Here is a 121,896-nt window from a genome sequence, read left to right on the forward strand (position 1 = left end):
AAGGAGAGTGCCTAGTTGCTGCCTTAGATAAAGGTCCACAGAAGAAGTTTACAGGGCAAAGGTACAAGTGAATCTATGAAAATTAGGACAAAATTGGGGCACCTAGTAGTGTCAGCCAAATACTGCCCATGGGCAGGGATATGGTCACAGAGAGTGGGCAACTTTATTCTTCTGATTTGAAGTTCCCACAGCCTACTACCAGCTCTTAGGAATGGGTCCGAACAAAATATTTTTATGGGAATGAAATAGAAATATTCAGACAGGAGGGCATTGAGGGAAGAGCAGGAACTTCATCCACACATGGTCAAAACAAGCCTTCTGGTGATGCTCCCAACTCCAGAACCAGCTAAAGGTTTCCAGTCAACCAGAAGAGCTGTGGGAATGAGTTCCTCCAGAAAGAAGGGATGAAAGGCTCACAATACTGAGGACAAGGATGAGGATGATGAAGACAATTGAGCACTTACTCCAAGCCTGCATGGAGTGAGGCAGGGTCCATGATTGTCTCATTTCATCTTCATAACCACCTGAGAGGTAGACATTAATATAATGCCTATTGTCCAAATGAAGAAACCGAGCCTCTGGGACATTAACTGGTTCAAGGTCACAGAGCTGGTGACTTGAAGCCTGTGCTTTTAATGGAATATTTTCCAGGGATTGAGTCCACATTATCTGCTGGGAGAGAGATGAAGGGACCAGCACAGGGGGTGAACTGATGAGAGCATGCTTGGGCTAGTGAGGATAATAATAAGAACCATAGTCAACTCTTACTGATTGTGTACTAATTACCCAACACTGTTTTTAAGCCCTTTTACATGCATTAACGATGTGAAATAAAACCCAGATACAGAACCCTAAATACACATGAGGGGCCAAGCTTGAGGCTTTTGGAAAGACTTAGAAATACCTTCTGGCCACATTAAACAGCAAAAAAAAGTCTCAGCTGCACTGTAGACGTTCTTTCTGATCAGAGATATCCGTTCCTTCACAATTTATTTATGAAAGGCCTTTTCTCCCAAGCACTGTTCTAGCCACTGAGCAGAGAACAGAACAGATTCCAGAATAAGGAGGAAGTCCAGAAACATAAAAATAAATATTCAGAAACATCCATATTTTTACCCTCTCATCACCACGATCAGCAAAGGAAAATGATAAATACTGTTACATTTGTGACCAGGTACTACACGTCTGTGTCCTTGCCTCATTTCATTTCCGCATACCTTTACCGTGAGCCACTTATGTGCCAGGCACCACGTGTGAGGGTGCTGGTTGAAAGATGAAGGTGAAGTTTCTATCCTTGAGGAGCATAGTGGGAGACAGACAGGTAAGTGAATAATTATGTTATAGGTGATTCATGCTATGCCTGAGGTGTGAACAAAATTCTGTAGGAGCAGAGTAGAGTGACTAATTCTGCCTGGAGGTGTCAGATAATGTTTAATGGAGGAGAAGGCTAGGACATGGGCAGGTGGAGATGGGGAGAAAAGACAACTAGAGAGGAGTCATTTCTGGATAGAACAGGCAAGTTACAGGGCTAAGTTCTAAAATACGGACTACGCAAGGACACTTAGGCCTAGACACAAGGGTGGGGTGGGGGCGTCCACAAGGATTAACGATTTATGGAAAGGAGGATCAAGGCTTATGTTGCTACCAGTTAAAATGACTGAGTTGATAAGCAACCTGCCTACTGTTTCTCTACCCCGAAGCCACTCAGACATCTACCATGGTTTTTCCACTCTAAGTTATGGTGTCAGAAAGACTTAAAGCCCTGCTGTACACATTAGGCGAAGGGATATAAATTGGCACAGCCTGTTTGGAAGGCAGATTGGCAACATATATAAAAATTACAAATGCTTCATATATCTTGTGACCCAGCAATTTCACTTCTAGGAATTTATCTTCAGACTCATTCACTCACACATGAAATAACTTATGCACAAATATGTGTCACATCATTGTAATATCAAAAGACTGGAAACAAATGTTCATCAAGAGGGGGTTGGTTAAATTATGATATCTCTTTAAAATGAGATACTATTCATTCTTTAAAAACTAATAAGGTAGCTGTTTATGTACTGTTTGGAATGATAGTCAAATGAAAACAGCAAGGGGGCAGAACCACTCTTATGTAATGGGGATGGAAAGAATTCAAGTCCTCTGTGGAGTGTTCCAATGAATAAAGAACCCTGGACTTCCCTGCCTCCAGACTTCTTGTGATATTTGATGAGAAACTCTTTACAGTTTAAGCCAGCCAAATTTACGCTACAAGCATTCAGACACCTAATGTGACTTGTAGCCAAAAGTATTCAGACACATAATTCTGAGGTCTGCAGAGGTCTTTGTGTTTAGACCTGGAATAATGTGGAAGAGGGAGTTAAATCTGTGATACGCAGAAATTCTCCAGTTTACTTCACTTTAACTTCAGTGGGAACTCCCAGGCGCTTCTTTCCTCTGGGTATTCTGAACTCTGGACCTCAGAGCAGGCAGTCATTCCCATGATAAAACTGTGGGGGTTTCTGCACAGGGATGCAATCTGGCAGGATTCAACCTGTCTGGTTACTTTTTTTTTTTTTTTAATTTTTTTAATGTTTATTTACTTTTGAGACAGAGAGAGACAGAGGATGAACGGGGGAAGGTCAGAGAGAGGGAGACACAGAATCTGAAACAGGCTCCAGGCTCTGAGCTGTCAGCACAGAGCCCGACACGGGGCTCGAACTCACGAGTCGTGAGATCATGACCTGAGCCGAAGTCGGACGCTTAACCGACTGAGCCACCCAGGCGCCCCGGTTACTTTTTAAATATAACCTGATCAAAGCAAAACAGTTAAAAGCCTAGTAGAATCTATTTGCAGTCAGAGGGGCAAGATGGCAACGCATGGGATGCTAGAATCAAACCTATGACCTGGAATTCGAACAACCCATTCTCTACCCACAGGAGGATCCAGATAATCCAGACTTGCTGTTGTGACTGAAGAGGTGATAAGTCTCTAGATCAAGCCATGTGGTCTGACCACTGAAATTGTCCTGCCAGTATCATTCAGACAATTTTAAGGACTCACAGTAACTTACTTGTCCTTTTTTTTTTTTTTTCCCAAGAAAAATATTTTTTCCCCTGCACTCTGCCAGATGCTGAGGATACAATGGTGAGTAAAATTGAAATGGCCTTGCCTTCACTGATTTATAGTCTAGAGGACGGGGTGGCAGTTAGTTGAATACTACTTATTATCAAATAGGTGCACAATTACAACTCAGCTGAGTAGTATAGAGGAAGGGTTCATGGTAGGTAAGAGTGGGTACCTATGTTAGAGTGAGATCAGGGAAGGCCTGCCTGAGGAAGTGACATTTGAGCTAACATCTGAAGAATGGGTGGGGGTTAACTAGGCAATGTGGGAGAAGGGCAGTCCAGGCAGAAGGAGCAGTTCCTGCAAAGGCCCAGGGTGGTGATGGTGTGGGGGGGGGGGGGTGTGGGGGGGGTGGGCAGAACACTCAAAAACTAGAAGGTCATTGTGGTTGGAGGGAGAATGACAGGGGTGTGCTGGGAGGCGAGACTATAGCCTGGCAAGGCAAAGCCAAGAAACATGTAATTATAAGATTGATGGAAAACCATACATGACATAAAGTCCTAGTTGTCCCCCAATGTCCATTTTCCCTCTATTTCTTTAATATTTGAACTCCAGAATTTTGGCTTGGTACATGCCTATCCAGTTGAAGATCATCTCCCAGATTTCTTTGCATATAGGTTTGCCCATGTGACCACATCTAACCAATGGGTTGTGAGCAGAAGGGCAGGCCTCCATTTCCTCCTATTTTCTTCTCTATGGACATGATGGTCAGGACTGGGGGAGCTATCCTAGACCATGAGTTGGAAACCATATGCTGAGGACAGCAAAGCAACAAGATAGAGGAAAACTATCCCCATCACCATGGTGTAGCCATACTGGCCCTGGACTGTTAGAGTATATCTGACAAACTGATAAACTTCTAACTTGTTTAAACTACAGCTTTTTGGTCTTTATATAGAAGTTTTACCTATATTCTTAGACTGTTATGGTTGGAATTTTTTTGTTTCCCCCAAATTCATATGTTGAAATCCTAACTCCTAATGGTGTCAGGAGGTAGGGCCTCTGGGAAGTGATTAGGTCATATGGGTAGAGCCCTCAGGAATAGGATTGGTGCCCTTACAAAAGAGACTCTAGTGAGCTCTCACCCTTTCCGTGATGTGAAGACACAGTGAGAAGACTTGGTCCTCTATGAATAAGGAAATGGGCTCTCACCAGACACTGACTCTGTCAGCACCTTGATCTTGGACTTTCACCCTCCAGAACTGTGAGAAATGACATGTTTGTTGTTTAAGCCACTAGTCAGTAGTATTTTTGTTACAGCAACCCAAATGGACTAAGACAGTAACACACCATTGAAGTGTTCTAGGTAATGGAATCAGATTTCCATCTTGAAATAATCACTCTGCTGTGTGGAAAGCAAAAACAGAACATTCAGAAGCCATTGCAGCTCCTGATGGAGGAGGATAGTATCTTGGATTTGCAAAGTATTAGTGAAGATGGGACTAGACCCCATTGGAATACCTTTTTCCTGGTATAGTGGAAAGTACCATGGACTCTGGCCTCAGGGAGAGCTAAGTTCTGAATCCACTCTTCTGTAGCTGCAATCTTGGGCAAGTTACTTAGCTTCTCTTAGTCTCATCTATAAATTCATATTGAGATTCTTTTTAAGGGGTGTATGGTTAATTTTAAGGTAGCCTTCAGACTGCAACTGTAATATCAGCTCTTCTCTAGGTCTCCAGCCTGCTGGTCTACCCTGGAGACTTTGGACTTGCCAGCCTTCATAATCACTCTTCTTTAAGATAAATGAGCAGTTCCTTAAGATAAATCTCTCCCCTCTCCCTCTGTTTCTATGTACGTGTATGTATATCATATGTATATATACATATTTATATACACATACTATGTATATATGCATACACACATATCCTATTAGATTTGTTTCTCTGGAGAACCCTAGTACAGGGGTAGACTTTCTATGGATATATAATACATGTACAGGTAAGTACACAAATATGAAGGGTACAGTTCAATAAATTTGTACAAAGTGAATAATATGCTCAACCACCATTCACAAGAAGATATTGACAACTGAAATTCTGTGAAGATAGCTGTAGCAGAGGCATAGTGTTTTACTCTAAATCTCTACCAAAAAACCCATCAAAACAAAAAGAAACAAAACAACAACAAAAGCCCAAACAGAACAATTAGATAGTAAAACTAAAAACACAACGATAGATATACAACAAAATTAGGTAGCAAGATATCCTCATGAAGCCCAAAATACAAGTGGGTGTAGACAAGGCAATAAGACCTTCATGGAATTGGCATATATGCAAAAGAAAGCAGAGGAAAGTCGTGGGCTTCTGATGGAACTGAGGAGGACACCAAAATAAGCACTAGGTGTTCATGGGTCAAATTGAGAAAGCAGCAGAAATTGGGAGGGTTTTTGCCTAACTATTAGTTGGTGAGTACAAGCAGCTTGAGCCAAGCTCTGAAATAATTGGGGCACTCTAGCCCTTGTGAACTCTCAAGACTGGTCATCAGGGCTCTCTGCCAGGATAAGATCCCACATTAAGAAGAAACTGCTGGGGGAAGAATCAACATTGAGCAGGATAGATATAATAAAAATAAAGGGGCGCCTAGGTGGCTCAGTCGGTTAAATGTCCAACTCTTGATTTTAGTTAAGATCATGATGTCACAGTCATGGAATCTCATGGGATTGAGTCCCGTGTTGGTCTCTGCACTCACAGTGTGGAGCCTGCTTGGGATTCTCTCTGCCCCTCCCAGCTTGTGCACTCTCTTTTTTCCCTTAAAATAAAATAAAAAGATAAGGATCAGACAAAAATGTGGAGGGTAGGAGAGCCAAGAAATCTTAGTATGCTTCCTATGCTTTATTTAAAAAAAATTTTTTTTAAACATTCATTTTTGAGAGACAGAGCGTCAATGGGGGAGGGACAGAGAGAGAGGGAGACACAGAATCGGAAGCAGTCTCCAGGTTCTGAGCTGTCAGCACAGAGCCCAATGCAGGACTTGAACCCATGAACCATAAGATCATGATCTGAGCTGAAATCACAAGTTGGGACGTTTAACCGACTGAGCCGCCAAGGCATCCAAGCCATCTGGGCATTCCCCATATTCTTTATTACTACATGAAAATAACAGAAAGGGGAACTCTGTGAAGTTAGAAGAGCTGTTCTGACCCCCACTTCCCTAAAAGCTCAGGAAAATTAATTTCACATAGAAATAAGCTACAAAAGTATTGGGCCCAAATCAATTACAGTTATAAGAAAATAAGAAGCAGAACCACAATACTACCTACAGGCAAAGAAAGCATGCCAGGAAGACATGCCCACAGAGCAGATAAAAACTGTAACCATAGCTATTTAGAAAGGAGATAAAAGACGTTAAAAATAATACAAGACATAAAAGGGCAACCTAAATCAAAGTTAGAGACACTCTAAAATGAGGTGACAGGACTCAGAAAAGAATTAGAAATGAAAGAAAAAAGTAATTTCAGAAGGAAAGGCTGCATTGGAAAAATGCTTGAGTGAATTAACAAAGCAGATAATACCTTAAGAGAAGTAGAAGGGTGAAAAGGAAGAAAACATCAAATATTGAAATGAAATTTAAAGAGAAAAAGGATTCAAAGAAGGAAAATTACAAATATTGAAGATAAGCAAGTAAGGCTCAATGCACAGTAAATAGAAATCGCTGAGGAGGAAAATCAAGGTAAGGGCCAGAACAGATAGATGGGTGTGTCCCCTTTCCCCACCCACCCCTACAGTGAGGGCTCAGACCAACCCCCCAAAGAACTGAGACCTCCTGCCAACAGCCACATTAAATGAGCTTGGCTGTGGGTCTTCCAGCCCTATTCAAGTCTCCAAATGACTGCATTTCCCTCTTTGCAACCTTCATTGTAACCTCAGAAGAGACCCTTCCTTAATCAGGACCATCCAGCTAAGCCACTCCCAAATTCCTGATCTAAGAGGCTGGGAGATAATAAATGTTTATCATTTTAAGCCACTAAGTTTTAGAGTGATTTTTTTTAATGCAGCAAGAGATAACTAATATAATGGGCATTAGGGTAGTTTCCAGTATAAGGCCATTTCAGTATCCCTGCTAAGCTTAATATATGTCTTATCATGAACATATGTGCATTTCTTGGGTATAAACCTAGGAGTGAAAATGCCATTATCTTATTTAAAGGGGCAAGGATAGATTTTGGTGGGGCCTAAAGGTTATATAACCTTGGAGTCCTTCTTAAGAAAAAGATTATAAAATTATGAATATAATATTAGGCAGGAAAGTGAATATTTATAATAAAATAAATTATGAATTCTAAAAAGCTGACACAAATATCACAAAATCTAGAAAAATTAACAATATTTTAATATCCTAAAATATTTTTGTTCTACATTTCTTGATTGGATACTCTGTGATCCCATGTTTACATGACAACAATTTTATAGTATCAGTGTCTAAGAAAGACTGGAAAGAATGTAGTCTTTCCTCTAGAATGGGTGATTAAAATAATTTTTTTTTATTATTCATAGCTTTAAAGAATTGGCTCTGGCTTCAAAACTGATACTGTCATGTCAGTTTTTAAGATTGTTGTCTGATTTGGAAAAACTGCTACCACGTTTCTTTCATATATGAGCCATATGATTTCAGGACATAGTCAAATACATTCCTGACAAGAGGGAAGTTCCATTTTGGTGTCTGAGAACTGAATTCTCCATTTATAGTTTTACACACCTGATTGGAAGAATCTTCCACAGGCAAACTTCTGGGTCCCCACATTTCAAACCTTGTTTGTCTTCCTTACACACTTCTGGTGCTAGGTACTATAGGACATGTCCTTTTTGCAACATAAGCTCTGATCTGACATATGCATTTGTTGGCATAGTGAATGGGCACTGGTCATCATTCTGGAAGACAGTCTCACACCAGAATGAATTAATAATGAACTATACAGAGAGATGCCTTTAGATTACACAACTATAGTTCAGCATAGGTTGAACAGTACTCCCCCACCAAACGATTTGTCCATATCCAAACCTCCAAGACCTGTAAATGTGACCTTACTTAGTAAAAGGGTCTTTGTGGTTGTAATTAAGTTAAGGGTCTGGAGATGAGATCATCCTGGATTTTGAATGGGCCCCTAATCCAGTAACAGGTGTCCTTACAAGAGAATGGTAGAGGGAGACTTCAGAGCCAGAGGAGAAGTTGATGTGAAGACAGAGGCAGAGATTAAAGTGAAGTGTCTACAAACCAAGGAGTGCCAAGTATTGCCAGCAACTACTGGAAGCTAGGAAAGAGGCATGGAATGGATGCTCCCTCTGAGTCTGCAGAAGGAATCAAACCTGCCAACACCTGGACTCTGAACTCTAAAAGAGAAATATCTGTTGTTTTAAGCCAGCAAGTTTGTGGTAATTTCTTAAAGCGGTTCTAAGAAACTAACAGAGCCACTGAGTCCCAAATTTAGCTTGATCCCACAAACCACCATAGAGTTTCAATATCTTCTGCATAAGGGAACATAGAAGCGAAGTTGGAGTGGAAAGAAACAGTAGTCTTTTTTAATTTTTAATGTTTATTTTTGAGAGAGAGACAGAGAAGGAGCGGGGGAGGGGTAGAGAGATGGGGAGACACAGAATCTGAAGCAGGCTCCAGGCTCCAAACTGTCAGCACAGAGCCCCATGCGGGGCTCGAACCCACAAACCGCTAGATCGTAACTTGAGCTGAAGTTGGACGATTAACCAACTGAGCCACCCAGGCGCCACAAGACAGCAGTCTTAACCAATTTGGGTCAGAAAAGGTATATAACTCTGACTACATGATTGGGCCTCTCCCAGGACTTTGGAAGGGTCTGGCCAAGTGAGAACCCCTGTGGCTTACATTTAATAAGTTTTACAGGGGAGCTACCTCTGTGTAGGAGGCAGCATAATGCTATAAAGACAAGCACCAGAACCAGATGGCCTGGGTTCAAATCCCGACTTTATGACTAGCTGTTGACTTCAGACAAATAAACTTTCTGTTCCCCAATTTCTCTCTCTGTAAAATGTGAATGATGAAAGCATTATCTCCCTCATAGGGTTATTGACCCAGTTAAGTAACATGATACATATAAAGTGCATGATACATGTAACACATGTAATAGTAGATGCCCCAATGTAAGTATTCAGTATGTACTGGCCATTTTATGATTTCCTAGGCAAGGCACTGTACTAGGCATTGGGGCACAAAGGCAAATGAGAAATGGTTCTTGCCTTCAAGAAGCTCACCATCTATAGAGGAAATAGATGTACAAAATGATTATAATACAATACTTTAAACGCAACAAGGTGGGCACTCTGTGTCCCAGATGTTATAGGAGCACAGGGAAGGATCCTCAGCCTAGCTTGACAGGAGATAGGGCTCATTCAAGGAAGGTTTCCTGGAGAGGGTGACATCTAACTGGAGACTCTCATTATGTCTGTATAACTGGATGGTTTGCTGAGGTATGTTAATTCTTGTACTTTTCCTGAGTTTATTGATCCAAATATCTATAGAATGCCTACTGTTTGCCACGCACTGTTCTAGGTGCTGGGAATACTGTAATGAACAAAGCTAGCAAAAAGCCTTGGCCTTACTTATTTTGAAGTGTATTTAACAAAATAAGTTGGATAGAGGATTAATATGTGATAAAGCAAATATAGTAAAAGGTTAATTATAGACAGTAGATGGCAAATATGTGGATTTTCACTGTAGCATTCTTTCATTTTTTCTGTATTAGAAAATTTTAATAAAAAACATTGGTAAAACAAATACCTGCATAATCAAACACTGTGCATCCATTAAAAGTGTTTTGGTGAGATATTTGCTCTAATAAGAAGGTGAGTATTATCTATTACAAACAAAACATACAAAATAGTAGTTACAGTTTGATCCAGCTTTATTTAAGTGTATACGGAAGAATTAACATTGGGAACAGCACATGCAAACGTCCTGGGCAGAGGCTTTTTCTGGAAGATTTGAAGAACTGCAAGGAGGCAGCTAGAACTAGACAGGAGTAAAGGAGGTGAAAGGTAGCAGATGAGGTCATAGAGATCATGGGTAGGGGCAAGGTTGGTTAGGCTCTTTTGGTTATCTGTTTCTGCATAAGAAATTATCTCAAATAATTTGCTTAAAACAGCAACCATTTTTTAAACATCTCACAACTTATAGGTCAGGAATTTGGACAAGACTCATTGGGGTGATTTTTCTGTTCCATGTGGCATCAACTGAGGTCACTCAGCAGTGTTCAGTTAGCAAATGCGTCAGTCCATAGGGTCCCCAAATGTTTCCACTGTCATGTCTGGTGCCTTGGTGGGGATGACTGGAAGCTGGACCCCTTTTCCTCTCTCTGTAGTCGCAGGGTTTTTCCATGTGGTGTCTCCAGCAGAGTAGTTGGATTTCCTGCATAGTGGCTCAAAGTGCCAAGAGCAAATGTTTTGAGAAACAGGAAATAGAAGTTGCCAGTCTTTTAAGGCCTGGCCCCCGAAATGGGTATAGTGGCACTTTCTGCCATATTCTAATAGAGTAGTAATGGAGCCCACCTAGATTCAAGGGGTGGTGGTGGGCACCAATACACCTCTCGATGAGAGGAGTGGCAAGGAATTTGTGGCCATCTTTAACATAGGCCCTTGTAGGTCATAGCAAGGACTTTGGCTTTTACTCTGAACAAGCAGGGAGCCATTATTAGAGGGTGTTAAGCAGAGGAGTAACATGATCTGGCCTCCATTTAACAGGACCACCGTAGCTGTCATTTTGAGAACAAACTAGGGAAGGAAGAAGTAGGAAGACCAGTTAGGAGTCTGTTGCGATAAACCAAATAAGAGATGATGGTGGCTTGGGCCAAAGTGGAGACAGAGGGATTGTGAGAAGTGGAATTCTGGATATTTTGAAGACGGAACTATTAAGATTTGCTAGGGGATTACATATGGGCATGAAATAAAAAGAGGAATCAAGGATAATCCCAAAACTTTTGCCCTAAGCAATTAGTAGACTAGAAAGGCTGTTAACAGAGATACAGGTGACAGCAGGAGTAGCTTGGGAGAGGGTATCAGGAGCTGGTTTTTGACGCATCAAGATGCTATACATCCAAGTGGAGATCTCAAGTGAGCTGTGTGTGTGTGTGTGTGTGTGTGTGTGTGTGTGTGTGTGTGTGTTTGCCTTTTCCATGGGATGCAATTCTATGGGATAAAGATCTTGTCTAATTTGTTCACTGCCTGGCAGGTAGTGCCACTTCATAAATATTTATTTGTTGAGTATCTAAAGTTCATATATTACCACAATGAGTTATTTCACATAATCTGCCAATATCACAAGTTGATGAGAATGTGGAGCTACAGGAACTTGCATACATTGCTGGTGAGGGGTGGTGTGAGTAATTATAACTACTTAAAAGAACAATTTAATAATGTCTAGCAAAGTTGAAAATGTGCATGCTCAATACCCCAGCAATTTCACTACTGGGTATATTCCTAGAGAAATGACTGCACATGTACACCAGAGACATGTAAAATATAACAACATTGTTTGTAATCATAAACAATTGAAAACAACCTAAAAAGCAGTCACGAGGAGAATAAATAAAATTTACTCATGCAGTGAAATGTTATGCAGTGGCAAAGGCCAACATCAACAAGGATAAATCTTACAAACTTAACATAAAGCAAAAAAAAAAAAAAAAGCAAGTTTCAGATTAATATAGTATGGTTTCACTTACATAGTGTTAAAATATCGACAACTGACCTTCAAGAGATAGAAAAATACATAGATACATAGATATATAGGATTCGAAGATGCCTCCATGTTCCTCCTTCTCCACATTATTCCCATGAGTAAGTACATTATACACTATGTTATATGGCACAGGGGATTTTTTGCAGATGCAACTGAAGTTACTAATCAGTTGACTTTAAAATAGGGGGATTATCTGGGTGAACTAACCTAATCATACGAACCCTTCAGAAGCAGGAAGTTTTCTCCAGCTGGTCAAGGAAGTGGAAATAAGAGACATTCCAGGTGTGATAAGGATTCGATGCAAGATTGTGGGCAGCCTCCAGGAGCTCAGAACAGCCTCGGGCTAACAGCCCACAGAGAAATGAGGACTTCAGTCCTGTAACTACTAAGTACCGCTGACAACCTAAATCAGCCTCGAAGCGGGCTCTTGCCCAGAGACTCCAGATAAGAAAACCGCCCTTGATTTCAGTCCTTATAAAATTGTATGTAGAAAACCAAGCCAAGCCCGCCTGGACTTCTATCCTACAGAAGTAAGCTAATAAATAGATGTTGTTTTAAGCCTCTAAATGTGTAAGTTTGTGGTAAATGTTATGTAGTAATAACACACACACATTTGCTTAATCAAGGACCTGCACATGTAGTAAGAGAATAAAATATATGGAAAGGGTAAACACCAAATTTAGAATGTTGTTTATTCTCTTGAGTGGTTGGTGATAGGGAAGAGGCTATTGGGAAGGAGAAGATAAGGGGATTAAACTGTGTAGGCAATACTTTATTTGAACTAGGGGGTAGATATGTTATTTTATCTTTTATACCTGAATTTTTTTTTTTTTTTTGCTTACAATTTCTTTTAAATATTTTTTTTTTAATTTTTTTTCAACGTTTATTTATTTTTGGGACAGAGAGAGACAGAGCATGAACGGGGGAAGGGCAGAGAGAGAGGGAGACACAGAATCGGAAACAGGCTCCAGGCTCTGGGCCATCAGCCCAGAGCCCGACGCGGGGCTCGAACTCACGGACCGCGAGATCGTGACCTGGCTGAAGTCGGAGGCTTAACCGACTGTGCCACCCAGGCGCCCCTTAAATGTTTATTTTTGAGAGAGAGAGAGAGAGAGTGTGTGTGTGTGTGTGTGTGTGTGTGAGTGAGGGAGGGGCAGAGAGAGAGGGAGATGGAGAATCCAAAGCAGGCTCCATGCTGTCAGCACAGAGCCCCACATGGGGCTTGAATTCATGAACCATGAGATCATGACGGGAGCCCAGCGCTTAACCGACGGAGCCACCCAGGCCCCCCTATTTTTTATACTTTTTGTGTGTCACTTATCACATAACAATTTTAAAGATTTCTGACCCTCAGTCATAGCCTAGAAATGGTACAAATGACAGACTTTGAGATGCTCTTTGGGCTTGGACAATGTGTTCCCCCAAAGGACTATGCTAGACACCTTTTGTTTTCTGGAAAGGTTTATAAACTTTGGGAGTAGGATGGAGTCCCCATGACAACTAAGACTGAATTTCATTCCACCCAATAGGATCATGCTACAAGTTGGATTTTTTTTTTTTCAACGTTTATTTATGTTTGGGACAGAGAGAGACAGAGCATGAACGGGGGAAGGGCAGAGAGAGAGGGAGACACAGAATCGGAAACAGGCTCCAGGCTCTGAGCCATCAGCCCAGAGCCTGACACGGGGCTCGAACTCACAGACCGGGAGATCGTGACCTGGCTGAAGTCGGACGCTTAACCGACTGCGCCACCCAGGCGCCCCTACAAGTTGGATTTAATTTAACAAAAAGAAGAAGAAGAAGAAGACGACGACGAAGAAAAATTTTGCGTACTCAGATTTGTGTTGCGCGAACGAATAAATGAATGAATGGAGAGATGAATTATGAATGAATGCCCAAGTCTCATAGAATCACCATCAAGATTGTGCTTTTGGACCAGAGTGGGATAGGAAAATATTGTCCCATTAAAGAATAATCCACAATTTGAAAGTAAAAAACCTTGGAGTTAAAAAAAAAAAAAAAAAGACAGGGATGCCTGGGTGGCTCAGTCAGTTAAGCAGGTGACTTTTGACTTGGGCTCAGGTGATGATCTATGTCATGGTTCATGAGTTCAAGTCTCGAGTCGGGCTCTGCACTGAGCCTGCTTGGGATTCTCTTCCTCTTTCTCTGCCCCTTTCTCTAGCATGCGCTCTCTCTCTCTGGAAATAAATAAATAAATAAATAAATAAATAAAATTTAAAAAGACAGACATGAATCATACAGTAACTGAAAATTTTGGTTTGACTGGAGCCCCAGCCCCTCCCCTGAGAGAGCTCCCCAGAGGCAGGACAGACAAAGTTCTGGAGTTCTGGCCAAGAATCCTGGGGCAGCTTAAAGCTCAAGCCCACCCCTTCCCTGGCCCTCCAGAGACACTGTGCTAATGGCCCTGATGATAACAAATGGTTCTATGTGACCACAGCTGCCTCTTACACTGGTTGGAGGCAAACTTGATTCAGAACCACGATGGAGGGTGAAGCATCAAATTTCTTATTTCAGCAGAAAATTGATACCTAAGGAATGCAACCTGGCAGCAGTCCAGAAAGAAGATTTGACAGTCGTGTGGGCTGTAGGGAAAGGGCTTTCCTGTCCCAGGGCTTTTACTTTGAGGAAGGGCCATGATGAAGAACTCCAATCACCAGCTCTGCTTTGGACAGGGAGGTCCGAGGACTGTAGCAGGAAATAGGCATTGGGGTCAGAATCCACGTTGGGTCAACAGTACCTCTTCCAGATTCAGCCTTTCACTGGCAGCTGGATGTGAGAGACTACCCTCCTCAGCCATTAAGACTAAACATGTATTTCTCTGATGTTACCAACGCATTTCCAGAAGGAAGCTTGTTAGGCAGGATTTTTTTTTAGCTGGCAGATATTAGATTTGCAACTCAAATTACCTTAAGATTAGGAAAAAAGTGGGGAGGAGGGGCATTTATGGGTCATAGACCTGCATCAAGCCCAGCTGGATACAGCAGCTAAAATTACATCAGGAATGTCTCCCTCCATCTGTTGACTCTATTTTCCTGTGTATTAGTTCAGATGACCTCTCTCCATATGGGGGCCAGAGAGTCACCGGCTCCTCAAGGCTTTCCTCCCACCAGCTTAGGGGGATAAAAGCACCTCATTCCCAGTAGTTCTAGAAAAGCTCCAAGAATTGAGTCTCATTGGACTAGTTTTAGTCCCCAGCCCATGCCTGATCCATTGTGACCAGGACAGCAACTGCTTGAGTCTATCTTGGATCTAGGCAGGCAAACCACATGGATTAGGAGTGTGGAAGAAGCAGGTTTCCCAAAGGCAAATAAGGTCTTTTGTTGTTGTTGTTTCTGTTTTTTATCAGAGGATGCTTGGCCAGCAGCAACCATAGGGAGCAAAACAGAAAGAACAGGTGGGATCTAGTCGTTTCCCGGCATTTTCTTTTCCCTCATAATAATTTCTGACAGTGATGCCACCTTAAGCCCACCTGAAGAAATTATGATTCCACAGATCTGAAGCAGAGCCCAGAAATAGTATTTTCACAAAGTTCCCCGAGGTGGTTCTGCTGAGTAGAGTAGTTTAGGAACTACTAATTAATCTAGTGGACAACCTTCTTACTCTGCTCCCCACTAAAAATCACAAGTAAGTATATATGGGGCTCAAGCTTATAACATTAGAATTGCCTTTTTACTCAGAGGAGGTGAAAATAAAGGATTATCTTTATATTTTGAGATCAAGGAGATGAAAGTATAAATTAATGAACCTATTCCAAAGCCCATCCCCCACCTGCCCCTAATGCTGGACAAAGAGGAGATAAATAGAAGTGGCTCCTAAGATGCTGGACCAGGTAGCAGGCCCATAGGAGCTCTTCACACACACAGTAACTCATTAACTCTCCTGCTCTGAGGGCAATAATCTGTCACTGCGACCAGGGAGTTGCTGAGGCCTGGCTCTGCCTTGGAAAAGGTGTATACCATCATCACAGCTTAGAGTCAGACAGGGAAGGCCATGGATTGGAGAGACCCAAGACAAGGCAGAGGAGCTGGACCTTACTTAAAAATTGATTTTAACTCCCTGCCAGTAGTTGCTTAACCTTGAGGATTCAGGACAAGCTGGATTAGCTGCAACGGTGGAAGGTGGAGGGGGATGGGCGGGATTAGCCAAATCATCCAATTCCATCCTCTGTAACTGATCATAGGACACTGATCAATTACCACTGTTATTATTGCTCACGTCTCTATCATCTCTGTTGTATGTTCTTTGAAGGCTGAAACCCAAACTCACACTTTTTCCTGTTCCCAGCACCCAGCCCAGTTGGTTATACTATAACCTCGTAGGTTATAGTTTCTCAAGTAGTATTTGCTAATATGGATTTTATATTTTTTAATATTTATTTATTTTTGATAAAGACAAAGAGCATGAGTGGGGGAGGGGCAGAAAGAGGGGGACAGGGGATCGATCCAAAATGGGCTCCATGCTGACAGCAGCAAGCCCGAAGCGGGGCTCCAAGTCACAAACCATAAGATCATGACCTGAGCCAAAGACCAATGCTCGACTGACTGAACCACCCAGACGCCCCTGGATTTTATAATTTTTCAGGACATTTTCTCAAAGCCACAGTCAAACTATGGGGTCAGTATGGTGCCTGGAACATAGCAGGTATATAGAGGTTCACAAAATTAGCAAGGCCTGCATTGGACCAGAGAAGGGGAACTGATATGCTGTCAGGTCTTCATTACCTCAGGAATCAAATCAAACAAGCCCCCAGGGACAGTCTGAGTCGCAGTAGCTGCCAGCACAATAGCCAAAAAGAAAGGACAGCTGTAAACTTGGATGTCAAAAACCAAACCAAAGAAATGCTGATACTGCCTTGGCCTCAATGAAGAATGTTCTAATGAGGAAAAAACAAAACAAAACGTGGTCATGGTACAACTCAAGTAAACCTCTCCTGCTCTGTAAAAATAATGGTGGCAATGTAATTTGTAATAATTCACATTTTATGAACACCAACCACCATGCCCGTGTAGTATACAAGCATTGTGAGATTCAATAAAATCTTACAACAACCCTGTGATGGTCTACTTTTATAGACCTCAAAAGAATTAAGAAATTGTCCTAAGTCTCCCAGCTCATAAGTGGAGAAGCTGTATTTGAATCCAGACCTTTATGACTCTAGAACCCACATAGGAATCCCTACACTGTCTCTTTTAAGGTGACAAATATATTCTGTGCTATTTATGAACAAGTCAGATCTCTCCCTGGTCCCTCTGTCTGTTAACAAAGGAATCTGGCCAGTGAGCCCCTTATTCAATCCCAAATGAGACCTGGACCCCAGGCTCTGACTCACTCAAGAGACAGCTCCTAGAACTTCAGGGCCCCTGGATGCTTCCTGTGTTTTGAGATAACAAAGGCTTTCATGGTCATGACTAGAGTCTAGGGACCAAGTACCAAGCAGGGGTTGTTGGGGCAGAAGAAAGCACACCTTGGGGCAGAGAGATGAAGGGAACATCTGATCTGGAGTTCCCAAAGGCCCTCTTTTCCCCCAAGAGTCTCCAAGAGCAGAGTTTTCAGACCTCACTGGGGCTAGGCCAGGGCAGACAGAAGCACCTACCCCAGGGCACAGAGGTCTTGTGCTCGCAGAGTGGACTTGAGACATAGAAGGACAGGGAAAGGGACATGGAACTAGATGAAGACCCAGCCACAGCAGCAGCTTCCCTGCAGCCACCTGCCTGGTTGAGATGGAAACACTGATTCCAGCTCCAGCCCCCAGACAGGCTAAGAATATCCCAGAAAAGCAACAGCCACCACCCCCGCCCTTCTTGATCTGCTCCTACATCTGGAGTGCTATGCTGGGTGCCAGCAGGGGCAGGGAGGAGATAGAGTGGGGGGTGATGCTTGGGGTGGGTATGAAAGGGAGGAGGGGGAAAAGGGCTTGGTGGAGGCAAGACAAGGTGAGCTGACAAATAAAGCTGGAGGGAGCTGGGAGGATTGGGCCCAGAGAGCTGTGCTCAGGGGGCAACAAAGGAGGTGAAGGCAGGGGCTAGGGAGCTAGGGAGAGAAGATTGAGGGGTGAGGGTGAGAGGATGAGGAGGGCTGGCATCAGTAACCTGGAAGGGAGACCTTCTTTTATGAAAGAAGGAAGCAGAGCTTATGGCAAGGAAAAGGAGCTCCCAGCTCACCCACATCCTCCCCTGACCCCAATCTTGGGCCTCCAGTATCTAGACATCAGTCCCTTCTCTCCCTGCCCCAGGGCACTTCTTCCTCAGCTGTGCTTTCCAACCCTATTCTCTGTTCTAAAACACCTGTTTTGGGCCTCCTCAGTTAGATCCTAACAAGGGGCCTGCTGGAATGGGAAGGAGGTGAGAAGGTGGGGTCTTCCTCCTGACAGCTGGCAGCACCTCCTTTGTCAGGTTCATCTTTCCTCTCTGCTCATCCCCTTTCCCACTCCCCACTGTTGCCCGGGGAAGTCTTTTCCCTTGGCTGCCTCCCCGGACCTTACTCCTCCCCACACGAGCTCTCCTGGACTAAGAGCTTCAGGAGAGGGAAGGAGGGCTGGGAGGGTGCATGTCCTTCCCCTTTGCACACCTCAGGAGGTGAGACCCTGGTGGGGACACTGGATCGGTGAAGGAGTCAGAGGCGGCAGGATCCAGGCATTCAGATGCCCAGGCTGAGTCTCCACCCTGGCTGTTTTAAGGAACTTTATTGCCATCAGCCTCTCTGTAGGGGCCCCCTGGAGACATAGGTTGCAATGACCTTAGGTCCTGGGGCCTCCAGCCTTAATGTTCAGTGGGGAGACCCTGGACTACCTTGGCATCCTGCCCTTTGTCTCAGAACCTTTCAGGGGCCCCACTAAAGTTTGGAGGGATCTGGGGAGGGAGACCTGTGAGCCTGAGCACCTCTCCTTCATCTCCTGGGCTGAACTGCAGAAAAGCAGGCCTCACATGGATGCTGTGCACACAAAGACTGAGCCCGTCAGGCAGAAACAGACTAGGGAGAACCAGACAGTGCTGGAGCTAGAAAATGAAACAGATTCAGAGGATGAGTTTTATTTAGAGTCAGAATTGTAGAATTGGAAGAGGATTTAGGAATCATTTTTAAGTCCAATCCCCAAGATGTTATCTCCTTTCATTAATATTCATTTTTTTGTCCAATAATAAAAGTAAGATATATAGAATCCCTGCATTTTAATATGAAGGAAAGGAGGTCCAGAGAGCTGAATGACCAGAACTACCTCCTGCCTCCTGGACTATGGCCTCTCAGAAAAGGAGATAAAAGGGTAGAAGAGTCTGAGCAGCATTGCCTGGAAATGTTGCCTTAAAGATGGGGCTCATCTTCCCGGGGGTGGGGGTCAGTGAAGGGCTCATCTCTCAGGTGAAATTGGTGGTAATCCTCATCAACAAGGCTGGGTTCCTACACAGGCTAATACCCTGGTCTAAGCCCTCCAATTCTTGTTTTGAGGTCTGCAGTTCTTGCCTTAAAGAGGCTGCAGGAATAACCATTTATCTGGACAGGGCACTGTTCTAGGAAATCTACAGAGTGATGGAGACAGACAAGGAGCCTGGTCTGGGGGAGGCGGGGTTCTCATCTCTGGGAGTCTAATACAGCCAGCACTGTCCCAGAGGAGCACCCACATCCATGAGAAATGGACAGAGGAGACGTGACATACAGATACTAATACAGATAATTGAATCAATCACAGAATATAGACCCTAAACATAACCCAACTAGAAAAGTACACTTGCAGATGCGGTGGGAAAGTCACCACCCTTCTATAAAGCCCATCTTCTCCCTGAAGTTTTTCTCTTTTCACTATACCTATTCCCCTTGGCCTCCACCCTGTAGAGACATAATCTCCTCTCCTCCGTAAATGTTTGTTTTTAAGTTGATTTATTTAGTTTGAGATAGAGTGAGAGCGAGAGAGTGGGGAGGGGCAGAGAGAGAGAGGGCAAGAGAGGGAATCCCAGCCAGGCTCTGAGCTGTCAGTGAGCTGGACTCTGGGCTCAAACTCATGACCATAAGATCAGGACCTGAGCTGAAATCAAGAGTCAGACGGTTAACTGACTGAGCCACCGAGGCATCCCAATGTTGTTGTTTTTTTTTTTAATAACAGAAATGCTGTTGTTTTAGGATCTGTTTTGATTATTTTGTCTCCTTGTCCTTTAAAAATTCCATCCATAGGGGCTCCTGGGTGGCTCAGTTAGTTAAGCATCTGACTCTTGGTTTTGGCTCAGGTCCTGATCTCTGAGTTGTGAGATTGAGCTCTTGGTCAGGCTCTGCATCGGGAGCCCAGAGCCTGCTTGGGATCCTCTCTCTCCCTCTCTCTCTGCCCCTTCCCTGCTCTCTCTCTCTCAAGATAAATAAACTTAAAAACTTTTTCATCCATATTCATTTTGCGTATCTTTGATTCAGGACTCAGAGCTCAGCCTTTAATTAACCAAGTTGTTATGTAGCAGTTGCTGTTGGGGAAAGAGTTTAGAAAGATCGACCTCAGGAAGAGCATTAGGTCCCTTCCGATCAGTCCAAAAAGGCTTCTTGAAAGAGGTGGATTTTCAAGAGTTTGTCAGAAGAAGGCAAGGTAGTAGTTTGAGGGAGGGTTCTGGCCCAGGGGTAGTTGCTCAGAGATTCAAGAGGGATAACCAAAGGAGGAGGGTGGAAAGTGTGTGAGCCAGAGAGAGGGTCTGAGGCAGGACAAGGTGAAAAATGAGAAAGGGAGTAAGACCTTTTAAAGCATCTGTTTTGGGGACCCTGAAGCAGGGAAGAAAATTCTTGATTCTGACCCAGAGGACAATAGGAAGTCACAACCGGGCCTGGAGTGGAGGTACCATGATGGCAACATCTGTGGGTGCTGCATAGAAGATCTTGTCCTACGTGACACCAGTAATAGGCCTTGCGTCAATGAGGGACTCCCGGGAGCAGAACTGGGAGGATCCACGTGCCGTTCAGATCCACGTGTTTCTGCTAGGGCAACTCAGTCTCAGTGGGACCTGTCCTTAACTACTGGTGAGCCTACTGTTCCTTGGGCGCCAGATAAAGGCTGACTCAGAAGCCCTTATAGGAGGAAGTGGGACCAATTATAGGAGCTGAAAAGAGGGAACGCTTTTTTGCAACTAGGGGGAGAAGAAGAGGTGGGGTAGGTCATCTGGGCTGCAAAAGTATAATGATCAGATGTAAGGGAGCAGGAGAGACTCTGCTGAGAAAGTGCTCACTGGGTGCTGAGTCAGGAAGGGGGTACAAGTCTGTGTGCATATGGTGGTAAAGAGATAGGGAAACACGACAGCCACACCATAGGCCTCCAGGAAGGTGTGAGTGAGCAGGGGCTGTGGGAGAGCAGAGAAAAGCCAGTGCCTCTGGTGGCAGAAACTGCAGCCCAAGGCGATTCTGGAACAGCCTATACGGAACAAACCACATTCACACATACTCATACACGCAAACCCTGACAGCGGTAGTCCCTGGAAGTCATTTTGGTGGTCTATGAAGAACATGGAGGTGATTCCAGGGATAATCCTGAGGATTTTGCTGAATCCCTAAGCAAGGGCTTCTCTCCCCATCATACCTACCTCCAAGGCCCACTGAAGACTTCTGTGTTGGGAAGCCACAGGGAGCAAGCCTGGAGAAGAGTGGACACTGTCCCATAAAGCAGACAGAACAGACCCAGAACCAGCCTGGATGTGCAGGTAAGGCCCAGAGGACAAGGCCTTATGGGTGCTGAGGAGGAAACAGAGAGACCCAGAGAGCAATGGGCAGGACCTAGCCTAATATCTTGCAGCTGAGAGTGGGGACAGCTCGGACATGAATGGCAGGAAGAATCTAACAATGAAAACCCATCTCAACCTGGACCCAGGGCTGGGCTGAAGGTTGGGTCAAACCTCTTGGGCTTGGGCCTCCCTCTACACAGGAGGCGCTGTCTGCTGTCTGAGCCAGAGGAGACCAATCCATCCAATTTCTAGCATTTCCCCCAGGAACCAATCATTCATCACCCACCCAAATGTGGGATCAGGGTATGTTGGTGAGGGAGAAGAACACAAGAGGAGCCACCCAGGGACCAAAGCCTAGGGCCTCTCCCCACAGACTCAGCTGCAGACAATCAGGCCAGCAAACAGCAGACTCAGGAATACATATCTGAGGGTCTTGCCATCCCCAGAGCAAAGGCCCCCAAGGAGGGGATTGTGACCTGCTGGAAAGTCGGGGCCCTGCCAGCACCCCATCACAGGCAGAGCAAGAATGCACCTGCTGCACTCCTCCACAACCTCCCCGGTGGTGGCTTCATGGGACAAAGGCAGGGGAGGACAGCGAAGAGATAATCTACCCATGGCCAGATTGGGGAAGCCAGAGCAGTTCGACCCAGCAGGTGCCCGGGCGCCTTAATGAAGGTACTCACTGCCCACCCTGCCCCCCCAACACATAATCAACAGCGTGGAGAGTCTCTTCCCACTGCTTCTCTGCTACCACGATCCAATGCATTAAAACAAGCTGACCCAGGGCCTTAGGACTTGGGGCGGGGGAGAGCAGCCAGTCCCCTCTCCCCAGCTCTGACCCTGAGGAGGCCCTTGGAACCAGGGCCACCTCCTCCTCCTTTCCCCTTTCTGGTGAAGGGAAAGGACCAGAGACAGAGGGTAGGGGGTGGGGCGGGACTTGAGATAGGCATACGAGTTCTATTGGTCAGAGGAGCTGCCGGTCACAAGGGCAATTCGGGCGAGGATTGGCTGCGTGAGGCGGGGCGCGGCGCTGCTAAAGACCGGGCCCAAGGGGTGGGGCTGACGCTGCAGCTGGCGCAGCTCAGACCCCGAGCAACCGCCGCGGAGCAGCCAAGCAACCACCTTCCCCTGCCCGTTCCCGCGCCCGGGCCGGGGCTAGGCCCCCAACCGCCGGGTCTCCGGGGGCTGCAGTAGCGGCGGCGGCGACAGCGGCGCCGCCCGCGGTTCCCGCCGGGGCCCGGGCGCCGGCCCCGCTCTGCAGGATGGGCACGGTGCTGTCTCTATCCCCCGCCTCTTCGGCCAAGGGCCGGAGGCCCGGCGGGCTGCCCGAAGAGAAGAAGAAAGCGCCGCCCGCGGGGGACGAGGCGCTGGGGGGCTACGGGGCGCCGCCAGCAGGCAAGGGCGGCAAAGGCGAGAGCCGGCTCAAGCGGCCGTCAGTGCTCATCTCGGCGCTGACCTGGAAGCGCCTGGTGGCCGCATCTGCCAAGAAGAAGAAAGGCAGCAAGAAGGTGACGCCCAAGCCGGCATCCACTGGCCCTGACCCCCTGGTCCAGCAACGCAACCGCGAGAACCTTCTCCGCAAGGGTCGGGATCCCCCCGACGGCGGCGGCGCCACCAAGCCACTGGCGGTGCCGGTGCCCACCGTGCCCGCGGCCGCTGCCACCTGCGAGCCGCCGTCGGGGGGCAGCGGGGCCGCCCCGCCGCCGGGTTCCGGTGGGGGCAAGCCTCCACCGCCGCCACCCCCAGCCCCGCAGGCGGCGCCGCCGGTGCCTGGCGGCTCGCCGCGGCGGGTCATCGTGCAGGCGTCCACCGGCGAGCTGCTGCGCTGCCTGGGCGATTTCGTGTGCCGACGCTGCTACCGCCTCAAGGAGCTGAGCCCGGGCGAGCTGGTGGGCTGGTTCCGCGGAGTGGACCGCTCGCTGCTGCTGCAGGGCTGGCAAGACCAGGCCTTCATTACGCCCGCCAACCTGGTGTTCGTGTACCTGCTGTGCCGCGAGTCGTTGCGCGGGGATGAGCTGGCGTCGGCCGCCGAGCTGCAGGCCGCCTTCCTCACCTGCCTCTACCTCGCCTACTCCTACATGGGCAACGAGATCTCATACCCGCTCAAGCCCTTCCTCGTGGAGCCCGACAAGGAGCGCTTCTGGCAACGCTGCCTGCGCCTCATCCAGCGGCTCAGCCCCCAGATGCTGCGGCTCAACGCCGACCCCCACTTCTTCACGCAGGTCTTTCAAGACCTCAAGAACGAGGGCGAGGCCGCCGCCGGCGCCGGGGGTCCACCCAGCGGGGGCGCGCCCGCGGCCCCCTCCTCCTCCTCGGCCGCCAGGGACAGCTGCGCGACCGGAGCCAAGCACTGGACTATGAACCTGGACCGCTAAGGGATTCCCAGGGCCGCGCCCGCCCCCCACCCCCATCCCAGCCCCTGACACGCACTCGGAGCCCCCGGGACCATCAAGCCGCCGCCGCTGTTATCGCCGCTCCGCGCCGCGGCCGGAGGAGGAGCCGCCCCTGTCCCGCAGGGGAAGGTGGAGGCCAGGACGCCAGAGGCCGCGGCTCTGAATATGCTAGGCATAGGGTGGGGGATGCGCGTGGGAGGGGAACCCCCAACCTCACCCTTTCTGTCTGCCTGTGCCCCATGTCTTCAATTCTACCTGGGTCTCCTCCTTCCTTTCTGTGTGCGTCTCTAAGTCCATGTCCCTTGGTCTTGACCATTTCCCGGCCTTCTTCCTCTACCTTCATCCTCCGGTCTGCCTTCCCATCTCCCTCTCTGCCTTTCCATTTTCGGTACCTTGGGTGTGTATTTCCGTCTCCATCTTACCCCCCACCTGACTATCTCTCATTGCTCCCGTTTCTCTTTCTGCACCTGTGTCCCCAGCTCCCCTTCTTGTTCTCTTTTTTTCCTCCCTTCTGGCATGTGTCACCATCTTCCCTCCTGTCTGCTCCCCCTCCCCCCCACCCCCACCTATGTCAGCTTGCATTTCTTCCCCCGACTGAGCCCTCATATCCCTCTTCCCAGACCAAAGGGACTATTAATTCTTGATTTGAACGGACTGAGGTGCGGCGAGAAACTGCAGCCCTAGGAGCCCAGACAACCACCTGGATGGTCCTTCGCCCCACCCCCACCTCCTCTCCCTACCTTTTCCAACGTGTTGCATGCCGGGAGTTGGGGGGTGGGGGAGATGCCGGCTTCAAGAGGCTGAGGTTTGGGAGCAAAATCAACCTAGGAGGCCACCCCGGCGGCGGCGGCGCCTCAGCGGAAGGATGGGAGGAGACAGAAACTCTTCTTACACTGGGGGAGGGGCACCTCCTCTTCCTTATCCTTAGGTGTTTTTGTTCCCCCCACCTTTTAATTTATTTGGTTGGTTCCAGAGGGAGGGGGGAGGGATGGGTGTTGGGCTGGGAGCTGTCTGAGGTGCTGATTTGAGGCCGGACCGGAATCCTCCCGGGAGGGTACCAGGGACTGGGTTGGGCCTGGTGCCGTGTCCAAGGTGCCAATGATGCGGGCCGACGGCGCGGGCTGCACTGTCTGTCTGTCCGTCTGTCCCGGAGAGAACTATAAAGCGCTGGAAGCGCCTGCAGATGGTTTTGCGCCGGCCTTTCTTTGGGCCCCAGGAGGGAGGGAGCGGGAGCAGGAGTGAAACTGTCAGAGGCACGGCAGGAGGACCCCCACGGGCCTCGTGGGGAAGGTGGGTACCTGAGAACTGTTACTCTTTCCGTCCCCTCGCCCCCCGCATTGGCTTCCGTTTTACAGAGAGTAAAGTAGCCAAAGGTTGAGGCCTGGTGATAAAGCTGAATCCCCTCACCCACTCCACCTCCATCTTGTCTCATCTAGCTCTTCATTAACGCACAGGCTATTTAGGGATTACGTGATGAGGACAGCAAAAGTGGTTCCCTTTACAAAGTAGTCCACTGAAGCAGAACTAGCTAGTTATGATTGCTGCTTTTCTCTTCCTCCACCTCTCCCCACTATATATACTGTCTAGAGTCCAGTCAGGCCTAAGTCTGTGCTCACCACTCTCAGGTGGGGCCTAACTGTCACACTCAGCTCCTACACCCTTCTTCCAACATGCTAGGTTGTTTCAAGGCCGTTTCAGTCACACGCCCACCCAGGACAGCCTTGGGAAGTCCATCCCTGCTTAAGATTCAAACCTGGCCCCTTATCCCCAGGGAGGCTAGGTAGGACACAGGCAGCCTGGGAGACAGGAGCCATTCTTTGGGGTTGAAAGAACAGAAGTAAGCTCTTTAGCCTGAGATTCCTGTTCCATTGCCTTCTTAGCCACGTGGCTAAACGCCCCATTCAGTTTCATTGGCCCGAGGAGGCCTGGCTCCAGTAGAGAGCTGGCGTCTCTGACCCTAGTAGCCGCCCAGACATCAAGCAGCTGGAGTCAGAACCCCGCGAGGCCTGAAAAGACTAGGCCCGGGTTCGCTGTCCGTGGTGCTGACCGGCGCGCTTGGGCAGGGTGGGGGCTTGTAGGGGCAGGAGGAGTTACAGGCTCAGCTTCAACTAGATTTTCCGGATAATTTGGGGAGTAGGTTGTGGTCTCTTCTGGTGGCGAGTTGCAGGAGTCTGGCAGGATAACCTAGGATGCCGGCCTCCATTTACCCTCCTAAGAGGACAGAACGCGACTCTCCCTCGACCTCTGCCCAGCGCCCTTGCACCCGGCCTGGAGCCGGAAATCCCCAGTCCAGATTTGTGAATCGAATTCCCGGGGGGGGAGAAAAGGGAGAGCAGGCGGAAGGGAAGGCGGGAGCAGCCGCCCATTGGCTGGAATTTGGCGCAGTCAGCGCGGTGCCGTCATCTCTCCGGGTTTGGGAGGAGGGAGGGAGGAGCACTCGGGTCACCCCGCGGCTGTCGCCATAGCAACCAGACTAAGCGGGCGGGGCCACTTTCCACTCTCCCCACTCTAGCGGAGGAAACCATCCTAGTCTGCCTTATTTGGAACTAGTTAGCAAGACTACTTGGTTGGAACTTCTGCGTTAGAAGAGTATAAAGTGGGTGGGAAAGAGAGACGATAGTCTACCGAGACTCCCAAACATTCTGCTCTCTGTACTGCTCCTGAACCCATAGAAACAGCATCCTCCCTTTACTGCACACACGCACACACACACATACACACACCCGTCCAGGAACCTGTGGTCTGGCACTTGGAGACTTAGAATGAGAAAAAAAAACCTCAGTGCGTGGTGTCAAATTAAATCTCACTTTCCTTGCCATGCCCCGAGGCATGAGACACTGCCATAATCCGATTAGGGGGTAAGCGACTGGAGGAGGATCAGCATGAATACACGGAAGAATTAGCATCCTGGGTCAAACCTGGTCAGACTCCTGTTTTCTCTGGGAGGGGTGGTCACATGGGGGAAATGTTCAGTCTTCTGAGAAGGCAAGGTGAGAAGGGAGAAGGTGCAGAAACAGTGTCAAGTGCCTTCTTTTTCTGCTGAGAAACGAACCTCACGACAGTGAGTCCAGGCTGAGGAGAGAAGTGGTGAAGAGGGCTCAGAATTCTAGAGAAAGCCCAGCCTGTGTGAGGGGTGGACTAAGGAAAGAATGGAGATGGAGGGTAGGAGACAAAAACCCAGATGGAGCCATGACTCAGCACTTCCCTTGGCAAAGGACCAGGGTGACTCTCCCAGCACAGGAGGAGCAGCAGAGAGGGGAGGGGAGCAGGAAAGCAAATGTGTGGATAAACAGTGATCTGGCCATTTGTTGCTTTGATATACAACCAAAAGCATACATTTTAACCCAGAAAGGAGATACATAGGCATTTACACTGATGAAGGCTCCTTCAGTCATGACATGTACACATCTCCACTGCCCACTTACTTGCCCCTCTTCCTGGAGCAGAGTACATTCTGTCCCGAGAGATATGCTTGCCTGTCCCTGGAATACCTTGGTACTTAATGGGAAAGGAGAAATGCAAAAAACAAAAACAAAAACAAAAACAAAAACAAAACAAAACAAAAAAAAACCCTGCAGACGTGGGGGCGGGGGTGTTGGTTGTCATGGTAACTGCTTTGCCTGCCAGACAGAATGCCCAGCAACCGGAGCATCTGGCAATATCCAAGGGGACATCCTGTGGCCTCTACCCATGGAGACTCTGCCTCAGGCACCCAGATGGGCATCTCTGGAAGATTTCTACAACAGAGGCTGCCACAGCAGCCCTTCTAGCCACACCCCCATGAGGAAAGACAGCTGACAGCCAGGTATGGAGGGCTGACCATCTTCACATGTCCCACTTTAAGTGGCACTCCTGACCCCTTTATACATGATAGACAACATTTGCTGTAAGTGGCCTCAAGACAGCAGATGTTAACAGTTTAAGGACCTTTATTAAGACCATTACCTTCCTTCTCAGAACCTTGCTAAACACCCTACAGGAAGGTCACCTATAGCCCCAGACTATGTGTGTAAATGGGTAGAAAAATTGTTCTAGTTCAATGATGAAAGATTGGGTGCAAGATAGACAAACTGTAGGGGATAGTCTCAGGATTCAATACATTAGTTGACCTTAGTTTAATACATTGATGAGATTTAGAGGCAGTCTTTCTGTTGCACTTGCTGGCTGGATAGCTAACTTTTCACTCCAGCAGCCTCCACCCCTATTTTTTGTTTCTTCTTCCTTGTGTCTTCACTTTAACCTCTTAATCCCTGCATTAACATTTTCCCAATCTAACTTAGGCTTTCATAGTTCCCCCCCCCCCTCAGTTTTCCCTGCTATTTCTTTAGTAATTAGCTTCTCCTAAGGTCTCTTTCTACTTGGATATATTGCCCACAGCAGTTACCCCCCTCTCTTAAGATTACTCCACTTCCATTTCTTTACGCCTCTTGGTCATAGTCTCCTGTGACTGATATTTAGCTTCAAGTCCATAAATCATAAAGTTTCTCTGTGTGCATTTTTATATATGACTACCTAAAAGGAATCATTTTTATATATGACTACCTAGAAGGAAGGTGATGATAAACAATATAAACAGGGAAAGAGGTATTCCATTATAATCTTTCTACATTTAACTCCTTAAAAAAATTACATGTAATCCCAGAAAAACACAGAATATCAAGAAAGCATAAGAAAGAAGAGTAATGATGGAGGGCTTGCCCTGTCAGATATTTAAATGTATTAAAGAGCTAAGGTAGTTAAAATATATGGTACTGACATAGGAATAGACAACAGAACAAAATAGATAACCCAAAGCTAAACCCTGGCATACATGGGAATGTAATATATGATACAGGCATCATTTCAACTCCATTGGGAAAAGATGGATTAGTCAGCATATGGTTTTGTACAACTGGGTAGTCGTCTATATTAAGAAAAAAGGCCAGTCCTTCCTCATTCTTTATCCCCAAATAAATTCCAAATTGGTTTTTTTTTTTTAATTTTTTTCAACGTTTATTTATTTTTGGGACAGAGAGAGACAGAGCATGAATGGGGAGGGGCAGAGAGAGAGGGAGACACAGAATCGGAAGCAGGCTCCAGGCTCTGAGCCATCAGCCCAGAGCCTGACGCGGGGCTCGAACTCATGGACCGAGAGATCGTGACCTGGCTGAAGTCGGACACTTAACCAACTGCGCCACCCAGGCGCCCCCAAATTGGTTTTTTTAATGTAAAGAAAAAAGCTATAAAATCCTTAGAAGAGGAGACAGCTTAAAAGTACCTACTAAAAATTTAAATGCACATAGCTTTTATTTAAATATTCTGATTTCTAGTATTGACCTTAGAGAAATACTTCAATATGTGTACAAAGAGACATGACAAACATATTTTTATTGTGTTATTGTTTGGAGAGAGATAAATTAGAAACAACCTAAATATTCACCAGTGAGTTAGGGGTTAAACAAATTTTGATACAGCCATATTACTGAATACTACAGTATTCAGTTAAAAAGAATAGATTGGACTGTATGTACTGATGAAAGATGTACAAACCATGTAGTATCATTAAAAATTGCATAACAATGTATACAGTATAATTTATGCAAAAGCAAAACAAAACTAAACCTTAATTTGTGTGTGTATGTGTATGTGTATAATAGAAGCTTGAGAAAAATATACATCACTCTTAATAAATGACTTCTTGGAAGAAGTGGGATTGATTTTGTCCAAAGACATTCACCTTATCTATGGAGTTTAATTTTTACAATAAAAATGTACTAGCATATTGTTTGCATAATTAGAAAGTAGTAGTTAACATATGGCAATAGTCCAATTATAATTTTAAAAAACTTGAGAAAATGAAGAATATTTATTAGTATTTTTACTATTGCATATGAGTTGGGTACAGAACATCTTTTTAGGCATAGACATTGAAGGAAAAGATTAATTCATCTGACTCTATTTTCGATTTTGAATGTTAGAGAAATAGAGAAATTAAAAGAACAACCACAAATAAGATCGAAAGACAAGTGAAAAGCTGAGAGAACATATTTGTAGCAAAATATATTTTCAGTAGAAAATTAGTTAAAACTTTAAAGAGGTCATTTACACAAAAAATATAAATAATCAATAAATACATTAAAAAAGACTTCACTGTTGACCATGAAATTCAGATTAAAACAGTAATGGGAGATTGCATGTCTTATACTGACAGAGATTCTTAAAATGGAAAATGCCAACCATGATAAAAACATGAAGAGATATGCACTTCCTTGTATTGTTTTATATATATGTATACACATGTTAGTTCAGTCTCTTTGGAGAGCTATGTGGCTAGGGATCAAAATGTGAAAGGCAGGGGTGACTGAGTGGCTCGGTTGGTTAAAAGTCAACTCTTGATCCCAGCTCAGGTCTTCTGTGCTGCGCATACAGCCTACTTAAAAAAAAAAATGTAAAAGGCAGCGTGTTCTTTGACCCAGCTTCACATTTCCAGAAATTTGCCCTAAGGAAATAAGTGGGAAAGGACCTGACACAAGGATGCTTATCCTAATATTGTTTATAATAATAATAAATTGGATGTAACAGTAGGAGATTAAGTATATTGTACTAAATCAGTATTTATTGGGATATTATGGACCATTAAAATGATACATCAATCTATATTCATTGACATGAAAAATGACCATGATAAAGTGAAAATATCTGGTTAAAAACAATATAATGTGGTCCAGTCCTATTTGTGTGGGAGAGAAAGACTAATCTTTAAATAGCTGTCCTCTTAATGTCATTCAAATCTTGGCTTAATGGCCACCTCTTCTTGATTAATGCATCTCAGACTGCCCCACAGTCACCTTACTTCACATACCCTTGATTTATTTTCTTCACAGCGTTTGTCACCCCTGATAAATTTGTGTTGCTTATTTATCTTGTATTGTCTCAATAAAAGGTCTGTCTTGTTCATTGCTAGATTCCCTGCACCTAGCATAGTGCTTGGGCACACAGTAGGCAGTCAACGGGTATATACTGAATAATTCTGTGTGTGTGTGTGTGTGTGTGTGCAGCAACAGAGACTTTTAAGATGTTTACTAAAATATTAGTGATTGCTTTCCCTAAGTAGTGGAATTTTAAATGATCAGTTTTACTCTCTTCTTAGTATTTTTCTGAGTTTCTAGTTTGTTACAATGAATATTATTATTATTACCTTAAAAAGAAGGAAAATCATTATGAAAGAAAAAGAGGGACAGGGAAGGAAGGAAGGAAGGAAGGCAGGCTGGAAGGAAGGAAGAAAAGAAAGAAAGAAGGAAGAAAGGAAAATTGAGGCTGAGTAGTGTCTGGCTGGCCCAGTCCCCCTCCTCTCTCACTCATCTCCAAAGTCTCTTCACTCCCCTTTCCTCAAGCTCTTTCCAAATCCCAAGAATTTAAGAATGTCCTTTGCTGGACAAGTAAGTCAGATACCTATCTAACACAGCAAACATGTGTGTGTACACATGCAGCACATGTTTTATACATGAACACAGAGCATGACATACACATAAACATTCTTGCAAGGATCCATTGAAGACCATTTAGGGGCTCCTGGGTGACTCAGTCAGTTGAGTCATGATTTCAGCTCAGGTCATGATCTCACTCAAGCCCCACATCAGGCTTTGTGCTGACAGCGCGGAGCCTGCTTCAGATTGTCTCCCTCTCTCTCCCTCTTCCTTGCTTTCTCTCTCTCTCTCTCTCTCTCTCTCAAAAATAAATAAATATCTTTTAAAAGACCACTTAAAGAATACTCCTCTATCTTTGGCATAACTGCCATAGAAGGCCCATTATCCCTTATTCAAATAATAAACATAGGGGAAATTTTTTGCTTCACATTAACTCACTGATATCCTTTCTTTTAAAATTTATCTTATTTTTTAATGTTTATTTATTTTTGAGACAGAGAGACAGAGCATGGACAGGGGAGGGTCAGAGAGAGAGGGAGACACAGAATCTGAAACGGGTTCCAGGCTCTGTCAGCACAGAGCCCGACATGGGGCTCGAACTCACAGACCGTGAGATCATAACCTAATCCGAAGTCGGACGCTTAACTGAGCCATCCAGGCATCCCAGTTTATCTTATTTTTTTAAGTAGGCTTCATACCCAGCGTAGATTCCAACATGGGATTTGAACTCACGACCCTGAGATCATGACCTGAACTGAGATCAAGAGTTGGTTGCTTGGAGTGCCTGGGTGGCTCAGTTTAGCATCCTTCCGACTACAGCTCAGATCATGATCTCATGGTTTGTGGATTTGAGCCCTGCATCGGGCTCTGTGCTAACAGCTCAGAGCCTGGAGCCTGTGTCTGGTTCTGTGTCTCCCTCTCCCTCTGCCGCTCACCAGCTCACACTCTGTCTCTCCAAAATGAATAAACATTAAAAAAAAAAAAAGAGTTGGTTGCTTAACCAACTGAGCCACCCAGGTGCCCCCACATTCTTGCTTTAAACAATGAGAACTAGCACAGTACCTGGCATTTAGTAGGGTCTCAAGAAATGTGAAATAGTGACAGTTTCCATGTTTGTCTTTGGTTGCCAATAAGTATACAACTATTCGTTGTTGAAAGAAAGATTTCATTCTTTAATCTGTTTTGGAATTTATTTTTGTGTGTAATGAGAAGTAGAGATATAACTATATTTTCCCAAATGAATAACAAGTTGTGCCAACTTTTCAACAGTCTTCCTTTCCCTACAGTGAACGTGATCTTTATCTTTTATGAAATTTCCACATATGCATGGGTCTGTTTCAAGGCTCTACTCAGTTCCACTGGTTTACTTAACTATTTTTATGCCAAATCACACCTTCAATAACTGCAGCTTTGCAGTAAGCTTATTGTTTTTTTGGCTAACATTGTCTAGGCTACTCTTAAGCATAGTCCAGAAGAACTTTAGAACCAAGCTTATATTACTTTTATAGACCAATTTGGACAGATTTGACATTTTCTGATATTGAGTCATTCTACCCAGCATCATGCTAAGTGTTCCATTTATTCAGGTCTTCTTTTTTGTTCATTAGTGAAGATTTGTCATTTTCTTCATTTAGAGGTTTCCATAGTTTTCATTAGGTTTATCTAGGAGCATATTTTGATTGCTGTTGTAAATCTGTTATTCCCAATTCTTTTCCTTATTTTTATAGAGTTATAGGATAACCATAAGTTTTTGTATGTTAATCTTTGTATGTGACTGGATACACTAGTTTCATTAATTCTAATTGTGTTCCAGTTGGGTCTGTTGGATTTTCTAGGTATGAAGCTGTACTGTCTGCAAACAAGGACATTTTAATATCTTCCTTTCCAATATTTGCATATAGCATGTATCTTTTCTTATCTTATTGCATTGACTAGGACCTTTAATAGAATGTTCACTACACTTGATCTTAGCCAAAAGGCTGAGAAGTGATGATAGAATGTTCACTGATGGCAGTGATCACAAGGTTAGAAGGGATAAAACAGATATATTGACCTTGTCCTTGATTTATGGGAACGCCTCTCATAGTTCACCAACTGTTTTTTTTTATTTGTCTTTTGAAACTGAATATTCTGTTTTGTGTATATTGCTATACAGTAAGTCTTCTCAAATAATTTTTTGGAAGTTGATAAAACCTTTATCAAAATAATTATTCATATTGCCTTTTCTGAGGCATGTTGACTTACAGGGTACTGGGCATGCACAATTTGGGGATAAAGGATGGAGTGGCTGAATATTCCCTTGCAACTCCTCCTCCCCCCCACCCAGATATTTGAAGGTAGAATGAGGTGATGTACAGAGAAAAATACCAGAAGTCAGTGATTTGAGTCCCTATTCTACCATTAACTAGCTAGTGATCTAAGTCAGTCATTCAACTTCTCTGAACTTCAGTTTTCTCAACCATCAGATGGAAACAAGGACTTCAGATGTCTATCTGAATTTGTGTCTATCAAATGGCTGTAACAGGAATGACAATATTACTGTTGTTGCGGTAAAACCATTGCTAAGGTAGTCAGCACTATTAATAAATATTGACAGATGGAATAAGGGACCGAGACAGAATCCAGAAAGGAGCCTGGAGCTGCTTTGATGAGCTCTGCTGGCCCCTGAGGCAGTGGGGAGCTCTGGAGACCTGGACCTCCCATGAGCTATCTATAACCTGGGTGACATGTGTTTACTCCTTGCTGCAGGCAAAGGTCCAGTGGGACCCACGTGCATCTCTCTGGAATGCCAGCCAGGGGACTTGCTTCAGCTGCTGGTATGTAGACACTTGTGCCAGCCAGGCCCAGTCCAGCAACATTCTTGAATTGAGGCCTTTGGGCCAGCAGGCCAGGTACCTCTTGAAACTCCATACTCCAGGGATCCCCTGGCCCCAGGCTGGTTGGGGTCAGCAAGGAAGAACAGCTGAACCCTGCCTCCATATTGCACCTTCTTTTTGAACAGGGATGGGGATAGGTGCACAGGGGACACTAGGCATGAAGCACCTTCAGACTGTGAGCATATGGAATTGTGTGCACACATGTGTGTGTAGATGCTTGTATAAACATCCATGCTTCAACAGGAAGTGGAAATATGCTGAGATTTGCAGCAAACCTGGGCCCTGCTATTTCCTCACTGGGACCTTGAGACTTTTCTCCCCTGTCTGTCATATAGGAATTAAAGAAACTGTTGTAAGTATTAGGTGAAACTATGTCTGTGGGTGTGCTTTGTAAACTGTAAAGTGAAGTACACATATAAGGTGGTCCTGAGTTTTAGATACATGGTTGCTGATATGGTCATTGCACAGATGTGTGCAAGATGGACCCAGAACTTGTCTTTCTGCCTCTGTGTGCCAAAAGGGAAAAGGGTAGGAGTATTGGAAAGGTGATTATAGGAAAGTAGGGTGAGGCCCAGAGATTGCCATCTGACCTCAGACCGTTTCCCACTTGTCCCATTCATTTCCCAATCTAGTGTTGCCTCAGATCTCTCCATACTGCAAAATAAAAAAAGGACAGCACTGCCTGAAGCCTCCCTGACAACTTCCTGCTGTGTTGCTAAGCAACTTGTCCTCCTCTTTCAGAAAAAATGAACCTGATTCTCACGCTCAGGGTCTGGCCTCCCAGCCTCCTTTTAACTACTTCTTCCTCCCCTAATCTCATGGAAATTAAGGAAGGAGCTCCTGACTCATGGAAGGAGACTTGGGCTACCATTGGAGGATTAGACTGGTGGAAGACTGAGCTCACAGGGCAGGTCTCTGTTCTGAGCTGGTTGATACTGGGGGATGACACTTAATGAAACAGCTCCCTGTGCTAGATTCTTTAGGCACAGTCTCTGCCCTTGCAGCAAACCAACAAGGTGGGTATAATCAGTATCTCCATTCTACAGATGAGGTCACCGAGGCTCAGAGAGAGTAAATAGCCTTCTCAATTCTATAGGAAGTAGGCAAGGGTTGGGTTTGAATCCATGTCCATTTGGTCTCCTTTTACTCTATCATGTCATTTGAGATAAATGTAAGGGACACAGTTGGCCACAAGACTTCTGTAATTTATGTCTCACTCTATTTGTCTGGAATCCATGGTGAGTGCTGGAATTGGAACCTGTCCTGGGGTTGGGCTGGGGTTTGGGCATATAATCCTGCCACTTCCTGGGCCTCTTAGGATCTTAGAATCTGCTCCTTCCTCCATCAGAGATGATAGTAAAGGGTGGGGGAAGGAGTGAGTTGGGCTGCTAGGGTTTGAATCACGTCTCTACCATTTAGCAGCACTGTGACCCCAAGCAAGTTCTTTAACATCTTGTGCCTTAGTTTTCCTCATCTACAGAATGGGAATAACACTAGAACCAACTCCAGAGGGTTGTAAGGATTAAATGAGTGTAAAGCTTTTTAAATAGTGCCTGGCACATAAGTGTTCAATAAATAGTACCCTTATTATTATTATTTCTAGGAAGCTTTAGCATATAAAGCTCTTTCGCATCCTTAGTGGTAAAGAGAACTCACTGCTTCTGAAATGAGACTGGGTTCACATTCTGCTCTGGCCTTTTTCACTGTGTGATTTCATTAACCCCTCTGTGCCTCAGTTTCCTCATCTATAAAGTGGGAGAAATCATAATGTCTATTTCAAAAGATTGTTGTAAAGACTAAATGCAATTTGAATGTTCGCTATGGTAATATTAGTTGCTGTAACAAGAAAACTTCCAAACTTCAAGGAATAGTCTAATGCATGTGAATGGATGACCTCTCCATGGGTGTTTTAGGAACCAGGATCCATCCACATGGTAGCTCTGCCTTCTTTCAGGAACTAGTCTTCATCTGAATCCAGATGGCAGGAAGGGAAGAAGAGAGTATGAAAAAGGGACATCCACTTCTAAACACTTTGGCCTGCGAGCAACACATAGTATCATTTTGAGTCATATTCTAATGTTTATTTATTTTTGAGAGACAGAGAGACAGAGTGTGAGCAGGGGAAGAGCAGAGAGAGAGGGAGACATAGAGTCCGAGGCAGGCTTCAGGCTCTGAGCTGTTAGCACAGCTCAAACTCACCAGTTGTGAGATCATGACCTGAGCCAAAGTCGGATGCTTAACCAACTGAGCCACCCAGGTGCCCTGCTATTGTCCACTTTTAGAAGAGAAAACTAAGTCTCCAAATAGTATAGATGGATTTCCAAAATCACATTAGCTGAGATCCTATAATTCTAGATTATGTCTCACCCCAAGAATAAATGGAGGATGCACTGGGTATGGGAGGCCACCCCATGTGCCTGCGGTGTGGCTTCATCACCAGTCAAGAGGCTGGTTCTTGATGAAATTCAGCAGGTAGGTCCAGGACAAGGTCTGGACTGGCCTAGAAAAGTAGATGTAGCCACTCGAATTCCTCCCAGGACACATGGGGGCATCTGATTGGGACTAGAGGGGGAAGAGACAGGTGCTTTCTTTGTTTGGTGTGGTTTTTATTTGTTTTAATAGAAAACACTGATATATGTACCAAGGTACTTATATAATCATTTAATCTTTCAGCCCTCTCAGGTAGGTTCTGTTATTATCATATTCATTTTGCAGATAAGGTAACTGAGGCACAAAGTAGCAAAGTAACATGCTTGAGGTCACACAGCTATCAAGGAACAGAGCAAGCACCCCAAACCAGGAAGCCCAGCCCCAGAACCCTTGATCCTAACCATTACACTATGTTGCCTTTGTCTACAAAGACAGGAAAGAAGGAAATAGAATTCTCAGAGAGAGAAAGTCACAGTCAATGGGATGGTGGGTCACTTGCTTCTGCATATGAAACCCACCATCCCAAGACAGAGGAGAGTCAAGGAGAAATAACACTGACAAAACTGAGGTAGGAAATGCCACCAAAGCCAAGGTGCAGTCAGACCCCCAGCCCCACCCATCATACCGTGATCTCCAAACTTGTAAGAACATAAGCAGGAAGGTGAAGTCTTGCAAAAGACAATGGGGCAACAAAACAGTCTCTGATTTGTTATAAGATAGAGGCCCTAACTAAGGGCACTCATAAGACAAGCCATCAATGTGCCCTTCATAACCAATAGTCTTCTGCTATGACAAGTAGACAAAAGTGTATCTGCATGGGGCACAGCAGCAGGTCATATCTGCATGAGGAAGAGGCTCTCCAGGAGAGAGATGCTGAGGACTTGAGCTCTGGGATCACAGTCACCTGACTTCTCTAAGCTTCAGCTTCCTCATCTGAAAATGGAGATAGTCATCCCTACCTGGCAAGGCGGTGGCCTGATCAAAGGGGATACCACATGAAAAGCATTAGTATAGGGCAGAGCCTGGCAAAGTCAGGTTCAATGAGTGGTAGGGCTCATTTTTATTAGTAGGTCTACTTGAGATGAATTACACATAGGTTGAGGAACAAGCTGAAGTTAAGTGCATTTTAGAGACATGTTGAAAAAAAGATGAAGGCTAGAAAAGCAGAAGGCTCTAAGAAAAGTACAACACAGAAGCCCATTTTGATGACTATGTTTGGTAACAGAGCCAACATATGGGCAAGTGCTCTGTCAGCCTCGGTGCCCTAGGTGGCATTGTTGCTCCTTGACCGTGCAGGTATCCGGCAGGGTGAACACAGATGTCCTCATGCTGCATGCTAGTCGGGCTTCTGATTCCATCTGCAAGTGGAGCTTGGTGACATGGAACACACATCACTAGAGGAGACACAGGTCTGTGTAATCCTGGCAGGTGGTGGGAGGGAAAGCAGGCAGTGGGAGGGACCCTAAAAACAAGGTGATCAAAGCCACTCAGGATGATGGAGAAAACTATCGGCACTGAGAAAAGGCTTGGGAGAGAGAAACCAGAAGACAGAGGTCTTAGAACAAGCCCAAGACTGTGGCAAAGTCTCTTAACGTCTTGGGCCTTGGTTTATATATCCTTCTAGTGGGTGAAGCAATCCCTACCCTGTCTTCCTCCCTGACCTTTGAGGGGACCAATAAAAGAATGGATGTGGAAGTGTTTTATAAACTCGAGAGCAAAATATATGGGGTGTAGGGGGCGGGGTGGGGAGTGAGTCATATTTTTACCAGTGACATAAATGAGGAGATTGAGAAAAGGCTCAAGACTTCAGGGAATGCAAGAGGGGCTGGACCCTGGATTGGGAAAGGGAAGAAATGTTGGAATCAGTACCTTGGGAAGGCCAAGAACCAAGGGGTTAATCATTAATGAAGACAGACTTGAATCATCAGGAAGCTAAGTGTGTTAAGAGCTAAGTGTGGCTTCTTTAGGGCTCTGGTGGGAGTAGAGTCATCCCAAGAGCATAGTAACTCAGGCTTGGAAACATCTTGGAGGCAGTGATATTGCCAGTGCCAAGATGGCCTGGAGAAGAGAATACCCATCTAAGGGTTGCTGGGGCTGGACACAATCTTAGAAATCACCTTGGAAAGACATTTTCCAACTTTTGGGGGATGGGGGGAACAGAGAGGAACCCAGGTGACCTTTGAGGTTCTACAGAGTAGAATTTGCAAATCCCTGGCTGAGTCTCTATTTAATAAGATAGAATGGAATTCCAGAGAAGAGATGTGATTGTCCAAAGGTCACATAGCAAATTAGTTGCCAGACTGGGACTGGAACTCAGGTTTTCTTGCTCGCACTCCTGTATCTTAGCTTCTCAAGCTGGCTCTGCGTGCAGGAAAACACAGAGGGGCAGGGTGGGCTTTAAGGATGTGATTTCATAGGTAAGAAGATCCTCCAATCTAACAACACATCCCTTCAGCTGCCAAATGGCACCTAAAATCCTGCCTTTACCAAGTCACTCACAGGACTTCAAGAGTCTCAAGATTGGAGAAGTTACCTTGTCCACCTCCCCCTCGACCCCTCAAGGAAGGAGCTGCTGAGTACTGACAGAGGTGCTTCATTAGATCAAACTGATGGGATCTGTCTTCCCGTAGCTTCCTACCACTTGTCCTAATACTGTCGCGCACATCCAGGTTCTCTGCCACGGGGCAGCTCTTTGAGTAATTGAGGACGCTCTCATGTCCCTTTCCCTAGTTTGATTTCCAGACTACATCTCTCATTGTTGTTGGTTCGCCAACATTCTTTCTTTTCACTTCCTGAGCCCACTATTCTGTATACTCTCCGTTTGATGTTTTCTTGGAAGTGTTCTTTAACACTGTGTACTGTATGCTGGGGGCACAATCATTAGAGCAAGTGGGTCATTTCCTTCATCCTGGGTGCCATAGCTCCATCAATGCATCCTCAGATCACAATGGTCTTTCTGCATTTCATCCTTCAGACTTCCGTTTAATGTTGTGTTGACTAAGAGGCCACTAATTTATACACAGGCTCTACTGAGCCACTTCCTTGCCATGCCTCACACTCTGGCCTCCTGTCTTTTCATTTAAAGATCTAAGAGCAACGGGGCGCCTGTGTGGCTCAGTCGGTTGAGCGGCCGACTTTGGCTCATGTATTGATCTCACGATCTGCGAGTTGGAGCCCCATGGCGGGCCCTGTGCTGACAGCTCAGAACCTGGAGCCTGCTTTGGATTCTGTGTTTCCCTCTGTCTCTGCCCCTAACCCACTCACATTCTGTCTCTGTCTCTCTCAAGAAAATAAACATTTATATATATATATATATATATATATATATATATATATATATATAATAAAGATCTAAGAGCAAGACTTCACACTCCTTGCCAAAAAATTTCACCTTGTTGCATTTAGCCCACAATTCTTAGCAGCCCAGATCTTTCTGGATCCTGGTCTGGCTCTCAGATGAATTCTTTCTCCCTCCCAACTTCCTGCCCCTGCAAAGAGGCCTTTTGCGTGTCCCTCCAAGTCACTGAGGCCCTCATCCCCTGGTGGTGGGACTCATCTCCTGGTTCATCTGCTCCATGGAATACACGAGCCTGACCTTCCACCCATGAAGTTTATAGTATATAGAAGCATAATGATGATGGAACATGTTTATGCCAGAATATTAGGCGACTACAGTAGGATACCATTAAATTATAAAAGCCATAGCAAAAAGAAGGAGATTATGTCAAAGAGTTATAAATAGTGGCCTCTATGGGGCACCTGGGTGGCTCAGTCGGTTAAACGCCCGACTTCAGCTCAGGTCATGATCTCACGGTCCGTGAGTTTGAGCCCCACATTGGGCTCTGTGCTGACAGCTCAGAGCCTGGAGCCTGTTTCAGATTCTGTGTCTCCCTGTCTCTCTGACCCTCCCCTGTTCATGCTCTGTCTCTCTCTCTCTCTCAAGAAAATAAATAAACGTTGAAAAAATTAAAAAAAATAGTGGCCTCTATGCAATGGGACTGTAGGTGATTTTTTTCCCCATGTTTCATTACACTCTTCATCCAACACATGCTTAATGAAGGCCTTATGTGTGTATTTCTCAAATTTTCTATGCTGAGTATGTGTTATTCGGAAAACCAGGAAAATATCAAGTGACAATAAAATGAAAAAGAATGAAGACTTTCCCTGGGTGGCCCTTGAGGATTTCATCAGCACTTTTTGGGGGAAAGCATTCCAGCCCTCCCTGCACTTAGCTGTCCTGCCTTCCACCTGCATTTCCCCGTCCTGCCCACAGGGCACAGGGAAGTCTCAGCCTCCTGGCGGGAGCCCAGGGTGTTCTCCCAACAACCTTCCGGAAGCTTGGGATAGAAGCACCAATACTAGGTGGAAGGGGAACGTTGGCCTTCGTGTGCAGCCCAAGGCCGCGGTCATCATGTCACGCACCTACCCAGGTGTCATTTTCATCTAAGGAAACGCGAAGGAAGTTTTCCTGCCAACAGTTTTTGTAAAAGGTGCAGAAATATTAGGAGGGTCATGGTTCCATGGGTGCAGCATTCAGGAGGGCCTCCAGGTGGTGAGGAAAAGGGCTCATCCAGAATGACCCACTTGAGCCACTTCCAGAACTTCCTAGGGATGTAGGGCTAGGGCTCCCCCTTTGCCCTTCTCTCTGAATGTCAAAGGAAGGCTGGAAGCTTCGGAGTCTTCCAGTCCTCGGTTAGGGTGAGACACCTGAGGTTCCACCAAGCTAAGCTTGGGCTTAGCTGCAAAACCTGACCCTGGCTTACCCGGATCCCACCAGCAGAGGGCGCGCGCCACCCGCGAGAAGGAGGGTGCCGCCGCAAGCCACCGCTGGGAGGGGCGGGCGCGGACCGCGGGCTGGAAGGGGTGTCTCTCTTTCTGAAAATGAGGAGGCTGATCCAGAGAAAAGATGGCGTTGGAGATACAGGGGCGCGGGGGGGGGGGGTTGTGAGAGAGTGTGAAAGTCAAAGTGAGTGTAGGCTGGGGAGGCGAGGGGAGGTGGGGAAGATGAGCTGGAGAGACTGAGGAAAAGTTGAGATGGTGTAAATATAACACAGGGTGGGGGGCGCTTGAGTGAGTGGCTCAGTCCGTTAAGCGTCTGACTTGGTTCAGGTCATGATCTCCCCGTTTTTGAGTTCCAGCCTGGCATCCAGCTCTCTGCTGTCTGCTTGGAGCCTGGTTCCAATCCTCTGTCTCCCTGTCTCTCTGCCCCTCCCCTGCTCTCTCTCTCTCTCTCTCTCTCTCTCTCTCTCTCAGAAATAAACATTTTTTTAAAAGATAGGTCGGGGGGGGGTGCTCCTGGGGGGATGCAGTCGGCTAAGCCTCCGACTTGGGCTCAGGTCATGATCTCCCCGTTGCTTAGTTGGAGCAGTGCCTAGGTCTCTGTGCTGACAGCTTGGAGTCTGGAGCCTGCTTAGGATTCTGTGTCCCCCTCCCTCTCTGCCCCTTCCCCACTCGTGCTCTCGCTCTCTCTCTCAAAAATAAATAAACATTAAAAAAAAAAAGACAGATGGGGTGGGGTGACTGAGAGGTGGAGGTGGAAGGGAGGGTGGGGCAGGTGGAAGGGAGGGTGAGGCAGGTTGGGGTCCCCTGCTCGGTGGAGGGTGGGGCTGCCGCAGGTCAGTCTCCCTCTTAGGCTGAGCCCACTCTCCAGGGGCCCCTCTCTCTCCTCTGGTAGCACCTAAGCCTGCTTTGCCTTCATTCTCTCCAACTCTTCCTCCTGACGCTTCTCTGCCAGGCCTGAGCCGGGCATTTCCTTTCCCTCTGAAAAAACCTTCTGGTGCAGCAAAGAACACAGAGAGGAGACAGTAGGGAGCTCGGGAGCTTTAATAGAAGGGAAGGGAATAGAAACACACCAGGCCATCCTGAGCGTGGGGGGCGGGGGCGGAGGAAAGGGGCCCAGAAGCTACCTAGATATGTCACAGGCGCAGTGGCCCTCACCAAGTCCGGTGAAGCCCTGGCGGTGGAGGAGCAGGTGGACGGTGTGAGGCCTCCATCATGCTGGGGTGGGGCAGCTTGGTGGGGGAGAGAAAAAATGAGAAAAGGTTTGGAATTCGAAAGAGAGGGGTCATAATGGAGGAGGCTTTCAGGAGCCAGGCCGAAGGACAGGTGGAGGGCAGAAAAAGACGGGGAGGTCCGGGAACCTCCTTCGTGGTCTGGGGTCTAGAAGAAGGAGGTTAAAGGAAGTGGGGGCAGGCCACTGTCACAGCTGGGGGTGGTGGCAAATCCAGTGTTAAAAGAAGACTGAGGAGGCTTCAGGTCCCTTCCGTCGGGGCTGGGGGCGGCGATGAAGTAAAATCTGAGATCAAAGGAACGGTGTGGGGGGGAGGCTCCGGGCCCCTGCCCCGGGGTGTGGACGGGATCGAGCGAGGCCGCGCGGCGCCTGGGAGACGGCGCGCGCGGCACCCGGCCGCCCCGTCTAGTGGTAGTGGCCCCCCAAGTGCGAGGCGGCGGCCACCGCGCCGAAGGGCCCGGGCGCGGGCTGCAAGCCGGGGCTCGGGTAGAGTGCGGCGGTGGCGGCGGCGGTGGCGGCGGGGCCCGGGCCGGGCCAGTAGGAGAAGCCGGCGGGCGCGACTCCGGCCGAGGCGGCCATGAGGTTGAGTTTGGAGAGGCCGGGGAAGGGCAGCGGGGCGAGGCCGGCTGGCAGCTTGTAGAGCGCGCCGTCCTGGGCGGCGGCGGCGGCGGCGGCGGCCGCGGCGGCGGCGTGGGCGTGCGCGGGCGGCGGCTGGCAGGCCTGGGCCAGGCCCTGGAAGTCGAAGCGGTAGGCGTAGCGCTTGCCGTGCACCTTGCTCATGATGTTCTTGTCGTAGTAGTAGCGCAGCGCGCGGCTCAGCTTGTCGTAGTTCATGTTGGGCTTGCTTTTGCGCTCGCCCCAGCGCCGAGCCACTTCGTCTGGGTCCGTGAGCTTGAACTCGCCGTGGCCACCCTCCCACGCGATGCAGCCGGCGTTGGCGCGGTCCGCCAGTAGCTCCAGCAGAAACTGCCACAGCTGGATCTGCCCGCTGCCTGTGGGGACGGGGCTGTCAGCCGCAGGCGGGATGGGGGAGGCAGGAGGTAGGGGGAGAGGTGAGGCGGGAGACCGGCCCGGCCGGGTGGGACCCGGCGTCGGGGAGGGAACAGGCGCGGCCAGCGGGGTAGCTGGGCGCAGCTGCAGCGGCTGGCCAGGGATGGGCTGATCCGCCGAGCGGTCCTTAGCGCTTACCGCGCTTCTGCACAATGGAAATACGGCTCCCACCGAGGAGGACACAGCTCCGCGGGCGCCTGGGTGTGTGAGAACTGGGGAGGAGGGCAGGGCGAAGCACAGCCTCCTTTGCGTGGGAGCAGCAGCGGCTCTCTCGCAGGCCAGCAGGGGCCGAATAGCAGCCCCTACGCGGGCCGCCTTGGCCCTGCGCCCCTATTCAGCAGAGAGGAGCCCACACAACCGCACAGGGTAGTCTGCGCAGGTCGTCAGACTGCCCCGTCCCGGCTGGACCTTGTCCGCAAGTCCAGAGGGAAGAGGCAGGAGTGCGGCAGGATCACCCCCGCCCCTAGACAAGGCCTAGCCCCCAAAGGCGTACAGTTAGTCGGACTGGTCCTCCCTAAAGTGGAGAAGAGGTGGAGGCTGGCTTTCTTGCGGTACCAGTCAGACAGGAATGGGGGCAGTGGCCCCCAGTGCCCGCGAGGACGGTCAGACTCTGAAGGCTCCCCACCCTTCTCAACTGCCCAGTGCGCAGAGCACAGCTACTCGGGTTGAGTCCGCATTTTCGGAACAGGCGGGATTCTGGCATGTGGAGGTGTTATACTTCTCTGGGGCTTGACACACAGCTCTGAGAGGAGATGAGACTGGGAAGCCGCCGGTGCTTGGCTCCCTGCCTCCTCCCTATCTTTGGCCATCTCCCGGGCTCTTCGGCCCAGTCCTGATTTCGGGATTTGCTGGAAGCGGCCGGTAGGTGTTTCCCAGATATGCCGACGAGGAGACAGAGGGCTGCCCGAGAATTTCCACTCCCTTGTTTTGGAGGCTCCGTCGGACAAGGGGAGTAAAATCTTGATACAATTACTTCCTGGCACTCTCTTTTAGGGGACAAAAGGGGGGGAGTGTTCCTTTGAGTAGTCTGATGATTGATTCCAATCAAGTCCGGTGGGACCTCTCTTCTTTTCTCAACCCCTCGCTCTAAACGCAGACCTGCTACTCACCCTCGCTTCAACCCCAATCCCTCCACACCAGCGCAGCCAGTAGCTGCCTGACTTCAGGCCAGGAGCTTTAGGGTCAGAAACAAGGAAAGGTTTGGCTGAAAATGTGCAGCTGGCACTGATGCAGACCGACATCAGAAGCTTGGAAACCCATTCTTGTTGGGAATCACGTTTCCTTTTGGGTAAAGCAGTTGCCAACCTTGTCTTTGTGGTTACCGTGACTTGGTGAGATCTAGGGTACTGAGGTGGGGAAGGGGAGAGGAGAGGAAGGTGGGGGAGGAGAGAGGAGCGGGGAGGTGGGGGACTTTGGGGAGGCTTTGCGGGAGGGCCAGCCAGGCTCTGAGACCAACAAGGTAAAACCTAGAGTAATTTAGAGACGTGCGGAACTGGGTGGGGAAACGAAGCCTAGCAGACTTGGCTGCCACAGCCTCGCCAGCCTGGGCCAGTGAGGCAGGTAGGTGCTGGCCCGGTGCTGTGGTGAGGAGGCTTGGAGTGGCCAGGGAGTAATTATCGGGGTCCCCACGCCCAGAGGTCCTGAGCCTTGTGCTCCTGCTGCCAATAGGGAAAGGACACCAAGCACCTGGGTCCTGGCCCTGCAGCAGAAAAGGCCAAGGGCTAGGATCCTCTCCCTCTGCCCTGGTCTGCAGGTTCAGCCCTGGGACCTGGAATATGCTGGAGCCAAAAGCCAAGTGCATGCCCCCTCTCCTCGGCCTCCACAGTATGCCTGCACCCTCCCTTTTCAGAGCCCTGCAGTACACATCGCTTCCACCCTCCGTTCGGGTGGCCGGTGGCGCCCGTCCCTTTAGGGTGGATGCCCCGGCCTCCATCCACTGTCCTCACCCCCGCCCCCAGTCCGCGGGCCAGCTCACCTTTCTGTACCGCCGGGCTCAGCGGCCCCCACCCCGGGCTCTTCCCATCCTTGAAGAGACCGTCTCCGACGGGATCTGTAGCAGCGGGAAAAAACAGTCAGGAGGACCGGGGCGGAGGTTGTGGACTTGACCGAAAGGGCTCCGGGCCAAGGCTCGGGAGGGTGGGGGTGTTGGGGGTTGGTTCCTGGGTGCAAGGCTGGGGGCTCGAGCAGCCAGCTCCTCCTCCCGGAGCCTGGCCTGGGCGCGCGCCGCGCGGAGCCCCTCCATAACGCCCAAGTCAGGAAACGCGTCCAGGAAAAAGGAAATCCGCTTTCCGAACGGGCCGGCGGGAGCCTTATAAAGCCGAGCAGGCAGTGCGCCTGGCGAGCGGGAGCGCCCGGAGCCCATCGGAGAGGAGAGGAGGGCGCCTGGTAGGCTGGGCTGGTGGGAACGCTCGGAGCACGGAGGTGAGGAGCCACGAGGGCGCAGGGGCGACGCTCAGCGGACCACAGCCTCGCAACGCTGAACGCACACGGAGTCAGTCCCCGGCCACACCGAAGACCTCTGCTCCCCCTACCAGGCTTTCTCAGCCCCTGAGCTCCCGCCCTCGGCCTCCCAGGTTCCAATCTGCTCACTTGGAGTCCTTAGACCTCGCACTAAAACCCCAAACCTCTCCATCTGCCTTTAAGGTCCCCCAGTGCCCTAGATTGCTCAGTCTTCCCAGCAATTCTAGTGTCTGGACCGCATCCCCTTCCCTTGGACCCCAGCAACCCCTTCCCATGCCCTAGCCCAAACTTCCGGCCCCAAGTCCCGGTGCCTCCAGCCCCCGGCTGGTCCCTGGTACCTGGCAGGTACATGTTGATCAGCAGGGGCTGGGAGGCGCCGCTCTGTCTCATCGCCGCCAGGGACTGGGTGGTGGGAGGTGGGGGGGGGGATGAGAAAGGGGGGAAGCGTCAGGCTTTGCGCTCCGGGGCACGGATCCCCGCCGGAGGCAACCGCGGGTGACAAGGAGAAGAAGACGGAACAGGTCCGACAGGGCCTGGCGGGAGGGGGCTGCCCGGGTGTGGCGGGGGATGGAGGGGGTCCTGGAGCGATGCTCCCAGCTACCAGGCTGCTTGGAACCCTCCGGCCCCCCGCGCGGGCAGGGGCCGCAATTTCCGTTTTAATTAAAGCGCTGCTGCCTCGGCCCCCCGGACCCCGCCCCCGCCCCTCTTATCGCCCCATCGCAATAAAGTCTCCGACGCGCCGCGCCGCAGCCAAGCGCACCCAGCAGCCCCCAGCGCCCCGCAACCCGGGAGACGCGCGGGGGATGGGCCTGGGCCTCCAGCTCTAATAGGGGTCGGGAGCGCATTTCTTTTCCGCCTCCGTGACTCTCAGCAAACAGCGAAGGGGCAGAGTACCCGGCCCACCTCGGACCCCCGGGGCCACAGCCCCTCCTTCCGCCCATTCCCGCCCCCATCTCGGCTCCGCTCTCCTCCCCCTTCCTCCCCCCACCCCCGCCCGGGTTCCCGTCTCCAGGCTGCGTTATCTCCATCTTCACTTTTAAATTTCCGCTTCCCTCCCTCTCGCCTGTCGCTCCGCTCCCGGCCGGGCAGCAGTTGCTCCCTTTATCTCCGCCCCCTCCTCCTCCCAGCGCCTTCTCCCTACTCCTCCTCGCCTGCTCTCTACTCTTCCCTGGAGACCCTATCTCCTTCCCTGTTTCCCTCTTGCTTTGGCCTGTTCCCTGCCTTTCCAGGTCTCCCAGGCCTTTAGGCCAGCGCGGGGCCGTCTCCCCCCACAACTTCAAGTGGGTTCCCCCTTCTCCCCCTTTCTAGGTCTCTCCTTCCTCATCTCTGTCTCTTCTATGCCATCCCCCTTCCTGTTTCCTATGCCTCTCCTTTTCTCATTCATTTGCTCCTAATTTGTGGCATGTGGTAGGCTCCTCTTCCTCCCCAAACTATAGCTCTTCCATCCATCCCCTTCCCCTCACCCCAGCCCACTATCCACCCTCAGAACTACTCTCATCCTGGTTCTCTCTGAACAACTGGTACCTTGTTCTAGCAGGAGGAAAGGGGTGGAAACAGTGTTGTGTACTGTCTAAGGCCCCCCACCCAGGGCGGGAGGAGTTGTGGAAGCTGAAATCCATTCCAAAGATGCTGGTTGTGTATTAGCAAAGCAGATGTGGTTCCCAAGTGGCCTGGAGTCTCTGTGGGGCTTCCTGGCTCAAGAGAGCCTAGCTAAGGAGGGATGCTAGCTGAAGATGAGGCTCTGGGCTAAGAGCCCTGCTGCAGCCATGCAGCACCTGGTGGCTACTGTCCAAACTGACACTGCTTGTGCCCAAGAGATGAGGAGACCTGGAGCTTCAGGTTACACTGATTGGAGTGGGCAAGTCTCCTGCAGAATCCATGATCCAGGGGTGCCTGATTGAGGATGGCCGAGAAGCCCAACTTCGGGGGCTCAGCAGGGAGGGCCCCTGCTCATTCCTCACTTGCTGTAATTGCGGGAGTGTTCATCTTTGCTGATGGAGGGTGCAAAAGTCAGAAGGAGCAAAGGAGGAGTGAGGGAGGCAGAGCCCAGGGGGAAATGGGAGATCTCAGGATGCCAGAGGATCCTAAAGGAAGAGAGATGGGGCTTCGGGATGTGGATGAAGAATCTGGGGGGAGCAAAGATAAGAGGTTAGGATCCTCCCTGGGGACCAAACCCAGGGCTTCACAGGAGGGGAGGGCCTAGGGGTGGGGTTGAGGTCCCAATCTCTTTCCTTCATGCCTTCATATTTCTTTCCTACATAGAAAATGAGGGGCAGGAGGTCAAGGCTGAGAGAGTGGGGAGGCAGTGAGGTTCACCCACATAATGCTCTCAGCAGAAGGCTGAGACAGAAGGGAGAGATGCTCAGAGTTGGGGGTCTATCCAGACATCCCAGCTCCAGACTGGTGAGGGATCAACAGCTCAGGCTCTGTGCCTCCACCTCACTGAAGACTCAGGTGCTGGAGGGGTAGGTGAGCTCTGGAAAGAGTTTGAGAGGTGTCCCCCCCACCACCCACCCATCCCTGACCCTGCCCTTGGGTCTTGGCTGCGCCTGAAAGGAGAAGACCTCCTTCATCCCCTTTGGCCTTGGCCAAGTGCAGCCAATGGATGAGTCCCAGGCAGCTTCTCCTGCATCCTCCTTCCAGCTGGCTGGGTGCCAGTCCCACAGGGTTCTGCTGACCATCAACCTGCCTAGAATGGGAGGAGGTTGGAAAGGTGGAAACACTCAGTTCTAGCCTGGCCTCTGCATCCCATACTCCTTAGTTTCCAATGTGGGAAGCAGAGTTGGACCCCTAGGTCCAGGAAAACCTAGAAGGTTCGTGTTGACAAAGCCTGAAGCAAATATTAGCTCTCTCAACTCCCAGGTGGGGACACTAAGACCTAGAAATCGGAGTGTCCTATTCAAGTTCACGCTGGCAGTCCCTACAGCCATCTTGCTGACTCCTCCCAGAAGCCACAGACCCTCCTAGAAGGAGGGCAGCTTAGCTGATGGTGGATACTAGATCTCCCTTTGTCCACTGCCTACCCTTGCAAAGCAGGAAGTGGAGAGGTAGACTGCTGGGCTCTGAAGCCAGTTGGTCTGAGTTCTGGGTTCAACTCCAATTCCCCCATTTCTTACTTGTACAGCTTTGGGGAAATTAGTCCCTTCCGCTGTAAAAATGGGGATTACAGTACCTACCATACAGAATTACGAGGCTTATATAACCTGTGCTGAACACTCAGACAGGCTCTATATACATTTAGCTATTGTTACTATTACCATCCCCCAAGGGGACATTTAGGACCAGGAAGGAATCCCAGGCTCTTCTGGGACCCAAAAAGGTTTGGGGCTCTGCTGAGGCTTTTAGCCACAGCTCAGGTCAGCCTCCCCTTAACAGCCTGGATTTGGGGTCAGGAGCCCTGTGTTCAAGTCCTGACTTTGTCACCATTTAAGTGGATGGCCTCATCAAACCTTCTCCCTCTCAGCCCAGCTTCGTTGGTGAAATGGATGAAGTATGGAAGGTGTTAGGAGAATCAAATGTAACAGGGGCCATGGACTCTAGAACTCATCCGGGTATAAAGCAGAATTCGTACCCTACCTAGAATTTTGTCCCATGCTCTCCCGACTTAACCCTAGGATCCATGGATCGTGGGGTGGGGGGTAGTGCAAGGGAATGAGGACCCTATGTTGACTGCCCAGTGCTTTTCCATAACACCACAAGCATTTTCAGTGGGTTCTCCTTGAATCCTCACAACACTGTGAGATAGACAAGGCAGGGATCAGTAGCCCCAGTTTACAGGTGAGGGAGTAGAGGTTCACGGATGCTATATTATTGGGTCCCAGGTGTTCTGACTTCTGGTCCAGGGCTCTTTCTAAGGGAGCAGATGCCTGACTGCACAGCTGGGCCCTTGGGAATGGCTAAGGTCCAAGTCTGTCCTCCCTACCTTCTCTGGGCTTGGGCGATGATCTGGGCCACTTCTCCCCATTGACAGGTCCACTGGGGGCTTGAAAACACGAGCATCCCTGAATGACAGAGTGAGGGGAGTCCCCAGGGCCTTGAAGGCCCTGCTTATGAGACTAAGGGTATCATTAACTGGGCCAGTGAGGGAACTGGGTAGAAACTGCTTTGGTGCCAAGGGCTCTGCTACCACACTCAGCCCCAACATGGCTATGGTCTTCTGCCACCACTCCAGAAACCAGGCTCATTGTGGTCAGTGGCTGTGGGGTAGACTTTGCAGCTGACCAACCCTCTGAAGAGAGGGGAGAGAGAGGAAGAATGAAGAGGGTTCTTGGGAACAGCTGAGAGGAGGCGCATAAAAATGCTTTGTAAATGTTGGAGCTCAATATCCTGAAGGGATTGTTATTCAGACAAAGGGTCTGGGGCTCCACTCAGAGAAAGTCTCCCCTTTCAAAGGCCCTGGGAGGCAGTGGAATTTCCCACTCATTTATCCTTTTACAGTGTTGCTTCTCTATCAGACAGAGATTCTATAAAGCTAGGAAAAGGGTGCAGGCTTTACTCAGTTGGATAGGGAGCCAAGCTAGAAGACAAACTCCTGGGAGTTAGAGAAGAATCCAACTGAGCTCCACATAGGGTTAAGTAGGTCCTGCTGTGCATGCTGGTGCCTGGCCCAGGTGGGTGGAATTCAGCTATGAGTGCTGTGATAGGACCGTGTGCACCCAAACTAGAGGATGGCAAAGGCACCATGTGTGTGCTATGGTACACCTGGACCAAGCTGATCGGCCTTTATCAGGGAGAGGTGTGGGACTGGTTGTCTTTAACAGGATGCCCAAGGTTCTTAACAGCCATTTTCTCAGCCCTGTTGGGATCTAGCCACATACATCCTAAGCCAGTTTATGCTTCATAGTCAACAGTCCCAAAGCCTGAGGGAAGAGTCAGGTTGACAGGGAAGGACCTTCAGAAGGATTAGGATGAAGATCACAACGCAAGACACCAAGAAAGAGGCAAGAGGGGCAGGCAGGTTCAGGAACCTTTATTGAGGGTCCTCATGGGAGGTGTCAGGGCTCTGAAGCTTAGTGCTGGACTCTTCGAATGGACTGCAGCAGCCCAGTGTGGGCCTGTGTGCCAAATTCACTGTAGTTTCGGAACTCCCCACTGTGCCGGTCCCGCTCCAATACATACTGGTAGCCTCGATAGCCTGGGTACTGGTAGGCCACCCACCTAGGCCAGTGAGATCACAGGGGTGGTGAGCAGGCTCTGCCCCCACCCCCACCAATGTCCCCCATTAGCAGCCCTCCTTTTGCAGCCCCAGCCCCTAGCTCCAATGCCATTGCTTCAATTTTCCCTGCAATGATCTCTTTCCCCTATTCCCACTCTCCATTGCCTCTTCATCCATCTTTTAAAAAATCCCTTGCTCTATCCCCACATTGGCCCTCTGACTCTTATTCTCCTATTCTCTGCCCCCCCCCAGTCTGTCTCCATCATCTCACTTCTCCCGGTCCCCCCAGTACTCAGCATCTCTTTACTATGTCTCTTAGCACTCCATCACCTTTCCCAACCCCCCTCCCTGGTCTCCATTGCCTCCCTTCTCTTCCCATCTCCCCTGTTCCAGTCCTGGGACTCACGCTCCAGAGCTGACTTTGAGAGAACCCACATCCTTGCTGGCCCAGCCCATGGAGGGAAGGGATGGGTAGTCATCAGTGAGTTCAAACTTGCAGCCCTGGAAGTTATCTCCCTCAAACAGGGTCACACGGCTGTCACTGTGATTCTGAAGCACAGGAAGGTGGGAGTGATCAGGTTAGGCCCTCCAAAGAGGTATTAATGGGTACATTCTCAGCCCTACTCTCCCCACCTTGCCACCCAACACAAGCTCTGCAGACACTTTGGCTCCACAAGCATTCCCAAAGATCACTCCATCAGGTCCATAGCAGGCTAGGAAGCTGGGAGGCTCAGAAGTCCCTCACCTAGTCCGTTCTATGGCTTTGGGTTGAGATGGTGAGACTGAGGGTTTCCCAGAAACCCTTCCAGGTCAGGACTAGAGAGCATCTTGTAATCTGGACCTCTTTGCAGAAGGAAAATCAAGGATCCTGAGAGAAATTTGGCCCATGAACCAAGGCAGTTTTCTTAAGGGCCTCATTGACTACTCAATCCCCTGTGCAGCACCTTGGGAACAGCCTCTCATAGGGTAAGGCCCAACTGACGGGTACCAGATGGCAGAATCATAACAGACAGGCCAGGCATCAGTGTTGGCTGAGTCTGGGCTTCCATAGTTCTAGGGCCTTCCCCTCCTGGAATATAGAAGCTAGGCTGAGTCAGCATTTGCTCTTTGCCCTCTACCTCTCAGCCCCAGGCCTCAACAGTAGGGTACCTAAGTCAGCACAAGTGAGAAGTAAGATCCTCCTGTCCAGTGATTCATTTGATTCATTGCCAACACTTCCCCCACATACATACACACAGAGATTGATCTCTTCTCAACAATGATCCCTGAATTGAGTTCTAGTCTCATCACGTTAACCCTTGTGTCCGAGGGCAAGTCACTTTGCCCTTCTGAGCCCCATTTCCATACCTGTATATGAGGCTAACAGCAGCCGTCCCAACCTTACAGGACTGTGTGATGGCAGAAGCACTCTTTAACAGGTGTGGACGACATGATGTGAGGAACATGGGTGCTCAAGACAGGCCTGGGCTTGGCGCTGTCCGTGGTTCTGATTTTTGGGCACCTGACTGAGGTCCACTGTCCCAACTTTCAGGGACTCTTCTGGTTCTGGAAGTAATGCCACTACCACTCATCTAGGAACTGTGTTTACACATTCCCATACCCTGGATGGACAGCCTTTATGAGGTGCCATCGTGGGGTCAGGGTCTGGAGTGAGGAGGTAGGAAGCAGAAGGGGAAGGGGAAGGCTGTGCTTACTGCGCAGAGCACTGGCCGGAAGGAGAGCAGCTGGTCGCTGTGGTGGCCGCCACTGCCACTCCAGGCACTCCAGCGAGGATAGTCACCCTTCTCCAGAATGAACTGCTGTCCCTGGAAGTCAGGGTACTCAAAGGCCACCCACCTGGGGAAAGACAAAGAAAGCTGGGAGGCATCTGCCCCAGGCTCACTCCTTCCTCTGTCCCCACCTTGATTACTGTGATCGAAAAGACTGAGAACCCCATCTTTTTTCTCCAACCCCAAGTCCTATCCTGACATACACATCACATGGCAATATGGCCCCTCTAGAAAAACTAAAGACCGTATATAGCTGCTATCTGGGGTTTCAGGGATCCAGGCTTCCAGCTTAGCCTCCCCAGGATGAAAGGAATTTTCCAGGTTCTGAAGATCACCTACCAATGGTTCCTACCTCGAGGATTTAGGTGCCTGCAAAGGTAGGTGTAGGAACCCCCCAACCTGCGGTGGCAATCTGTGATAACAACAACCTGCAATAATCAGAGGCCTCAGCTCTCCCAAGCGCCCCAGGCTCTCAGAGACCAGGATGGAGCGAGAGGAAGAGATTTAGCTTCTTTTGTTACACCAAGTTCAGAACTATCTAGCTGCACAGAGAAAAACTCTGGGGAGGAAATAACTACACTGGGAACCCCTTCAGGGTTCAGGCCCATCTCACGGGGCTCCCACAAAGGGTTGCCTCTCGCCTTTATCCTTTTAGTTCACATGATTTGTCTTGTGGCACGTGGGGGAGTTCTGGGAGGCCAAGGGGTTTCCCATGTTGGTCAGTCTCAGGCAGGGCTAACAGTCTGGGGAACGGAGGGCTGAGAGCTGAGGTCCCAGGCTCGGAGCTTAGGCCAGGGGAGCCCGGCGGCCCCCAACCCAGCCCGGCCGCGCCTGTACCATCACTCACGCGCCATTTTCCACCTTGACGGAGCGCACCCTGCGCAGGCCTCCGCGCTCGGCGATGTTTGCGCAGTCGCTCAGCAGCCTGCAGCGGCGACCCTGGAAGTCCTCCTCGTCCCAGAGCGTGAGGCTGGCGGGCGGCGGGCCCGGCGCGGGGGCGCTGCTCATGCCGCTGGGGAGAGAAGGGTGGGACCAAAGGCTCAGCGTCCCTCAGCCCCCATCCGGGGCCCAGGCTCGCCCAAACCGGGTTGGGGGTGAAGAACGCGAGGCTGGACCAGGGCCGCTAGAGGCTCTCCCTCACCTCGCCCTCCCCCGCCCCGGAGAAACCCTGCCCCAGCACGGAGTATTCACCGGGTGGGTGAGCGCGGTACTGACGGAAAAATGGAGAGGCTGCGCGCGGGCCGGGCGTGCGGGGCTTTATACCCGGCCTCGCCTCCCCTCCCCGCATTCCCTCCCGCTGGGGTGGGGGGAGCTGAGTCAGCGGGCAGGCTGCGGTCAGTTCTGGTGTCCTCTGGGGAACCGAGGCCTTTCCCAAAGCCACCAATCTGGCCCCAGCCCTCCGGGATTACAATAGAAAGTGCTGAGGCACACGTCCCGCGCCCGCCGCAGCTGAGGCTGACTCCGCTTTTTCTTTATTGGGGGCCTGAGCCAGGCAAGGCGCACCCGAGCTCTGGGCAGAACGCGCCCTCCCTGACCCGGACACTTAGGGATGGAGATACCAGGTCACCCTGGGGCCGCCCGGCTAAGACCGCCAATTCTTGACTGGAGGGTGCGGGGAGTTCTTCCCAACGTCCAAACTCCGCCTCTTCCTCAGGCTTAGGTCAAGGCCTCTCTTTGGGGCCACGCTGGGCAGGGAGGGTAGACACGACTTTCCGCAAGAGACTTTCCTCACGCCCCTCAGTCCTCTTTTCCCCGGAGGATCGGCCCGTTGTGGCTCCTTTCCACCCAAGCTTGAGTTCCCAGAACCGGCTCTGCGGTTCTGGAGTTTTCACCCGCAGGACTCGCCGCGAGGCGGCGCTGAACTCAGGGAGAGTGAACCGCCCAAGGGAGGGCGCGGATTTACGAAGCGCTTAGAAATAATAGTAGCTAGGGAAGTGGCTCGCTGTGGTAGGTAGAAAGAATATTTCAACCTTAGCGCGACTCTCCCAATCGCCACACCGAGCTCCAGGGTCTGAGAGCTCTGGTTGGGAGTGAAGCGCCAAGGCTCTTACCCTCATTCCCAGCGCCCTGTGTGTCGGGGAGAAGTGTGGGAGGGAGAGGAGGAGGAGGAAAGGCTTGGCGACCTAAGGGAGGCTCCAGGGAGGACATTTCCTCCCAATTGACCGCGGAATGTCCCAACCATCGTAGCTCTCAATGAGGCACAAAGACTTCTGGCAAAATTGTGAGTTTTCCTTAATGGAGGGGCTATTCCAGCAGAAGTGGAGGGGAGAGTGAGAAGGGAACTAATAATATTTTGTTGCTCCTATGAGCCAAGTGCTTTCTTTATAGACTCAACAACAGTCGAGAGCGGTAGGGTTGGATATACAGATGTGGGAACTGAGGGTCAAGGGTGCACCGACCTTTGGCCAGATTCACAAAACCGGTGTCGAAGCAAGATTAGAATTTAAACCTTTTGACTCCAAAGCCAGCCCTCTTGCCACTCAGCCTCCTGTGACTAAAAGGACTCATAGGCCAGATGCAGCCACCTCCAGCTCCTGGCAGGCTAGCCATGCTGACCGTCCATCTTTTCTCCCAACTGCCCAAAGCTCATTTCCACCTCAGGGCCTTTGCATTTGCTGTTCTTGTTGCCTGGAGTGTCTTAGTCAAAGACTTTGGCATGCTGGCTTCTTTATTACCTCCTGAGTGATGCTGTTCCTGGCATTTACTATTCATCATACCACCCTGTTTTCTTTTCTTCTTCTGTTTTTTAAAATGTTTTATTTAATTTTCAGAGACAGACAGAGCAGGAATGGGAGAGGGGCAGAGAGAAAGGGAGATACAGAATCTGAAGCAGGCTTCAGGCTCTGAGCTGTCAGCACAGAGCCTGATGCGGGGCTCAAACCCACAAACCCGTGAGATCATGACCTGAGCTGATGTCTGAAGCCCTAGGCTTAACTGACTGAGTAACCCAGGCACCCCTCACCCTATTTTCTTTACAGTGTTTGTCACTCTAAAGCTGTCTTCGTCTTTTGTTTATGTGTGTTTATGGCTGTACCGAGTGTCTCCCTTGCTAGAGTGTAAGCTCTGTTTAAGGAGGCAGGGGCTGTGTCAGTCCTGTTGTTATCCTCAAACCCAGCATGGTGCTGGAGACATAGTAGGTGCTCAATAAAACATGAGTGAGTGAGGCAACAAAGTGGTCAGGCTGGGCCATATGTCTGGGGGGAGGGGAAGAGGAGTAGAGGAAATTACCCAGTGAGAGAGCTAGGGTAATGGTTTGCCCACTCTATCAACTCCCCCCCACACACACACACACAAATTCTGGAGTGCTGAGAACAAGTGCTGGGAGCCACTGGAGCCTCCCTTGGGTCTCTCTTTTCATTGGTAAGGAATAGCTATTGAGGATCATAAGGTGTGTGAAGGTGAATGCCAAGAATAAAGTGCCCTAAAACTGAGAAGTAAAGCACAGTTAGTAATATTTGAGTCACAGCAAGGACGACCATATGGGGTTGACTGGAGACGGGGTCAGAACCATGCCAATTCCCTGATTCCCTACCCTTGGTGGGCGGTGGTTGGAGAAACACAAGTAGGGTATACTTTCCCCAAATCCATAAAGAAGTACAAACTATCGAGGGAGGCAAGAGCCAGCCCTGGATTCTTCGTGTCCTGGCCCTTGGACTTTGCCTGGACATGGTGGGAGGTGAGAACCTGAATCTCTCCTTCCCTCCCTTTCCCTCCCTCTTCTTCCATCTCTATCAGAAATTCTGGATTCGGCCACCAGGAGGCGCGGGCGGGACGCGCCGGAGGAAGCGGGCGAAGAGGGGTGAGGTGGCTGAGGGAGTTGGTCGGGGGCTGAGGTCGGAGGGGCGGTGCGCGCGGGTGGCGAGTGCGTCAGGCTGTGCGTCTGCGCTGTTCCGTGACGCTGGCGCTGGGTGTCAGCTTCGCAGGTGCGCTGGTGTCTTTTAGATGGACAGTGTGTTTGCGGGAGGTGGGGCGGGGGTCCTGGGCGCGGCCCTGAGATTGGGGCTCCACCTAGGTGGGCAGTTTCCAGTTTCTCAGCTGGCCAGACAACCACATTCTACAGGAGGGGCGCGCGCGCGCGGGGTGTGTGTTCACAGGCCAGGGAAGTAGTGGGGAGGAATAACAGCTGAGATCCAAATTAGAATTAGGAATCAGGCTGGGATTTGGGGGTGGAGACCCTTTGGGTGAAAAAGGACACCGCCCCTTTTCTAGTCCTAAATTCGGCTTTTGGTTCTGCTCTAAGAAGCTGTGAGGCACTAACCAGCCTCTTCCCTCCTGCATACCTCAGTCTCCTCATCAGGAAAATGGTGTGTAGGGCCCATTCATTGCTCCCCCTAGTTGTAGATGTCTGTGCCCGGCTCTCTCAGAAATGGGCACACCCACAAAGACCACCGATAGGCAGTTGCCTAGTCGCCTCTCAGGGTCCCCACATCCCCCAGACCCCTCCCTGGCTCTGGGCCTCAAAGTCATGGAGAAAGGGAAGAATGACCCACTGAGGGGAAGGGGCTGTCAGGTGGCCCTGCCTGGTGTGCTGGAATGGGACTCTGGGATCCCTGTCCCTTTTCTGTGCTATGGACCCCTGTCCCAGCCTCCTTTCTCCTTTCTCTGGTCCAGCTCCAGCCCCCCAGCTTCCCCCCACCCCGTCCCAATCCCCTCCTAGCCCCCTCTCAACCCCCAGCAGCTGGTCCTGTTTGTTTTCCCAGCTCAGTTGCGCTCAGAGCTTCCTGAAGGATGGATGCACAGGTGGCTTTGTTTGCCAGCTCAGCACCCTCACCCCTACCTCTTCTGCATCCACAGCCTCAGCCTTTGGGCATGGAGGGGAAGTTAGACAAAAAGAAAATGGTGTCCCCAGATCTACACTGCCAGGAGACCTCAAGATCTCATAGGGATCTCATCACCCTCAAAGAACTCCTACCCGCACCCTATCCAGCCCTGCCTCTCTTATGAGGACTTTCAGTCCCATAGAGAAATCTTCAGTCACCTTCCTCAAAATCTCACAAGGCACCTGAAGATCCCAAAGAGAAACCAGCAGACTCAGTCCTGTGTTCTAAGAACCTGTGAGGCCCTCAGACCCCAGTCAGATACCCATCCCATAGGGGACGTGCACGCAGATCTGACAAAGAAACACTTAACCTGATCCTGGGCTCCCACCCAGGTCTCTATTCTCTCCATGTAAAGGCCCTGAGAATCCCCAGGGACATCTCCCTCACCCATCCCTGAACAGCCTGACTTCTCCGTATGGCTGGGCAGCTTAGAGCAAGCACCCAGTGGCCAGTGTCCTCTCCTCAAGTTGGCCTGCTCCCACCTCATTTCACTGGGAAATCAGTCAGAGCTTTGGTGACTGAAGATGCAAATTCTGTGACTGGGGCCCTCCCTCCCCTGGTCCCACCACCAGCCTCTTCTTTGCAGCCCCACTCCCCCACCCTCTGCCTCCTCCCCCCCCCCCCACTCCCCCTTCTAGAGCCTGGAACTGGCAGAAGGGCACTTTCCCTGGGGCTGTGAGATCTGGTCTCCTGGGAGACAGAGATAACTGAGTGAGAGATCAGTTCAACTCAGGCAGGGTCCAACAGCTGGCCCCAAAAGAGTGGGGGGGGGGATCCTGTCGGGGCGGGAGCCCCACCCACATACCCATTGTCTTACCCTGCTAGAAACAGAGCCCCTCTTCTCTGCCCCTCAGTAGGGTGAAGAGCTGGCTACCATCCGGGGAATTGGGAGGCCCCTCCCACTACCACCCACTCACCAGACGCAAAGCGATGGGGTTCACACAGGGCAGCAGGGAGAGGGCACGCGCATACATGCATTCACACGGTTGCAGGCACGCAGACAGATCCGGCAGGCATCACATGCGATCACTCTCCTAGGATTCAGTAGACCCCTCCAAATCACACTCATTTATGGGCACACACTTGTTCACTCGCTTATTCCTCAAACGTTTAATACAATGTGCTGTGTGCCACTCTGTGCTGGGTGTTGGAGTCACACACAAGTATGCCCTTCGCTTACACGTGCACATATCCCATTCCACGGCCACGGAGAGGAGGAGAGAAGGTGTCTCAGTCACCCGCCCCTGATCATACAGACACTGAAGGGTTAAGAGTGCTCTGGAGTCTTGCGCTAAAGCCTGGGTTCAAATCCAAGCTCCCCTGCGTATAAGCTGCACTCTGCTTCTCAGTTTTTCCCTCTGTAAAATGGGGACAATAGTCTTAAAAAAATGTGGTGAAGATTTAGGTGCATGTAAAGCACAGAACTGGCGTGCCATACGCACCCAATAAATGTTAGCTGCTCTGTCATTGTGGTTGTGGTTATAACTGGCTTTGCGGCATGGTTTCCCCCGCCCCCCACACCCGCAGGCTGGGCTGGGCTGGAGGGAGGAGTCAGGGCAGCAGGCAGAGCTCTGGGATCTGCATCCCCTTTTCCACATTGGCCTTGTGGAAGCCAGCCTAGTACTCAGGAGGGAGAGCCTTCCTGCTTCACCCCATTCAAGTTGCTCTGCCCTTGATCTCAGTTTAGGAGATCATGAGTGGGGAGGGTCCGAGGGGGTGTATCTTAATGTCCTTTGTTCTTGTTCAGGCCTCTGCTCTTCTGGAAAGAACACTTGAGAGTGGAACTGGGGACCTGACTTCGGGTCTGAGGCTTTTCTGGCTCTATAGGTGCCCTTGGACAGGTCATTCCCTCTCTTGAGGCTCCAGTTTTGTACTAACTGCTGACCCTGGAAGGGCCCTCCCAACCCTGACTGCGGTGATCCTGTGATGCCTCAGGAAGGCTCTCTCCCCGCCCCACCCGGCCTCTGCACACCACCCCCCACACCTAGCCAGAGTGAGGGGGCGAGTTGCCAAGGTCGCCATGGGGACTAATCTCTAAGAAGGTCAGTAAGGCTCTGGTTCTGCCTTGGCCGGATGGGGATTAGCACCTGGGTATGAGGCCCCCTCCCCCCCCACTGGTGCCTCCACTCCCAGGTCCCCTGACTCTCACATAGACCCTGGGTACCCTCTGCATCCAGAGGTTCCAAGGCTGAGTCACAACCAGCAGGTGGGCAGGGGGGTCGGTCAGCTGCCACAGCTGTCTGTTTCTCCAGCTGTGGCCAAGACAGAAAAGGGCAGAGACTGAGTCAGACCCAAGCCCCTTGCTGCTCAGTGCCCAGTAGGGCCAGAGCCTTGCCCCTCTTCATCTTTTGCCCTTCAATGGGGAAAGATGGGTTTCTCAAGAGAGGGGTATCAGCCCCACCCCCAGCCCTGGCTATAGAAGCCACTTGTCTCTCCTCTCTTGGGGGTAATTTCCCGCAATGGGGGGTTGGAAGCTGTTTTCACATGGTGGACCCCTACCTCCACAGACACTGTGCCTTCCACCTCTCGATACCCTGACCTTTGGCCTGGCACCTTGGAATCTCTCCATCTCTCTGAATTGTGCATCTCTTGTTATGTCACGTTGCCTCTGTGTCTCTGCCTCTGTCCATTTCCTCTGGTTTCTCTCCGGTTGTCTCTGCCCTCTCTCTAGCTCTGGCTTTCACAGGGGGATGATGGGAGGGCTGCAGCTCCCCCCCTCCCCGTTCTGAAATCTTCCCTGTGTCTCCCATCCCTTTGGGCTGCACCCTCTGTCTATCCTTCTGTCCTGCTTGTGTTTTCTGCTCTCCTCCTCCCTTCCACATTTCTCCTCCACGCTTTTCCCATCCCACCGCCACCCGCACTCCCACTGCTCAGTCCCTCTTTCCGCTTCCTCCACTACCTGTCCCCTCCCCCGCCTGGGGTGCTGACAGGGATGACAGGAAGCAGGCTCTGGCTAGGAACAGGAAGGGGGAGGGGTAAGGGGGCCCCTCGAACGCCAGCTGCTGAGCACCCCCCCTCCCAAGCCCCGCACCTGCAGGCCAGCCTGGCGCCTGGAGTCTCCGCCCCTGGCCAGGCAGGGAGGAGGGACCTGGAGGAGAGGCCCGTTCCCTGGCCCTGGTCTGGAAATGCGGGTCTTGGGGACTGGGAGTGGAGTTCTGGGGGAAATTAGGCCCTGGGGGGGGGAAAAGCAGTGTCTCTCAGTCACAATGGCCTCTGGTGGCCTGCCCGCTGCTGGCCTCATTCTTCCCACCCCCCCCCCCTTAACTGTGGGGGCAGTCATTTCAGGGCCCCAAGATTGTGCAGCCCCAAGATTTGGAATCCCAGCCAAAGGTGGGGAGTTTTCACCCCCTTCCACGATTAGGGAGGGGAACAGGAAGCCCTCAACGACACAGGGAAGATGTGCCAGTGCCGGGTCAGGCCCCTAACAGGCAAATCATTCAGTGCCAGGCAAGGAGCAGAGGGCTGGGCCCAGGACAGAAGCCTGGTCGGGGGGCCAGGATGGGGACTGCACATATCCCAGCATGGGGACCCATGGATGCCCCCTCCCTGGGGCTGCTGCAGTCCACCCCCTCCCAGAACTGCCTGGAATCTGTCAGAGCCATCTCATCCCCTCCCCCTCCCTTTCTCTGTGCAGAGGACTCAGCAGATCCCGAAGGCCCTGCGGGTAGTTGGGTGGGGGTGACGGGGGTGGGGTGGGGTGGGGAACAAGTGGAGAGGACAAGCCAGCACCTCCAGAAGCATCCAAAATGGAGCTGGAAGGGACCAGTGACTCCTCACCCTCCTCTTTCACTGGGGGCTACCTCTGTCTGGGAGTACAGTTCCTACCCCATGATGCTTCCTCACCCTAAGGGGAAACTGTAGCTCCTTACTGCTGTCCAAGGAGGCTTCCCTCCACCTACGACCCTCTCTCTGGGGCTAGACCAGCATCACCATCAATGTTGAGAGAAGAGGAATGACGGACACCTGGAAAGGACAGAGACTCAGCTAAGGGCTCACACTGACCTCAGGCTGTGTGTGGAACCCTCAGTTCTAGACTCTCCGGGGCAGGAGGCCAGGGGTCTAAGGCAATCTCCACCCCCCTCCCTCATGTCAGATCTTAACACTTTGACTCCCTGCAGAAGAGGGACCGGCTGTCTCAGGTTTGGTTGTGGCTAATGACCCGTGGACTCCCACCTAAGATGAGGGCCACTGAGACCCACCCTCTCCCCCAGCTGCATATAACAGGAAGCCTTGGGATTATGAAGTTTAAGAAAGGTGGTTGGCTGTGGTGCCTGGGGACCCCACCTGGCTAGGGCTACCAGGCCCCATTTGTCCTTTCCCATCTGTCTGTCTGCTTGTCTCAGACACGGGAAGACTGAAAGAAGGGCCAGGGAGATGGCAGGGAGCGAACCCTCAGGATGTCAGCACCAAACAGATGTGAAGGAGCAGACTTGATCTTCATCTGGTTCTAGCTCCCCCACCCTGATTTTCCACACCTCCTCACAGCTAACACTCCAATCCCTCGAAGGCCTCCAACTTCCCAGGTAAGTGGCTCAGCATTATTGCTAGAAGCCCCGAAACCAGGATCTGGGGACTGGTGAGGCCCTTGCCCAAGGCCAGACCAACCCCTCTGAACATATAGGAAAACCGAGGAAAGGCTGGGAAATGACTTGCCCAAGGCCATAGAGGTCGCTGGGACAGAGAGGGACTAGAAGCTGGGTTTCCACCTCCAGAAGGGCTCCTGTTTCGGCCACAGCCCCCTATGCCACCCGGTGGAGCCTGCTCAGCCGGCCCATATTACCCGGAATCGAGCCGGGCAGCCCCGGAGTTGCGGGCAGGATAAGGCAGGGCGGGCGGGGCCGGATGGGAGCCGGATCTTCCCCGGGAGCGGCTCGCAGCCTCTCCGACCCGTATGGCGGCGGCGGCGGCGGCGACGGCAGGTGCCTGCGTGGCGGTCGGGCCCGGCCCCGGGGCAGGTGCTGAGAGGCCACCCCTGCCTCACGCGAGCCGAACGAACAAAACGCTCAGGTCCGGTTTGTGCGAGGGGCTCGTCGCGGGGCGGGAGCGGAAGGCCCGGGGCCTGGCTGTGGCCCTTGGTGATCTCCTGTCCTGGTCTTCCGCGAGCACAGTGCCACACAGCGCTCCGCTAGCCGCCGCCCTCACCTGCGCGCATCTGCGGCTGACACGTCGCCCGCCGGGGCGGCCACCGCAGGTGTGCACCTGGTCCGCCCCTCCCTTCCTGGCCACCCTTCACCTGGCCGGGCCGTGCTTGGCTTGGTCCCCAGCCCACTCCCCGGAGCTTGTGCGGGATTCTGGGCTCAGCGCGCCCTTATACGGCCTGCTCAGTCCCCGCCCCTAGTCACACACACACACACACACACACACCTGTCCGGGCGCCCGTTTGCTCCAAGCAAATATTGACTCAGAGGAGGCGGAGCGCCCCCACCCCCTCCCCACCCCTGCCAGGGCTCTGGGGCCTGAGCTCTTTGGAGGCCTTGGCCGCGGGGGTGGAGGGGGGGTGTCGGGGACCTGGGCGCCTCTGGAACAACACCAGATGTCACTTTTCCACCCACCTGCCTCTGGGCGGGGGGGGGGGGGGGGGAGGGAGGAGCAGAGGATAGAGGCTGCCGGGAGGAGGTTAGGGGGAGTGGGAGGGGAGGTGGGTATCCTGGGGGACGAGGGACACTCCCTAGGCTGGTGATTCAGATTCACGATGGGAATCGCTTAGTAGGGTCTGTGGCCCGCTAGCTGTGACCTCCACCCGCGTCCCAGCGTCTAGCTCAGCCCTCCGCGACGTGCCTTGGTTTCCTTTCCTTTTCAGCTCTTAGCAGAGCCCCAGGAGCCCGGCAGATGCTGAGAAAGGGCTGGCGATGGAAGGACCCAGCCTCGGAGCAGGCGCAACAGGGAAAGGGGAGGGGTGGTCACCTCGCCGCGCGGCCACCTGCTGCTCGGACTAGGCCGGGCGCTCAGTTCCTGTCCACCAGGCAAAGGCCAGCTAGGCCCCGCCCGAAGCGCCCTCCACTGGCCAAACCAGGTCCAGCGCCTGGCAGAGAGCGACGGGAACTCTCGCCCAGCTGCGCTGTGGAGCGGAGAGGCGCAACTTTCCAGCACCCAAATCTGCAATGAGTCGCTGCAGTCCACCTCAGCCACTCCAACCATCTGTCCCTCCCAGAACGCGCGCGAGAATTCCTCCTAGGTCGGGGAAATAAAGTCAAGGCAGATACGGGGAAAAAAAAAAAAAAAAGGCTATATGCTTTACTGGCGGGGCGGTGGAGATGGGGGTCCTTAAAGCAGCAAGTCCGTGGGGCGGGGCGCTGACATCTGCAGAGTGTTGGTAGGGGGCGGCGCCACCGGGCGGGGCACCTCTGCTTGATGCAGCCCGAGGGGCGGCGCCGCCAGCAAGTCTGGAGTCACAATCCTGGAAGGCAGAAAGCCCCAGTAAGGCGTTGGAGAGAGGCTTCGGGCCGAGCCAGCCCGCCCCTGCCGTCCCTCGCGCCCTTCGCGCGCAGTCGGCGCCCCCACCTGGAAACGCTGAACGGGGGCAGGGCGATGACGCGCGGCCGGGAGGTGAGCACCACCTCCCCGCGGCTCGCCTCCACCAGGATGTTCTGGATCATGTTCTCCAGCAGCGCCTCCTGCAGGTTGGCGAACGCCGGGAGACTGCGAGTGGCGGGGACACGGGTGTCAGCACCGCCCTCTACAGCGCTCGCGTTCTCCGCTTCCTCTGTGCTGTATACTGTGTGCCCTGTGCTCTATGTGGATTCTCATTTAACTTCCTGCCCTTCCAACACTATAAGGCATCCTTGTCCCAATTTTACAGACCCCCAAATTGGGGCTTAAAAGGGACCAAGTTGCCAAACGTTACACTGGCTGGTGCCAGTGGTGAAATCCGAACCCAGGCAACTGTAGGCCCCATCTCATCTCAGGGCCAGGCTTGGGAAAAGGCATCCAGCGGTGGGAGGGTCTCGAAGGGACCAGGTGGGGTCTAAGGAATCCCAACAAAGACAGAAAGCTGTCCCCAGAGCAGCCCCAGGGGAAGGACCTACCAGAAGAGGTGGTGCTTCTCTCTGGCCTCTAGAAACCCATTTAAGAGACTTTAGAGACTAGAACTACCCCCTGGAGATGATGTGCTAGTGAATGTTAATAGTCGGGTCTTGGAGGGAAAAAGTAAATCTCAGATCGCCATTCTGTAAATACCCCCTGAAGGCCTTCAGCTCAGAGAGATGGGAGTGCACGCTGAGCTGGGAAGAGCCTTGCACGCAGATAGAGGCTGGCCCCAGCACACCACTGCCTCCCAGGATCCTTCTGTGCACAGCTGCCCTCCAAACCCTCGCCTGGCTCTGGTTCCTCACCGGCTGATTGCCTCCTTCTCATCCTGCTCTTGCTCCTCCTTCACTATGACCTTCAGCTGCTGCTGCCACCGCCATTTCAGGGATTCCTGGGACATGCGCTGCCGTGTGGGCTCAATCGCCATCCAGGGCAACTTCTCTTCCTTCTCCAGCTCCTCTGCCTCCAGCTCCTTCTTGCCTGTCTCCTTCACCTCTTCTAGCTCCTCTTGTTCCTCTTCTTCCTCCTCCAACTCCTCCTCCTCCTCTTTGCTCTTCTCCTCCTCTTCTTCCATTTCTTTCTTCCCCAGACTCAGTTCGTCCTCCTCCTGCTCCTTGCCTTTGTCTTCCTCCCAGCTGCTGGAGGATGGAGACAGGACTGGCGCTAAGTGTAGGCTGTTGTTCTGGGCTATGAACTTGGCTGACTGCTCACTCCAGAACTGGCAGAAGTAAGGTATCTTCTCCACCAGGTTTTGGTCCACGGCCTCATGGAAGATCTTGTCTTCTAGCAGACCCCTGCATGGCAGGGAGGAAGAGAAGGTCCTTGCTGAGAGGCCTTGCAGCCCCCTGTGGGTCTCTGACTTCCGTGTTCCCCAAGGGGCAGTGCCTGCCTACTATGTCTACAAATGGGTGCTAAGCGGGGAAGGAGACCTCTTAGTTGCCCCCTCTATCCCTTCTTTGGAGGAAGGCACCTCTGGGCCCTGTGGGTTCTTAGAGGCAGAGCCAGGAGGTCAGAGTCACACAGACAAGGGACAGGAGTCCTGGGTAAACAGTGAACTGGCTTGGACCTTATCTACCAGCCATGGACAGGACAAAACTTAGGATCCAGCCCTGAGGATTCCTCTAGCCAGCTCCATTAGAGCTGCCCTATCCTGGGGCCACCAGTGGAAGGACCTTGTAAGGAAGTTCTAGTTTTCAAGAAAGGAAGGGACTTCAGGGCCCATGGGGGGAACCCAGAGTTGGCTGAATGAGTGCAGAGAGATGAGGGGGGTGATGAGGGTCCGGGGGTGGGGGTTGTCACCTGATGATGGCGGTGAGACAGTCAACCAGGAGTTGCTTCTCCTGCTTGGAGACAGGGGCCCACTTGTCAGGGGATTCTTCCTCAGAAGCCACCAACTCCTTCCTGGGGCATTTTCTCTTTGTCAGCTCCCTGGAACAGGCCGTGACATTCTGAGTGGTCTGGGCAAGCCACCATGCTGGGGGTGGGGTCATGAGGAATGGTGGTGGTGATGCAGTCATGAGAACATAGATGAACTTGGGGCAGGCCCTGGCTTTGGCCCAAATATAGTGCTACTGCATTTGGGGAACCAAGCCCAAACCTGAGTCGGCACAGGATCTGAAGAGACTCCAAGTTGGCAAGGGAAAGAAGGTGGTGGGGCAGGAAGCCTAGTGAGGTTCCCCAGGGGGCAGAGACCCCTCCCTCCCTGAGAGTTCACCGGTGTAAGAAGTGGCGGGGAAAGTCGGAGAAGAAGTTGGCCAGGAAGTAGTCGGTGGCGTGTGCACGGGCAGTGAGGCCCAAGCACAGTATGCCTGGCGAGGGCAGCTGGGGACACAGCCAGGATGGCTCCTCCTTTGAGATCTTAAGGTTCCAGCTGGCAGGCCGGTTGAGAGGCTGCTGATTCTTGATGGGGGGCAGCGTCTTTGAAAAGGGGGAGATGTGGATGACAGGGGTTTGGGGACTCCATTCCCATCACCGATGGGTCCCTAGCTCCCAACCAGGCCTTTAGGGCCCAATAGGGGTGTGACCCCTTCCTTCCAGGAAGCTGGGCCAGCAGTTGGAGGTATCTCTGGAAGCAAACAAGGATCTTTCAATTTATCCCAAGGAGATAGGGTTAGGACCTCACCTTGTACTTCCTCACAGGTTCACAGGCTGTACAATATGCCCTTCTCTGTGGAAGCAAAGAGACCTGTGCTTAGGATATAAGACGCCTAGAGGGACTCCCCTCTTCCTACCCTTCCTGCTGACCCACGGAGGGCCTAAAGCCAATGCCAGGATCTGCCGCCCTCTTGATCCCACCCAACTCCCAGTCACACCCTTTTCCAGGACCTTCCCTAAGGAAAGTCTGTCTGCAGACAAAGAAAACCAGATAACCCAACTGAAGGAAAGAGAAAGAACATGCCACCAAACATGTGCAGGCTGTCCCAAGGGAGCGTGTCCTTGTGCCTTGGAGCTTTGTGGTTTGGTGTGGTAAGAAAATACCCTCCCTCATTAAGATGTAATTCAGAAATCCCTTCTCCCATACCCTCAAGACATGATTTGCGTTCACAGTTGGGCCACAGTTTCAGAGGGGAGCAGTGCTTCCCTGGGGGTTCAGTGTGGTGAGGACAGAGGTGATCAAGGTGCACAAATATTAGCACAGGGGGGCTGTGAAACCAGAGGAAGAACTAAGATGGATGTTTAGTCTCATGCTTATTATCAGTCTCTTCCTATAAATACTAATAGCCATGTTTAGCACATGCTTACCTGGTGCCCGGCACTGTTGGAGGCACTTTTCTTGTATGACCTCATTTAATCCTTACAACAATGCTGCAAAGCAGGTACTATTTTTCTTGCATCCAAAAATATTTTTTAAACTTTTATTTTTAACCTTCTTCATATGGCAATTTTCAAATGTACAGGAAAGTGGAGAGAATGTACAAAGAGTCCTCCATTATCCACCACCCAGCTTCAAAAATCAGTAGCTCATGGCCAATCTTGTCTCATCTGGGCCCCACCTCTGGGCTATCTTGAAGCCAATCCCAGATGTCATATTATCCCCATTTTACAGTTGAGAGAACTAAGATAATTAAATAGCTTGACCAAGATGCCAGAGCTAGAAATCATCAAAGCCAAGCATCAAAACTCAGCAAATTGTCTCCAGAGTCTGCACCTGAACCCACTATACCACACTGTCTTCCAGCAGAGGGTGAGCTCTGTCTTGTTTCCCCTGGGTCCCAGAATTTAGCAGGCACCCATTAAATACTGGGGCTACATGAGACAGGGAATGGTCAGCCAGGTTTTTGTACCCAGAAGAGAGTCTCCTGGGGAGATGCTATGTTTCGTCTAATGAAAGAAAGCTAATCTAGGGCAGGCTGGCCAGTTTTGCATGTAAGACTACCTCAGATCACTACCTCTGACCCCTCTGGTAAGGCAGTCAAAAGATCTGTGGTGTTCAAAGCCCACTCTGGCCTCCTCACCTTTACTTTCTTATCTGTGATGGTGAATTCTACTTTCTGCCGCACCTCCTCACTCTTCCACTCTTGTAGCTCCTTATGGTACTGATTCAGGAGCTCCTGCTGGTGCACCTGTAGCCCAGGATGAGGACAGTGAAGGCCAAGGTCTGGAGGGTCTATGTGCTTTGGGCCCCCCTCATCCAGGGGCTGGCCCCTGCCTCTCTCTGGAAGTCTGGGGATCTCATAGCTCACCCCACACCCGAGGACTGGGAGCTCTGCCATCCCAGCTTCTCTCTGGTGCTGGTCCTACCTTGCACACTAGGTCCATGCTGTAGAAGCTGGCATGCACTGAGGTCTGCAGGGTCACCACAAATGGGATTGTCTCTTCAGGAGCCACCTTCCCTCTCATGGGACTCACAGACACCTGTTTGGGGAAGGGAGGTCTCTGGAGATTTTCAGGGATGGGATGGGGTGGGTAGGATGAGGTGGGGTGGAGCAGGTTGGACAGAGTGAGATGGTGGGACAGGATAAGATGGGATGGGATGGTGTGGGATGGAATAGGATGGGATGGGATGGATGGGATGGTGGGGTGGCCTGGGGTGGGATGGTGAGGGGAAGTTGGGTGGGATGGGGTAAGATGAAACAAGATGGGATAGGATGAGGTAGAATAGGGCGGGTCTGGAGCCCTGCTAGAGGCTCTGATTCTGTGGAAACAGGGGACTCTCACCTCCCCAAAGTCTAGAGGCTTCAGCTGCCACTCAAAGACAATGGTCTCATTCTTAGAGATGTTGTTGAGGAACAGAAGGCGGCGGCACTTGCTCTGCACAGGAATGTTTCCCAGAGAGATATGAGACCGGGACAGGAAGACATTCTGTTGGTGGAGACAACACAACAGCCACCTTGGGAGGTGAAGGAATAATAGCCATAGCAACCACTACCAGTTAGTGAGTGCTTTCAACAGGCCAGGTACCATGGTAGGCAGTTCACATGCATCTGATCTTCACCATGGTCCTGTGATATAGGTATTATTATTGTACCCATTTTACTGATGTCCTGCTAAGGTTTAGAGAACATAAATAATTTTTCCAAAGATCTCTTACAGGCACAGCTGGGAGAAACCCAGTCTCACTCTAAAGCCTATGATTTTGACCATTAAAATAGGCTTGGAAGGGCTGAAAAAAGGATGGCTGTAAATTAATTGGGGGATCAGCTGTTGGCTTCTTCACTGGGAACAAAACAGGGTGTCTGGAAAAACTGAGGCCACAGGGAAGGGGCACTTTCTCTCTGTCTAGAGCCTGAGTGCCTCCAGGGCTAGGACTTTGCCTGGCTCTTCTTTGTGTCCTCAGGGCCTTCATAGTGCTTCTCATGCAGTTAGAGTCCAAAAAGTGGAAGGGTGAACAGGAAGATGTATGGGTGGATAATGACTGGGTGGCTGCATGGAAGTATGGATGGTTACATGGTTGGGTAAATGGGCATGTGGGTCAATGGAAGGAGATGAGTGGACGGGTGGATGAATGAATGGGTCAGACCTCCCAACAGTGAGATGTGTTTGAACTAAAGATGGGTGTTACTGACCCTAGATGTCTTATAGCAAAATCCATCTGGGTCGAGAGGAGGAACTGTTCTGTATGAAGATAACATCTCACAGCCCTAAAATGGGAGAGCTTCCTTCAACCCCTTCCAGAATCCCCATCCCCATGTCCAGAGAAGAGGGCAGGATGCAGGGCCCTGCAGCAGGTGGAGTGGCTTGAGCAGGAACTCCTGTGGGCACTAGGTGGCAGGGTAAGCCTCTCTTTGAACCAGTGCTGCCTCCTAAATCTGGAGGAGGGCTGGTTCCAGGCTTCACCTCTGCAACCCTCCCTCTCACCTCCATCGCATTTCCTTCCTAGCTTCCCTATCCCTCCACTGGCCACCCCAGGGCCCTCAGGCTCCTCCTAGGCCTCAGACCTTCCTACCTCCCTTCCCCCTACCTGTCCAGGAACCATCAGCCTAGAATGTATGGAGTCGTTGTCCCAAGAGGAGATGTTGTGGAAGGGGGCTGTGTCCCCCATGACATGGGGGTCATAGCCCACTCCCTGGAAGCGGATGATGGCTGAGTTCCATCCTAGGATATGTATGGGCACATCCACCTGGGAAGTTAGGAGCGTGGGGAAGGGACTGGTCAGAGCAAGGCTTGCTGAGGAGGCCAACTCCAACATCCACCCTCAATTAGCCCAGGCTGCTGCTCACTGTGTAGGTCTTGGCCTCAATTGGTGAGAAGATCCACAAGACCTGAGCCGTTGAGCCTGGCTGGATCTCCCCTTGGGGGTTGAGGCAGCTGAAGACAGGGTGATCAAAATTCTTTTCCTGAACCTGTGACAGGATGTTGGTCTGGATCTCATATGTCACAGGCACTGAGCCACCGTTATACAGCTCATAAATCTGTAAGGGGAGGGGCAGGAAGAGTGACGTCTCCACACATCAGCTCAGGGCTGCAATGCAGACAGCCTGGGATTCTGTGTCCGCTATAGGAGGGCAGGTTGATCTCCATGATGTCACCCTTACAGCCCCAGAACCCCCTAACTACCTTGGGTTTCCCTTGTGGCTTGATCACCCAAGAAGTATGTAACTGTATTTTCAGACTGTGACACTTTAGGATACTCTGTAATCCTTTTTTCCCTTCTAAATTTACCTTTGTCAAGGCATAAGGGGACACTAATGCTTGTGTCTCTAGTGTTAAAATTTATAGAATTGGCCACGCATGCACCCTTCACTCTTTAGCATTTTCTAGGCTCTCTTTCTAACCACCTAACACTTTCCATGTCCAACATTAGAGGCAGTCCAGCTTAAAGGCAGATAAGGGAGTGTAAGGAAGGTATAAGGTTCCTCAAGGCTAACTCCAAACTGTGGGAATCACAGAATGTCCTGGAAGAAACCAGACATCTTCTGGTCCAACCCTTCATTTTAAGAAAATGGAAGCCAGAGAGAATAAACAGTTCATTTGGATCTAGGTCTTGCCCCCTCATCTTTATCAGCACCTGCTCCTGAATATGCTGATTTTATTTTTCTTGCTTGGGTCACCCTCTGAGCTCCAGACCTGGTATCCAACCTCTTCCAGACAAGCCCCCTCCCCCCCATTGTCTCATAAGCATCTACAATTTGGTAAAAAACCAAAGTCTTCACTACAAAGCCTATTTCTATATGCAGTGTATCTCCTTTCAGTAAATGCTCAAACTAGGAATTCAATACATCCCAATCCCTCCCTTTCTCCTACTTTCCAAGTCTGGCCCCAGCAAGTCCCAAAGATTCTGCCTCCATAATGTAAATTAAATCTGTTCGTTTCTATCTCCGCTGCCCTGTTGCAGGTCCAGACCACCATCTGTCACCACCTCATGAATGACAGAGGAAGTTTGGCCATGGTTGTGGAGATTGGCTGAAGGCACAATTGGGTCTCCTGGCTCCAGATCTGGGGGCATTCTCCATCATCGATGTTGAAGGCCATGGGGGAGTGGCCTAGTCTCTCTGGAAAGCTCTCCAGGGGGCACAAGAGTCTTTGCCTCCCAGGAAGCCAGTAGAGTAGAGGGTGGTATAGGAAATCAAACAGAGCTTGGGGCTCGGGATGCCCCCCCTTTAGGTCCAGAAGGCCCATTCCTCTGACTCTAGGATGGATGACCAGAGGCCTCTGCTCAGAAATACAAGGACTTCTAAAAGGTTAGAAATTTCTCAGCTGTGGCATGTTTGAGAAAACACTATGTCCTGCTCTGGGAGATTTCCAATGTACATTTTCAGAGCAAAGGAACTCAATTCCTTCCAATTAATGCAGAAAATTCTATAGCTTTGCAAGGATTCACATTTGTTTTTCACACTCTAGAAAGAGGTCCTTCAAGGAGAGGGAGCCAAGATGGCGGAACAGGAGGGAAGTTTTTTGTGTGTCTCGCGTCCATGAAATACAGTCAGACCAACACTAAACCATCCTGCACACCTAGAAAACTGATTTGAGGATTAACAGAAAGAGGTCCTTCTTGGGAGCAGTGATTTTCAAACTGAGGCTGAGACCTATTAGTGAGCAGGTCAGGAAACTAATTTAGCAGGTCATGTCCAGTGTGTAAGAAATGGAATGCAATAAAATAAAAACGGAAGACATCAGAACACTTTGCATGTAGTAGGGTACATATGGATTTGTGATACTATGTTTCAGTTGGTATATGATGTATGTACTTACTGGGTTATTATCCAAAACACCTTAATGTGATTCATGGTCAAAGAAGTTTGAAAAATCCTCTGCTAGAGGAGAGAACCCTCTGCTTTTGCAGGGGAATGAGGTCTGGCAAAGGGCTTAGCACTAGGCACCAGGAAGCAGAAACGTCTCGATTTGGCTCTCTCCCAATTGCCCAATCTCAGGGTTCAAACTTGTAGCCCCACCTGGTAGAGTAAGGACTTCCGGAAGGTAGGGTCTTTGTCACCTCTATACATGCTGATGTATAGAGATCAATGCTTAGGCTTCTTGGTAACCAGGACAATGTAGACTACTGACCTGCCTTGGGGGCAGTGTGTCGTCGATGGGGACAGGGATGAACTGGTGGCTAGTGGAGGTGAAGTGCACGTACTTTTGCTCCAGCTTCACTGTCACACCTATGAAATTTAGCTGGAAATAGAAAGCCCATGAGTAGCATCCTTCCCTGGGAGGAAGTGAAGCATCCAACAGAGAAATCTAGACCCTAGCTCCCCAGGGGGGAGCACGGTTCCCTGCTACTCTCTCCGGTGTCCAGGGTAAGAGGAGCTCTAGGGTCTCACCAGGATCTCACGGCCATAGGACACCTTGAAGAGCACTGGGAGGTGATCAGTGCCGATGAACATGTGGCTGGAAGGGAGGAGACAAATCTGGGATGAGTTATTGAGCCCTGGTACAAGTGGAAGAGCAAAGTACCTGTGACTTTGAGGCAGCCAGCCCCTGGGAACATGTGGAAACCCCTGAGTTGTGATGGGGCAAGAGGAAAATCAAACCTCCCCACCAGGTGGGTGGGCAGGGTCCTCCCAGGGTAGCAGCCACTTAGGGTACCCTGGAATCACAGAGTGCAAGGCCAAGCTCTTCCGGGAACCAAGGGAAAGGGGGATCTCCAGGACAAGAAGTGTAAGGACTGGCATGGGAGGAGCACCTGTATTTGAACTCCACCATCTGCTCTTGCCCAGGACCTAGGCTCCCAGCCTTGGGGCTGATGGAGAATATGCAGTTGTCCTGTACACGCATTTGGTGCAGCTCAGTGCCGTCAAACTCTGCTTGCTCTGCCCACAGCTCCAGGTCAATCTGCTGGTCACTTGGGAAGAGGAACGCCCTGAGAGAGGGGTACAGAGCAGGACTGAAGCCTCTTAGAACAGAGAGGTGGGACCTCTGAGCTCCAGATGGGATGGATGGAGGTCTCCCCCACTCCCTCCCCCAATTTGGTAAGCCATCCCATGCACAGCTGAGCAAACGTGGCTACGGTTGATTCTCATTTCATAATAGCCCCCAAACTTGGGAACAGCAGCAGGTCCCTGATGACACAAAGTGTCAGGTCAGGGCTTCCATTGTGGGTCCAGGGGGAGTGCCTGTGTAGGTAACTTTGTGTAGGTAACTTTGAGTTAGTTAGCCACTAACCCTGGAGGGGTTGGTGTGACACAGCTCTTAGGAAGGGCCATTTGAAGCACCTAAAAATGCTGGCAGGACCAACCAGAGGCCCCTAAGAGGTAGGGTGTCCAGGATGGCATGGGCATAGGGGCAGAGAACCGATGGCCCAGCAGGGCTGGCTCTCTTGAATCTGGAGCAGTTCTGGGCATAGAATTGATGCCTCCCAAAATGCCTCACATTGTGGGAAAGTAGATATTACACTCTCACTAGCTGACAAAACAAGTGGCAAATGGGTCCCCAGGTTACAATCTGAAAAGACGGACCCCTTCACTCACAAAGGCACGGCACAGAACTGGGCTCAACCTGGGCCATGACAGGGAGGGCACGGACAGGGAGCAGTCAGATGGGGAAATGCTCAACAAAGAGTGGAGGAAATGCAAATCAAGGCTCCCTTGAATCAACCTGAAATATTTTCACATCAGAAACGTAATAAACAGTTCCACTCGGGGCATCTGGGTGGCTCAGTCGGTTAAGCATCCAACTCTTGGCCTCAGCTCAGGTCATGATCTCGTGGTTTGGTGAATTTGAGCTCACCCTTGGGCTCCAGGCTAAGGTTGTTCAGCACGAAGCCTTCTTGGGATTCTCTCTCTCCACCCCTCTCTCTCTGCCCCTTCCCTGCTCGTTCTGTCTCTCTCAAAATAAATGAATAAAACTAAAAAACCAAACACATACACACAAAAAACAAACAAACAAACAAAAAACCAGTTCCACTCAATGCCTTCCCTTCAAACATTGGGAAGGAAGGAACCGCTACCACTTTTGTTGTAGGGATTTTGACAGGGCCGACTAGAATTGTAGCAGCTCATGCCCTTTGACTCAGAAATTCCCTCCTGGGAAACTAACCTGTAGGAATAAATGCATGCTTGTGCACGCGTGTGCACGCATACACAGATGTTTATTACAACTTTCTTTGTTGTGGCAAAAAAAAAAGGCACTGGGAACAACTAATGTCATCCAGTGTGAGATTAGCTTAATAACTTAAGGGCCATTCATATTGGGGAGTATTATGCAATATATTAAACAGAATGAGTTAGAGTTGTATGCATCGATCTGTATTGAGCTGAACGGAATGTTACTGGCATCATGTTGAGTGAAAATGTTATTGGTGTAATGCTGAGCAGAAATCATTATGTATAGTATTGTGCCATTACTGTGAAAAAAAAGCAAGAGAAATATAATAACTCCTGGACTGTGTTTGTGTGTACGTTGTCCAAGCGCTGAGTGTGAAAGCCCACTCCACACCCCTCATCACCCCAGCACAGTGGATGTGGAATGGGACCTGGGGAGTTTCTCACTTTTCTTCCATCACCTTTGTGATTTTTGACAGGTGAATAAACTGCTTTTGTCATTTCATTAGTGAGGGGGATACTGATCAGATGCAAAACTGGAGATCTTGCTACTTTGGGGTTATCTCGATAGTTCTGACACTTCCGTTTCCCTCGCTGCCTGCACCCAGTCCCCATCCCAATAATCCCACCCCCCCTTCCCTGCCAGTCTTCTAGTGTGTGTTTCCCTTCCTGTTCCCCCACCTCAAGCTGCTAGTCCGTTTCTCTCCCTGCACCCTGCACCCCAGACCGGAGTGATAGGTCATGGATGTAGATCATGTCTTTGTCCCCATCCCCACTTACATCACCATCAATGCCCTCAGGAAGAAGTTCAAACTCTTAAAAAGATGCCAAGGTCCCGACGCCTTGGCCCTTGCCTGCCTCCCAAGCCACATCCCGGGCCCCTTCCTCCCTATGAATCCTCCAGCCACTCTGAGACCTTTTCTCTTAGCCACATACGTGCCAGGCCCTCTGTCTGGAAGGTTCTTTGCAGTCTCTCTGCCTCATCTCCCTAGGCTGCAGGTCTAGCTTAGTTATAGCTTTCTTTAGCACACATCACCCTGCATCAAAAAGTTGGCCTGCCCCAGACCCCTATGGCACCCAGAGGGCCAGGCTTGGAATTGTTGGCACCTGGATTCTGAGGGCCAGGTCTGGAGCCTGGACCTAGGAAGCCCCCCGTAAACATTTAGCCAGGACTTAATGAGTGCACGAGAGAACAGATGTTAACCAGCATATCTGGTGTCCCTAAAGCCTTCTGTCTCCCTGGCCAGGAGCAAAGGCACCAGAGGAGATGACCCGGAGGGAGAATGGCTGCTATGGGGCTTCTATTTCTTCTGATGCTCCCCCTCCCACTTGGGGTTCTCACCCTGTCCTGCCTGCTGCCACCTCTAGGCCAACTCCACACTCCCCATTTCTCACTGGTCCTGGCAAGAACAAAACCTTCAGTCTGTTCTTTATGAGCTCAGCAGAGACCAGCTAGAATTTTCAAAAATAGCCTTCTAAGAAACTGAAAGGAAACACAACAACACAAAAAGCCTAGGAGAGTCAAGCCTTCCAAGGAAAGTCCGCTGTGCTTGGAATCCTGGAAGAAGCACGGACTGCCTTCCTGGACCTCAAATGATCTCCTGACGGATGGGCCCAGCTCAGCGGGCACCTTGCCTGGATTTCCTCCCACCTCGGTTTCCAGCAACCTGGACTCTCTCCACAGAGAGTATGAGCTGGCTTGCTCCTGCACAAACACACTTGCATGCATAATCCCCACCAAAATACCCTGTGCCGTGCCAGGACAGACTAACGCCACTTTTCCTGTAGGGCCTGGCTTCTGGCCACTCGAAGAGCCCAGTGAATGGCAGATCTGGAGCTCAGGCGGGCCCCGGGCCTTCCCCACGAGGCCAGCAGTCCTGTCTGCCAAGCTTCCTCAAGTCACCAGGGCCAGGAACCCTCAGCCACTCATAGTCCTGGCCCTTCTCAGACAGGAGCCACCTAGGGAGCCATCTTCCCCAGCTGCTCCCACCGCAGGGAGGGGCAGCATGATCCAGAGAGTAAGGACGGCCAGTGCACCCCTGATGATGCAGGCCCCACCCCAACTTTGCCCCCACACACCCCAAGACTCTGCTCAGGCAGGAAGTTTCCCGAGATCACAGACCGCCCCCCCCCCCAACATATTTTCCCAGGCTGGGCCCCTGACTGTCTCTCCCAAGCCTGACCCAGATGGGTACACTTCTTTCTCACCTCCGCTTAGCCAAGAAAAGTTAGAAGTCATCAAAAGGAAGTTTACTAGGAAATCAAGACGCGTGGCAGAGACAGGGGGGAAGAACAAGAAACAGCCTTGGCATGGAAACAGGATGTTTACTGGATCCAAGTTCGGGCCCCCAGTGGGAAGAAAGTCGAGCACAGCAAGGGCCAAGCTTGGCAGGCTCAGGGCCCTAGGCCGGTGCCCATGTGACCTGGAGAAGTGCAGCCTGCCCCGCGGCCAGCCTCAAGCCTTCCTGCAGCCCAGGTGTTTTGGCTCAGCCATGTCATCCTCCCAGACACTGGCTCGGCGACAGCCTGTCCCTGTCCTTCCCTACCAGAGATCTTCACTCGCCCCCATGCAGGCCTGGCCTCCCTGGACTGAGGCTCTGTCCCACCCTGGCCTCCCCATCCCATCAATGAGGGGATCCACTGTTCACAGAGATCAGGCAGCCAGGACTACCACCAACAAGAAAAGGCCTCCAACACCTGTCTCCCAAGCCCTTCAGAAGCCCCCTCCAAGCCCACCATACCAGTCCAGGGGTACTGCTCCAATGTTCTTCAGGGCCAGGAGCACCACAGAGGGCCGGGCCTCTATCGGTGCTGCTCCAAAATTGAAGTCGAGCTTCAGAGGGGTGAAGACGGTGGGGATCTGGCTTGTGCTGTGTGGAACAGAGAAACAGACTCAGAGACAGGTGGGAACAGTATAGGGCCCTCCCGGGGGGGTGGGGGGTGGGGCGGTGGCTAGCTCAGCACTCCTCTTTCTGCAGGTGGGAATTGGAGAATCTGGGACTCAGGGGCAGGGGTGGGCTAGTGCTTCGGACCTTGAGCCAAGCCCTGACTTCTCCTGGCCCCTCCAGGGATGGGCAAGAATTCAGGGGGAGATGAGAGTATTCATGGGCAGGGCCTGGCGCTGGGAGTGCGGTCAGAAAGCTCCAAGAACATCCCCACATGGGCCCTGCCCCTTCTGTCCGCCCACCTCACCTGTGCCGGGTAGGCACCTTATAGGTGAGCTCCTCGGGGGTAGGGTCGCGCTCCAAGTAACTGTTGAGCCTGTCCAGGGAGAAGAGGCGCCACAGGTGCTTCCGGGTGATGCCCTCAGCGCTGCCCATGGAGCAGACGTCCAGGATGGAGAGTAAGGGGTACACAGCCGTCAAGAAGACGTGACACAGCTCCTGCTTCTCCCCAGCCTTGTTATCTAGGCGGAAGACATGTGGGAGAGAGGAGTGGCCTCACCTCCCAGCTGCCCTGGGGCAGAGCAGAGCACGCAGGCTGAGGGTGTAGGACAACCTGCCTGGGACCCTTGTCAGGAACAGCAGGTGTCTCCCAGGCTCTGGGACGTTTCCAGCCAACAGTGAAGCCTTGTCACATACTTTGTATGTGTCAAGCATTGTCTTTTTTTTTTTTTAATGTTTATTTATCTTTGAGAGAGACAGAGCTCAAGCAGGGGAGGGGCAGAGAGAGAGGGAGACACAGAATCTGAAGCAGGTTCCAGGCTCTGACATGGGGCTCGAACCCACGAGCCGTGAGATCATGACCTGAACCAAAGTCGGAGGCTTCACCCACTGAGCCACCTAGGCGCTCCATGTCAGGCATTGTCTTAAGTGCTCTTCATGCATCACTGTATCTAATGTGCACCGGTCATTACTGTTTTCAAACTAACTTTCACTAACAGCTTTATTGAGATATAATTTAGGGGCACCTGGGTGGCTGAGTCAGTTAAGCGTCTGGCTCTTGATTTTGGCTTTCTGCACTGACCCTGTAGAGCCTGCTTGGGACTCTCTCTCTGCCCCTCCCCTGCTCATACTGTCTCTGTCTCAAAATAAATAAACTTAAAATAATTTATAAAAAAAAAAAGAGATGTAATTTATATGCCATAAAATTAACCCTTTTAACACATACAATTCAGATTTTTCGTATATTCAGAGTCGTGCAACCATTACCACTGTCCATATTACAGCATGTTCATCACCCCAGAAAGAAACCTGGTACCAAGTAGCTGTCGGTCCCCATTCTCCCCTCCCCCCGTCCCTGGCAACCACTGATCTGCTTTCTGTCTCTACAGATTTGCCTATTCTGGACATTTCATATCAATGGAATCATACAATATGTGGCTTTTTTTGTGACTGGCTTCTTTTGCTTGCCCTAATGTTTTCAAGGTTCGCCGATGTGGTAACATGTATCAGTACTTTTTTTTTTTTTTTTGGCCTGTGCACCATTATTATTCCCATTTTACTATGTGGAAACTGAGGCAGAGGGTGCTTAATCAATTTGCTAAATTACACAGCTAGTGAATGCTCGGACCAGGATCCAATCCTAGGCAGTCTGGCTCGGATCTACGCTCTTACCCACTCTTCTGTGCTGCCCCAGACTCCTCCCAGTGGGCCCCGGAGCAAGCTGGTAACAACTCCATTTTATAGAGGAGGAAGCTGAGGCCCCCACGTGGTTGGGGATTTGTCTTAAGATCCCACAGTAAATAGGCACAGCTCCAAACCCTTCACACTGAGCCCTCCACGGCTCAGGCACACACAGGCACACATACAAACGCATGTGGTTGGCATGAGACATACATGCCATTCACCCAAAGGCACACCCTTGCACGCTAACACTCACTCTGCTTTCCCTGTCCGGAACCTCAGCACCCTTCCGACCCAAGTCCTGCTCACACAGCCCTCCCCCTTTCCTCCCTGACCCTGATTCTGCCAGATGGCCCAGGTACCTCTGTGTGAGAGGAGGGAGTAGCTGATAATCCAGGAGTACTGGGACCGGCGGTTGGGACATGCCGACAAGCAGATGGTGTCCTGGGACCGGGGTGGCATTCTGCCCTCAGTACGGTCCATCTGCAAAGCTGCTCAGGGATGACCCAGGTGGGGTCAAGGGTAGAAGGGGCCCTCAGTGCAGGCCGAAGAGTCCCGGTCTCTCCTCCTGCTCCTTCCCAGATACCCTCTCCCGGACCAGCAGAGAACCGGCTAAAGAGCAGGCCCAGAGCTGGGAAGCGGGGAGCAGAGTCCCTCCTCCCAGACCAGACAGAGGCAACCAGTCTTCATGTCATGGGCACCTGCTAAGCACTTTGTTCCACCCAGCCGCCCTGTGAGGTAGGTGCCAACAATAGTCCCATTTTACAGATGAGGAAGCTGAGGCTCAGAGAGTGAACTGCCTAATACCACACATCGAAAGGTAGAAACACCAAATTTTAAGCCCTGCTCTGCCTGCCCCCAAACCATGATCTGGTTAACCTTTTTTTTTTTTTTTTTTTTTTTTTTTAAATTTGAGAGAGCGAGTGCATGCACGAGAGCAAACAGGGGAGGGGCAGAAGGAGAGAGACAGAATCTTAAGCAGGTTCCCTGCTCATTGTGGAGCCCGATGTGTGTGTGGGGGGTGCTCGATGCACAACCCTGGGATCATGACCTGAGCCAAAATCAGGAGTCAGATGCTCAACCGACTGAGACCTCCAGGCGCCCCTAACCAGTCTTAACCAGTGCCCCTCACTGCCTGCCTCCCTCGCCCCAGTCCAAGCCCAGGCCCGAGTACCAAGTGGGCTGTCGTCCATGACCTCAGGGCTACACTGCTCCAGGAACAGGCGATAATACAGGGTGCAGTTGCCGTCGTTCAGAAGCACCAGCAACCTGGACTGCTTGCTGTTCACCAGCAGGTTCCCGAAATCCAGCTCCTTTTCCTTTGCCTGAGGACCCGAGTCAGCCAGCCACAGCCCTGGCTTTCCCACCCCTGGCTTCAGGGAATCTCCAAGGCAGGGCAGGGCCAGAGGGCTCCCATCCCCTGCCCTCTTGGAGTCGGGCACCCCGGGGCCTTCCCCCCCCCCCCGCCGCCACCTATGCCCTGGCCCCCAGAGCCCCAGCTCCCAGCCCCACCTGCCAGAGTTCCCCTACTCACAGAGAGCCTGCTGGTGATGCCCATGCCCACCAGCCGGAGCATGTAGTGGGTGGTAGCGGGGGGCTTGGTGTCTGGGGGCAGACCGGCTTCCCAGACCCACATCCCCACTCGGAATAGGTACTTGGTCTCCTTCAGTGGGCTGAAGGTCCACGTCACCGTCTGGGGTCAGAGAGATCATCCCTGCATGGGGCTCTCCAGAACCCCCTGCCCAGGCCCCTGGCATCTGAGAATATCAAGCTATGGTACCCCTTTCTGAGTGTTTACCCCATGTCAGGCACTTGTCACACGTCATATGTTATGTTGTCTCCCTCAGTCCCTCAATCCTTTATCCCCACCAGCTAAGTGGTATTATTTTAGTGCCTCATTTTCTTCCTTCTTTCCTTCCTTCCTTCCTTCCTTCCTTCCTTCCTTCCTTTCCTTTCCTTTCTTTCTTTCTTTCTTTTTGAGAGAGAGAGACAGAAAGCACTCTGGCACATCAGTGGGGGAGGGGCAAAAGGAAAGGGAGAGGGAGGCAGGGAGAGAAAATCTCAACCATGCCCAGCTCGGAGCCTGACTCAGAGCTCATTTCTCATGATCCTGAGATCATGATCTGAGCTTAAATCAAGAGTCAGACGCTCAACCGACTGAGCCATCCAGGCGCAGGGAACTTGCTCAAGGTCACACAGCTGGTGAGAGTGCTTGGTGGGAGCTGGGGTGTGAACTCTCAAAGCTGACTCCAGGGCCTGTGTGGTCTCTCACCTCGCTACTACCTGGGTTCTTCCAGACACTGTGTGTTGGTGGCCTTGGCCCAAATTTGGTCCCCCAAATGGTCTATAAGGCCCTAGACCAGGGAATGAGGCTCTGCTAGTTTGGGGCCCAGCCTGTGTCCCCCTCCAGACTGCTGCTCAGATCTCAAGGAGTACCCTTCCTCATGACTTAATGACACCCCACCCATTTGGCCCCAAATACAGCTGTTCCAAACCACCTCCCAGCCATCTCACGGCTTTGGGGACCGTGGAGGGAGAGTGGACTTGCCCCTTGAAACTCTGGTTCAAGTTCCAGCTCTGCACCTCCTAATTTACAATCTTAGTAAATGACTTTTTCTGCTCTAAGTCTCAATTCTTCTTTGTAAAATGGGAGTTATGACAGGGGTAACTGTCACACCTACTTAGAAGGCAGGGGAGGTGATTACAGATTGAATGGGAGGGTGCACACGGTAAGCCTGGCCCCTCACAGGCAAGAGTAACAGATGGTGGTGAAAGCGAGAATGACCTTGGATGTCCTTGGAGACGGCCCACCATAGTCCACACAGACTTCCCCCAGTGTGTTTATTAGCTGGGGGTGGGAGGAGCATGTAGATAGGAGCATGGGTCCCTCTTCCCTTGAATCCCAGCTATTTCCTTCCCTCGGGCCCCCAGCAGTGGGGCAGGGCACTCACAAGGCTCTCACTGGGCTGGATAAGTCCCCTAGCGGGATTGACGGCCAGCATCTTCCGGTGTTGCTGGGAAACCCTCCATTCAAACTCCAGTGGCAGACGCGAGGGGTTGCGGAAGGTGAAGAGGCTGCTGGAGGAGGAGCCCACCCAGGTGGGCTTGAAGAACACGCTCTTACAGGTGTCCAGCTTCAGATGTAGGGGCTCCTCCCGGCTCTGCATGCTTACCTCCTGGGGCCAGAGGAGGGAGGGAAGAGCTCTGACCTCACCTGGCTCCCCCAAACGTCCAAGAAGCCAGGGTGGGCAGCTTTTCCCCCTTGGAGAGGGCAGCAAAAGGCCCTCCTCCAGTCTGGGCATAGACAGCTTCTGTCAAAGCCGAGTAGGTAGTGTCTGACCCAGGAGATGGCTCTTGAAAAGAATTCGGAGACCAAGAGAGGATGTGCAGACCATTCCATGGGCCAGATGGGGCCACCACCCTGGCCCCTTTCCCTGGCCCCGCCCCAAACACCCTTCTACTCTCTGCAGATATGAGTCTTGTATTGCCCCCACTTATTCCTTTGGGACATCTGCACCCCTTTTCTTGTTCCAGACACCTTGAGGTGGATATGCTGGGCCCGGGGGTTAGGAGAGCTGTTCACAGATGTGGCCAAGGTGTCCTCTCCCTGCTATGGCACTTCCTGGGAGAGGAGCAGCCCCCTGACTACTTTAGGGGAGCTTTAGAGGTCAACCCCAGAATTTGGCTTTGAAAAGGGAAGCCCCAGACTATGGCTCGCTCCTCAGGACCCAATCCCCTAACTCTGCCTTTTACCTTGAGATACTGGGGACAAAAATTGAACTGCAAGTAGAAAATGTGCTGCTTCCAAGCGTTGCCCTTCGGGTAGGTACAGATGAGGAAGATCTGGTGGGCTCCCGGGGCCACAAGGCCTGAACTGGGCCGCAAGGAGATGTCTGAGCTGCTTTGGGGGGCCAGGTTGAAGGTCAACAGCGTGGAGCCTTTGTTGATCAAGAGCAGACTGCGGTAGGAGGGTTCGCTGGGGGACACTGCAGGAAAGAGCTGGGGTGCGAGACAAGAGGGACCCACGCTCAGATCTATGCACTCGCCTCCCTTACCCCACCGATATACACACTCAGGGAAGTCTATGTGGGCCTGTCTCCAAGGAGATCCAAGGCACCTCCACACATCCCAATCACTACCCTGGGAGCAGGGAATGGAGGGACACAGCTTGGCACCAAAAAATGCTTCTGTCCTCCAGAAACCTCTGGACAGTGAGATGGAATGGCCATAGGAAGTGAGCCCAGGAAACACAGGCTTGAGATCTCCTCAAAGTTAAGTAGGTCTTTCATTTTAGGGTGCCCTCAAATCACCTTTTTTTTCTTAATGTTTATTTACTTATTTTTGAAAGAGAGAGAATCCCAAGCCTGATGTGGGGCTCGATCCCATGAACTGTGAGATCATGACCTGAGCCAAAATCAAGAATTGGACACTCAAGTGACTGAGCCACCCAGATGCCCTCAAATCATCCTTTGGAGAACTCACTTTCAGAGATCCTGGTCCAGAAACTCTGGGATAAACAGCCTTTTCTTTCTTTCTTTTTTTTTTTTTTTTTCAGTATATGAAGTTTATTGTCAAATTGGTTTCCATACAACACCCAGTGCTCATCCTAAAAGGTGCCCTCCTCAATACCCATCACCCACCCTTCCCTCCCTCCCACCCCCCATCAACCCTCAGTTTGTTCTCAGTTTTTAAGAGTCTCTTATGCTTTGGTTCTCTTCCACTCTAACCTCTTTTTTTTTTTCCTTCCCCTCCCCCATGAGATTCTGTTAAGTTTCTCAGGATCCACATAAGAGTGAAACCATATGGTATCTGTCTTTCTCTGTATGGCTTATTTCACTTAGCATAACACTCTCCAGTTCCATCTATGTTGCTACAAAGGGGCATATTTCATTCTTTCTCATTGCCACGTAGTACTCCATTGTGTATATAAACCACAATTTCTTTATCCATTCATCAGTTGATGGACATTTAGGCTCTTTCCATAATTTGGCCATTGTTGAGAGTGCTGCTATAAACATTGGGGTACAAGTGCCCCTATGCATCAGTACCCCTGTATCCCTTGGGTAAATTCCTAGCAGTGCTATTGCTGAGTCATAGGGTAGGTCTATTTTTAATTTTTTGAGGAACCTCCACACTTAAACAGCCTTTTCTAGATGATTCTCATCTAGGTGGCTGAGGGGAACCCCACTTTGAGAAAGGGAAGGCCCCAGAAATCCTGGCTTCCAAACATCCCTTAAGCACATAGGGTGTGGCCAGCTCCAGGCTACATAAAACACAAGGCCTGAAATTGCTGGCCAGGGTGGCCCATCCAGCTGGGGCAAAAGTGCACATATGTGAGGCAGTGCGGGGGTGACACAGGCCCAAAATCTGGTGGATGGCAGTAAAGGCCACAAACTTCTGGGATGAACTGGCCAAGGGAAAGGGACAAGGGTCAGGGAGGGGAACCTCATGCAGTCAGGGAGGGATTTGAGCTGAACCTCGGAGGTGAAGTCAGTCGGGGGATTGGAGAGCAAATGTGCAGCTGGGGAAGGGGGGCAGGATCACCCCCTAGCACAGTGCCCCAAAGCAGCACCTTTCCAACAATATGAGGTGTGAGAGGGTAGGGGAGACAGATGAAAAGGGCAACAAAGGTAAGGGAAGCTGGGAAGAGGTGTCGAAGGAAATTGGCCGTCTGGCTCCAAGGTCTGTGCTTTTAAACCATCTGTCATCTGGCTGCCCAGGTCATACAGGGCCTCCAAGAGCCCTTCAGAGAGGCCTGGGAATTATGACTCAGGAAGCTGAGGGACCAGCTCTGTGACCCTCACTGGCCTGCCCAATGTCCAAGGGCAGGGGCTCATGGTGTGAGTGGCCATACTCCTAGCAGGTGCTCAGTAAACAAGCACAGACAAATGGAAGAGCTAGAGAATTTTAAACCTCAGCATGAGAGGCCCAGGGAGTATCTCAGATGGATCAGGGAGGGGACCAGTGGTCCAAGCCCCAGTCCTCCATGCCCAGAGCCCCAGGGGCTAGTGGTGGGGGAGGTTGAGATGGCCCCGGAGGGTGCTGGGATGTTTCTCAGGGCATCAGAGTGCAGAGATGGCCAAAGCAGAAGCCGAGCTCCCCTGTCCCACTTCCCACTGCTACTGGGGCCACGCTCACCTTGGGGGCGTCCAGAGAATATTGAGGAACGTGGGGCTCCAAGGCAGCAAAATAGCTATGGCCTCGTGTGCGGAGGGTCAGGCACCAGGAGGGGCACACGGTACAGTCCTCCTCGATGTTATGGTAGTTCTGGAGGACCTGCAGGGGGGCGGACCCAAGGACAAGCTCAGAATTCCTGTGTCTGACCCTGTGGGGCCCCCTAGCTCCTCCTCTGCACTGCAGGAGTCCCACATTGGGCACAGAGAGAGGGGTTCCCTGGGAAGGCAGTGCAGAGAACAACCATCCTGACAGTTCCAACTGCAGCGTGCCAGGCCCACGCTGAGCACTCAGCAAATATGCTCTTTAATAACCACAACAGCGCAAGGACAAGGCTGGGGCTGGGATGTGAGAACAGCATTCATCCTGCAGGAATGTGCCTGGAGAAGCGCTGGCCAATCAAAATAGAACACGAGCCACAAATGCAAGCCGCAAACGTAATGTTACATGTTCTAGCAGCCACGTTAACAAAGTGAAACACGGGAAATTAATTTCAGGGATATGTTTTATTTACCCTAATAGGTCCAAAATCTTATCATTTCAACATATAGTCAATATCTAAGTGACGCGTGAGCTACTTCACACTCTTTTCGTGCTAAGTCTTTGAAGGCTGGTCTTACGACATATGTCAGTTTGGGCTAGTCACACTTCAGGTGTTCGGTAGCCACATGTGGCTGGTGGTTGCCCTATCAGACAGTGCAGGCTATAAAGCCAGCAGCCTAAAAATCTGGAGGGCTCAGCCTTGGCAAAGCCAGGTGTCCACAGCCTTATTCCTACAAAACTCTGCATTTTCCCACTGCCAAGATATTAGAATGGAGGCAATTAAAGACTAAACTTTGGAAGTCCTTCTCAAAAGTTCGGATATGGCCCCAAATTTTTAGATGAAAAGACCAGGGCTCGGGGACATTAAAGGATTTGCCCAGGGTCACATAGCTGGTAAGGGACTCTACTCTTCTCTCGGCCCCAGCACCTGGCCTCTGGGAAAGAACAGCAGGGTGGGCAGAGCCAACAAGGAAAGGAAAAAGCAGGACCAGAGATGAAGAGGGTGCGACCAGCATCTGGGACCAAGAGGCTGGGCTGGGCACTGCCTGTGGTCTGAGTTCCCCAGCCAAAGGAAGTTGTGCTAGAAGCCCCTCCCCCTGACACACACGTAATTACCCAGCACCCTTGACTCAGTGCCCCAGACCCTGGTTCCTCCTGCCCATGGGTCTTTGGATGGACCACCTCATAATGAGCCCTAGGGAGATGCTCCTTGTATGCCAAATTTTCCCAAGAGGCTTGACCCCAGCTGGGTGCTCCCTCTGGAGTGAGTGGGAGGACACATATGAGTGAGACATAATTAGATGGGCTAAGAAGCCCCTTGGCCAAGGCAAGCCCATGAGCCTGGGAGAAGGCAAACCAGTAAGGACCACTATCCAGCCAAGGAGGAGCTTGGCACAGAGAGGATAGATCCCACAGCAGCGCCCCCCCCCCCAACCCCACCCTGCTGTTCAGGTTCCAGGGAAGAGAGGCAGCCCTCCCCACCCCCATGTCGTCTCCCTGCACACACCTTATAGACAGCGAAGGCCTCCAGCTCCACAGCGTACAGGCAGTTAGGGTAAGGTGGATGGAAGTGCAGGCGCATGGCCATGGACTTGAGTGGGGGCACATCACAGGTGTCTGGGGTCACCCAGAAGGGGCAGTCAGGCCTCCGTGTCCAGACCACTGTGATCTTGCCTTTGGTGTGGTTCATCAGGCACAGGGGGACAGGGTTGGGGTCCCCGGGCCCAGGGCAGGCACCGAAATCCACATCAGTGGGCTCTATGCTGACAGGTGGAGGGAAGATGGCTATGTCGCTGGTACCATCGAAGAAGTACTCATTCATGGGGGAGATCAGAGGATACTGTGGGGCTGACACGTTCTCCGGGGCCTGTGTGGGGAGAGACAGGTGAGCAGGGGCCCAACTGCCACTCCTCTCGCCACTGCCCCTCATCCACACGCCCCTTCCTGGAAAAGGCCACAAGGGCTCCACACAAACAATCCCCAACTACTGATGGCGCCCACAGGGCTCTGGGGGCACAGGGTTTCCCAAGAATTTCTACAGAAGGGGGCATGAACCTGGGGAGGGTAACCTGTCTGTGGGGAGCCCCAAAGGGTCCATCAAACCTCAGTAGGAATCAGGAGGGCCCCATTCTTATCCTGCTCCAGCTTCTTCTCCCTCAGCATGGTGCCCAGGATGTCCGGAGGGTAGAGCGTCAGGCCCCTCGCCAGGTGTGTGCGGTACCAAGCAAGGTGCTGAGGTCTCAGGATGGCTGGCTTGGTGCTGTCCGAGTGGCAGGTCCCAATCAGTTCCAGGAACAGTGGGTCCTGTGACATGTGTCTGGGTGAGGCTGGATTTCAGCCCCCACTCACCACCTTGGCCAGGAGTCAGCTGGTCAGGGCACAATTTGTATGACTTTCCCCAGGGCCCTGAGTTGGGTCCTCACTTCAAGGCTCTCTGCCCCGCACATGCTGTGAGGGGTGAGTCCAGTCTCCCCTCTCTCTTCCCAGCCTATTAGCAGCAGCAGCAGCAGCAGCAAAGCCTTCGGCCTGGCAGTCGTCAGGGCGAGACTGGCATACCTGCCTGGCTCCGAGTGAGCCTTTGTGTGCCCCTGGCCAAGCTCTGGCTCCAAAAGCCAGGCTGGGGCCCTGGCAGAGATGATCCAAGGAGAAGTTCCGGAATACAGGGCCGTGATCACCAAGCATTGTCTTCATCACTGGGCCTCAGGTTGCCTCCTCCAGCTCCCAGCAGAGCCCCTCCACCCTCCCTCCCCCACCGCTCACCTGGTGGTGGATGAGACAGGCCACTCGCCGAGAGTAGATGGTGGGGTGAGTGGGCTGGAAGGTACAGTGCAAGGTCATGCGGGCCTTGCCCACCAGGGTCCCAAAGGCAGGTCTGATGTCGAAGACACTCTCTTGGCAGTCAATGGCAAACTGGAAGTAGGCTGTGCAGTCTGACTTGTTCTCAATCCACAGGGTCTGCTCCAAGGTCTCCCCGAGGTTGACCCAGCCAAAGTTGACGCAGCAGTGCTGCAGGGACACCTCAGGGCCTGGGCATAGGAGATGGGGCTGTTGTGAGCAGGCCCTGCCACCTGTGTGGGGCTGGGGCATCAGCCTCCTGGAGGATGTCTCAGAAAGGGTCCCTCTGGTGGAAGGCAGTGCTGCCTGGAGACAGAAGGCTGGGCTGGAAAGGCCCAGAACCCCAGCAACCTGAGCTGACCTCCAAGGCACCAGGGACGACAGGGGGAACCTTATCTCCAGGTGTCCAAAACTGATTCCACATGGAGCCCACCAGGGGGCAGCAGACACCCAGGCTGAAGGGCAAGGAGGCGTCACACCCTTAAAAGCTGGCAAAGAGCCCTGCTCTGCCCTAAAGGCTGGCTGCTCCGATCCCCAGAGGCCGGGCAGCATTCTAGGGTTGCCAGTACCTCTACAGAAACCGACGACTTTGAGCAATGTGTGGGAGGCACAGCCAGAGGGCATGATGGACAAGTAGTCAATAGTTCTGATGTCCAAGGTCTCGGGGTGAAAGAACACCGACACGAATTTCTTCTCTCCTGGAGGCACAATGCCATTGGTAGTGGGGCAGGAGAAGGTGTGATCTTTGGCCAGCATGTCTGGGGCCACTTCGATCCTGAAGGGGGCGCTCACCTGTGGGGCCAGGCGGGGGCAGGAAGGGTGAGGTCACAGAGTGAGGCAGTTGTCCTTACCGAGGTACCCAGCTGAGGGGGTGAGGGCAGTTGAAGTCCAGCCTATGCCCCTCTTGTCAGTTTGAGCATGAAACCACCTCCATCAGGAGGAAGGACGAGGCCAAGCTGTGTGCCCTGCACCGGGACTGCCTGGGGACACTCTTTTCTTTCCCAAAGGTATCATAAAGGCTGGCTGTGGTCCTGGGGTTAGGACAATCTTAGGGCTGCTCTTAGAGTTGCTCTGGGGGTGGTCAAGGGATACTCCAGCCCAACCCCCAGCTGAGAAGGGAGGAGGACACCAGCTGACACCTGTTGACACATGTGTGTATCAACAGACATGGTTCATGCGAGGCTTGGGGCCAAAGGTATGCACAGGAAGAGGGCATTTTGTAAAGGGGGTGGGTTTTAGGAGCAGCCAGCCCTGTGGTCTGCCTCCTCTTTATACACAGGACGTTCCCTCCCTCCCTTATACACAGGACACCCCCTCCATCCCCTTATACATGGGATGCCCCCTCCCCCCTTATACAAAGGATGTTCCCTCTCCCCCTTATACAAGGACACCCTCTCCAGCCCCTTATACATGGGACACCCTCTGCCCCTTATACACAGGACACCCCCTCCAGTCCCTTATACACGGGATGCCCCTTCCTCCCCCTTATACACAGGACGCCTACCACGCATACCATGGAAGGGTTATAGAGCTTGATCTGTCTCTCAGCAGTGCAGCCCACAGCAACAGAGCCGAAGTGCAACACTTTCTGGAAACCTTCAGCATCCTGGTCCTCTGGTCGCTTCTGCTTTATGCTCACCAGCAGCTGGGCACATTTGGCTGGGACGGAGATGAGACAGTCTTGGGAAGAAATCCACCTGGGGCCTCTGTGGCCCCACCTGAACAGCCCCTCGAAGAAGGTAGGTGTGCCCAGGGAAACACTGGTCTGCCACACCAAGGAAGGCAAAGCAAAGACAGAGCCTGCAGGGCTGGGGGAGAGTGGGAAACTGGTGGAGGACAGGCCGGCAGGGGAGGTGGAGGGGGCACACTGAGGCTTTGAGACCCAGGACGGGCAGCAGGTGGGCTCTGGGGACAGGTGAGAAGTCGGGCCTCACCCACGGCCTGCAGCTGCATGCTTCTTTTCTGCTTGCTGCCTTCTCCATACCAGCATGTGGCCTGAACTTCATAGATGGTGGCCATAAGGGGATGAAAGGTCACCTTGATGCAAGAGGCCTGGCCTGGCTCCAGCAGCCCCGTGGTGGGCAGTATCTGGAACGGGCTGGGGAACTCCCAGGTGAAGAAGGTGGGCAAGTCCCTGGAGGGGGTGTAGATCAGGGTCACTGAGCTCATTCTGTCTGCTGCCCCTACTTCAGAAAGGTGGTGATGCTGGGCCCCACCGTCTCTCCCCCTTCCCCCTTCCCCCACCAGCTCCCTGGGACCCTCCTCACAGCACTCACTCTCCCTGCCTTGGAGCCTCAGCCGCTCCCCTTACCCCACATTTTCCAGGCAGAACCAGGCCTCAGTCACGTCCCCCACGGCACACGTGGGCAACTGCAGGGATCGTGGGCAGGTCAGACTGTGGCAAGGAAGGGTGGCCCTCAGGTCCACACAGAACATCCCCTCTGCTTTCTCAAACCACAGCTGGTCCACATACTCCTTCTGCAGGTGGGGTGGGAGGAGGTGGGGGGAGCAGGCAGTCACTGATCGGTGGTACCTACATGGTATTCAGGGACCACACATCCCGCCCCAGCTCTTGGCCATGCCCCCAACACAGTCACTGAGGGGTGGGCTGGGCCATGACCCTCGCTTTTTGTCTTGAAGGAAAGCCGGTTGCCTGTCCTTCAACACTGCCCTAGTCTCAGAGATATGGGGCCTCTTTGGTGAAGAACAAAGTATTTGGGGGAGTGTTTTGGGCTAAGGAATCTAGGGCTTTCTTGTGGCTAATACAGTAGCACAAATTTTAGCCCCCAACATCCAACTGGGAACCCCCTTCAGTTTAGCGAGTTTATAGTGTGAGTTTCTCCAGGGCTTCACTAGCTGGAGTTTTTGCTATAGCTGGCAGGACGTGTGTGTGTGTGTGTGTGTGTGTGTGCGCGCGCGCGCGCATGCACGCACACACGCATAGGTGCAAGGGGGGTGGGGTGCTCCTTGCTGCTGTGCCTTGCTCCCTCTTCCAAGGTCATCGTGCCTGTGTCCCTCCCTGCCCGTGCCCTCCAAGTGGCAAACCTTACCTCCTCCAGAGGCCGAAAAATAATGGGGAGCGTGAAGGTTATGCCCGGGCTCAGCAAGATGGGCTGGGGGATGACTGTGAAGAAGAACTTGGTCTTGGGGGACCTGCAGGAGACAGCCAGGCTTAAGCACTTCGGGATCAGGGCCCATAAAACAAGAAAAATCCATGAGCACCGAGCTGGGGGGAAACCAAGGCTGAGAACAGACCTATCAGGATGCCTTTCAAACAGACCTAGGCAAGGCCGGAGAGTACCAGTGTGGGGCAAAACCACAGACATTGCAAACTTCAAAACTATTCATAGGAAGATGATACTGCCAATAACTCTATACCAATAAATGTTAAAGTTTAGAGCCAATAAGCCCATTTCTAGGGAAGTATAAATTACCAAAACTGACTCAAGAATTAGACAATAAATTTTATGGCCACCCTACCTAAAATCATCAAAACCAGTGAATAAGTAGCAAAAAATCTTCCCATAGAGAAAACACTAGGCTGGATGGCTTCATAGCAAGTCCTACCAAACATCTGATAAAAAAAAATTCCCGGCCTTTGGGACGCTTGGGTGACTCAGTAGGTTGAATGTCCGACTTCGGTTCAGGTCATGATCTCACGGTTCATGGGTTCGAGCTCCGTGTTGGGCTCTGTGCTGACAGCTCAGAGCCTCGAGCCTGCTTTGAATTCTGTGCCTCCCTCTCTCTCTGCCCCTCCCCTGCTCATGCTCTGTCTGTCTCTCTCTTGAAAATAAATAAACATCAAAAAATTAAAAAAAATAATCCCAGCCTTATCTTCCCAGTAATATGAAATGTGCCAACACACTCCCCTACATAGTCTATGAATCTGACTTGATGTAACTTTGATATGTTGGTAACTTTATTACCCAAACCTGGCAAAGATAAGAGAAGAATGGAAAATTACAGGCCTATCCAAAAACAAAAGGAGAGAACCAAACGAATTTAGCAACGTTTAGAAAGAATACTCAAGTATGACAAAGGTGAGCTTACACCAGGAACACACAGTTGGTTTAACAGAGAAAATCAATTAATGTAACCCACCAGGTTAACAAATTAAGAGAGAAAAAATAAAATGATAATTTCAATAAAGGAAAATAATAGACAGCCTTCAAGGTGTTATGAGAGAAAGTCTTAGCAACCTAGGAATAGAAGGGAACGCCCTTAACCTGATGAAATCTTAAAAAATAAAAAACAAAAACCAAACCAAAACAAAAAACTGCAGGAAACATCCAAACAAATAGTGACACACTGGAATTTTTCACTTTGAGATCACAAACGAAACAAGGATAAACATCAGTGGTGGAAGAGATCATCAGGGAAAGTATGAACTTTTCACTAAATGGCTTGGAGATACTTGGCCATTTGTTTGAGGAAAAGTGTTATCGTACAACCATTCACAAAAATTAATTCTCTATAGCTAAAAGGCAAATGTGAAAGGCAAAGCTATAGTCTTTACAAGATACTATAGAAGACTCTCTTCATGACCTAGGTAGGTGGAGGGAAGGACTTCTTAAGCAAGATACAAAAAAGCAGAAACCATAAAAGAAAAAGATTGATTCTTTTGATTCCTTTGAAATGAAGTAATTCTATTCTTTGAATGACATGGTAAAGAGGAAAAGACAAGTCACAAGGTGGGAAAAGATATCTATAACACCTGACAAAGGATTGGTAGCCACCATAAGAACTTAAAAAAAGGGGGGGGGGGCGCCTGGGTGGCTCAGTTGGTTAAGCGTTCGACTTTGGCTCAGTTCATGATCTCATAGTCCATGAGTTTGAGCCCCACATCAGGCTCTGTGCTGACAGCTCAGAGCCTGGAGCCTGCTTCAGATTCTGTGTCTCCCTCTCTCTCTGCCCCTCTCCTGCTCATGCTCTGTCTCTCTCTGTCTCAAAAATAAATAAGAAAATATTTTTAAAAAACATTAAAAAAAAAAAAGAGGTGCCTGGCTGGCTCAGTCAATAGAGCATGTGACTCTTGATCTCAGGGTTGCAAGCTCGAGCTCCACACTGGGGGTGGAGTTTGCCTAAAAAAAAAAAAAAAAGGCAATCTGATAGAAAAATAGGCGCAGACTTTGACAGGAATTCCAAAAATGAAACGGTCGATAGCATATGAAAGACACTCAGCTGTATCAGTAAGCTGGAACATGCAAATTAGAACGACAAAAAATTACTGTTATTAGCAAAACTTTTAAACTCTGGCAATAACAATTGTTGGTAAGAAAAGTGGAGGAATGGGAATTCATGCATGGTTGGCATGGATATAAATAGAAACATATATTTTGGAGAATAGTTTGGCTTATCTATGAAAGCAAACATGTACATGTCCTAGATCACAGCAATTCTACTTCTGTGTATCTACCCTAGAAAAAACTCTTGCAAGTGAAGATCTGTACATGAAAGTTGACAACAGTCTCAAACCAAAAACAACCCAAACATCCCTCAACAGAAGAATGGATGAGGGCATCTGGGCGGCTCAGTCAGTTGAGCATCCAACTTCGGCTCAGGTCATGATCTCACAGTTTGTGGGTTCCAGCCCCAAATTGGGCTCTGTGCTGACAGCTCAGAGCCTGGAGAGCCTGTGTCTCTCTCTGTCCCTTCCCCGGTCACACGCTCTCTCTCTCAAAAATAAATAAAATAAAAAAAAATACAACCCAGGGGCACCTGGGTGGCTCATTTGGTTGAGCATCCAACTTCAGCTCAGGTCATGGTCTCACGGTTCATGAGTTCGAGCCCCACGTCAGGCTCTATGCTAACAAACAGCTCAGAGCCTGGAGGCTGCTTCAGATTCTGTCTCCCTCTCTCTCTCTCTCCCTCCCCTGCTCATGCTCTCTCTCTCAAAAATAAATGAAGGTTTGAAAAAAATTTAAAAAAAAAAACAGAAGAATGGATGAATATACTACAATATAAGCATCTATTGGGATATTATCCTGCAGTGAAAAAGATGAACTATAGTTGCATGCACATGAGTCTTAAAAACATAACAGAACAAAAATAAAAGACATATATAAAAGACAGATATATACCCTATTATTCCACTTATGTCAAGTTCATAAGAAGGCAAAATTAAATGATATCATTTAGGGATGGAAATGTAGGTGGTAAATCCATTTGAGAAAAGCAAGAAAATCATTATCACTAAGTCCAATCATGGTTACCTTTATGGGTAGGGAAGGTGTTCCAGTAGGGATGTGACACGACATGGGAGGTGAGCTTCAGACACATTACTCTTATTGATTTGGTCCCATGGGTTGCCCTTTCAATAATTATTCAAACTGTGCATGTTTTATATACCCTTTTCTAATTTTATATGATAGTTCTAAAGGTTTTTGTTTTTGTTTTTGTTTTCAAAAGAGCGACTGTTTGAGGGGCTTGAGGACTCAGGGGCTGGGTCTCTGATCCCTCATTCTGATACCTGTACTTCATCTTCTGGATTTTCAAGGATATATTTTTCAGAGTCAGGTTCTTGGTGACCTCCTTCCCCAGTGCCCAGCCTTTCCATTGCAGCTCCTCAGCCACCTCGATGCCCCAGATGACCCTCTTCTTCACTTTGTCTTGCCTCTTTGGGAAGCATATTTGGGTGCCCGTGAAGCTGGCAGGCTGTGCAGTTGGCAGGGAAAAGGGGGAGAAAAAGGATGCATTAGCCAGGTAAGATTCAAATACCCAGAGAACAGATAAAGATCTCCCATCTCTGGAAAGTGAGGACTTACACCACTGCTGGCTCTTGGGGGATGGTCTGGAGACAGAAGGTGAGGGGCAGGCCGGCCTTGGAGTGAGGTATTACCATTTCTGAAATCACTACAATGCTTTTCCAACTAGATTCTCTGTGACCCTGCCCCTGAAGCCTTCCCTGGACTGTTCCATCCAGCACTGAGTGATCTTGGCTGGTCTGTTCTGTTCCTCCATGCATCCAAAGATACGACGCCCTTCGGGTACTGCCTTTTCCTTTCCTTCCTTCCCATCCTGCCCTTTCACTATGGAAGCCTCTCCTAGCTGGGGTGGTCTATCCCAGGCACTTTTTGAGACCACAAGGATATGCCACCACTCCCTCTTCCTGTCCCTCAACTGGCTGATGGAGCAGGGGAATGAGTAAATTTGCCTGAAACAAGCCCTCACCCCCCACCCTGATGTGGGGGCCACTCCAAGCACAGCTCCTGATGATGCTAGAGGTGCAGTGTGCCAACACTTCCCATCTATAATGGAAAATCCTTCATGACCTGATCCCTAGGAGGGTGGAGGCAGATGCAGGGGGAAAGGCAAGGAGAAGGGAAGATGAACCAGTATCTCTTCCTACCCCAGCCATGGCCATGAACACTCCACTCATGGCCATTTTATTTTATGTTTGGCCAAGCATTGCTTCTATGTTGTTACTTAATGTAAAGATATATTCATCCATTTGACAAATATTTATTGATGGCATATTATGTGCCAGACACTATGCTAGGTGCCAAGACAAGAGTGAACAAGATGGACACATCTCTTCTCTGTTGGAGCTTACACTCTTGGTTTAAGTAGGTACAGAGAGTGTCAGATGGCCAATATAGTATTTCCTTTCCTGGTTCGCCCACAGGGGAAAGGTGACATGGGTGGGCAAGGGCAATTTATTATAAATATTGGTTGGTGCATCAGTCAGGGTCAGGAAAACAGAAGCCACTTCGGGTGTTTGAAACAAGGAAATTAATGCACAGCCAAGGCATAGTGAAGTCACTCAGAAGCTGGCAGCATCAGGAAGTCGCTGCCACACTAGGTTAGGGGAGGTGGTGGGCTTCTCAGAGCCCTGAGGCCTGTCTGGTGGGGGCTGGAGTCATGGGGAAGTGCAGCTTCTGATGGAAATACTGTCAGAAAAGTAGAGATGGAGGGAGAGAAATACCCTGGCTTCTCCCTTCCTCCCCATTTCCAATCTCCTGCCCGCACAGAGCAGAGTGGGGAAGGGCAGTGAGTGAATCTGGGGCAAATAGGCCCAGAATGGCACAGGTGGAGGGGTGAGGTGACTCCCAGTCTTTGGGAAGGCAAATGCAAGCACCATCTCACCTAAGGAGGCATGAGAATCCACACACAACACAGACACACGCTGCACCAAACACACTCCTACCCCATAGGCACCCTGTGGGACAACTGCCCCCTACCCCTGCCATGTCACACAGAGACAGTCCTGAGAGCTGCAAAAAGTCAGCCACATCCACATATTGGCCAAACACTTGGTCCTAGGGATCAGGACCAGAAGATCTTTCTGAGGGAAGAGAAAATCGCTGGCTACTCTCTCAGCTCTGATGGGCACCTCCCTAGAGTTCTTCACACACACACTCCCATTCCCCACAGCCACCACTCCAGTCGGCTTGGTGCCCAATCTATGCAGGAGAGTCAGGTCCTTGCAGATTCCTACCCCCCTGCCCTGCCACCTCTCCCCGGCCCTGCTGCCCCTGCCCCGCCCACCCGGAACATGTCCTCACGTGGGCACTGGTGTTGCTGCTACTGCAGGCACTCAGGGCCACGCTGCTGCCAGTGATGGTGGGGATGGCCATGGTGCTGGTACTCAGGCAGGACCCGTTCATGGTGTAGTCACCACTGTCCCTGGTCCTCATCAGGGGGCTTGGGGCTGCCTGGATGAGCATCACACACCTGGAACACAAGTCCAAGGGGAGCACTCTGGCTAAACCAGTAGTTCTTGCCAATTTGGAGTTAGGAAAAGACCACAGGGGAGACAGGAAGGACATCAAAAAGAGAGGCTGATGGAGTAGACTTGCTGTGGCCATCATGATCATGAAGAAGGGCCGGCTTGCCGGCTTTGGAACCAAGGTATGAGTGACACCATGAGGAACGAGCCTGAACACAAGATCCAGCACTTTGCCCAGGAGCCTAGAAATTCACCATACAGGAAAGGGACTTGGGGATGAGGCCCGTGCAGCTCTGCCTGCCATGGCCACAGTTGGCATTTCTCAGTCAGTCCCCAGTGAGTGTGACTAAAGCATTCGCGTTACCTTTATCTGGATTTTGCTCTCTGCCTGTTGCTTCTGAGCGTGACTTGCCTCCTATGAGGAGGGGCAAAGAAGAGGTAAATGAGACTGGGTGGTTCTTGGTCTTTGGGGTTTCTTCCATCAGTATGCAACCTGTAGTCCAAGTTTAAAGTAAGCATTCACGGAAATAATCACTCAATCCAAGGATAAGTGAATCAACCTCTAGAGCAGAGGGATCCCTGGATAGACTGCAGCTGGAAATTATATGCAAATATATGTGAGTGTTATATGCAAATCATATGCAAAATGTCATGTATCTGGAGAAGTGCTCTTTTCCAGGGAGAGAATCCACAGCTTTCACGGAATACTCAGAGGGTGTTTGGCCCTGCTCTAGGAGACACACATGGAGACTAAACTCCAAATCCCCTCTTCCTTTAGCAGACTTCCTTCAGCATACACACCCCGGTGTGGCTCCCATATTGGACAGCATCAATTTAATATCTTTTTGAGCATATATATATTTTTCAGACTCCACAGTGTCCTTCCCCACTTCTTTGAATAACAATCTCAAAAATGGTAACAACTTCTACTGACATTCACTGAGAACTTATGTGCCAAGCAGTGTTGTAAGGCCTTCTCATGAATTTTAATCTTTACATCATTTATGAGTAAATGTAAACTGTCTTTTATTTGGCCTAAAATTACTTCTTTTCAAGGTGAGGGTTCAACTCCTTATTATAACATATTACACTTTAGTAAACAATGTTATGGTCACCCTTTAAAAATTTATACAATTTCATCAGACACTCTCCATACTCTCCCCACCACCATCCAAAGCAAAAGATTCCGTTGACTCAGTTTTTCCTAACCAGCAACACCTCCAAACCTCTCCAGAAGAATATCTCAGGTTCATTCACTCACTCACTCATTCATTCATTCACTCACAAAACATTTACTGAGTGCCTGTTACGTACCAGTGCTAGGCAATGGACAGGCAAGACCCTTACCTTCAATTGTAAGGAGGACGGTTCAGGTGGAATCAAAGAAATGCAAGCTGGGGAGACAGGGAGGAGAGTCCCATTACTTTTCTGCTACTGGATGGCTTTGTAGTCCTGCCAGACTCATTACTGTCTGTGACCTCAGGGGATTCTATAGATAGTCACTGCCTTGGGGCTCTGAAAAAGTCTCCAATCATCACATATAGAAGAAATTAGAGACAATGGAGTAGAAATCTGGTCCAGATCAGGTCTTAGGGTTTAGGGAAGTGAACGATGATCTTGAAGCAAGGAGAGCTGGGTTCCAGCATCTGCCCAGGTTTGTTGAGATGGGCAAGTTTCTCAATCTCCTTGAGTCTCAGTCGTCTCACCTAATGGGGATTATCTTATTTCAAAAAGTTGATGTGAACCTGGAATGAAATAGGGAATTTGAAAAAGCCCTAGACAAACCAATGTTACAACCATAATTACAATCGTAATTAACAATCATAACTTCCATACTAGCTTGAGCTACTCTTTCAAAAGACACACATCTGCAATCATTGTGAAGACACGGGCCAAGGTAGGGGTTGTTTTTAAATCCAATTTTCGAAACTTGAGGACTTAAAAACTATATATACATAAACTACATATATATATATATATATATATATATATATATATATATATATCATCAGCTTCCTTTATCTGCTTCATTTCCAACCTAAACAATCTTAATATGATCAGTGGGAAAAGTGGTGGGTCGTCGTGTAGTGTGGAGTGGAAAGAAATTGGTAAAATGAAGTGATCAAAATACTTAAAGCTGTTCCTCCTTTCTCTAAGAGATCCCAGGCTGATCTCGCCTCAGTCTCGGTCCCACAGGGGGTCTCTAAGGGACATGGAGGGGACCCCTGGCCACAACTTCCCAAAGGAGGCGGTATTCCAGGACAGATACCTTCTTTGGCCGCTCGCGCCGTTCCCCTGGTCCTGGGACCAACTCTCAGAACTCACTCCGCCTCCATGTTGTCGTCTCCCTAGATACAGGACGCTCAAAGCACAGCGTTTCTTGGTATCCCAGGACAACGACGGCAAGCCGAATGAGTCAAGGCTCAAAGAAGGCGAAAGCTCAGTCCAATTTTAATGTTTACCTTATTTTTTATTCTCTGACTTTCCCTGCATAGTAGTCACCGCGCTTCTACCAATCGCAGCATGTAATGTATAGTCTCCAATTGTCGTGACATCCCTGCAATCCTGATTTAGTCGACGACCAAATTCATAGGAGGTAACTCCATTGGCTCCTCACTGGAGTAGGAGCAGTTCCAGTTCTTTCCGGACGCGCGATGGTGACATAGGGTCAGAATCTCAACCGGAACTTCAGTCTGTGATTGCGATTATTAACTTAAAAACACCCCGTAGTCATTTCTCATTTGTCTATTACTTTACAACTGGATTCTTCTTGCCAGTGGGAGAGAATGTGTCCTATCCATTTCCTGCCGGTTTTTCCTCCTCCCAAGCACCAAGCTAACTCTTTTCTAGGGGTCTGGAAGTTAATGTATGAAGAAAGCATTGTTGTACTAAAGTGATTTTTGGAAGCCCATTTGTTGATTTGTCTGCATTTGCTTTGGGGAAGGTGTCTGTTAAATAACAAAAAGCCAAGGGAGTAAACTTTATTTTTTTTTTAATTTTTTAAAATGTTTATTTATTTTTGAGAGAGAAAGAGACGGAGACAGAGCTCCAGAAGCAGAGGGGCAGAGAGAGAAGGAGACACAGAATCAAAGCAGGCTCCAGGCTCTGAGCTGTCAGCACAGAGCCTGACGTGGGGCTCGAACTCACGAACCGTGAGATCATGACCTGAGCAGAAGTTGGCCGCGTAACCAACTGAGCCACCCAGGTGCCCCGGGAGTAAACTTTAAAGATCCACTTGGCTTTTTTAATCGATTCGAGAAGTGGGCAGCATCCCATAGACCAAATAGAGAGGAGCTCTGAGGAGTTGTGCAAAATGGAAGGTTTTTAAAGACAGGAGGGTGGGACAAGATGTTATTAGCAAAAAAAAAAAAAAAAAAAAAAAAAAAAAAAAGGACTGTTTCAGGCAAGATCACCTTCCCTTATGGGGAAGGACAAGGGGTCTTATTGCAAATTACTTCATCTTCCTTTGGGGGTTGAGGAAGGCACATGTGGCATGACATATTACCTCATTGGTGCTGACCAGAAAGTTCCTGTCTTACATGTTAGAACTACATTTCAGGGGGAGGTTGAAACTTGGCCTAAGTGACACCCATTTTGGGCCTGCGGTTTTCTTTTTCACAGACCTCATTTGCTGAAGACTTCTTAGGTGGGTGAGCTGAAAGCCTCAAAGTTCACTCATGGACAATTAAAGATGTTTCACTATCCAGGACAGTGATGGGGGGTGCGGTGTTAGAGGGAGAGACTTTAGTGAGTCTGGGGGGGGGAACCCAGAAAATAAATTCTCATTTGGGAAAGTTGGCATTTGCTTGTGAAAGTAAACAATGGACTAAGATGACAATGTGGCCCCAGTTGGCCTGGGAGATCACATGGCCAGAAGCTGGCTGAACTGGAGGGAAGGGGCAGGCCACAGGGCTCATTAACTTATGTCAGCACCATTAGATTTGGAATTTTCTTGGGATCAAGGAATGTGGAACTCAGTGAGTTTTTCAACAGTTTTAACATTATTCTCAGAATCTGAAACCTGCACTTTGGACATGACCACTTCTATGCTATTTGTAGTTTCTGTAATGATTTCCTTTTTGTTTTCCTCTAAACACTTTTTGAAATGGTCAACCTGACTCAGCTGGACCTTAAGGACAGGGAAAGGGACCTGTTTTTCCACTCTTGGGCCAAAAAGAAATGGGAGCAGTGACTCTGGGGGCAAGGCTTGGTAGTAACCTCAGGAATCCCAGCAATAAAACCTCAAGAAGGTGAGAAAACACACGCTAGGAGCCATGTGTCCTTATGCTTCTTCACTGAAGGAGTGTCCCTCCAGAGCTCTGGTGTGCCCAAACCTTGGTAGGTTCTGGGCTTGGGATAATGAAAGGATATTCTTAGTAGGGCTCCTGTGGGTTCCTCTTCTGTGGAGCTGTGGCTGCCTCCTGAGAGCTCTGCTGGAAGGTGACCTTGACTGACATAGTGGACTCCCAGGGAGGGATCCAAGCCAGACTTTACTCCAAGAGGCAAACGACATGGAAAGGGGTGTGACAAATGATTGAGTCTCAGGAGGAAAGAGGAAGCTGGGTTTGCTTTGGAAGTCCCACTTTTCAGGAACTCAGAACCCATGGGAAAAAATGGGTGCTAGGTCCTGGTTACTGTATCTTCCAGGGACCCAAGAAAGACAACAGGGTGGGTGTTGCTTGGTTCAAGACTGTGAACAGGGGGTGGGTGATGATTCAGGAAATTGATGAAGACCAGGATGAAGGCGAAAAGGAGGAAGGAGGATGGATAGTAGACAAACTTGCATCCTTTTGTTTGGAAACTGTGGTTGGGTGTAATAAAGATAAAGCACAAACTCAGTAATTTTGGCTTTAGCACACTGAAAAATATTTTTTCTAAGCACCCCCCCTTCCCTAGCTGAATAGAATAGAGGAGATTCTGGGCCGAGAAATGTCAGGCTGAGATTAATCCTGACTGTGACTGTGTGACTTTGAACAAGTCACATAACCTTTCTGAGCCTCTGTTTTCCTCGACTGTTACCTGGCGATAATGATCAAAAGGCTGGTGTAGTGATTGAATGATCTGGCATGTGAGAAGTATTTGACAGATGGTAGGCAATCAACAAAAAAATGTGCATGCATGCACAGAGGTTGGTCACTGACACTAAGTGGAAGGCCCGTATAATTAAGCCACTTGGTTTTCTGTGCACCCTCCCCTCCTACCACCTCCCAGCCTCTCTGCTACATGCTGGAGAGGCAGAAAGTTTTTCTCCTCTCCACATCTCCCTCATTTTTTTCTACAGAAGGAGGCTGCCTTGGTGCTCTGGGATGGAGAAAAACAAAAGGAGGTTCCAGGGTGATTTCCTGTCCAGCTGGCAAGTCAGCCCAACTCCAGCACATGCAAAGTCCTCTCCACCTTCCTTTCCTGCAACTCTGATTCCACTTCCAGTGTTGGTTCTGAAATAAGGTCTGAATCCAAGATATACTTAACTTATGGAGGGAGAGGAGGAGGTGAGTCCCCCCACAGAAATTTCTTACCTCTGAAATTAGTGAGGTAAGTCTTCCAATCCCAGCCTGATGGGTGAAGAGTGAGAGAAAGCTGTAACTAAGAGGGTCACTAGGGGTAGTTTGGGGGCTGGATCTAGGAGCAGGCATGGAGCTCTCTCTGTATTAGAGTGCCATGGTCCTCTGAAGCTGCTAGGGGTGGGGAGCATGTGTCAAGAGGTTGATGGCACCTCCAGCCTGAAAGAGCTGCCAGAGCACAAAACTGGCAGGGACTTGGGAGAAGACTATCATATCACAAGAGAATTCAAATGAAAGAGTTCCATTTTGCCTAAGAACCCTCCCCACTTCCCACATAGGGTTTTCTAATTCTTTTGTGCCAACCCAAACTCCCTAGATAACTTCCTCCCTCTATTTGTTGTCCCTACCAAATGGTAGATAGACATAAAAGTCAGCATGAGGGGGATGGAGGGAAAAGGACATGAGGCTTAATTCCAGAAGACTCAAGTTCAAGCTTGGGCTCTACCATTTGATGCTGAGTGATTTCAGGCAAACTATTAAATATTCCAGATGCTCACTTTCCTCATCTGTAAAATGGGGGCAAACAGGGATAGTATTCAAAATTCTTAACAATTGGTAAAGGTATGGATGCCGACATATGAGAATGGATACCAGCTGGCCTTAGAGCTGAACAGGTCCTGGTGGTTCACATTGTGCCAGGCTTTAACCCTCTAGTTGCTGGGTCATGGGGAAACATGGCGAGGGGACAGGGAAAGCAGCCACAGCAGTGGAGGACTCAGTCAGTGACTATTTCCCAACTGGTACAAAAGTATTTCCAGATTTTAACAGCCAGTATAACTATACTGGATAGCACTGGTTGCAAATGAGACCTGAGGAAAAATCCTACCTCACTGGATACTGTACACACAGTTATTTATTTCAAGCCAAAACTTGAAGTGTCTCCCCCTCTGGTTCCTCCTCGTTGGTGAAGGATCTGTCACCACATCTAACTGCTCTTTCTTTCTAGTCTAGCAGTGTTCCTTCTCTGTTAGCTTTCCCACCTGTCTTCCCCTAGACCATCTCCTATTCTCCAGCTACATGCCTGTCTGGCCAGCACCATGGACAGCTCTGGCTGACGAGCCCATCCCCTTCCTCCTGCCTTCTATGCCCGCTTCTCTGCCCCACCCCAGTGGGTCATCCTTGAGGAGACAGTACAGTGCAGTGATTAAAAACAAACTCTGGAGTAAAGAAGTTTGGCTTTGAATCCCAACTCCACCAACTCTCAGCTGTATGATCTTGTTCTTTTGCTTCTGCAAAACCCAGTCTGCTCATCTGTAAACAGGGAAAACTAACAGCTACCTGAAAGGTTGTGAGGTATAAGTGTGATAGAAGATTTAAAGAACTTAGCACAGTGCTTGCCTTATTATATGTTCTAAATAAGGGAAGCACATTATTTTGTGACTTTCCATTCTATTTAATTCCTCAAACCCTTTTCCAATCCATTTCTGACCAGGGTTCCCTCTCAAGTGCAAGTGCCATAACGTGATCACTGGCTCAGTACAGCTGGCCTCCTTGGGACTTCAAGGATGGTAAGGGAGCCCATCTTTGACTGATCCATGATGTTATGACTTTGTTAGACTTTTTTGTATGTTTAAATTTTTGAGTTAATTTTAGATGTATAGAAGCATCACAAAAATAGTACAGAGTTCTCATAAACCCTTCACCCAACCTCCCCTTAGGTTAACATCTCACATGACTGTAGAACACTTACCAAAACTAAGAAATTAGCCTTGGAACAACACACAGTATTCATGAAAGTAGAGAATTTATTTATTTAATTTCATAAGTTTGTCCACTAATGTCCTTTTCTTATTTTAATATCCAATCCAGGATCTTACCTGGGGCATTTCTGAGTCTTTCCTTGTCTTTCATGACCTTGACTCTCTTAAAGAGTACTGCCAATTATTTTGTAGAATGTTCCTCAATCTTGGGTTTGTTTCTTGTGATTCGAATAAGGTATGTATTATAGGGAAGCCTAATACAGAGGTGATATGCCCTTCTCAGTGCATCATATCAGAGGGCACATGGTGTCAATATACATTATTGGTGATGTTAACTTTGATTACTTGACAAAAGTAGTGTCGGGATTGTTCACTGTCAACTTGCTATTTTTCTCTATTTATTAGATTTTGCATGTGCATCTCTAGGATTAAGAGTTCAAAAACCAAGAAGCCTCTCCTCAAGTAAACTTTCTACCCTTACACTCCCAACCACTCCCCAAAACATACCCATTCCCTATCATCTGCCTGGTCACTTTCCTCTGAGTTTTCTTTTTTTTTTATTTTTTTTCAATGTTTATTTATTTTTGAGAGACAGAGATACAGTGTGAGCAGGGGAGGGGCAGAGAGAGACACACACACCGAGTCCGAAGCAGGCTCCAGGCTCCGAGCTGTCAGCACAGAGCCCGATGTGGGGCTCGAACTCACGAACGGTGAGATCATGACCTGACCCAAAGTCGGACACTTAACTGACAGAGCCACCCAGGTGCCCCCTCTGCATTTTCTTAAGTTGGGCATTTGGAGGCAAGCTCAGTAGCCAAATCCAAACATACTTGGAGTTTATAAGGACAACAGGGTGCTTCCAGTCCATTTTCAGGGACTTTTTTTTTTTTAAGATTTTTTAATGTTTATTTTTGAGAGAAAGAGTGAGCAGGAGAGGGGCAGAGAGAAAGGGAGACAGAAGATCCAAAGTGGGCTGCACTGTCAGTGCAGATCCCAGTGCAGGGCTTGAACTCATGAACCATGAGATCATGATCCTAGTCCAAACCAAGAGTCAGACACTTAACCGACTGAGTCACCCAGGTGCCCCTTCAGGGACCTTCTTGTTGAGACCCTGCAAGTTTCTGTGTGCAGGAACACTCAGAGAAAATGTGACCAGCAAATGCCCATAGAAATGTCCAGACTATCTCCAGATCTGACCTCAGCTCTTGAGCACTTTATTCAACACCTAACATTTTGGGTTTTTAAAAATCTCTAATAGCATACTTTTTATTTGGCGATGGATGACTCCTTATTACCCACTAGCTCAGATCCATGAGCTTCCTTCCTTCCAGAAGGCTCTTCACTTCTCCAAGAATTTGCTATCATGGGAGATCCTGCCCCTAAAGCAGATACATAACATTCTTCTAATCAATTGACTGTGGAAAGATCTATTTACCCAACACTTGAGTTCAAGCCCCATGTTGGGTGTAGAGATTACTTAAATAAATGAGAATTTAGAAGAAGAAGAAGAAGAAGAAGAAGGGGGAGGAGAAGGAGGAGGGGGAGGAGAAGGAGGAGGAGGTGATGATTAAGAGGCATCACACCTCTTCCAGCCCAATGGTGACTCCATTTTTAAAAACTTTTGTGTAAAAGTGTGTTTAAGGCCTCAGAAGATGCCTTCATAAGTTCCTCTTTGCCCTTTGTTGTGGTTACTATTGCTGTGTAAGAAATCACTCCAAAACTTCAGAGTTCCAATCACACATTTTATTTTGCTTATGATTTTTTTTTCAGGAATTCAGGAAGGGCTTGGCCAGGCAGTTCTTACTTGGACTCTCTCATGTAGTTACATTTAGATGTTGGCCAGGGCTGCCACCTGAAGGCTCCATTGGGCTGGACACCCAAGATGGCACACTCACATGGCTAACAGTTGATGTTGGCTGTGGTCTGGAAGCTAGTCTATCTGTAGCCTCTCCAGCTAGGCAATCTCAGAGCTATATGGCCTTTTCCTGACCTAGCCTCTGGCCAGATTCAAAAGGAGAGGAAGTGTCAAACAATTTGTGGACATATTTTAACCATTGCCACTCCCACCATGGGATCCTCTCACAGCTTCTAGAACATTATTCCTCCAGTTCTTCCCTGGCCGGTTCTTGGCCACCCCAGCCCCATCAAATCTTTTAGGTTGAGGCTGGAAATGCCTTCCTCCCATTCCTCTAGGATTGATGACTCATCAGTTCCCACCTCCTTCAGTTTGCTGCTGCAGGGCTATCTGGGTTCTGGTCTGGACCCTGCTACTGTGTGACCTTGGGTAAGTAACTTCACTTCTCAGGGCCTCAGTTTCTTCTCTGTAAAGTAGGAATTAGAAACATTACTTCACAGGCTGTTAGGATTTTATTTTTTATAAGCTTTTTAAAAAGTTGAGAGAGAGAGAGAGAGAGAGAGAGAGAGCAGGGGAGGGGAGGGGCAGAAAATGAGGGAGAGAGAATCCCAAGCAGGACACGATCCCACCAGCCGTGAGATCATGACCTGAGCTGAAATCAAGAGTTGGATGCTCAACTGATTGAGCCACCCAGGTGCCCCCAGGCTGCTAGAATTCTAAAAGATAATGTAAATGGAAAACTTAGCACAACTGATGCTCTTAATTATGAAAGAAATAACTGTGGGCAAGGCATTTTCCCTCTTGGAGAGTTTATTTCTGAAATGGGAATAATTCTCTCAACCCAATCTCCCATGCGGATGAGAGAGGGTCTTAAATGAACTGCAGGAAGGGTCAGCCCAGAGGTGGAGATTTCCTGACTCTAACCTGGCCAGGAAGCCCCCTGCATCTATTCCCTTCTGGGGCCCCAAGCGATGTGCGTGCGTGCGAGGTGGCCGGGGTGTGGCTTGGGGTGGTGCAGCACACAGGGCGAGCCATTATCTGCCCCACCGGCCTTATCAGATCCGGGCTGGCCACAACTCAGCCCCATGGAACAAAGAGGCTTTGAGATCCAGGCTGGGGTGTGGGACGTGGGGCCAAGCCCCAACAGGCACATTCCGCTCAGGGGGCAGAGGGCACGGGGTAGGGGAGTCGCCGCCAACCCCTACCAGAGAGGTTTCCCCATGGAGGCAGGGCCCCCTCTGAGGTGGGGAGCAGGGGCCTCTACCCTCTACCATGAGCCACCATTCAGACTTCTTAGGGGCATTTCCTGCTCCAGCACTTTCCACCAGGCCCGCAGCTCCGCCCCTTCCATGGGGCACAGTGTCCCCTACCCTCGCACCCCATCCCTTCACTCCCCACCCAGCTCCCGTTTCCCTTCCTGGCACCTTTAGTCCCAATCACACCATCTCCCAGTTCCTGAGCATGCCCTGTGCCTCTCTACGATCTGTTCCCAATAATCCGTCCATTTACCTTTGCCCCAGTCACTCAAGTCCAGAAGGCAGAAGCCCAAAACCACTTCCAGAAGTCCCCGGTCATTGCCCTCATCCTGTCACTCATCCTGTCCCCACCCCCGTCTAGGCACTCTGCTCTGAGCTCCTGTGTGACACTGTAGGGAACTCCAAACTTTAATCACTCTTGGAATCAGCTGAGCCTGGCAGAGGCTGTCGGGGTACATTACGTACAGGCTCTAGGCTGGGCAGGCAAGCCAGGGCTGAAATCCAGATGTGTTGGTACCCCAGTCTGCCCCCTGCACTAGGCTCTCTCCTAAATGGACTTGCTGGCACCACGCCAGAAGAGTTGCTGTTTCTAGTTGGATCTCTATGGGGGGCAGGGAGGGATTTGCTAAATTTTTTAATGGAGGGGCTCCTATTTCCAGTTCACACACACCAGCTGCAGAGGAACCAGTGCTAGCAACAGGCCTGGTTGTCTAAAGGATTGATGCGTTCAGCTCCAGCCTTCACAGCACAGCAATGCAGACTATCAAAAACCATCCCCAAGGCAGTGTCTTCAGGTGAGTGCAGTCCTGTGCAGCTTGGGAAGAGCCATGCCCAGGATGACTGGGTCTCTCCAAACAAGAGAGAAGGCTGCAGGGACAGCTAGGGAATGGGTACCTGAGAGGGCACGTCTGCACAGAGAAGTAGGAGACCAGGGTGCAGTGGCTCTGTGTTGAGGGCAGTCTGTCCAGGCGGCTCTCTAGGCCTCCCAGCCAGGTTCCCCCACTTTGCCTCCTGTACCCCAACACTCCAGGTCTCCCTATCTCCACGTCTCCCGGAGGACTTGTAGACTCAGGTACCAGTGTTGCATTTGCTTAGACTGGGCTATAAGGGCTACTCTGAATCTCCTCCCTATGCACTCCTGATTGGGGGATGGGCAGGCAGAGACAGCAGGAGCCTGGAGGGTTCCTAGAACCTGGTTAGACCAGCGTGGGGCATTGAGAAGAGAGGATATCTATATGGGAAAGCCCTGGCTATCTCCCTTACAGGTGCAGACACTGAGGCCAGAGAAGAGCCACGGTCAAGGGCTCTGGGCACGGGGGGAGCTAGATCTCATGTTTAAACACCTGAAGTTAACTTAAGCCCTTTCTTCAACCTCACGGCTCACCCAAACTGGCTTCAAGTCCTGGCCATTCTACTCCTGAAATCTACAATCCATCAACTTCTTTCTGACCCCTGAGCCACCTCTTCAACCCAGGTCACCAACTTCTCTCCCCAGTAAATGGACTCCCTGCTTCCACAGCTGCCTTCTCTGACCGTCCTCCACACTGCACCTGGGCGAGCTCTCTGAAACAATCTAGTCGTGAGCTTCCCCAGCTTCAAACCCTCAGGCCCTCCCCAAGCCCTCAGGATGAAGTCCAAATGTGTGGCATACAAGGCTGTGTGTCATCTGATCCCTGCCTACCTCTTTACCTCAGTTTTGTCAAGCCCACATAGCTTTGTGAGGCTGACCTGGTGGCAGTTCCTCCAAGCCCCCAGGCTCACTCAAGCCCCACGTTGTTGCATTTACTGTGTCCTCAGCTTGGATCCTTTCCTTTACTTGCCTGCCAGGCAAACCCTCCTACCTACCTGCCCAGGAAATCTTCCTAGCTCTCAGCCTCTTCATGGCATTCCCATAGCCCCTGTGAGAGGTCATCCAAAGCACTCAGCACACAGCATGGATATGTCTCCCCATGCTTCTTCCTCCCACCCAAGAATTCACTGATGGGGGGACTACTGCTTTCCCTCACTCTGGAACAGGACCTGACACAAGAATGTCTAGTAAACAATGACTGAACAGGTGAATGCAGGTCACAATTGTGGACACAGCAGCCTTGGGGATTGTACTTGACCCTGAGAGGAGAGGCAGGCATTGGGTCAGTAGATGCCTGGGCCTGGGAAGCACAGTTGACCCTCCTCTGGGCCTTGGCATTACAGACATCGGGGTGAGGTAGGCTCTGGTGGGAGGGATTGGGACTATGATACTGCAGTGCTGGAAGATGACTTCCCTGGCTGTCTCCCCATATCTCCCTGCTCACACAGTCTACTCAGATCTGGTCCCAGGGTTCCCAGAAAAGCCACTGGGCACCCCACTTCCATTCCAAGTTTGGTTTTTGAGGTCTGAATTCGGATCAGTGTTGGGTTTTTTTCTGAGTCTTTGCAGCCTTCTCTATCTGAAGAATAAGTGTGTTTCCGAAGGAGGCCCATCTAGAACAGAAAGATTTGGGGACACCAAATGGTTCTGGGTCTGCAGGATGGAGAGTACTCAGGCTCAGTAGGAGAAGCAGCTGGACCCCCATAGGGGAAAATCTCTCTCTCGTCTTCTCACTCACCAAATGTGTGGCATACAAGGGTCTGTGTCATCCTTCCCCTCCCTTCACCCCCTCCCCCACACCCATGAAGAATGTCATTAAGGGAGAGAATGTAAAAATGAATAGACAAAAGTATCTTGACCCTAATCTTCCATTTTTCTGTTTTTTACTATAAAGGAGTTCACGGACATTCTGGTTCTTTTGAGCCTTGTCCATGAACCTCTGCCATGGGTCCATTCTAGATGTGCTGACAAAGCTGACTTCCAGGCCTGAAATGCTGAGAGGACCCAAGTTCACCAAAGAAAAAGCCTTGTGGTCAAAACAGTGGGCCCAAAAGCCAGATGGAGGGGTGTGAATCCTGCCTCTTCACTAGTTGTGTAATCTCAGGCAAGTTACTTAACCTCCTCCAGCTTCTGTGTTCGTCTGGAACATGGCAATATGAAAACATACACCACATAGTGTTGTATGAGAATGAAATAATGCTCTAAATATAAAGCACTTTGAGCGACATCTGGTGATAGTTGGTCTTCATTGAATGACAGCACTTGTCATTATAGCTTGTGGGGGCCTATTTCCTCCCAGATGACACAGTCTCCAGGGCAACTTCTCTGGAGTTTTCCTCAATGGAGGTGGGGGAAGGAGGAGGTAAGAGTCTGAGCAGTCATCCCTAACATAGTAATCTCTGTAAGAGGACAGAAGCTGGGCAGTGGTATGTTTTAGCAACGGGCTGTTTACAGTCGGGAGAACTCTACTTTGTAGCATACACCAATTTTGACGGTGTGAATACTCCCACCATGCCCTATATCAACTGGCTTATGAAATTTCTGAGAATTTAACAAGTATAACGCTGGACCTGGGACTCTCAGCTGATCTGTAGCAAGTACAGAAAAACCTGCCTTGGCATAGAGAGACCCAGAAAAAATGAAGAAGGGAGTCTCCTTGTCTTGACAATAAACTGGGCCTTTTCTAGACTAAGCAGTGTTTCTCAAAGTGTGGTCCATGGACCATCCGCCATGTTCGTTATTTGTAAAAATTTCCTGGGCCTCGCTCTGGATCTATTAAAGCAGAATTGTTTGGATGGACCCAGGAATCACTTTTAAACAAACTTCCCAGGTGATTCTGAGGTTTGAGAACAGCTAGGTTAGGGACTTCTGAGTTCTCCAAGAAGTCAGAAGGGGCCACAAGGCAGATGTGAATTCTACAAAATCTGCTCGTACCATTGGTCCGTTATTCACACTGAAGGACGAGAAACAGGCCCCGAGAAAGACTTGAGTAAGCAAGAAAAGTGCCTCGACAGGCCCAGTGAGGTGGTTCTAGATGAGTGAAGTGACCATGGGCTAGTTACCTCCATTCTCTCTCTGGTCCAACAGTGTTTAGGGCAAACTTTGAGATCAGCATGGGAAGGCCTTGCCTGGCACAGAGCCCAGTTCTCTGTGGCAACTTTGCTGGGCTTCTGGGTGGAGAAGGGCCTGTAGTAAAGGTGGGAGCATGGGAGTTTCTGTCCTTGGAAGAAGGTGAGCACACCCTTGAACCGACCCACCCGTGGCTCCAGACTCTGTGTTGGCCCTGCTCAGCATCCTAGACTCTATGGCTCTAACAACTTAAATAATTTTTATTACAAAAGGAAGAAAAGACCAAAACATCCCCAAAATTCTCCCATGGGCTTCCCCCTCCGAGCCAATAAATAAGGTGGGGGAGACTGACCGGAGAGGGGGGTGAGGGTCATGGTTCAGCAGAACAGGGAGCGTAGCCTGGGCAGGGGCAGAAGGACATCCAGCCTGCTCCCCTGGTCCTGGGCACTATGATCACATTGGCTGGAACAAGGAACTCTGCCCACTGACGGCAACAGTCTCTGTCCCGAGGAGTGTGGCCAGGGAGGAAGGTCATGCCTCAGGATGGCCAGACTGGCTACCCCACCCTGCGGCCTTCTCAATTCTGGGCAGCAGGTGTTGAGTCCAGCCAGCTCCCTGCTGGCTCCCAGGGAATCTAGCAGCATCGACTGAGGTGCAAGCCCACCTACGAGGGGCCTCAGACAGATGGAATGGGCCCTCCCCACTGGGGGAGGCAGGTATGAAAAATCGAAGTGAGAGCTGGCCAGGTGGGGGAATCCACTGTGCCAGCCTCAAGAGGTCTCTAGAATAGAAAGATAGACCACTCCCTCCCAACCAGCTTAGCTTGTAGCTCTGTCCCTACATCGAGGTGGGGTGGTCAACACTGGCATTGCCCAGTCAAGTCTCCATGGTGTGTCTGTGAAAGAGGAGATGGTGGGAACCAGTGCCCCCCACTCGGGTCCCTTTCAGGGCCAGTGTCCTCTCGGCGGGAAGGCCTTTGGACCACGTTAGGCAGCTGCAGGAGGGCAGTGAAGGGGTCTTCTCAGCTCCCTGGCCCAGCCATGCCCAGTGAGTGGAAGCTGCCCTCTTCCAACAAGAGCCGCCCCAGGCGGTAGAGCAGCTGGGGGTACCAGTGCACACCCTCCCCTGGGGTCCAGCTGCCCCACGCCAAGCTGTGAAACAGTCGCAGGGGCCAGAAGGCCAACTGAGCCAGACGGTGGTCAGCCACGGCCGCGAAGCAGGAGGCCACCACATCCTCCACCACCAGCGTCCCATGCCTTGTTAGTGGGGCATAGGCCCCCAGGGCCACGTGTGTGGAGACGGCTGCCACTCGGGCAGGTTGCAGGCCCGGCACCCCGGCCACCAGCACGTACTGGCCAGGCTGCACTTGGCTGGCAAATGTGGCCCGGAAGTGGGCCGCTGGTTCTGTGTGATTATTGGCGGTGAAGAGCAGGTGGGCGGGCGTGAGTGCCAGGCGGCGTGGGGGGTCCTGGGTCTCGATGACCCGGAAGGCCCTCAGCCTGTCTGGCTCGCGATCCAGGAAAATGAGCACGTCACTGAAGGTAGGGTTCCCATCCTCCCCCATGGCCAGCACCCGGTCTCCGGGTCTCACAGCTGACAAGGCCACACGTGCCCCGCTCTCTAGGCGCACCTGGGCTCCAGCAGGAAAGCAGCCACCTGTCTTGGCCGCAGCAGAGTGTTCTGTGGGAAGAAGGGACATGAAGGTGTTACTGCTGTGTCACAGCACCCCTCCCCAGAGCTCCTCTCGCTCCCAAAGAGCCCTCCCATCACCATATTCTGGCTCTGCTCCCCCCTTCCCGTGCAGCCTTGAATACACCCCAACCCACGATGTGATCTGTCCTCCTCCCCCGTCTAATCCTTTGCCAGTGAGAGGAGCATATTGTGGCTCCAAGACCCATGAGTGAGAAGGAAAGGGCCCTGCTGAAGCCCAGGCCAAGCCCCTGTCTGCTCGCTGTGAAGCAATGTTGTGGAGCAGTCAGAGAGGTCAGGGGTGAACTGAGCCAGGTGGTGGTCAGCTGTGACTTGAAACTCGAAAGCTACAGTCTCGTGGAGAAGGCACTGAGCTCCTCTGGGGTCTGGATGTCCTGTCATTTCTCACTCCTTGCTCAGACACTCCCCAAAAATTGCACTCTCAGGCTGACACCCCGAGTTCTGTCCCAGAGCTGGCCCTTGGAGTCCATATAGAAGCGAGAGGAGGGCCAGCCGTGGGCAGCTATAGACTTCTGGGGAGCCTCAGAGTGAGTGGTCAGGCCAGGGCGTGACTCAGTGGCAAGGGTAAAGTCACCGTCTTCAGTTCATGTGCTGGGTCCTTGTGCAGGGACAGGACACGGTGGCATTGGTGGGCGGGATGGTGAGCAGTGTTGTGGGTGGGAATAATGACGGAAGTGGCCACTCGGGGAGCTGGTGTCGGGCCAGTGTTCGCAGGTGAAGGGTGGACGTGACTTGAAGTAGATACAATTGGCAGGAAAGTGCTGGAGGGGAGGATGGGGGTGGATCACCACAGTGTGCCCAGGTGGGTTCGGGAATAGTAAGCAGTGGGCCTGGTCTCATGTGCCAGGTCTTCAGGTGTGACTGCTACGTGGTGCCAGCATGGAGGGCTGTGCCTGAAGCCAGGTGGAGCCAGACTGGCAGTCACACGGGAACCATCTGAAGCATCCGTGATCAGGTTCAGTGTAGGTGACAGGGATGCTGACAAGATCTGAGGGAGGGGCAAGGCCCCAATGCCTGCCCATTCGGATCAACAAGGCGGCCAATCTGGGAAAATCCATTTTATTGAGTCCACTGTTTATTCTGCCCCTCGTGGCTGGCTTTGCCCCAAACTGTCCAGCTTCAGGGCCCCGAGGGAGAGGTTGGGGATGCCTGCACCCCCTGGAGGAGCATACAAAGTGCCCTAAAGGGCCTGACCTGCAGCAGGGTTGTGGGTTCTGAGTCTCTGGGCTCCCGGCTCCTGGTGAGGCATGCTGGTTTCTGGGCATAAGCTGGCCCTCGGCCCCTGGCCCCACCGCCCGCCTCCATTCTGAGTCATCTGAGTGGGAAAGCCATCTCTGTCCCAGCCTGGCTTCCTCCATCTGTCCAGCTTGCTCTGTCTTGCACCTCCTGCTGCAGGCTCTGGACTGTGGACCGCGAGGTCGGCCCCCAGCAGTGCTGGGACAGGACCCTGTCTCCCTAGGCTCCTGCCATGACACTACCAGGCAGGGGGTGAGCAGGTGGTCACAAGCAGCAGTGGGGAGCGAGGCGGACGTCCTCTTCCCTGGGGTCCCCGCCTCCATCCCCTGGCGGGCCTCTTCACCTTCTGGGCAGCAGTGAGCCCTGTGCCTGCCCATGCCCTGCGGCCCCGGCCCCGGGCCCAGCCCCCAGGCAGCGGCTCACCGGACTTGACGGAGCAGTGCACGTGGGCCTTGGACTCATAATACACCCAGTCGAAGCCGGCCTCCACTGCCAAGCGCGCCAGCAGTCCGTACTTATTGCGGTCGCGGTCCGAAGTGGTAATGTCCACCGCGCGGCCCTCATAGTGCAGCGACTCCTCAGAGTGGTGACCGTCCTCATCCCAGCCTTCAGTCACCCTCAGCTTCACGCCGGGCCACTGGTTCATCACGGAGATGGCCAGCGAGTTCAGGCGGTCCTTGCAGCGCTAGGAGAGGAAAGCCAGCAGAGTTAGGGGGAGATGCCGGCCTGCGTGCAGGTGGAGGCGCGGCCTCGCCCCCGGCCTCTCCCAGAGCATCCGCTGGAGTTAGGAAACCAGGGAGGTTGTTCTGTCCCTCTCTTTTAGGAACAGGGAGCCCTAACTTGCTTCTTTCCCTTCTAGCGTCTGGCTGCTCCAGGGACCTGGACCGCACGGTGGCGCCACAAATCTGGAGGGCGTGTTGGGAGGTGCACCCTTGGGGCGACCTCCTCTGATAAGTGGTCCCTCCCTCCCACGCTCTTTCCCCTCAGATCGGGGTACTGATCCCTCCACAGACCCGGCTACACTGTTCCCGAGCCCAGTCCCTCTGTCCCACCAAGGCACCTGAAGGCCAGAAACCACCCTCTGCCCGCAGGGTGGGGGTGGTAGCGGAGCCGACCGCCTGCGGCTGGCCTGCTAGGCGTGCAAGGCCGGAGGTGCCCAGTAGGTGTCACCGTAGCCTCAGGGCTGAGGCCCCCCGACTCGGTCTGGAGGCGCGGCAGGTGCAGAGCGCCCCAGCAACGTGGGGGCGTGTTGGGAGGGGAATCCCGGCCGCCTGGATCTCTCCAGCGCCACAGAGTATTCCTGCTGGGACTTAAGATCCAAAAGTGACCCACACCCAATCCGAGGATGCAGAAGCCTGGAAACCAGAAGCCTGTGGAAATGCTAGCGCCCAGCCGGACCAGATGGAGGGCGACGCGGAGTGTCCCCCGCAGCAAGGGGCGCACGCAAGGCTGATAATCCCAGGCAAGGTTCTCCCTCAGTCCAGAGCCTTCAGCACCTCTGCGCCGCCCCTATCAGGGAAAGGGCTGGAGAAACCGAGCCTCTGATCTCAGCGAGCCGGCTCCACGCTCTGTCTCACACGGGGTGGGAGTAGAGCCGCGCCTTGCGGGAAGGAGGAGAGAGATCGACGGTCTGTGATGACTCCCCGCGTGCCTGCAGCCCAAAGGACCCTGCAGTTGGCTGGGGGGAGGGGACTGCGGGAGAGCCGGCCCTTTCACAGTCCGTGACTCGGGTGCGAGGCGCCGCCAAATGCGGACAGCCCATGTCTCAACCTACCCCCATCCCGCACAAAGGGGGCCCCACAGACCCTTGGACTCGGTCTCCCAGGAGCCAACAGCGGCTACAGCCCAAGGCCTGGCCGTCCTCTGGGCGAGCAGCCTAGCTGGGGAGCACACTGCCCAGGAAGGGAGCTCCGTGTGCTCCTTGCCTCCAGGCTTCTAGCCGCCCCCCCCCCCTCCAGCTAAGTCGGCCCCGTGGGCCCCTGCTCCCCGCCCCTCTCCCCCTCCCCCGGGTCCAGAGCTGGGGAGCGCTGTCAATGATTGCCCAGCCCGTGGCCCGGATCCTTATCTGCATTCCTCGGCGCCCGGCCCGGCCCGGCCACCAGCCAACCTTCGGCCCCGACACCGGCCGGCCAGCCCCGGCGCCAGGGCGCAGGCTGAGGGCTGTGGTGGAGCTGTTCTTCCCAAAGCACCTAGGGAGCAGGCTGCCTGCATGCGGGGGAAGCCCCGGGAGACCACCGAGGAAGGGGATGTAGGTTTCTGATCCCTTGGGACCCCAGATGCAGGGAAGAAAGTCTGCTCCCCAGTGCCTGGGTTGAGCGGGTCCTGTTCCGAGCTTGCAGAAACTAGCTAGCGTTAGTTCTGCTCCCTCCCTCTCCTGGCATCCTAGCTCTTCTCTTTCAACACTCCCCGTCCCTGCCACCAAGCCCAGGGGTCCCCCAAGTTCGGTCCCAGAGCCCGAAGTTCTCGGCACCCCACCCTTAACCGCAGCGGCGCGGCTCAGCTCTCCGGGACAGACACGTGGGCTCGCCGGGCAAGTTCCCTTTCCCACCTCCGCCTCCCGGCTCAGCTCTTCCCGGCTGTCCCTAACCCCAGACCCGGGAGGGGGGGTGGGGGGTGGGGTGAGGAACGCCGCTCCGGAGAGGGCAGCGCAGCGAACCAAGAGCGCGCGGGGAGGAACGGCCCTCTGCGCCCGCAGCTTCTTCGCCCTCAGGGGTGCCGAATGGAGAGGGGCGCAGCGGTGCGGAAGGTTAGGCCAGGAGGGACTGCGTGGGTCCCGAAGGCGCGGGAGGCGGCCGGGTCGAGGTACCTCCGGGTGCCGAGTCTGAGCTCAGCTGCCGGCGCTCTGGGGCAGTGGGGCTGCCGCCACCAGGCTCGGCCGTGGCGCTTGGCAGTGGGGCGCTCTTCTCCCACCTCCGGCGGGTCCGCGGGTGTCCGCACTGCCGCCGGGACCCCTGGCCGGCCCATCTTGGGCAGCAGGCGGCTGGGCTTGGCGAGAGGGGCAGGTGCCAGGGGGCGTGCCAGCCAGTCGAGAAAAGGTGCCAGGGGGGCGGGGAGGGCCGGGCAGGTGGCGGTGCTTCAGCGGCGGCGCCCTGCGAGGGCGGGTCGCGCTCACCTGGGTCATGAGGCGGTCGGCGCCCGTGTTCTCCTCGTCCTTGAAGATGATGTCGGGATTGTAGTTGGGGGTGAGCTCCTTGAAGCGCTCCGAGCTGCGCGCGATCTTGCCTTCATAGCGCCCGCTGGCGCCCAGCGTCTTCTCCGGCACGTTGGGGCTGAACTGCTTGTAGGCGAGCGGCACGAGCTTGCGCGGCGGCCGCCTCCGGCTGCCCACCACCCGGCCCGGCCCGCAGCCCCGCGCCGCCGGCACCAGCAGCAGCAGCAGGAGCAGGCAGAACCGCAGTCGGGGCCGGAGCCGGGCGGGAGACATGGCAGGGGAGCCCGGGCGAGGGGCGGGCGAGGGCGCCTGGTGGGCTGGTGGGTGGGCGAGTCGACGGGCGCGCTGCGGGGGCTCAGGCGTCCGGCTGGCTCCGGGGGGCTCCAGGTGGGGGCGCCATGGGCTGCGCGGCGCGGCGCAGGGCCGGCGGGACTCAGGTGCGGGGCGGGGGCCCGGGGCCCTGGCTGGTGGCGGCGCGCTGTCCCCCTCGGCGCCTCGACTCTGAGCTGCCCGGCTCGCCGGCCGCCAATAAATAGGCCGGCCCGTTTGTTTTGGCAACGCGGCGGCGGCGGGGGGCGGCGGGCGGCGGGGCTGCGGGCCGCCGGGCTGGGCTGGGCTGGCCGGGCCGGCGGGCTGGCGGGCCCCGCGGTTAGCACCCCGGCCCGGCGGTCAGGCGGCTCTGGCGGAGCGGGAGCTGCTGCCGTCTGCGGCGCAGCTCGGGGCCGAGTGAGAGGGGAAATGGAAGAGATCCGGGCTCGGGCCCCGCGCAGACCGCACCCTACCCATGTCCCTGCCTCCTGTGCGCTCGACAGCGAACCTGCAGCAAGGGCGGCACAGCCTCCTCCCCCTCGGGCGGGCGGCCCCGGCACCAGCCAGCCCTCGTCCCGCTCGCTCCTCCGCCGCGTCCGCCCGCCCGCTGCCCTCGGCGCCCCCTGCACTGCCTGAGTTCGCCCTCCCCGCCCGGACGCGCCCCACCCCGCCTGGGCCTCGCCTCTGGGCTCCCCGCGGCTCCGGGGTGCCCCGCCAGGCGCAAACCTCCCGGACAGGAGCTGCCACCCCCACAGAGACCGCAACCCACGGCGCGGCCGGACGCGAGGGGCGGGGGGCAGTGGCCGGACCGCACAGCCGCCTACGGTGTCCCCTGCGGGGAAGTAAAGCCAGAAGACGGGAGGCCGCCCCTAACCTGGTGCCCCACCCTGGCCCGGGAGACGCGCCCTCTCAGCGTGGTGGACTGAATTCTGTATCAACCCGGTGCACATCCCACGGCCACCGGGTGTGAAGCTGGGAGTGGGGCACCAAGCCTCATGAAGAGTCAAATCGGGCTTTTTGGTGGGTTTTGTTTTTTCTTTTCAGTTGGAAACACTATTAAAAAAACAGCAAAATGAAGTTACAAAGGGATGGGCCAAGGTGTGGAGAAGAGCAGCTAAATGATGACATCAGCTGGAGGAACTGACCACGTTAAAGACCCGGCAGCGCGGGTGTGGGGTTGGGGGGGCAGGGGCTTGCTGAGAACCGCAGCAACGACTCACAGCTGCTGGCGTGCAAGGGCTGCTACACAATTCCTCTGTTAATTCTACTTTACAAATTCAAAACCATAGAGAATACGTAGAGGCAGCTAGAGAAGTAAACACGGACGGTGTGTTTATTTTGATATGCCACTCAGGAAAGCTGAATGAATTAGGATTTATTCTGCTAAAACAAGAAAGGGCAAGGATGTTGAAAACAAATGCCGCCATCACAACAAATTATATGATTTGGTCGCAGTATAGTCTACCGATTCAATAGAGATAGAAATAAAAGAATGAGAAATAGAAAGATTTAAACATTTTTTCATTCCAAGAATACTGACCCAGTTAAGTACCACTTTGTTGATTCTTACGTGCCTGGTACATGGGAGCTCTTCCATATGATTATACTAAGTATGCTACTTGCATTATCTAATTCAAACTCACAACCTCAGTTGAGCTCTTATTCCCGTTTACAAACGAAGATTTTGAAGCTCAGAGAAGATAAACAACTAGCTTCTGGCTGGGGAGCAGAGAGAAAATTCAAATCCTCTACCCTCTACGGGGGTCTGACCCCAGAGCCCCAGCTCTCACCTATGCATCAGTTCATTGGCCCTCTTTCCTGGGTTTTGAGCTGTGGTGGCTTTTCACAGATGTCTTCACGTTTTCTCTGGATCGATTTTGTGAACATAAGTTCGGAATTAGATGGGGACCTATGATAGTGCTTAATCCAAGCACTTCGTTTACAGAAAAGGCAACTGAGGCCCACAGAAGGGAAGATAGGATGATGCCACCAGGAAGAGAGTGTGGCATGTCACTTGGAAACACAGTGGATTGTTTCTTGTTTCCTCCCCACCCCCCTACCATTCTGCCCCCCATGTTCTCCACTTTGGGTCTCTTCCTTCCTCAGTATTTGAATTCTATGTCTCCCAGTCACAGGTCTCTCCAACATTGTTTCTTTTCCTTGAGCTCTCAAAGAGCTTTAAGGTACCTTTTCCAGGGTTCAAAACTATTCCGGCACTATTCCCCACCCGCCTCCCTCTCTACTGCTCAGATTTCTGGAGCAGACCAGGTCAGTGCCTCTCCCAATCCAGACAAACGGGGGAGGGGAGGGCTCTTCTTAGGGAGCTCAAAAGAAGATAATCCCATAGGTTCCCAGGGTCATCTATTGCAGTGTGTTCTAATAATCTTCTAGAGAAGTTTTGCCTTAATTTCAGTCTTTCTTCCTCCCTCTCTAATCCAAATTCGACTCCTTTCCTCTTCTTCTGGTCTTAGAAATTAGGGTAATTATCCTGCTTATTATCCCATGTGCACAGTCCTGAAGAGTTCTTTAAATTCACTTTCAATCTTCTTTTCTCCGAGTAAAAGACAATTTAAGATTATTTTAGGGGCTCTAACTTGTAACCATTTATTAACGTTGCCATTCTTTCTCTCATTTCTCTTCTTAAACTGTGATCCCGTTGAATGCAAATCTCTGGTAAAGATCTGATCCGTGTCAAATCAGCATTAGAGCAGTGCTAAGACCGCTTGGCATCAGGGGTGGTCCGACAGCAGTGTGACCTCGTTGGTTTAGATAGCGTTCCACCAAGTCTAGCCCCTCCTGGGCCTGGCTAACTTTGGAGCAGTGATCAGGGTGTGTTCTGGGAGAAGAACATAACACTTATGAAGTCTTTCCTCTATAACAGGTACTTTAAGCACTTAGTACAATCTTCACAATAACCCTCTGTACACAGCAATTACTATTCTCATTTTACAAATCTACAACTCCAAGGCTGTACGAGTACAGTAACTTGCCTGTGGTCCCCCAGTCAAGATTTGAACTCTGGAGCTTTTTCATTCCAAACTTACACTTTTTTCCCCCCCCCTCAGGACACCTGATGGTTCAAGATCTGAATCTCAAATTTAGATCTGCGTGAGTCCAGTCTCATTCAGTGCAGGAAGGGGGAGAAGAGGGCAGAACTGGAAGCATCATAATTTCCAGGGCAGTGACCCTGGAGCATTTTGAATCCAAATTGGGGCCTGAAACCTTGGGTCATTTCTCGCCTGCCTATATTCTTAGCTGTTCAGTAGCTGTAGGGTAGATTTTGAGCTGGGCTAATCCATTAGACCTATCAAACAAAGCCTAGTTCTTTTTCTAGTCACTTCCAGGCTCCTGCGGCAGTAAACCTGGAGAACTGAGGTGTGCCACTCTGGGGGCACCAATGGCCTGGAGTTTGAGCAGCAGTGATAGAGTCTGATCGGTGGTGGTGGGCGGGGGGGGACCTGACATCTGAGTCCTGGGCCTCTTGGTAAAATCACTTTTCTTCTCCCACCTCTAGACCCCTTCTACCCTCAATCATCTCTATTTTGAAGAGAACAAAGTAAGATCTATTTCTTTAGATAATATGATTCAGCTTTTGCACACTAGAGTAAACGCTGGAAAAATAGGTGGAAAGGAAATGGGGGGAAGAAAATATACCATAGAACCTGATCATTAAATATCTGTTTATTAGACTACTATGTTAGTATATTTACTCAATCTTGATTTGAACACTACATAGTTCAAATAAAGTGTACTTATAGTCATATATTCATATGTCTGTGCATGTGTATACAGATATGTGTATATCTACAGACAAATACATGCATACATACTGTGCTGGTCCATACTTCTGTAATCAACTAATCTTTTTTCTCTTTATCCTGCCACTTGGCCAGATCAGTCCTGCTCTAAATCCATGGGTGCTGAGCCACAACCAGACAGGTTGCTGGAATGCAGTTAGCCAAATATCTTCCAATGACTCGGAGCACAGCAGCCTTAGCTCATAGAAAGAGCTCTAGGCCTGGAGTTGTCAGATCTACGCCTGAACATGGTCTTTGATACCTTCTACCTTTGTGGCCTTGGG

General features: G+C 51.0%; 5 protein-coding genes and 1 long non-coding RNA gene across 9 annotated transcripts; 1 reads left to right on the forward strand and 5 right to left on the reverse strand.

Annotated features, from left to right (window-relative positions):
- The first annotated feature begins 22,595 nt into the window (after window positions 1-22,595).
- Window positions 22,596-25,091, forward strand: CDK5R2 (cyclin dependent kinase 5 regulatory subunit 2). Its single transcript, XM_043577848.1, has one exon. The coding sequence runs from the start codon at window positions 22,779-22,781 to the stop codon at window positions 23,889-23,891; it is 1,113 nt and encodes a 370-aa protein (XP_043433783.1). The 5' UTR covers window positions 22,596-22,778; the 3' UTR covers window positions 23,892-25,091.
- A 17,335-nt stretch (window positions 25,092-42,426) lies between these two features.
- FEV (FEV transcription factor, ETS family member) lies at window positions 42,427-46,558 on the reverse strand. Its single transcript, XM_043573454.1, has 3 exons — window positions 46,480-46,558; window positions 45,657-45,731; window positions 42,427-43,623 (listed from the first exon to the last, which is right to left on the reverse strand). The coding sequence occupies exons 1-3, from the start codon at window positions 46,529-46,531 to the stop codon at window positions 43,037-43,039; spliced, it is 714 nt and encodes a 237-aa protein (XP_043429389.1). The 5' UTR covers window positions 46,532-46,558; the 3' UTR covers window positions 42,427-43,036.
- Window positions 46,559-51,095: 4,537 nt separating this feature from the next.
- On the reverse strand, window positions 51,096-54,363 carry CRYBA2 (crystallin beta A2). The gene is made up of 5 exons (XM_043573455.1): window positions 54,257-54,363; window positions 53,913-54,077; window positions 52,991-53,132; window positions 51,703-51,845; window positions 51,096-51,298 (listed from the first exon to the last, which is right to left on the reverse strand). Exons 2-5 carry the CDS (start codon window positions 54,071-54,073, stop codon window positions 51,151-51,153), a joined length of 594 nt encoding a protein of 197 aa, XP_043429390.1. The 5' UTR covers window positions 54,074-54,077; window positions 54,257-54,363; the 3' UTR covers window positions 51,096-51,150.
- Window positions 54,364-58,968: 4,605 nt separating this feature from the next.
- LOC122479731 lies at window positions 58,969-61,303 on the reverse strand. Its single transcript, XR_006296419.1, has 2 exons — window positions 60,035-61,303; window positions 58,969-59,243 (listed from the first exon to the last, which is right to left on the reverse strand). It is a non-coding gene; the product is annotated as an uncharacterized LOC122479731 (long non-coding RNA).
- A 2,804-nt stretch (window positions 61,304-64,107) lies between these two features.
- CFAP65 (cilia and flagella associated protein 65) lies at window positions 64,108-99,495 on the reverse strand. Of its 4 annotated transcripts, none has more exons than XM_043577851.1 (35): window positions 99,388-99,495; window positions 98,466-98,512; window positions 97,483-97,533; window positions 96,955-97,123; window positions 94,920-95,104; window positions 91,501-91,603; window positions 90,762-90,928; window positions 90,385-90,584; window positions 89,964-90,109; window positions 89,020-89,242; window positions 88,376-88,641; window positions 87,719-87,919; window positions 87,123-87,482; window positions 85,538-85,675; window positions 83,153-83,398; window positions 82,351-82,575; window positions 80,934-81,092; window positions 80,574-80,724; window positions 79,762-79,890; window positions 78,027-78,240; window positions 77,576-77,704; window positions 73,478-73,654; window positions 73,116-73,182; window positions 72,856-72,966; window positions 70,572-70,763; window positions 70,313-70,471; window positions 69,070-69,213; window positions 68,653-68,766; window positions 68,367-68,474; window positions 67,034-67,078; window positions 66,626-66,828; window positions 66,211-66,339; window positions 65,217-65,705; window positions 64,387-64,524; window positions 64,108-64,282 (listed from the first exon to the last, which is right to left on the reverse strand). In XM_043577851.1, the coding sequence occupies exons 4-35, from the start codon at window positions 97,114-97,116 to the stop codon at window positions 64,150-64,152; spliced, it is 5,613 nt and encodes a 1,870-aa protein (XP_043433786.1). In that variant the 5' UTR covers window positions 97,117-97,123; window positions 97,483-97,533; window positions 98,466-98,512; window positions 99,388-99,495; the 3' UTR covers window positions 64,108-64,149. The 4 variants fall into 4 exon arrangements, with proteins under 4 accessions (XP_043433786.1, XP_043433784.1, XP_043433787.1 ...); XM_043577849.1 differs by having other exon boundaries at window positions 98,466-98,863; XM_043577852.1 differs by lacking the exon at window positions 97,483-97,533.
- A 12,154-nt stretch (window positions 99,496-111,649) lies between these two features.
- Window positions 111,650-118,073, reverse strand: IHH (Indian hedgehog signaling molecule). Its single transcript, XM_043577853.1, has 3 exons — window positions 117,468-118,073; window positions 114,779-115,040; window positions 111,650-113,089 (listed from the first exon to the last, which is right to left on the reverse strand). Exons 1-3 carry the CDS (start codon window positions 117,777-117,779, stop codon window positions 112,431-112,433), a joined length of 1,233 nt encoding a protein of 410 aa, XP_043433788.1. The 5' UTR covers window positions 117,780-118,073; the 3' UTR covers window positions 111,650-112,430.
- Between the last annotated feature and the right edge of the window lie 3,823 nt (window positions 118,074-121,896).

Source organism: Prionailurus bengalensis, chromosome C1 (assembly GCF_016509475.1).
Source record: "Prionailurus bengalensis isolate Pbe53 chromosome C1, Fcat_Pben_1.1_paternal_pri, whole genome shotgun sequence".
NCBI classification, from domain to species: domain Eukaryota; kingdom Metazoa; phylum Chordata; class Mammalia; order Carnivora; family Felidae; genus Prionailurus; species Prionailurus bengalensis.

Bases quoted from the DNA above. Each gene is read 5' to 3' on its own strand.
- CDK5R2 (XM_043577848.1), top strand. From the start codon at position 22,779: ATGGGCACGGTGCTGTCTCTATCCCCCGCCTCTTCGGCCAAGGGCCGG.
- FEV (XM_043573454.1), bottom strand. From the start codon at position 46,531: ATGAGACAGAGCGGCGCCTCCCAGCCCCTGCTGATCAACATGTACCTG. The intron at 45,732-46,479 runs GTACCAGGGACC...CCGCTGCTACAG, and splicing joins GATCAACATGTACCTGCCAG to ATCCCGTCGGAGACGGTCTC. The intron at 43,624-45,656 runs GTGAGCTGGCCC...CCGTCCCCACAG, and splicing joins GAGCCCGGCGGTACAGAAAG to GCAGCGGGCAGATCCAGCTG.
- CRYBA2 (XM_043573455.1), bottom strand. From the start codon at position 54,073: ATGAGCAGCGCCCCCGCGCCGGGCCCGCCGCCCGCCAGCCTCACGCTC. The intron at 53,133-53,912 runs GTGAGTGATGGT...GTCTTTCCCCAG, and splicing joins GTCAAGGTGGAAAATGGCGC to GTGGGTGGCCTTTGAGTACC. The intron at 51,846-52,990 runs GTAAGCACAGCC...CCTGTGCTTCAG, and splicing joins TCCGGCCAGTGCTCTGCGCA to AATCACAGTGACAGCCGTGT.
- IHH (XM_043577853.1), bottom strand. From the start codon at position 117,779: ATGTCTCCCGCCCGGCTCCGGCCCCGACTGCGGTTCTGCCTGCTCCTG. The intron at 115,041-117,467 runs GTGAGCGCGACC...TTCCTCTCCTAG, and splicing joins CCGACCGCCTCATGACCCAG to CGCTGCAAGGACCGCCTGAA. The intron at 113,090-114,778 runs GTGAGCCGCTGC...TTCTTCCCACAG, and splicing joins GCACTGCTCCGTCAAGTCCG to AACACTCTGCTGCGGCCAAG.
- CFAP65 (XM_043577852.1), bottom strand. From the start codon at position 97,116: ATGCTCATCCAGGCAGCCCCAAGCCCCCTGATGAGGACCAGGGACAGT. The intron at 89,243-89,963 runs GTATGCGTGGTA...CTGGCCCCACAG, and splicing joins AGCTCTATAACCCTTCCATG to GTGAGCGCCCCCTTCAGGAT. The intron at 85,676-87,122 runs GTGTGTGCAGGG...GCCCCCCTGCAG, and splicing joins AGGCCTTCGCTGTCTATAAG to GTCCTCCAGAACTACCATAA.